This window comes from Enhydra lutris, unplaced genomic scaffold (genome assembly GCF_002288905.1).
Source record: "Enhydra lutris kenyoni isolate GAN:26980312 unplaced genomic scaffold, ASM228890v2 scaffoldscaffold2, whole genome shotgun sequence".
In the NCBI taxonomy this organism is placed as follows: Eukaryota; Metazoa; Chordata; class Mammalia; order Carnivora; family Mustelidae; genus Enhydra; species Enhydra lutris.
Window position 1 is genome coordinate 5,372,340 of NW_019154086.1, and position 143,659 is coordinate 5,515,998.

The window sequence follows — 143,659 nt, forward strand, 5'->3', positions numbered from 1 at the left end:
GGGCACAGCCAGCCCTGAGGGAGCGCCCCCTTCTGGGAGCAGAGCATGCCATGGGGTCTGGAAGGGGAAAGTGGGGATAGGTAGCAATTTGATAAAATCCTCTAATGTCAGAATGATCTTCTACTGGAGGGAAAACAAGGCCCGCAGATGTAGCAAAGATACAGATGGTCTAGAGCAAGCAGGAAGAGCTCTGGGAGATGCTAAGATCTTGGGTAAGAGTCTTGGAGAAAAGAAGGAAGGAAGGGAGAGATTTCTGCCTGAAGTGTGGAACAGGGGTGAGAGGAGGAGTTTCCTGCAGCAAGGCTGGGTGGGCTGCTCTGCTCCCTCGGACCACACGGCCAGGCCCCTGCACAGAGGGGCACTGACCTGGGTCTCCTGGGTGGCTGGGTGTGATCAGTGCCCCCCCGCCGGTGCAGCAGAGGGGGGCCCTGGTCCAACAGCCACTCCCTTGGCAAAGCTCTGGGTTCGAATCCTTCACTGCAGGCTGAGATGCTCTGGAGGACCCTAAGAACCCAGATCATTCTGCAATGCCCTCTGCAGCCGTAGCAGAATTAAAGTGAGTTTTTATGGCCAGAGCACAGGGCCAGAGTGTTTGTTCAGGCACTGCTTGTAAGTGGCCCTTGACAATCCCAGGTGTGGCCTACAGGAGGGTGGGCAGGAGAGTGAGAGGCTTGGGAAAAAGTCATGGAAGGACCTGGCTTGGTTTAGCCTGGAGCAAAGAAGCCCTAATGTGAAGACCCACATGTTCTTCAAATGTTTGAGGTTGCCATTGAGCATGGATGGTTTTGTTCTGTTCTCTGATATTGAGAATAATGTTTCACCTTGAAAAAAAAAGAGGGAAGCTTTCTGCAAGGAAGTGTAATCCTATTGATCTGCTGGGAGCTGAAAGGTAAGCAAGGGGGAAGTATGCTTGGTTGCCATCCAGGCCCATCTAGGTTGGCCCCTTATGCTTCTTCTGCCCCCTGGGGTTAGAAGGAAGCCTAAGTGGTGAGGGGGAGACTTATGCAAATAACACTTTAATGTATTTAGTAGGGCAGAGAGAGTCATCTGCCTTTGCCTGTGGGATTGGGGTCTGCCCCGGCCCCTTCCGCCAGGTAACCATTGGCACTGGTGCCCAGGTACATCCACCCGACATCCCCCCCTCCCCCCGCAAGCTATTGTCCTGCTTGCCCCCATCTTGTCCATAGCAAGACATCCGTCCTGCATCCTCTGATCGGGAGTCACTTTATCTCAGCCCTGGGACCCTTTCTAGAAAAAAAGGCCTTTTGTCAGCTAAGTACCACCCCCTTCTTTAACCTTGGGAAAATTAGCTCTTGTGCCCACCCCACGCATAGGAACTTCACAAAGATGTACTCAAGCCCATCTGCCCCGACACTGCAGTCATGCCCATCCTCCCCCTGCTCTGGTGCCATCCCGCCACACAGGAGACCTCTCTCCGTGATGTGATGTCTCCCTATGCTACCCCTATACCCCTCCTCTGCCCCCCACCTCTGAAGCGAGGTTCAGGTCTCCTCTGCCTTGGGACTCCCACTCAGGTCTGGGGTGGTTCCACAGTCACCCCCAACCTGAGGGTAGGGAGAAGGGAGAAAAAAGTTCCCTTTGATCATTCTTTCTGATCATTTTTCCTTTGGGTATCTTTGTTCTTAGATCTTCCATGGGTGACCATTTCTAAAGCGCGAGTTATTGTTTTGTTTCACTGATGCTAGAAAAACAAAGCCTATAGTAAAGAGTAATAGGTAGCTCCCCTGTCACCCTATCAGATATAAACAGCCTTCATCCACAATCTCATCATCTAGAGGTCAACAGTGTCCAGGTTTCTTTTTCTTTCCTTCTTTTTTAACAGTGTCACTGGTCTATCATATAGTCTTTTTTTTCCATCTTGTCTTTTTTTTTTCTATGCAAAGAATTATTTTATGTATAATTTAGATCATGTGGCACATACAACTTTGTCTTCTTTTTTTTTCACTTAACACTGTCACTTGAATATGTTCCCACGTCATTAAACTGACTTAGAAAACATGATGACTGCCTATGATTCTCTCACGTGGGTCATAATGTATGTAACCGCTTGCTTATTGCTGAGCGTTTACTTTGTTATCGGCGGATCATTATCATGTACCAGCTGCAATGAACTTTTGTGTTTAGGAATCTTTGGTTAGCTAGTTCTTTTTGCAAGGTGGATTCATACTAGTGGAATCATCGATTCAAATAATTTGGACATTTTTAAAGCTGTCAGTTTTTCTGGACAGATCACTACCTGTGATTGGAAAGACTGTGCCGATTTATGTCTCTACCATTCAGCTGGTTTAAGTCACATTGGGTATTGCCTCTTTGCCTCTGCTACTGTTTCCATGCTGACTTTTGTGGGAATCAGATGTGGGGAAATAATCAGAACTCTTTTTAAATGTATTTTATGAGTATCTTTGGTTATATGTCAACTATTCCGCATGTCTAATACTTAGGAACTAAAATGCCTGTAGAGTCAAGCTGAATAAAATGTTCCCTTAATTATTTTTTTTTTTTAGTTTCCTTAGGTAAAAATGTTGCCATTTAGTTACTGACAATGAAAAAGAACAGAGATGATATTTTGGTGTGTTTTCCAAGACACTTGCAGCAAATGGTGTCCAAGGGAAGCTTTGTGGGTACTCGCTGTGCCTGATGGCACCAATTTCAAACATGGGAAGATTTTCACAAGCTGAATGCATGCACTTATGATTGATCTTGGGCTGGTTTCATCCACCTGGCTCCAACTTCTTTGCATGTCAGCAAGAGATAGGCATTTACTCCATTTTCTGCTCGTTGGTCTCATTATTTTAATTACCTTTCTGTGCATTTATCTGCGAGACCCACATCACTGCACTAAAACAATGATCTTTCTGTTGACACTGTATCTGAGTGTATTGAGGATATCAGAGGTTTGTTCCAGTTGGTGAGGAGACCAGACCCAAGAGCCTGAGGGCCAGAAGAAGGTCAACAACCTGCAGGACATGGCGGCAGGGCGCTGGGCAGAGCTTACTGGCTGGAGCCCCCCTGCGGTTGGTGGCGGGATTTTCAAGATGGCGGCTGAGGATGGTACCAGGTTCTCTGAAGTCGGAAGTAGGGCTCTCCCCTAGGGCAGCGATGCATTTGAACTCTTCCGAGGCTGACTCTGGTTTATAATTACCAATCAGAAGCAAAGACAAGAAGGATCGTGGCAAGCTGGGGTCAGAGTTGCTGGGGCGTTTGTGTTGGGGGTCCTTCAGGCAGACACAGATAAAGCTAGGGGGAGGGGTAGAGCTAGAAGGAGCTGCAATAAATATCAAGTCAAACTTTGAGAATGGAGGTGAAAGCTAGAAACCCAGCCTCTGACAAAACAGAACGTGGTAAGTATACATCAGCAGAAGCCGGAGGGACGATTGGTTTTCACAGGGAGGAAGTCATAGTGGTTGGTGCTTTAATTGCTGGGATGAATTTCTGGCTCTGCCCTTTTTGGTACAAAAAGGGCCTAGGCCCTGAGAGGCCAAGCATTAATTTCTGATAAGCCTGGTGTTTCTTCATTTATATGGGCATTGAACAAATGTTTATCGAACACCCACTACCTGTGATGCCAGGTGCCTGGACGCAGTGACAAGAAGACACCATCTGCCCTAAAGGAGCTCACCTGGATTCATGTGGCCCAGCAATGTCTGATCAGCCAAGAACTATAAATTATTATACAAAATTATTGTAACATTTGTCTTGTGGGGACAGACTGGAATTTATTTCTGCAATGTAAAACGTCGGTCAATTGAATGCAAATTACCCCTGCCCAAGGACCCATCAGGTTTTTATGAAGGTAACTTAGCACCAGTTGCCCTGGGAGATATTTTGGAAAAGCCCTTTGTAGTCAGTGCCAACACACCAAAATTGGGAGATGTGGGCCCGTCTACAGCATGGCAAAAATTATTAAATCACAGTGACCAGCGGTGATTAATTATTCCCTTTCTTTGGGTGGAGAGGGGGTTCTACAAGCTCTCCCCCAATCCTGCACTCATAACCATTACCAGGCTCTGCAGATCTAAACCCCGAAAAGAAACTGCATTTGAGTGAATCAGTGGGGGCAACAGTAGGGCCTGGACTAGGGTGGGGCAAGGGAGAAGGTGAAGGGGTAAAATTTAAGGAGGTGTTCATCCTCAGGTTTACATCTCCTTAAATCTTACGCCCTAGGCCTCTTCTGTGTCACACTTTAGACCCAGTCCCAGTTTGGAAGAAGAATTCCTACTATTCTTACTATTCACCGTGGCCTTGACACCCATGCAAACATCCTGAACAAAACGCAGGGTTAACCACTGTAGGGTTAAAGAAAGGATAGGGAGATTGGGCTTTCTGAGGGTGGTATAGCTCCTCCTCAAGAAAATGTCATCATCCTTGCTAATGTTAGCAAATCCTTACTCTGTGGAAAGCATTGTACTTTAATCATCATAACTTCCTGGGAACTCTCATCTTTCCTCCTTTATAGGAAGAAACAGGGGCTCAGAGAGGTTCTGCAACTTGACCACATCACACAGTGATGAAGCCTGGATTTAGCCCAATCATTTTTTTCTCTATTAACCCCAAACAAGAAGAATAAATGGTCCAAAGAGAGCTGAGAAAGTTGACCGCTGTGCATTGGCTATAAGTGAGCAAATCCTTATTCTTAATAGTAGAAGACATGGCTGTGTGCCATAGTTGAAGAAAGGTGGGGGAAAAATAGAAAAATATACTGAGTTTGGTTAACAATGAAAAGAATAAATAAATTAGCTTATTCCCATAATTTCAGTCAGTGGAAAATATCTGGAAATCAATTTTGCAGAAGAGACTTTGACCTATTGACTGAAGTGATGACTCAGCTGGTGTTGAAATTATCTTGACTTCAGATTTAGAAGGTAAATAGAAGGTAAGTGATTACATTATTTCTGGTTAAATGTTTTCTAAGGGAATGGGAGTCAATGCAGAAAATTGTATATGCTGGTTTCTGTCATCAACTTTTGATATCTTCAAAACAAGGTGAGTGGTACTTTCAGACGAGAAGGAAGATGAGAGGTGAAATGGTCATCTTCTAATGGGCCCTGTGATGGGCTTTGTGGGGCTCTTGGACATAGAGATGCTCAGAAGAGCTGCCTTACCATTGGAGGGTCCGGTGGTTATAGTGAGGCCACTGAAGTCAAGTAACTCATCCCACCTTAGAAAATCGAGGCACTTCTTTATCTATCATGTCGATTACTGGATTTGGAATGGGTCCCTTTGACAGTGAGTGAATATTTTAGATTCTCTAGATCCATTTATTGCCTGGGATTCAGTATTCTCTGGAAACGCATTCATTAACTTCAAAGGGATTTCTCAGACATTTACCGTGTACGAGGCGCTCAGGAGGCACAGATGAGAGATACAGCCCTTGTCTTCAAATGGTCACCAGTGGGTCTGGCTCTACAGCACGATGTTGGTTATGATGAACACACAAGAGAAGTGTAAGCTGTTCCTTCCCTCAGCCTGCATTAAATCCCGAGGAACACAATCCCTGAGATGGAAGAGTTCTCACAGAACAGCAGTGTCTGTGTCATTTTTAATCTCATATCCCTGGCACCTGCCTCCTGCCCAGTGCAGATTGGGCCCCCATGACCGTGACCAAGAGGCACTAGGGCAGCTTCCCACTCAGCTCAGAGGCACCCACCATCCTCTGTTTGAGGATGTTTAGATACAGGAATCTCTCCACCCCACCAGTAGTCCATTCTGCTGCAAAATTGCTCCAGTTCTCAGGAAAACTTTCCTTCCTATTGATCAACATCTGTCTACTTGTAACCTCACCAGTGGGCCCAGATTCTCCCCTCAGGATCTTCATGGACTAGGTCAACTCTCTGGTCTATATGGTGGGCTTTAGGGATTTAGAGACATCCATGTTTTATCCCGCTACCCTTCTCTGACCTCCATCATCTCTTTCTGCACATCCTTCTCAGGTGACTTCGTTTTGAGACCACCTCATCATCTAATCGAATAGGTAAGTCTGGCACCAGTGGTTAAAAACAGGGTGAATGATCCTGTGATTGGGAGTCCAATGAACTTCAAAGAGCTCTGGGGGGGCGGATTGGGGATGCACCTGTGTGCACAGGTGAAAGACAATTCAGCAATTAGTAGGCAAGGAGAGAGGCCACTTGCCACTCATAGGACTGGAGAATTTCCCCTGGTTTCCAGGGACTTATCTGGACTCTCAGAAAGAGTTACCATGAGACCAAGAAACAGAGAGGCCATTCTTCTCCACAGATTGCCTTGATCGGACTTCTTGAAAGTTGAGGGGGGAAAATGTGTGCGGTTAGTGGAAGACCTCTAAGAGAGGAACAAGTTTCCATTCATCGTGAATCTGACAAAGCTCTCAGCTGGTGACATGTCTTCACTGCTTGCTCTCCTATCTCTAGAAGTTGTGTGATGATACAGAACGTCATTGCTTCTGGCGTTCCTGTTAGAACATTAGGAGGCCACTTGGGGCCCCTGGGTGGCTCAGTGGGTTAAAGCCTCTGCCTTCGGCTCGGGTCATGATCCCAGGGTCCTGGGATCGAGCCCCACATCTGGCTCCCTGCTCAGCGGGGAGCCTGCTTCCTCCTCTCTCTCTCTGCCTGCCTCTCTGCCTACTTGTGATCTCTGTCTGTCAAATAAATAAACAAAATTAAAAAAAAAAAAAAAAAGAACATTAGGAGGCCACGACTTGAAATAGAGAAGGTGCCAATCTTATGGCCAGGGCAGATAATGGGGGCAACTTTCCCTTTCTGTGCTGGGATTGCGCAACAGGCAGCCAAAGCATTCGGCCGGTTAAGTAACAGTTGAGCCTCCAGAACTCCGATTCTAATGGAGGCTGAGGCAGTGTGAGGATGGAGACTAGCAGGAAGGTAAGGCTCAGTAAGAGGGAGGGGGCCAGATTGGGGGTGGGAGAGGACGGGGACTTGGGAAGGAGAAGACGTGGGAGCAGCTCAGCTTGATTAGGAGCCCTACTGTTAGAGTCAGGACTGACCCCGGTGCCAAGATTTACTAACTACATGACCTTACAGGAGATTTCTTGCTAAGCCTTAGCTTCTTCATCTGTGAAACACGGGCAGTGAAACCTGGCTAGCAGAGATGTGCTAAGGATTTAATGAGAACATTCACAGATTCTCAGCCTAGGGTAGTACACGGTGAACTATCAATAAATGGGAGCTCTTAATAACCCCAATAGCACATGAGGACTGAATGCAAAAAAGTGGTACCATGGGGAAGAGAGACCAAGATATGGTCTTTGCCTTCAATTAGCCTGTAGACAAGCAACACAGCCCAGTGGGTAAGAGTAAGCACGCCTTATCGTTATCATCTTGGGCAAATTGCTTAACCTCTCTGAGTTGGCTTACTCATCTATAAAAGGCATAATAATAGCAGCACATACTTCAAAGGATTAAGAGCATTAAATGAGATAGTACACTTCACATTCCTGCATCAGCTGAGTATCTATATTACCACTTAGAGTAAAAAGAACAGGTGGGTGCACCCAGGTGGCTGTCAGTTAAGTGTTTGCCTTCGGTTCCAGGATCGAGCCCCAAGTGGGGCTCCCTGCTCAGTGGAGAGTCTGCTTCTCCCTCTACCTCTGACCCTCCTTTCCTTGTGCTCTCACTCTCTCTCAAATGAATCTTAACAAATGTTTTAAAAATCTTTAAAAAAAACAAAAACAAAAACAACAAAAACGGGGCACCTGGGTGGCTCTGTCGCTTAAGCAGCCGCCTTCGGCTCAGGTTATGATCGCAGGCTCCTGGGATCAGGCCTCGCACTGGGCTCCCTGCTCAGCAGAGAGCCTGCTTCTCCCTCTCCTTCTGCCTGCCGCTCTGCCTACTTGAGCTCTCTCTCTATCTTTCTGCCAAATAAATAAATAAAAACTTTCCAAAAAATCTTAAAAAAAAAAAAAAAAGGAAATAGAACAGGTAGGAGAGTGAGACCACGTTTTTGCACCGGCATGCTGGCGGAGACAATCATGTGGAAGGGACAGTGGGCATAGGGCAGCGTGGCTGGGGGGCTCAGGGAACAGCACCTTTAGCTAAGAGCCAGGCATGTGGGTGCTGGGGTGCCTAACTGGGTTCAGGAAGGCTGGCAGCTCAGGAGGCTCCCTAAGAGGAGATTTGAATAGGCATTTAAGTGATCACGTTTGTCCCCTGGACCTCACAAGTTCCCCTGGGGTGTCCCAGTCATCATCCAGCCAGCTAGCAGGGCGAGTATCCTGCACAGTGATGTGTGACTCACACTTCAAAGGCCCCTGCCCTTGGTATAATGCTCTGCTGTAGCCATCCTGAAAAGTTTTAGTAAGTTTTGAACAAGGGGACCTGTGCCTTCATTTCACGTCGAGCCATGAAATCACGTAGCCAGTCCTGTGAACGATAAGTGGGAATAAGGGGAACCCAGTGCTATCAGCATTCACAGGAGAAGGGGAGACTCGTTCCCAGCTGAGGGTGGGCAGGGGAGAAGAAAGAACAAGTCATGGATGAGGACACATTTTGAGTCTGACCCTGAAGGATGGACAGGTTTCCGACAGGTAGAAATGAGAGTATGGTTGTCTGATTGGAAGAAGTATATTGACCAAGTCGGGAGGTAGAGACAGAAGGACTGTGTTTAGGGAATGGTAGGACCCCTTGTAAACCCAAGTTCCTGTCCCTGAGAGGCAGTGCCATGCTTAGCTGGCCTCCCAGGGGCCAGCTCTTTCCCCAAGGTCTTCCTTCGTCTTTCCTCCAAATGCCATTCTGCTAGATGGCTGCCCAACTAGTAAATGAAAACTAGCCATGTTATTCATAAGAACCAGAAACAAGGGAGGGGCAGGGATGGGGAGAGGCAGATATAACAAATAATCGAATAGAAGTTCTTAATTGAAAAAAAGAAGAAATTCTTAATTGAAAAGTATGGCTATTGGAAAAAAAAATAAAAATACTGAAACAAGGAAAATAATAGATCAAATACACACCCAGAGAAAATTCAATCTGGAATCCCCATTGTCCTCTCTCTTTTATAATGCAAATTCTGTGCAGACATTTGCCCAGCAGGCTAACGGTGGAGGTGGAATTCGGACCAGGGTGCATGTCTTGCCCTCTTCCCACTACTGCACATGGCCATGGCCCCCATTTCCTTCCATAGCACTAGGTTGCCCCAACCAGAAGTCTGGAGTGGAACAGAGAACAATGCAGGTGTCAGCATTTACGCAGCTGGCGACACGGATAAGGGACAACGCGAAAGGGAAAACATCATTTTCTTTTAAACATCTGTCTCTTCCTCAACCTTATTGTCCTAAAATTGTCATTTCAGATTTTATTTCTGTTAACACATAGATCATGAATGACATGCCAATATACATTTTGCTGTATTCCAGTGTGATTTGCATGTGGACTAAAGTTTGCCCCTGGATCAACATGTTTGATTTTTCTTTTATTGAATGATTGACTGATTGATTTTTTTTTTCTTTTCCAATATAAATGTGTCATGGTTTCTAAAAGTTGGAGCTTCCTCTCTTAAATTCAATGGGACCAAGTTCCATAGATAGCTAATAGGTTCTGTGTGGCCCCAGAGCCTCAGCCTCGTTCCAGGCTGTGTTGCCGCACATCTGAAGACTGGTGAGCCAGACACCAGGACACCATCTGCAGAAGAGGCCTTCCGGGGGGAGCCCACCTCCCTGGAACAGAGCCAGGACTGAAAGGCCTGCCTGGTACTGAAGCCTCCTCCCTGGTCAAAGGGAACAACAAAATATTGTCTGTCACTGGCCCTGCTTTGAACTCATTATCTAAGCCCTATTATGAGGAGGAACTGAAGAGGGGCTGTCCCCAGAAGACCTCAGGAAGTTCAAGCATTTCTGTTTTGATGCCTGTTGACAGCCAACATCTTCTGTTGACACAGAAGAGCAAAGGGAGCTCCCTGCACTGTCTGCCCAGAACTCACTGGGAGCCTGGATGCTCCAGGAAGAGAGCTCAGGCAGAAGAGGGTGGTGCCTAGTAGTCAGGGTGCCCAGGTGAGGGGCCAGCAGGGCCTGGGGGCAGGCGGAGGTACGGGGCGGCGGGGTGGGGGGTGGCGTGCAGAGGAGCCTGGGGACTGGCGGAGGTGCCCTGCAGAAGAGCATTGCTCTCACACAGCCTGTGTCATCGAATCACTGTTAGAAAACAATGTCTACTCACTCCACATCACTAACAGTATGTTTTGAGAAGTGAACAGAAAATAGGACATTTAACGAAAGACATGTGGGAGTATCACATTGGAAAAGGAATAGGAAATGGTTACTCAGGACAGTTTAAACCAACAGAGAGGGGGTGGCAGCATTATCTATTTGTATAAAATCCAAGACTAACAGTTCAAGGTTGATTTACTTTCTGATGTAATAAAATGTAGGTCGAAAGTCAGTTTGTTATTCATATGTCTTCTGTCCATGAGCACGAAGACAGGAGACAGGGAGTTTACTGACTGGAGAACCTGAGACAGGGTGGGCTTGCGCCGGTAGGGGGCGTAGCCCTGACCTCCGTCAGCACTCCCCTTCCTTTGCTATGCCTGACTGCTCTTTTCTCTGTAGCACATTAAATGCGATGTGAGTGTCACATCGGACACTCAGCTGCCTTCCCTCTCCTCCCAGTCAGGGCACCCTGAACCCCACAGCTGAGTAGGAATGTAACACCGCCGTGCCTGAGAGCCTCCCTCCCACCTCCACTCTGCGCCACCGACGGTGTCACCAACACCCTGGGACCTGGTTCCCCACTGGAGTGCAGAAAAACAGCCTTAACCCCCCCAGGGAGGAGTTTTTGTTCCCTGACAGGCAGTGGCAGGGTCTAGCTCTGAGCCCTGCAAAGGAGAGGCATGCGATACCATTTTCAAAGAAGGCATGTGAAGGAGAGAGTAGGTGACCAAGGCCACAGTCCAGGAGCAGACTCAGCGTGTCATTAGGAACGGCCCTCCCCAGAACCAGAACCTTCTTCAGCAAACACTCGCCCAAGGATGGCCCAAGGTGCTTCCTTGTGTGCCCATGGCCTCGTGGACTGGCACACAATGCTCGCCCCAAGCTCTGTGTTGGCAGGGCGTCTGAGCTGAGGGGTCAGTGGGCAGGTTGCGGAGGGAACGAGCCTGCACCCCCACACTGGACTGGCCGGGCTCCTCCTCCAGAGGAGGGCTCCCAGCCATTCCTGCGCCTCAAGGCTTCCAAAGATCGCCGTGCATATAGCGGCTTAATAACTGTGTAATGAATCAGTATTGTTTTCCTCTCCTGTTTCCTTTGGACACAGTCTGCAATTGGTCCTCCTTGGTTTTATACCAAATGAAGTCTGTGAAGTCTTCTACAGTCCAGCTCTCTCTCCCTTTAGATGTTGATTTTGCTCACTCCTTCTCTCCACCAGACACCACTGGGCTTGTCTCAGGCTTGACGAGAACACACAGAGCCCCTGCCTGGGTCATCCGGGGCGGGACGGGTGAGCTAAAACGACCGGAGAACACACTGGAAACCTGGCAGCCAGTCTGTCCAAAATTCCGGGCGGGGCTCCGTAGTCCTCCGCTGTACCACGGCCCCATCCCCTCCACGGTAGACAGCGCCCTCCAGTGGAAATAAGGAAACCTTGCGGGTACTGGGCTTTCCCCTCAGGAGGGTTTTTGTAACCTCTGTCCCCAAGCTCGGGCTGTCACGGGGCCTCTGAGACCAGCCAGCCGGCAGGTGCTTGCTGTTCTAAGCACAATACCACTGTTCACAGAAACGGCTAATGTATTTTATTATGTAAAATTATAACCCTTAATGCGTGTCTTAAGCAGATGCCTGGCTCAAGACTCAAAAAACAAATAACCATACGCAACAAAGAACAGACAAACAAGAGAATAAAACAAGTCAAAGTGGGAGAACTGCACCAACATACAATCAGAAAAAATAATTTCAAAGATGTTTTCAGAGAACTTTAAGCCTAGCACCATGTAAGAGGTCTATATTCCTGGCATAAATGGATAAAGTTTTTCATTAAAATAAGCGGAAAACTAGGAAATGAAAGACAATGAAGTTCACAATTTAATCATATAGTCAGTATATGCAATAATTCCTTTTTCTTCAACGTTCTAAACCAGGTGAATGTATAGCTTTTTCCAAAGAAAGTCATGTTCTCCCTGTCCCCTATATAATCGTCCAAAGTGGAATGTCGTTTTCAAGGCCTGTCAATCTTTGAATAGGCCTGGGAGTGGCACTTGGGCACTGACCTGCCTGGGCACACTCACCCTGTACTAGCTGCCCCAGGCCCTGCTTCTCTGGGCCTCCGTGCACATGTCTCATGGCATCCTCCTCCAGCGAGCATTCTCAGGACTCAGCCAGGCTCTAACCCCTCCGATCCCATCGGCTGTCCCTCTCCGCTGGCCCACGACGTAAATGACGTGGACTCCACGGGTTTCTGGGCAAGCTGCCCTTTCAGTGACAGACCCTCCTGGTTTGCCTGAGACTAAGGGGTTTCTAGGATGGGGGACTTATGGGTCCCAAACTGAAACAAGTCCCAGGCAAATAGGGAGGAGTTGGTCCCACCAGCACCCCCCACACCGTGTGCTGATGGGAGTCACACCATGCACTGTGAGTCTTCCTGTCACAGCTGTGGGAGCAGAGGCCCACGAAATCTGAGGCCTCCTGATGTGTCGCAGGTGGGCTCTGGAGATAGCTGCTTTTATTTCTTGTAAGGCTCTGGAGTTCCTTCCTTTTTTCACCTTTCACTACTTAGCCTATGTGTCTCTCCTAGTACATTCCTCTTTCTGTGCCTGGAGCGGACTGAGAATGTAGTGCCAGTTCCATTGCTTCTCTGCAGAAACCCTTCAGCAGATGCACCTGTTTTCCAAAGCAAGTGTGTGTGTGTATGTGGTTGTCTGGTGGGGGGTTGTCACAAAGTCAGAAATCCACACACGTGCAGGTCAAGGTGTGTTTTATAATGTTTGACAGTGGGGATAGCCAACCTGTTAGTGTTTCCAAAAGACGATGCTTTACCAGAAATGCAAATCGCTTCAAAAATAGTTGAGTCACATTTATTGTAGAACAGCAATAATAACTCTTACCTCAAGCTGTTACAACAAATTACCATGACTGACACTTTAAACAACGAACATTTATTTCTCATAGTTTTAGAGGTTGGGAAGACCAAGATCAAGGTGCTGGAGGTCCCGTGGCTGGTGAGGGCTCAGTTCCTGATTCAAAGATGGCCGTCTTCCCGTTGTGTCCTCACATGGTGGAGGGGTCATCTCTCTCTCTCAGGCCTCTTCTTATCTGGACACTAATCCCATTCATGAGATCTCCAACTTCATGACCTGAGGACCTCTCTGGGACCCTCTAAATACACCTCTGATACCATCATACTAGGGATTAGCTCTTCAACCAATGAAGTTTTGGAGGGGGGCACACTCAGTCCATAGCAATGACTAATATTTAAAGAGTATTTGTGGGGCCCCTGGGTGGCTCATTGAGTTAAGTGATTGATTTCAGCTGAGGTCATGATCTTAGGGTCTCAAGATCAAGCCCCGCATTGGGCTCCAATCTGATCATGGAGCCTGCTTAAAATTCTCTCTCCCTCTCCCCCTCCCCCTTGCTTACCCTCTCTCTCTCTCAAAAAACAAAGAGTGCTTGCTATACATCAGGTACTGTGATAAGTTTCAAATACATCATGTTGGTCAGAATATGGTCTGAATATGGTCAGACCATATGGTCATAATGGTCAGAATATGAGATAGGGGAGGAGACGGAAACTCAGAGAGGTTAAGATATTTATCCAGGGTCACAGAGCTGTTAACTGGCAGAGCCAGGATTTGAATCCAGACAGTCTCACCACATGCTCAATACATGGACTCCGAACTGCAGACTTGAGGGCATCTGGGTGTCTCGTTCAGTTAAGCATCTGCCTTCAGCTCAGGTCATGATCCTGGGGTCTTGGGATTGAGCCCCACCTCAGGTTCCCAGATCAGCGGGGTGTCTGCTTCTCCCTCTCCCTCTGCCACTCCGTCTACTTGTGTTTTCTATCTGTCTCAAATTAATAAATAAAATCTTAAAAAAAAAAAAAAAAGAACCTCAGATGTGGGGCTAGGCACGGTCTCATTTGAGTTAACTGCTGAGAACCCTGCAGATTCACAGACTGCTTTCCCGGTAACGGTGGGGCATATCAGTCAGGGTGTCTTCTTCCTGGACCTATGTCCAGATCACTGAGGAGGCTCTCAGGTTCTATAGTGAGAGTTAAAGAATATCTGTGTACTCTAGGAATTACCCAGAGTTTGGCCGGATCATCTGAAATTCCATGATCATTCTGGATTCATATACTGCCCCCAAAATTCCAGGGACAACATACCCATGGCTACTAGCCCATAGCTACTTCTCAGCTTGGCCAGTTCCTCTTGAAAGTGAGCCACAGCGATAAGCTTGAAACCTCAGAATCACAAATCAAGGTTTGTGCTTCAAAGGCCACCGAAGAAATGAAAAACTCAGTGTGGTATTCTGTGACAGTTTGGGTCTGTATCCCCTTTGATCAAATTCTCTGCATACTGGAGCAGACTGCTTGGGTTCAAATGCTGGTCCTACCACCTGTAGGCTGTGACATGAAACAATTTCCTCAGCCTCACACCGAGGGTAACAGCTTCTCTTCCATACAAATGAGTTCATCCATATAAAGTACTTGAACAGAAGCTGGCCTATAGTAAGCACTCAATAAATATATTTTACTCAGAAAGAGGGCAACTTTTCACGGTTCCTCACTTGACAACTCTGTCATCCGTAGAAGCTTCTGGTTGAAAAGAACATACATATGATGGCTACAATCTCCCATGCCCAAGAACCCTCTTTGAAACGTTCCCAGATAGATGTTTATCTTTAGTCTATTTGGTAGGGAGCTAGCTGTCCCAAGGGCCAGCACTTCAACTGTGGATGGCACGAAGTTCTGGGAAAACAGGTGTACCATAGTGCAAAAAGCTTGGGTTCTGGATCCTGGTTTTAAGATCTTCCCATCATTTCCCACCACCACTATTCTGCCCCAATGGTTTATAACGAGAAGAATCTATGGAATTTTGATACAAATTTTTCCATGCTACTATATGCTTCAGATAAAGCTTAAAGTGAACTGAAGCTGTCAAATGATAAAAGAATATTTTTTTTAACTTCTCAAATCATGGCTATCTGGACCATGGATTAACTGGAGTGACAAAGCCCCCTTAACATTATTATTACAGCAAAAACACTATCTCTATGGGATTGTTCTAGCCAAGACTAGTAACACTAGCTCTTAGGATGTGACTGACTCTTGGAAAAGTCTTAGAAAGAGAGGGACAAGCAAGGGCAGGTAATGATCAACAGTTCTCTTGGGCTAAGAAATGGACAGGAAATTATTTCTAAGAAATGTTCAAGTAGGTAACTCAGTACATAGTGAACATCAAATATACAGGTCCACTAAATATGTATGTACAAAATAGATTTCCAGCATTTCAAATAAGCCTTTTAATTTTGTTCTTTCCTTCGTAGGGGAACACACAGTTGTACTCATGTCCAAATAGTATCTGACTGAGGTTAAAAGTGTGCCGCTGCTTTTCCTCTTTTCTAAATTGATGAAATTTTCTTTTTTTCCCCCATTCCACTCATTTTTGTAAATCAGGGCAAAATGCAATAAAACGGCAAATAGTAGCATTGGCTACCTGAACAGACGGAGATGGGAATGCTGCTGGAACTCCACAGATGGCAAGAAGGCAGCTGCAACACCCAGCAACAGAAATTGTTCAATACTATTGCACCGCTCACTAGCTAAGGTGAGAAGCCCAAAAGTGTATGAAGAATAGTGTGATGGACCTGTAGAAGAGTGAAGAAGGTTCAAAAGTCAGACAGACTCAAGTCACATGCCTTCTGAATTAGGGGCCACTCAGGGAGCCAAAGGATTCTGCAGGTCTACCCCACATTCATTTTCTAGAACCAGTGGTACTGCTAGTTCCTAACGCAAACCAAAGGCTTTTTAATCATGAGGTCAACTGAGATTGTATATATGAAAAGTGCTTTCTGAACAGTAAAGTATCTGTGTTAGATTATTCCCGGATTAAATGAGAGGAAATGTACTTTCTCAGGAACAGTTAGATCTTTGTGTAATCTTGACTCAGTATCCCAATCTCTAATCTACTCAGTTCCTTCAAGTTCCTTTCTAGAAGATACCCTGTGTGTTTACTTGGCCATGGGGAATGGATCATTACCACCCTTTTGCAGACTTGTGTGTCCATCTTGCCTGATGGGAGGACAACCCAACTAGCCACAGGAAGCCAGGGGGATGCTGGGCAGATCAAGGGAAAGTGACCAGATGGAGATGGAAGGACAACAAGGTAGATAAACCAACAAGAAACGAGTCAAGAAGAAAATAGCAACAAAATGTATTTAAAAACAGACTTCTCCAGTTGTCATTTTGAATGAAATAGCTAGCAATTAACCCCAACCCTTTATATTGTGTTTCTTTTGTTCTTGGAGTCCTCTTGCGGCTTTAATTCTTGAAACTCAGGCAGCAGCACCAAACATTAAATCCCCAAAGGGAGAGGTATTATTAAACCTTTTGCTGGCCAGCCTTTTCTGAACACAAACGGACAAATTCTTAAGCCCTCTTATTCATCTCATGACGATCATTAGGGAAAAAAAATTAAGCCAAACTTGCATATTGAAAATAAGAATAAAAACAGACACAAAAAAAACCCCTGTAGATAATAAATATCACTGATTCACTTATTTTAAACAAAGTCCAATTTTATTCACTCTTAATACCCTTGCAGTCCATTGTATACCTTCTGCACTGATCCTTGGTTCAGTAGCTGTTTGATGCCTGAAAAAAGAGGGAACAAATGATTCCATCAATAAAAGGTGATTTCTGTAGAGTTTAAAGAGCAGGTTTCATGGGAAAGCTCACAAAAGGCTGTACGACAACTGTGGATCCAAATTAAACAAATAACTACCCATGTTCAAGTCTATTGCATGTGGATCCCCTCAACTCCCCACAGGCACATGTATGTCCAAGACTGCCCCTTGTCTCTTTCTGTCTCTCAGGCACACAGACCACACACATATCCCACAAAACCCTATCCAATGAGAAATGAGGAGAGGCCATCAAAAAGGAAGTAAAGCTCTTCAGTGATCTTCTGTTCCTTCTTCTTTGTCCTCTTTTCAGTTTTGACCTCTTTCACCACTCTCCTTCCTCTTCCTAATTAGGATGCACCAGCAGGCCTCTTGCCTCAAGCAGCCCTTGCTGATGCCACCCCTCTGAGCCTTTAGCCCTGCTAATGTCTACCTGATACTTCCCTTTATGGTTTGGTCCAGCTAATTTGTTTTATATGATTCCAATTCACATGAATTCACATTCACACGTCCTTGGTTTCAAAGCCCAGCTCATACAGCTCTTTGTAAAACAGTGACAGAAGAATTCTGAATATCTCCTTTACAGGAAGTCAAGTTCATTTTCTGGTCCTGTGTTTGCTGTCTGATGTCCCTGGAGGGTTTTGTTTTTGTTACCCGTCCTCTTTAACCACTGTTCTCATAGTCACATACCACAGACATACACACATGCGCACACATGTTCTCTCTCTCATTAGACTGCTCACCTTCTCTTGCTTCCTCTGTTAATTGTTCTTTTGGAAAATCCACATCAAAAGTGATTATCAAAGAGCCCTTGATGTTGTTGTTGTCAAAGTTGGGGAGCCCTTCTCCTTTCTTCCATAGCTTGGCTCCTGGTCTGGTGATCTTATCCCGGGAAATATGTACCTAGAAAGCAAAAGGGTAGGGGGCACCTGAGTGGCTCACTTTGTCGAGCATCTGCCTTCGACTCAGATCATGAGCTCAGGGTCCTGGGATCAGGCCCCACGTCAGACTCCCTGCTCAGCAGGAGGCCTGCTTCTCTCTCTCCTCCCCACTCATGCTCTCTCTAGCAATCTATGCCTCTTTCTCAAATAAATAAATACAATCTTTATTTAAAAAAAAATTTTTTTTAAAAAGATGGGGTGCCTGGGTGGTTCAGTGGGTTGAAGCCTCTGCCTTTAGCTCAGGTCATAATCCCAGGGTCCTGGGATCGAGCCCCACATCGGCCTCTCTGCTCAGCGGTGAGCCTGCTTCCCCCTTCTCACTCTGCCTGCCTCTCTGCCTACTTGTGATCTCTGCTTGTCAAATAAATAAATAAAATATTTTTAAAAAAAAGAAAGAAAGAAAGAAGGAAAGAAAGAAAGAAAGAAAGCAAGCAAGCAAAAGGGTATGGGACTGGACTAGGACTCTTGAAATACAACACACGGCTTCTAGTGAGCAGTGGTGTCCAGAGCTCCTGTCAGAGCTCAGCACAGCATCAAAGATGAAGGGACAAGGGAAACATCACTAGGACACCGCAAGCCAAAGAAATACGTTTTCAAAATAAAAAGAGAAATCAAACACGTATCCCCAAACCACCCACATGAAGGTTTTAAAAGGACAGGAAGCAGGAAAATTGGTATGTTTACCTTGTGGCCATCCAAGTGAGTAATATCCATATCAAAGCCCACCAGAGACTCCACTAGTGAGACTGTCACATTTGTGTATAAATCATCTCCTCTCCTTTCGAATATTGGGTGTCTAAAAACAGAACAAGGTAAAAATCAAAACTTTCCATCTTTCTTTGGAAAGCATTCAAAAATGTTTTAGAAAAATCTTGTGGAAAGGATGAATACCACTCTTTCAAACAATAAACATTTATTAGATATTCCTTTGTGTATAGTATTAATTGAAACTACAAAGTTCTGTAAGATTTATTAAATCCTAAGCTTAAGGAGCTTATAAATCAGGAGAAGGCAGAGCACATAAGTAAAAGTAGGAGTAATTAGATTACAGAAAAGAGAAAGACAACTTCTGGCAGAGAGGACTGGGCGATGGGCATCAGGAACAGGTTTGCGAAGGTCTCCAGAGCTGGGCTCAAGGCCAGGTCAGCTCTAGAGACGCAGATACAGTAGAAATGGGGGAGGGGGTGTGGGGGAGTTGGGGTACGAGGGAATTCTGGCAAAGACCAGGACCTAAGAAGGTACCACATTTTTATTTATTTATTTATTTATTTATTTATTTATTTACTGGTACCATATTTATTCAGGGAATAGCACATGTTCAAGTTTCTCTGGGAAGATGTGAGAAAGATAAAGTAGGTAAGGAAGCTGGGGAAAGTTCTAGGCAGTGAGGGCCCATTTCTCCATATTTACGTGGGAAACTTGTTTCAATGAGTCCTTAGAAGCAGAGGTATCACTGCTTCTCAAGGTGGTAACAGGAGAGAAATAAAAAACTGGAAAGCTGGAGTCCTGGGCAAAATTCGTATGTAAGCAGCACTTCATGCTAAAGAGAAGCTGCAGATTATGTCATAGAAGGTACTTTCTATCCCAAGTCTTCCATCCTTGTATGGTGCCATGCTTCCTCAGTCAAAATCTCGGGTCTCCTTGAGTTGCATTTGTGTTTGCCTCTCTTTTACAACTCCTTACTTGTCTTATCAGTTTTTCCTTTCAACATCTTTTGGTTTTGTAGGTCCTGAGTAAATATGTTAACAGCTCAATCCTCAGCCACAACCGCAAATTTTCAGTATTGTTGTAGAGTTACAAACGATCGTTTAGGGTATGAAGGGCATGGACAGAGAGTAAACTCTAACAGTGTCCTGGTGGCTATCCATTTGTCTCTATCCTAATGCAACTCATCTGAAAAGCAGGGGCTAAAGAGAAGGTCTCCAAAATCTGATCACTTACTTGACAACTTTGATTCGGAACCGCAGGTCCCCTGGCTCTCCATCCACATGAGGCTCACCTAGTTCGAAGAAATGATGGCACATTTAAGTTGCACATTGTGCATGCTGCAAATCTATCTGCAGTTTAGGAGAATTTTTTAAAGCCACTACCTTAGGTGTGGTCTATCGAGTCTATCTGTGAGAGCAGTGTCTCTAACTGGTTATATCAAGTTTTGGATTATTAGTGAGGATCACCTGTATCTCAGGCACAGCAATAAATAACTTGACCTGTTTCCTAAACAAAGAAAGATTCACTGATTTCTTGAACCTAAAGTCTTAAAGCTTCTTTTCTTTCAGAAACCTCAAAGGGGAGGTCTGAGAGCCTTTGATTAATGCCAACCAGAGCTACATATCTTCTTTCACTGCTGAGTTAAAATTAATCCATTAGGGTCTGAACACCCTAAATTTTGAAATAACTTAGAATACTAGATAAAAAGTTACTAGGTAGTTAACTTTTGGCCGTGGTATTCTAAAGATAATCTGTAGTGCTATGGTTTAAGGTGAACATCCAGGAAGGCCATGAAAGGCTTTCTGCGCCCTAAAACTGACTGGAGAGTGTTGGAAATGATACATGCATTTACTACGTGGCCATTAGGATATGATGTGAGGGGGGGTGGCTGGTATTCACAAGCACACAGAGAACACCGAATTATGACAGTAAAACATCAATATCAGCGTTTCACCTTCTCCAATAAAGGGGTACTCCATGCCATCTCTCACCCCAGGTTCTATTTCTACCTCCAGTGTTCGTTCTTCATTCACTAGTCTGAAATAGAATTTAAAAAGAAAAAAATGAAAATACAAACCAAACTCCACATACACATAATTAATTTTTTCTGTTCTATCAGAGTTGTTTCTTGAAAGACTAGTCCATGCCTCTAGTTGACAGAGCCATCTGAGATCTATTTACATCTCCTACATGCCAAAAGCCAGGGCAAAACTACTATTTATTATACAATCTTGTGGCTGTTGCCTCCAAAGAAGCCTGCAGTAGACTGATTACTTTAAGCTGAGTGATCAATAATAGAGAAAACTACTCACTCTTACATAAATTTCCATCTGGAAGGACAGAAGCAAATCAGAAGCAAAGTTTATCCTATCTGATATTTTTCCTGATCCCACAAAGAACTGATCTAGTTTTGATATATATATAATACACAGTCAATTAAATAGTTATGTTTATGACATAATCAGCAAATAGTACATCTCTCATCTGCAGTGTTAGCTGGATATATATGACTGCTCTACTATTCCAAGTAGGAAAAATGTAACATTAATATTTGCTAAGTATATTCAGAGATAAAGGGCATAGCTTATTAGTTCAGAAATACAGAAGGAGATATAGGAGACATACTTTTGGGAAAAATAAAAAGGTACATGTCTTTTCTCTATCCTTTGGTGGAATATGAAAGAGAGAGAAAGGAGGGTGTCGGGAGATAGGGAAAAAATCTCGGTATGGACCACGAGCATTTTATGAGACAAGTGAGAGGATGAGTGTCTCTCGGTGGAACAGAAAAGGTGCTCAACTTGACCTTACTTGACGCGCTTACTTACTTGACGTTAGGGCACTCATCACAGACCACCTCCTGGGTCATCTGGAAACGCCCAGGGCCCAGCTGGGTAGTCCGCATCTCTTGCCGGCAGTTGCATTTTCGTTTGCCCGGAGCCTGCCTTGCCACAGGTTTGTTTCGAACTACCTAAGAAGAACATAAACATCAGCTTCTCTCCCTATAAAAGAGCCTCCGATTTCCTCAGCTGATCAGGGCTGCACAGGTGCTGGGGCTGGAATGTTCCCTTCTCTGGCAAGCTATCCCCCAGGGAGATCTAATGCTGAGAGAAGCCTTTGTGGAGTTACAAATCAGCCCCCATCCCATGCAGGAATGAAGCAAACGGATACTTAAACGACTCGACGTCTGAAGCTGGAGGAGAGAGAGGGGATTAAGAAAGAAGAGAACTGAAAAATGAGGTGGATGATATCGACATTTCTAAGGCACAACTAAACACCACTGAGTTGAAGCCGTTCACACAATTACTATCTTTTAAGAAATCTGAGCCGTGCAAAGCACAACCCCTGGAGAATAACAATGGCCTTGAAAAGCTGGTATTGGCTGCCACCATACCATTAGCTATGATAAATCTAATGAAAACACTTCCTTGTTTCAGGCAACTCAATTTAGGATGGTTGCCCACTACTATCTCACATCAGATACTGAATATGTGAGGGACACAATGATCATCTCTTTGTCGCTGCCTGCAACCAGACACACTGCTCCCTCAAGGTACATGGGAACCCAGACACATGAAGAACTGTATTCCGGGTTTTGCCTGTTTCATCAGTCAGACACCTAATCATAAGGCACATGTTCACACAGCAGGATGACACAGACGCTCGGGAGGAAAGCCCCTTACAGCCCACAAATACATGAAAGCCTAGGTCGATGGAATAAATGACAACAGTAATTAGAGCAGACACTCTATGACACTGAGTTAAAACAATACTCTGATCACTTTTACATACATGAACTTGCTTGATCCTTGCATCAACCTCATGAAGTAGATACTGATATGGTCTCCGTTTTATAAGGGAAGTAATGAAGGCACAGAAAGGTTCAGGAACATGACCAAGGTCACGTAACTAATATATGGCAGAGCCAGTATTTGAAATCAGGCAGTCTAGCTCTGAAGTCTGTGTTTTTAATTACCATGCTTTCTTCAAGGTCATTCTTCCTTGAAAAAGAATTTTCCATGGGTCATTTAAATGGCAAGGCAGACATCCTTTACCACAACTGGATTTTTGTTAGGGATGCGCTAACTGTGAAGAGTGATGTACACAGGGTATTAGTAATGACTACAGACAACATTTCTGGAGGGAACAAGGGAGTTCATTGGGCTCACCACCTTCTCCCACCTCAACAACTTATCTTGCTTTTGAAGGAGAGATGTCCCGAATACTCAGTGCCCCTCCCCCTGCTTTCAGACCGAAGCACTGTATCGGAAGCCCGTGCACCCTCTGTAACTATCCAGTCTTCTTTCAACTACTCGGAGCAAAAGCACAACTAATGAGAATGCTTCCTGTCAAGCTGGTACGTAAGCGTGGGCTACTGGCTATCTCCTCCAAAATCCTCTAAAAACTAAAAGAAAAAACAGATTTCAGGAAACAATTATAACACACAATTGGTTAGAAAATTCCAGAGATGGAAGGCTGTTTGGAACTGGCATGTGTACAGTGTAGCGGCTACAGCTTCGGACAGCAGCTAGTGGGGGCCACTGCGGAGATGCTAGAGAAAAGTAGTTGAAGTTCTGCTCTCATCTCTCTCTTCAACTGCCTTGGGACGAGCACTGTTTGGCCCCCCTCTTCCAAAACAACAGACCCCAGACACCAAACAAAACCAAAAAAACCTTCAAGAACATAGACAAATAAAACACAGTTAAAACCACTATGAAAAGGTTTGCCTCAAGATGCTCTACCAGGGAAAGAGACTTGCTGACACCCATGGGGGAAATGCAAGCTCAAAGGCCAAAAAAAATCTAGACACTTGAGGAGTCCAACTATATACCCTCCACTTGCAGAAAAGACAACAAACTGGATAAAACATATATTTTAAGCAAATGTATTAGAGAAGACAGGCCAAGAATTTAAAATAAGCATGGTAATATTTAAGGAGATAAGGAAAGACATTAGCGATAATGTAAGGATCCAGTACAGTTGTTATGTATAAAAACGTGAATTGAAATAAAAAAACAGCCAATGGGATATTATTAGGATAGACATAGTTGAAGACTATAGTGAGGCAGAAGTCCAAAATAAGGCACTCTCCTAGAAGGAAGCAGAGAAGGCTAAAGAACTAGAATGGGTTTTTTGTTTGTTTGGTTTTATATTTATAAGAAAGTTAAGAGCAGATGGAAGGAGAAATGCCAACAAAGAGGATTATGTATTTGAAAAAATAACAGAGATAAATTTTCCAGAACTAAAAAGAGATGAATAACCTCAAATGAAAAGATCCCAAAGTTTTAGTAGAAAATATAAGTGACCTGTTTTCTGATTTTAGGGCAGAAAAGAATTTCTTTTTTTTTTTTTTTTAAAGATTTTATTTATTTATTTGAGAGAGACAGAATGAGAGGGTGAAAGAGAGAGCACATGAGTGGGGAGGGCCAGAGGGAGAAGCAGACTCCCTGCCAAGCAGGGAGCCTGATTCGGGACTTGATCCCAGGACTCCAGGATCATGACCTGAACCAAAGGCAGTCGCTTAACCAACTAAGCCACCCAGGCATCCCCCAGAAAGAATTTCTTAAACAAGATACAAAAACTAACCATAAAAGTAAAGACTGATAAATTTGGCCACGTTAAAATTAACTACTTCTGTTCATTTTAAATAAATCTTCAATATAATGGAAACACAAGTTACAAACTGATTGGCTACCTCTAGCCAACAAAGGTTAATAGTAAGAATAAACTATTCTTAGAAATCAATAAAAGGGCAAAAAATATATATATGGGCAAAATATGAACAGACATTTCACAAGAGAGGAAACAAATATGGCCACTTAACATATGAAGATGTTTATCCTAATTATGAACTAAGAAAATACAAATCAAGACCACAATGACATAACATCTCTGCCCACTTGATGGACAAAAACTGAAAAGTCTAATAATTCCGTTTTAGAGGGGCAGAAGGTCTACAGGATCTCATGAACTGCTGATGGAAGTGCTGGTAGTCATCAATGGAGAAAACAATACAGAATCATCTTGTACACATCACACTAGTTCAGATTCCCCAGCAATTTCACTCTTCCATATATACATCCAAGAGAAATTCTTGCTCACATGTACTTAGATGTACGTACAAGTTCATAACAGCACTGTGAGGAAGTGGAAAAAAAAAAAAAAACCACCGTAGAAATAACCTACATGCTTACTGATACAATAAAATTCACAATAAGATAATGTTCAGCAGAATTACAGTGACAGCAACAGACACCGACCTTGGTAACATAACAGTGAAAGAAGCCAGTCCCAGGAGGTAAGGTATGGTGTGATACCATTTTTACAAGGTCAAAAACAATGAAAACACAACGACATATTATTCAGGTATTCATACATAAGTAATACAACAAACAGACAAGTGTAACAAGGGAACGATAAAGACCAAACTCAGGAGGGCAGCTAGCTCTGAAGGGAGGTGGAGGGATGGAAGCGGGAGGGAGCACAGGACAGATATGAGTGGTGGTCTTCTTGTAGTTAGTTCTTGGGCTGGGCAATGAGTTCATGAAACAAGAGCTGTGTGCATCATGAACCGACGATTATGATTAACTCAACTTGGTACATCTGGTCACTCCCCCGACTCCCAGAAGACAGAGAAGGTACTCAGAAATTCCTTGTTTTTGGTCAAAAGAACAAGTTCTGGGAGTTAGTATGAATAGCTGTATTGTTTGAACTTACTTCCACAAAATTTCCTGCATATACTTCTTCCAAAGTGACTTCTAGATCTACAATGATATCACTGCCTCTTGGAATATTTCGGTCCTGCTGACGAGGGGTTCCTCCAAACATGAAACCAAAATCTCCAAAGAAGCTGTGGATAAGTGTAAAATCATCAGGAAAAGAAAAGCAGAGCTCGTATCTGCAATTATTTACTTTTCTTCACATGGATACAATACTGTCTCCTACCAACATATTGTATAAAACCGGACATTTTTAATACATTGGAGTCATACATCATACATAATTTTTAATTTATACAATATCAACATTAACTATATTGCCCCCGCCACAAAAAAATTTTCCTTTTAATAAATATTGTCTAGACTTATAGCATAGTGCATAAATACAATGTGCCAATGAATTCAAAGTTGGGTTAATCACGAAAATAATAATTTGTTTTAATATGGAGGAATATCAGGATATAATGGACTTACTGAAAAAGGGCATAGTATTTATAAACTCAGATGATGCTGACTCTAATGGTAATTTTGAACATTTTTAGCGTTCACTTTGTATATTTAGAAACTAGCTCTAGTTAAAGAAGTTACTGTTCTATATAAAACTCTTGGGTACATAATTAAATAAGCTAAAAAAGCATCAGCCTTAGTAGAATGCTGGACCTTAAGAAAAAGGAAGCTCTGTTCTCTACAAAACCTAAATCAATTTTTCTAAGTAACAAAAACATCACTTTGAATTAATACAAACAATGACCTTCAAATGTACAGGTGTTCTAATCTTAACATTAATTTTTGATGCTAAGAAGCCTCAGATATTAGCAAGTGATGACAGCTAGGTAACTCCCTCCCACCCACCAATTAATCTTGGTGAATAGATTCCCTGAATCTTAAACAAAAACAGACAGGGAGGATTTACAGGGTCTGGGGAGAGGAGGTGGTTGCTGCAGATGGCAGCTTTCTCCTTCTGGTATCACTTCTAATAGCCAAGGGGAACAGGACACTTTCCTAGTAGGCTAACACAACCAAATCAATCCTGGGGAAGAGAAGGATTTCCTAATCATACCACTCACATATCTTCACAAGTCCTGAAAAATCTACAGTTAACCCCAAATACTAAATGGGGTAAACTACTGTATGCAAGAATGATTCTTAACTTTCTTTGGGAAAGGGTTCACAAAACCCTTTTAAGGAGAAAGCAATAAACCCTCTCCCCATAGGAATGCATACTCAAACTTTTTTTTTTTGTTTATAACTTGATTTGAAACCCCAGATTAAGATCTTACATGGCATCATCAGGGCATACAGAAATTCAATAAAGAGGGGTTCAAAGAGAGTGAGAGAAAGGTGTGGATTATTCCAGCCATTTAGCACTCCCAGAAAGTGATGTGCAAAAGGAGATAAAGAGCCCCTACCCTAATTCCTCCCACCAATGCTGATTACCATAGATACCCCTCTCTTGTTGACAGAATGAAGAGGAGGCAGTTCTAGGTATGGGAGTAGGGATTTCCCTCACTCTTTCTGCTTATGAGAATAACTTTGTGCATTAAAGGTTTGCAGATTCTAAGAGAAGAGACAACACATACTGGTTTCCAACACACAGGGCCCCCAACATCATCAGGGTCAATGTGGTTGACACAGTGAGCTGGATGGACAGCACTTTCGGGGCTACCTATTTTGGAGCTTTATGAAAATAGAAGAGTGCATTCCCACAGGGAGGAGGATGACTGACCTCTTGGTCAAGAATCAGTTGAATTTTATTCTTCATCAAAAGCTTCTGAACAAGGGAGCAAGGATAAATCTTTAATAATCATCCAGTGATCCACTCTCAGATACTAACTTTGCAGATAGGCAAATTACTTACTGTGAAAAAATGTCTCCATGGGAGCTCTGATGACCATCTTTTAATCCCTCTTCACCGTAAGTATCATATTGTTTCCGTTTCTCACTATCTGACAGAACCTGGGGACAAAAGCCAGCAGAGGAAAAGATCATGAGTTGGTTATATGCGATTAAGGTACATTTGTATTTATGCTATATTTTTAGACTGATACTGTCTCTATGATTTTTGTGGAATGCAGTTTTCATTTGATATGGTATTAAGGCAAGTAAATATTTTCTTCAGCAGACTAAATTCTTTGATGCACTGTTCATTTTGGAACTTCACAGTGCTCAATTCATGTCTTTCCCAAAATTGGCCTAGTCACATAAAAGTCATATCTGAGATTAGCAATGTGGGGGTAAAGGGGAGGGCAACAACAGAAAAGAGGTGAGATGAATTCCTCTGGTTTATTTCCCATGCAGTTTGATTCTTGTGGTTGTGCTGTTCACCTCTATGACACAGTAGATCTCTGAACCATAGATTAGGATAGGACTATGACAGATCGTCATTAGTGATAGCAGCAGCAAAATGGGACAGCCTTAAGATCTGTCCAGGTCTACATGTCCACACCATATATGTGCCTCCCCTCCACACACATTAGAAGACTGACAGGTCAAGGGAATCAAATGATAGTCCCTTCAGAAAGGTCTATACTACTATATTTCCATTATCCCTTTTCCATTTGGGGGTTATGTAGAAATCCTTTTGTAGAAGAATGCTGTCTGCCACATATATGTTTAAGTCTGTAAACTTCTGAGTCTGAATTACAGAGTAAAACAACAAAGAAACCACTGCTCTATGAAGACTGCTCAAGGATTATTTCACAGCTTGAAAAGATTGGGCCCATTCCATTTATATAATACTGAAGAATATAAAAACAAAGTAAGCTTCCATACTCTTTAAAATCTGCTTTCAACTTGCCAAAAAAAGTAAAAGCTTCCCACCTATGTAGAGAAATCTGAAGTATACCCACACATATAATTTTGACAACTAAATAATTTTATACCTCCTTTGTTATTTTGAATCGAAATATTTAGACAGCAGATTGAAGGGGAAAGTTATTTCAAACCCATACTTGCACTGGCTCAGGGAAAGAGAGGCTGGAAGTAGATGGGGCTTGTTGACTCAGCAAAAGAAACGTTAGACCTGCCTGGCATATATAAACAGGACACACTTTGGCTACGGGCTGAGTGATGTGTAAGAAGCCACTGCAAAAATTTTCTTTTTCTAAATTTATCTGACATGTTACAAGAAATTGAGTGTATGAGAGAGAACATTCTTTTTTTTTTTTAAGATTTTATTTATTTATTTATCAGAAAGAGAGAGAGAACGAGTGAGCACAAGCAGGGGGAGTGGCAGGCAGAGGGAGAAGCAGGCTCCTCGTCAAGCAAGGAGCCCAACGTGGGACTCAATCCCAGGACCCTGGGATCATGCCCTGAGCCAGAGGCAAAAGCTTAACCGACTGAGCCACCCAGGCATCCTGAGAGAGAGAGCATTCTTTTATTTTATTTTATTTTTTTTAAGATTTTATTTATTTGACAGAGAGATAGAAAGCATGAGTAGGCAGGAGTTACAGGCAGAGGGAGAGGGAGAAGCAGGTTCTCTGCCGATCAGGGAGCCCGACTCAGGGCTCCATACCAACCATGAACTGAGCTGAAGGAAGCCGATTAACTGACTAAGCCACCCAGGCACCCCAAGAGAAAACATTCTTAAAAGCAGAGACAAATGGGTTAGTTCAGAATTGACCAGAGTAGTTGACTAAAGGTACTATGACAGTTCACATGAAAGGAATGTTTTAGTAAATATCCTTAAAAATAATCAGCTATTTCAGGGAAGTAGAAATGGGCAAACTTAAAAAACAAACAAACAAAAAAGACAACTCTTATTATCAGGTGATCTGGACTTCCAATATTTTTACTTTCAAGTCTCCTGTGGTTTTATCTCGACAAAGGAATGAACCCCACATTTGGGTCTATAAGAAATACCACTTCAAAACCCCCGAACAGGGACATCTGGATGGCTCAGTCGGTTAAGCATCTGTCTTCGGTTCATGATCCCAGGGTCCTGGGATTGAGTCCCATGTCAGCCTCCTTGCTCAGCAGGGAGCCTGCTTCTCCCTCTGCCTCTGCTGTTCCCCCTACTTATGCTCTCTCTCTGACAAATAAATAAAATCTTTAAAAAAAAAAAAAGCCATACACACAAAAACAAAACCCCCAAAGACTATTTTAGAGTCAGTCTTTTTATGGACAGCAGAGACTTCTGGAGTAACTGCCCCCCCCCCACAAAACTATCCTTAAAGTTATCTATTATAATTCACTTCCTCCTCAGTTTTTTTCTGTCCAAAGAAAGTGATTTTATTCCATGGTCTTGGAAACTATTTTATTTTCAAAAGAAAATAAAGGTTCTTAGATGATTGGCCAATCAACCCAGAGTCTCAACTAATTAAGATGCCAGCAGTAATCCCAGTTCAGTAGAGAAGACAGATTTGTATTCACAGAAGACTCTTCAACTTAACCGGGATTTTGATTTGTGAACACTAATTTATCTAAGGACCAAGGCAATGAAGTGAGTGATACAAAGAAAAAAGAAAATTTGAACTAGTGACTAGAAAGGTTCTTAGAGTTAAATAAACTGCAATCTCATAAATGATTTATATATATATAGCCTGCTTAGGTTGTCGCTTAAGAACATGGTAGACTCTAAGGTTTTTGTTTTTTTAAATGACACACAGAGAGAATGAGTGAACATGAGAGTGGTGGGTGAAAGGCAGAGGGTGAGGGAGAGAGAGAATCCCAAGCAGGCTCCACACTCAACACGAAGCCTGATGCAGGTCTCGATCCCATGACCCTGAAATCATGACCTGAGCTGAAATCAAGAGCTGGATGCTCAACCAACTAAGCCACCCAGATGCCCCAACATGGTAGCCTCTTTAAAGAACATGACAAATTCTTAGCAACACCTTCCCTAAAAATTATTTTGGACTATTGGGTTCCTAGTAAAAAAAAGGAAATATTTATGGGAAAATAGTGCAAAATATGGAATCCATATTATCAAGAAGAACCAAAATGTTACATATAATTTAAAAGAGTCCACCAATGCTCTCAAATTTATTTGTGGGACCTAGGTTAGGAATTCCAGTCCTATAGGAGCCCTGAAGGTGTCAATAGAAGAAAGGGGGGCCCCATTAGCTTTAGGTTTCTCCTGGGTATAAATCACTTTTAGTTCAGTGGATTCTTTAATCTAGGCTTTGGGATCCCTTACCTTTGGGGTTTTTCCCACTACTAAAATATTTTTCAGATTTTGTTCCAGCCTTCTCTCTATCCAGGGATTTAACTTGAATTCAGAAGTTTTAGCTCCATAACTTTCAGAGTTAAATTAGTTTTTCTTGTGCCCTTTTAGAAAATGGGAGTGTTCTCACTAGAGTGATAACACTGTAATGTAAAAACTGAAATCTGCTAAGAAAGCAGAGTTTAAATGTTCTCACCATAAAAAGAAACAAATAAGTGAGGTGCTGGATGTGTTAATTACATGGGAAGAGTCCTTTCACAACGTACACATATATCAAATCATTAAAGATGTTATCATTTTATTTGTCAATTATATCTCATTAAGGCTGAAACCCCTCCCCCACCCGGATCTCTTAATCTATTTCTAGAGGAAAAGTGAATTGCAACGTATGAAAAATAGCTTCCTCCTAATAGATGAAAGATTATTAGAACTTATTTGTAAAATTTTTTCACCATAGTGTTGAACGAATCTGTGTACAACAGTTTTCCAAATAATAAGTAACTTATTAAGCATTCAAAAAATATTCCTTGGTGTAATTAACAATGGAATAAAAAATGGGAATAAGAATATGCCCAGCTCTGCTATATTTCATGGTATCCTAGTGCAGATTAAATGAGATGATACTGATAAAAGCATCTACATCTCCTGATTAGAGGCTGCAAATTATAAACTGTAGCTGTTTTGTTTGATCTGCACAAAAAAGAAATTTTAATATTGAATCAGTCACCAACATTTTCCAATCCAAAGAATTACACAAAAATCTGGATTTCCACTTCTCTTAAAAAATTACATGATCTGGCAACACTGTTTCCATTTGTACATGGCAAAAACTGGCTGGGTTTGAGTAACAGCTGTCCCCTTGAAAATGGGCAAGAAAGCTTCAGTTTGTCACAGTCCTCAATAATCCCTGTTGGTTCCGAACATGGAGGCAGAATATTCACTGTCACGTTTTACCTTATAACTGCCCTGCATGTCATGAGTCTGCTCCATGTATGCATGTGGATTTACAAACCTCATTTAAATTTTGTTTCTATTTCTGGCTCTAGCTCCCAAACTGATTGAATGATGATCAATCTACTCATTAACCTACCAATCTTTCTTTCTTTTTTTCATCTTTTTCACCTGAATCTCCTTAACCAAACAAAAACTAGTATGAAAAAAAAATAGGAGGGCGCCTGGGTGGCTCAGTGGGTTAAGCCGCTGCCTTCGGCTCAGGTCATGATCTCAGGGTCCTGGGATTGAGTCCCGCATCGGGCTCTCTGCTCAGCAGGGAGCCTGCTTCCCTTCCTCTCTCTCTGACTGCCTCTCTGCCTACTTGTGATCTCTGTCTGTCAAATAAATAAATAAAATCTTTAAAAAAAAATAGGAAATAGCATATACTAACCTTAATATACAATATAGCAGTAAGCACTACTTTTATTTTTTATCTATTGTCTCTTTTTAAAAAGAAGTGACCTGAAAGAAAGGAGTGTTACTCTGTGTTATGCTGACTTTTCTCTATCCGTAGGTTTTATTCATACTTCATCCTTTTTCCTGACTCACCTCATAAGCAGCACCTAGATCCTGGAATTTCTCCTGAGCTCGAGGATCATCAGGGTTCCGGTCAGGATGAAGCTGTAGGGCTAGTTTCCTGTAGGCCTTTTTAATGTCTTTTATAGAGGCACTTCGAGGTACCCCTAAGATCTTATAGAAATCTCGCCTGGGGAATAGGGAGGGGGAGAGGGTACTTCATTAAAGAGTTATACATTACATTTTTAAAGCCAAATTTTTTCCTTTACATTTAGGTTTGTATATGAGCACAGAGGTATGAAAATGAAGGTATATATGTGACACACAAAAAAGCAGGACTAAAAAGAGAACACATCAGAATTTGTGATGAGTCTTATATATTGAAATAGTCACAATGAGAGGCTATGCACTTTTTGAACTTGGCTAGAATTATTCAAAACATCTGTGGTACACTTCTCTTAGAACTATCTTCAGGCAAGAAAACTATTTTACTCATGGCCACAAGTTATTTTCAACCAAAAACCACATAATCAAATTAACATTCTCCTCTTCCCTTCCCTCTATTAGTGACTTAAATCACTTCTGGCTGTTTCCAAAGGTCAAATAAAAACCAAAAGATGATTTTCTTTATTCAAAAAGATTCCATCACATAAATGTTCTAATAGTAGCTTTGTTTGGAATGTTAAACATGAAGTAACTGAAATTAACTTGAGAGGTTACCATAGAGGTTAAGCCAAAATCCAGTAAGGACCCTGAAGAAAGAATAACATCCATTTGGATATACGAATTGTAGTGTTATTTTGCTAAAAGTGAGAGAAAATACCAATTTTGCAGTCATTGCTAGTGGTTATACTGGTTTGTCTTGGTCAAGTCTTAATTACAGACAGCTGCTGAAGCCCATATGCAAGAGCCTAAAGTCTCAGCAGCTACAAATATACATATGGCAAGAGCTGGGAGATAAAGTACAGATTCGCTGACCTCCTGGCAAGGGACTATGCTGGAACCAAATTAACTATAAAAGGAATCTTTGCAAGAAGGGCAAATGGATGGAACATACTATAATAAATTTTCAGAGCAGGGACTACAGCCCATAGAAGACACCAAAAAAATAATCGTTGAATGAAATGAATAATTAAGCATGATCACAGAAACCTACTCCTTTTGCCAGAGTCACTTTAGCCATCAAAATTTATTCTGAAAATGCATTTCTCAACACAGGGGATGGGAAAGTTGTTCACAATGGACATACTAATGTAGTAGTGATGGTGATTTTAAAACGCAATGGGGATAAAATGCACTGGGGTGCTAGGAGAACAAGACATAACATTGAACAAATTATTTCATAAGCTCTTAGTCCCATTTTGGAAAGTCATTTAATCATTTCAGGTGTAAGTCTGAAAAATTATCACCCCCCCAAGGGATTCCATGAAAAATAATTAGATGCTTTATCCTCTCCCCAAAAATCTGCAAATGCCCCAGAGATCTCTTGAGACAAGCATTAAATAAATAAAAAGGTTCACTAAAATTAATAACAAAAGAGCTTTTTAAAGAATGAGGCTTACTTAGAATATGCTTAATATAAAAATGGCTAAGTAACAGCCCAGAAAAATCAGGGAGAAGATGGCTGGCATAGTTCAGCATCAATATTATAGTTCCCAAAAGACTTCTTCCCCCGCCCCCCAAAAAAGGTTGGCATTTAAAGCTACAGAATTAGCAAATTCATACTGACATTTTGTTTAAACATCTTAGGATATGTGTTGCTTTAAGTGAAGTACTAAAAAACATACTAAGAAAAATAAAAGAGCATTACCTACAAGAAACTAAATTTTTTAGCAACTTAAAATGCTTTACAAGAAAAAAAATGACAGTAAATGTAAGCATATATGTACAGGGAAAAAAACTTTCAAGAAATAACAAGCACTTCAAAGTTTAAAGTTTTGCTAACCAGCATCTCCTCCAGTTAGAGAAACTTACGAATTGTTAGAAGCTAAGATTTCCCACACTCTAAAACATGAGCCTGGCATATCGTATCCTGTGGTCACCAGGCTTTAATACCATGGATCTAAAGGGTTGGAAGGATCCTTAAGAGTTCAGTTGGTCCTACTCCCTTCATACAGGGGTACCTTATTATCTTCATGCTACAGATAAGACTTTAGGTGGTTCCTTAAGAGGCACAGAATTCATAAGTGGGTTGGAGATGTATGGTCTTGAATGGCTCACTACCTGTTGGTGAAATGCTCTTCCCGTCCTAAGATCATAAAGCTTCTCAAGAAGATACCGCAAAGAGAGACAGTGAAGCATGATGACAGCTTAGGCTGAATTATCTCAAGAAACCGGAAAGTACAAAAACTCTCCAAAGAGTCTGCCTTGCTCCCTCAATCCAATTTCCTTCAGTCCCAGCATGGTTTCTCTGTCTGTTCCTACTTCCTCACTCAGCCTCGCATCATAACCCGCCCACTTTAATGTCAGCCCCCTCAGTGGCTGGCTGCAGGCTATACATTGTAGGGCCCTCTTCTACAGCTCAGCGGCAACCCCACCCCCACGGTGTGTCTGGCTGTGCATCCAAATCCCACTCTTTGGGGCAAATCTAGCTCCAGGGGCCTCTGGACCTAAGCCCCCTCACTCGTGCCACCCACTGCTCTCCTGTCCACCCCCCGCGAGCCTGGCCCACAGGACCCATTCTTCTGCCCCCACCGCCTCACCTCAGCAACGCCCCTCTCTACTCCCTCAGTCTGGCAATGCTCCCTCATCCCCAGCCAAGACTGACAGACTCACGGGCCCCGTGCCCGCGGGTGCCTGTTCCTCACCCGGCGATCACGGCCCCGAGGAGGTAGAGCAGCAACAGGCAGAAGGTGCCCAGGTTCTGCGGGGCCATGGTTTCTCGGTGCCGGCCTCTGTGCCGGTCCCTAGCCCACGCGCTCCTCACAGCCTCCGCCGCCGCCGCGTCGGCTCACCAGCCCACCCGGCGCTGAGAGGCCGCCTCCCACCGGGCTCTCCTCCTCGGTCCGCAGCGACAGCTAGCTCGCCCCCTCCTCTGCCAGTCCACTTCCCGGGAGTCCCGAGTCCCCGTGAGAGAAGCCCCCAGCAGGCGAGAGCCAATCGCTGCTCGGGACATCACACGCGGCCGGCGCCTCGCAGCCAATCGGCGCAGTACACTTCACCTCCGAGGCGGCGCGGGCGGCCAGTTAGGCCTCCGAATTGCAGCCGCAGCTCTGGGCCAATTAGAGGAGGAAACGTCAGAGAGTCGCGCCGCCGCAGGGATCCGCTCAGCCTGAGTAGCCGCGAGTCGTAGAAAATTACGTAAAAAGGTGGTAGGGGGGAACCGAGACCAAGACCCGGCACCCAAGGTACACGAATCCCCCCCGCCCTCTACCTCGGACTCTCCACCAATCACAAGGCCCCGCTTCCAATACCGACCTATTAAGGGAGGGACGATTTATCTTGTTACAAGTCTGAGAATTTCATTCATACTGAACTTTACGCTGGATGCGGGAGCGGAGGGACACAGGAGAAATGGGCGGAGACAATTACTCTAAGCCAACCGTGAGGGTGAACGCGTTGCTTGAGATCTTATTTTACCCTCCTGGAACAAGCCCGGAAGAAAATTACCTCGGTTTCACTGAGAAGAGGCCGTGGACGCAGGCAGGTTTGGATTCGGATTCAGCTTCCATCACTTAGCGGTGAGAACATCCCCCTTCCCTTCCCCCCCCCCCGCTCTAGCCTAAACTTTATTTACAAACCTGAGGCGAAACATTTTACTGGCAGTGTTGTGAAATTTTAATGGGAGGAAAGCTGTAAACTGTCTAGCACAGCGTCTGGCACACTAAGCCCGCAATGAATAACTATTATCACTCTTAGGAGAACTCTTTGATTCTCCCCACCTCCTTGTTCATGACAAAGTTCTAGGTGTCTCCCTTGATTCCGCCCCTGTATTCCCTATCCAAATCTTCGCCTTTAAACTATATCCTGAATCTGTCCACTACTGTTCATCTCCACTACATCTCTGCGCCAAGTCACATGATCCTAGCAAGACATCCTAAGTGACCCCTGCTTCAGTTCTTAATATTTTACTATCTCTTATTAACTCCTGACCCCCAGCCCCGTGATTTTTTGCAAGCATGTCAGATCATGTCATTCCCCTGCTCAAAACCCTCGAATGGCTTTTCATTGCACTTAACACCCCCACTCTTTATGCAGGCTTATAAAACTCTGTGTCTTAATAAAGCTGGGGGGAAAAAATTTAAGCCCACTATGATCTGTGCCCTCACATAGTATACTCCTTATCATGTTCCAGCAAGACTAGTTTTTTTTTCTTTTTTGAATACACCAAACTCATTCCTAAGGCCTTTGTTCTAGCTGTTCTCTCTGCCTGAAGCACTCTTCCCTTAGTTTCTAACACGGGTGACTCCTTTTTACACTCAGATCAGTTGAAATGTCACTACTTCAGAGAAGACTTCCCTGGCCAATGAAAAATGGCCACTGCTGAGTCCCTTATTCTTACACCATCCTATTGTTTCCATCCCTACTGCCCACACTCACACAACCGTAGGCCAGTTTCAAGAGAGCATAATCTAAACTGTTCACACCTGAATAGGACAGCATCTTAGAACGGAGCCTGCCACAGAGTAAAAGTTGTTTCAATTGTGATCTTCCTATGCTGGCTTCTTATACTTCAGTCCTCAGATCAAGCTTGACATTGGTCCCCTCCTCCCCCTTCCAAACTTATAGCGTTTATTACATTACGAAACTGTCCAAATTTTTCCTTAATATGTATTATCTATTCCCCTTATTAAAATATGCACTCCAAGAAAGCAAGGATCTTATCTGTTTTGTTCACTGCTGTGACCCTAGTGGCTAGCACTGTGCCAGACCCACAGCTGTGCTCAATAATAATTCCTGTTGCAAAAAAACAAAGGCATAGAGAGGGGACAGAATCTGTTCAAGGTCACTGAACTATTTAGTGGTGCAGCTTGACTTCTCACCCAGATGTTTGAATCCAAAGCCCCTATCTACCCTTGGCTCACACAGAGGTAAGGGGGACCACAAGGCTACTGCTTTCAGGAAGATGCCTACTGGAGGAGAGAGGCCACATAAAAGAGGAACTAAATTGCATTTTATGGTCATATTTACCTTTGCACCTCCTATTCAAGCCATAAACGAACTAAGAAACCAGGAAATGGCTAAAATTCATTAAGTGGAGACTTCGAGAAAGGAGTGGTGTCTTCTGCAGGGTGGAATCCAAAAAGGTTTCATGACGGTTGTAATGTGGCGGGAGAGCTAAGAAAGCTAGCCTGCGGGCTCTTTTGTTAAGGAGCTGATAATGCCCGGGGCTCTCGCTTCAGACCGCAGGGGTTTCTATCCTGGCTGCTCTCTTGTTGTGACCTTAGGGGTGTGTTACTTCCACCTCTCTACGTCCTAGTTTAGCTGTAGGTAAAACAAACGTACTCAACTTAAAGGTCTCTTGGAAAGACTGAGATAATACAAAGGTGCTTTGCTTTACACAGGGCCGGCCCGCAGTGAACACTATAAATGTAAACTGCCATTGTCATTACATTACTGATCAAAGCGTGCCGACCTTACCAGGAGCTATTGGCTGACTATGGATGCGCAGAGCAATAGAAAACTTCCTACTTCTCTGGACTGAAAGGCGCGATACCAGAAGCGGCCGGGTCCGGCTCCAGGTCCCAGTGCCGAGGACTCTTGGTCTCAGCAGAGCTAGTTCTCAGCCCCGGGGAAAAGCGGGAGGCCGCTCTAGCAATGTCAGCCTCCAGTTCTCGGTGGTGCTTGGCCTGGCGCTTGCGCAGTAAGGGGAGACGGCTGGCGAGGGGCAGGCCGGGCGAGCAGGGCGCGGCGGCGCGCGGAGGGTGAGGCGGAGCGGCCCTGCCTTCGCAGGTAACCGCGCGCGGGCCGGCGCCTGGGACGGAGGGCGGGCCGGGGAGGCTACCTTTTGGATCGTCAGGTCTCGGGTTCGCTACGGAGTTTGCCGGCTGGGGCTCCCTGGTTCCCAGAGTCCGGCCGGGCAACTCGCGCGGCCCGGACCGGGACAGCGTCGGAGGTGGCGGCAAAGCCCCGGGAGGACGGCTGTGGATCTGACGCCCATCTCACCGCTTGAAAAACCCCACCCCAGCGCTCCCAGGGGCTGCTTTTGAGAGGGAAAGAGCCCATGTTTGGGAATTTAGCCCTCTAGAGTTTCAGAATTCATTCCCCAGGATCTGGCTTTGGGCTGCGCACTTCAGGAACAGGATTTCAGGATCTCGCAGCCTCTTTTATTTTGGGGCGGACTAAGATCTTCCTCACGTAACTTTCATCTCTTTTCCTCAGAGCAGCGCTAAGCCATTCCCGTGTGCGGAGACAGTTACCGTTTACCCTTTCACACCCTTCTTTTGCGTTTTGTGCTCTCACGTTCTTTAACCTGGCCCTATGTGGCCTCACTTCCAAAGCCACTCGTTCTGGTAATCCTCTTCTGGATCCATTCCCATTTTCTGGAGATTTTCCCAAAAGCTGGGTTCCTAAAGTACGTTTGTAAGTAATACGGTTCTCATGTCAGACAGACGAGTTCTAATCCAGGGTGGTGCCAACCTAAGTATGTGACTTCGGGTAAGTCCCTTAACTTCTTCAAGCCCCAGTGTGCTTATCTGGAAGTGGGGACGATCATATTATCTCTAGGTGGTTGAAGGCAAAAAGAGGTGCAGAACGAAAAGTATTTAGAGTGCTACCTTGAACATAATAAGCATCCGGTTAATGTCAGTTATTTTTTGACCAGGTAATTCCCCCAAAGAAGCATGACGTTTTCTTGGAATGAAATGGAAAGTATAATAATAGCAATAAAACATTTTCCATCAGTCATATAAAGAAGGTTTTTTACATGATGTTACTTAATGCCGAGGAGTGCTCATTGGTCAAGTGGTCCTTGATGGTACCTTGGTCAAGTGATGGTGCAGTTTGATACAGTCATCTTGGAAAGCAATGGAAATATGCCAAGAACTTTAGAAATGTAACTTACTTCTTTTAACCAATGCATATCTGAAAATTTTCTTGGAAATAATCATAGGGCAGAAAATTTGCAGAAAGATGGTAATTATAGCATTATTTATAATTGTGAAGCATTTAAATTTTGTTTTATTATTTAAATTGAAGTATAGTTGATATACATTATATTAGTTTCAGTTGTATAACATAGTAATTTGACAATTATATACATTACAAAATACCACTGGGGCACCTGGGTGGAGCAGTTGGTTAAGCCTTGGACTTGGTCTCAGTTCAGGTCTTGATCTCAGTTGTGAGTTCAGGCTCTGTGTTGGGCTTCACACTGGGTGTGGAGCCTACTTAAACCAAACAAAACAACACGCACAGTAAGTGTAGTTGCCATCTGTTACCATACAAAGTTACTACAGTATTATTGGCTATATTTGCTATACTGAACTTTTCTTCCCTGTGACTTAATTGTTTTATAACTGGAATTTTATACTTCTTAATCCCCATCACCCTTCACCTACATTTAAATTTTCTACAGTGGAAAATTTTAACATATATGGAAGTAGAAAGCCACCATATGCTCATTACCCCACTTCAGCAATGATTAGTATCTTGCCTATCTTATTTTAAACCTACTTAGTGTCCAAAAATAGGAGGACAGGTGAATAAATTAGGGTACCTTTATGTAGAGTGCTGTGAAGCTTTTAAAATAACAGAATTGTATATATGCTATTATCATGAGTTTGAAAATTCAAAAACTAACATCCAATTTGTGTAGAAAAAGAGATAGAAAGGAAGTACAACAGAATATTAACTAGTTTCTCTTTGATGGTGGAACAGTGGATGATTTCCCCCCTTCTGTTTTTAGATAAATTATAAGTATTCCATAAAAATTATGTATTGTTGTTATAACAAAGAAACAACAAACAAAATCTGAAAGCACTGCACCTGAACTCAGTACAAAGAATTTGCCAGAGCAGCTTCACTGTTACAGAGAATAAAGATATCTCTTTCTGCAGCCAGCATTTGTGGGAGCATTCGTCTGCCACATCATGTTAGTGCTTCATATTGAACTAAATGTCAGCCAACAGGTCCACATCTTTAACCTACCATCTGCTCTGTGTAAGTGATTTGACTCTGAAATTTTATTCCCCTTATTTTGACTAGCATTGCCCCTCAGGGTAGGCAAAGATTTCCTGTGAAGAGATGTCTCTCCCATTTCTTCTTTTCTTTCTTTCCTGAGCAGGATTCCAACTCCTACTTCATGCATTTTTACACTCTCCCTAAAACAACCACTTTGAACCGTTTAAACAAGATAATTTTGTTTTATCACAGAAGTTTTCTTATTTAAATCGGTTGTAGTAACATCTGACCAAAAATTTATTCTGCACTTGGTTGATAAACTGGATCTTCTTCTTTTTTTTGGTAAAGATTTTATTTATTTATTTGACAGAGAGAGAGAGAGAGAGAGAGAGAGATCACAAGCAGGCAGGCAGAGAGAGAGGAGGGAACAGGCTCCCTGCTGACCAGAGAGCCCAGTGCGGGGCTCGATCCCAGGACCTTGAGATCATGACCTGAGCTGAAAGCAAATGCTTAACACTCTGAGCCACCCAGATGCCCTGGATCTTACTTTTAAATTGACAAATACCTCTTTAAACAGTGAAGGAAGGGGATCATCTTAAAGAAAATGTGTAAATGGAAAAAACAACAACAAGAAAATGTATAAATGAGTTTTGTTTCAAATCAGTGTGTGAAAAACTTTTGTTTCCTAGGTATGCCAAGAAGCCTTATCACACAGATGTCCTTCGAGATAATATGGATCAGTCCGGAGTTCACCTCTGGGTGAAAGCAGAACCCTTTATAGTGGGTGCCTTGCAGGTTCCCCCTCCATCCAAATTCAGTCTTCACTATCTCAGGAAGATATCCACCTATGTGCGAACCCGGGCCACAGAAGGAGCTTACCCACGCCTATACTGGTCCACGTGGAGGCACATTGCATGTGGGAAGCTGCAGTTGGCTAAGGATCTGGCCTGGCTTTATTTCGAAATATTTGATAGTCTTGCAATAAAGACACCAGAGGAGCTCCTGGAATGGTCTGAGATTCTGTCCAACTGTATGTCTGAGGATGAAATTGAAAAACAAAGAAATAAGGTATGGATTTATATGTATGTGTATGTGTATTTAATTATTTTGAGAAATGAACTATCTTTAATTTTTGTACTAGCTGTGCAGTGTGTGGTTTTAGGTTAATGGCTATTGTGATTCCAAAGTGCCATTTTTTTTTAACTGTTTCATTTGGGCAGTATTTAATGAATTAGCCCTTAGAAATCACTACTCACCTACTTCCAAAGCACTAATGTTACAAAAACCCTGTAATTGAGGGAAATGCTTTCACTGATTTTAAAAATATTTTAAGGTGAGTGAGTGGCTATGAATCATTGATATGTTACAGTTAGAGAACCTGACTAATTTTCAGTGAGGATCTCCTATGTGCTGGGATTCAAAGATGACTGGAACAGCATCTCTGCCCTCATCGAGCTCTTAGACTAGTAGGGGAAGCTGGAGTGTAAAAAAAAAAAGTGCTGTTTGATAGTGTGGAGTGTGTAATAGAGTGTGCATAGAGTACAGAAATAGGATAGGAAGAGAATGGTTAGTTCTGGTGATGGGGAAAGACTTCACAGAGAAAGTATATTAATCAAAGTAGGCTCATTACAGTAACAGGCAATCCTGCCATTTCAGTGGCTTAGCACAGTAACAGTTTTTTCTCATTCATGCAGCAGTGTAACACAGGGCATCTGGTTGGATGAGTCTCTAGGCTGCTGTTGTCCAAGCAATGACTCAGGGATGTAGTCATCTTCTATCTTCTGGAGCCACAATGTTACTAGCTTTGCTGCAGTTAAAAACAAACAAAAATGACATTCTAATGGCCTACAGTAACAAAGGTTTGTTTCTTGCTTATTTTACACGCAGCCTGCACTTTAGCTAGGGCTAATGGTTATGGCTTGGCTTTGTGTGTCTACTCATTTGGGAACCCAGGCTGAAGAAACATATTCTGTATAGTTAATGCCCATTCTGTGACAGAAGAGAAGAACAGCAGAGCAGGAGAAAACTCATGATTCCTCTTAAAACTTTTTCTCTGATGGGACATAAACTGTAACTAGTTTCATTCCATTGGCTAAAGCTTTGTTATATGTCTGTGTCTAAAATCAGGAAGATGGGCAGCTAAACTACTTCACAGGAGGTAGGGAAATCCCATGGCCGTGGATCAGGCTGTATAAGCCTCCTAGAGGATGTGGAAGTGAATAATTGCATAATTATAATAATTATAATAAAAAAAGTTTGCCCCAGCAGTGCCCACTAGGGCCTCAGAGTCCTTCACTTCCATTTCTTCGTGGAGCATTTTTGGGAGAGTTGAAAGTGGCGTTTGTCAATCACCCACATTCCATTGACTGTAACCCAGTTATACCATGTCTAACTTCAAGGGAGGCTGAGAAATGCCATCTAAATATGGGCCCAGGAAGAAAAAGTTTTTAGTTAGTATCTAGAAAAATATTTAGTTAGTATCTAGCCACTCTCTGCCACATGGGGTAGTATCTAAATAAAGTTTGGAAATTGAAAAGTTTGCCATGAGAGGAAGGACATTATAGTTATTCATTAATTAAATGTTGAGTGCCTACTGTGTGTGAGGTACAGTACTAGATGCTGGATTCAGAGATTAATCAAACCTTCAAGAAGCTCCACAGATTTTTTGAGTGCTTATTATGTGCTAGATTCTATGCTGTGTACTAGGAATGTAAAAGTGAAAAAGATGAGAATCTTAAAGTCTCATGAAGAGGAAGGTATATGAATAATGGTAATATAACATAATTGTTAAATGGAAGTAGGTATAAAATCAAGGAATTTTGCTGAGTGAAAAAAAGCCAATTCCAGAAGGTTACATACTGTATAATTCCATTTATATAACACTCTTGAAATGACAAAATTATAGAGCTAGAGAACAGGTAAGTGATTGTCAGGGATTGAGGAAGGAGTGAGGGTGGGAGGGAAGTAGGAAGTAGGTGTGGCTATAAAAGGGCAACATGAGAGATCCTTGTGAAGATGGAAATGTTCTGTAACTTGGCTACATCAATGTCAACACCCTGATTGTGCTACTGTATTATAGCTTTGCAAGATGGGAAACTGGATACAGTGTACATGGGATTTCTCTATTAGTTCTTAAAACTGCGTGTGAATCTACAATTATCTCAAAAAATTTAATTAAGAAAGTAGCATTTTAAAAAATATGTAGATTTATGGGGTTCTGATTGACAGTTGATCAAACAGGTCTAGGTGGTCCTGAGAATCCGTATTTTTCAATTCCATAGTTATATAGCGGGTTTTAGCCAGGTTGGGAAGCAGAGTGAATAGAGCTATAGTATCAGATGTATTACATTTTTGTGTCTCCTGTATGTGTATGGGAATGGATATATGAGGGTAATCATGAGCTTCAAATCCTGAGCTTCAATACCTTTCTTCAAATAAGAAATGATTTATAAACACCTCTCAGACCAATAGTATTTTTTTAAGTCAAATACTCTTAAGAACTTGATGCAAGGGGCACCTGGGTGGCTCAGTGGGTTAAGCCTCTGCTTTCAGCTCAGGTCATGATCTCAGGGTCCTGGGATCGAGTCCCACATCAGGCTCTCTGCTCAGCAGGGAGCCTGCTTCCCCTTCTCTCTCTGCTGGCCTCTCTGCCTACTTGTGATGTCTCTCTCTGTCAAATAAATAAAATCTTAAAAAAAAAAAAAACCTTGATGCAAACCTGAGTCCTCCTCCCCCACAAAATGCAATTTCATAATTTGTAATTCATAATTTCAAAGATTACATACAATTTCAGATCTTGCATTAATATCCTAAACTTTTTTGAAAAGTCTGTGAGCCTTAGGTTAGACTAAACTGCATATTTTGGCGAAATTTCCTTCTTCCTTTCTTCCATTTATTTATTCAGATGACTAAAGTTTGTCTTTTTTTTTTTTTACTGCAATTTTAAACTTCTGAAATACTATACTTTTAAAAAAATATGTACTTCATCCTCTCCTCTTCATTGATTCTGGGGAAAGAATGTCTATGGCCATAGAGGCTGCATAGCTTTCCGAGAAGGTAAGTGACTCTAGTTTAATTCGTTTCTGAAACTCCTATATCTGGGTATCAGAAGCATACATATCAAATGCCAGCCACTTTCTGCATTTTTCTTTTTAGGATTTGCGAACTGTTGTGAATTTGTTTTGCTGTATTAATTGTAGACTAGGAACTGATATGGGTTAGGACATGTATTCATCATCTCTTTTCTTTTTGGCCAGCTTTCAGTGAACACCCTACAGTTTCTGCTCTTCTTATACATACAGCAGTTAAACAAGGTCTCCCTGAGGACATCTTTGATTGGAGAAGAGTGGCCTAGTCCCAGAAACAGATCTCAGTCTCCTGACTTGACTGAAAAATCCAGTTGCCATAATAAGGTACTGTTTAAATCTTGGTCTTCTTCTTTGAAAGGGACAATTTATGAAGGAGATGATTTGCCTTCATTAAAAATCATGTTGGGATTACTTATGTAAGCGAGTCCTTTGTTGGTGTATTTTGTTTGCCTTTTTCGTTTCTTTTCCTATTATAAAACAAAATAAATATTTGCAATCTTCGTCCAAGTAGAGAAGTACTTTCCATTCGTTCCTTCAGTGACACAAAAATCACATGATTTGGGGACAGATTATTCACTGTACTCTCATTAGCATTCTCGTTTTTGCAAATGTTAATGAATTTGAATCTACTGATTTGACTAAGTTAGGATAAATGAGAAAATGTAGTATTTACAAAGTCTGTTGAAATCTACTGAAAAAATTTCTACAAAAATACCTTTTTATATGTTTAAGTGATGTGCTTTCATATACTTAAGCTCAGCATGCTTGTGTCATATAATGACATATTTATGTCATATGATGTGACAACCTAGAAGTTAAACTTAACTGCCTCACATTGCGAGTTTTAGAAACTGTGTCATTTCTTTTCTCTTTTTCTAAAGAAAACTGAAATGTTTTTACCTGTTTATGTCAAAGTATTCTAAAAAATCTTAAGCAAAACATAGATCTCAGTATGACTGCCATGCACAAGTTCTTTAAAAATGTTCTGAGGCAAACAGCAGCAACAAAAACTTTTCTGATATTTGGTACTTTTATAATCTCCTTTTTCAACTAAACCTATCCACCTGTATGTTGCATGATAAGATTCCTTCTGGTTGTGCTTCTCATTTTTCCTGCTCACTCTTCTTCATGAGCTCCCCACTGGCCCCTACATGCCACTATTCCCCCAGGATTCTGCCTGGGGCAATTTTATCTTCTTGCTAGACATGTTCTTTAAACATAATTCTTCTCATGACTTCACATATCTCAATGACTCCTGAGTTTGTCTTCATCCTAGATTTCCCTCCTCATGTAGGTGTTCTGTCTATACCTGAAATTCAGAATGTTCAAGTCCAGGTGTATTAGCGAGGCCAGTCGTTGTCTGTCTTTCCACATGAATGGGCACCATGTAGAGATGGGGTTTTGAACTAAGGTGGTCTGCATTCAAATTGGCTCTTACATTCAATATCACATGATTTTAGGCAAGTTGGTTAACTTTCCTGGGCCTTGGCTTCTCTTTTGTAAATGGGGATGGTAATGCCTATTTCTGAGTGGTTGTGGGAATTTAGAATACATTAGCGTGAGACTTGTTGCGCAGTAAGCATCAGCAAATGGTGACTCTTAGTTTGTGCTATAGAATGACCTCTCCGAACAACTGATTTAGACCAGATATGGACACATTCATAGGTATGTATTTGAAATTGGTCTGCTTTGAGTGGATGACCCGGCCCAAGCAGTGCCCCCAGAAACTGAAGAAATTACCAGTTTGTGCTGGGTGCTTGAGCTGGGAGCGCAGGTAGCATTGGTACCAGAATAGCCACCATATTCATGGGTGACCTGGAGTTATGAGGGATTAGAAACTCTGAGGTAGTCGGAGAAAAAGACAAGAATGGAACAGACGTGTAGAGATGCTGGCGAGAGAGGACCAGGAGGCTCAAGATGGCCTTCCAGTTGCACTTCTGATGAGACCTACCTATACTTCAGTTTGGGAGATGACTGTGTGTCCCTACAGTAAAATCTCCCTTTACTCGAATTGACTTATATTCCTGAAGCCAGAGAACGTTACCACCAGCTACCAATGCTCATTCTCTTAGCACCCATACCTAGTTTTCTGTCAAGTCTTTCTTATTCTGCCTCGAAATAACTCTGATTTAAAAATCTGTCCCTCTTTGAGTGGCTGGCTCAGTGGGAAGGGTGTATGCAACTCTTGAGCTCAGGGTTGTGAATTCAAGCCCCACATTGGGTGTAGAGTTTACTTTAAAAATAAAATCTTTAAAAATAAGTTCTGTCTCTTTTCTTCCTCTTATATAGGTCATACTGACATTTGGGGGAGGCCTTGATTTCTATAATTAGGTCCTACCTGGTTACCCTGCTTTTAGTCTACCCTCCACCACAGCACTTTCTAAATGCAAAAGGATTCTGTTGGTTTTTGTCAAAACTCCCATCAGTAATTATCATTGTCACTATTGTTTTCATCTCGTGCTCCACGAGATGAGAGCCTGCTGTGGGTGAGGGGGATGCAGTAAGAGGTGAAGAGTGGCCACTCTGCTTTGACATGTTCTGTGGTGTCTCAGTGAGAGTGTATTAAAAAGAAAAATAGGGTTAGCTATTTAGAAAACAGTTTTAAAGTCCCTGGCACACAAGATAAAGCCCAGATGCTTTAGTGTTTTAATAGGCCTTTCATGATTGGTCCCTACTACCAGTTTTCTGAACACAGCAGGTAATGTTACTGCTGTGGATCTTTGCATAAGCTATTCCCTAGGCCTAGAATGCCTTTTTTCCTTGTCTGTTGGCATAACTACCAGCATTAATCAAGAATCTGTCCAAACAGCACTCTGATGATCTTTTTTCCCCAAGAGGGATTCCTTATTCCTCTCAGGCTCATAGCATGTCTTTACAGATCTCTGCTGTAATTCTTATTGTATAATAGTTGCTTGTATTGTCTTTTCACTACTTAGGCTCTGAGTTCTTGAGGATAAGAACTATGTCCTATTTAGTTTGCATAATTTATCACCTAACACTGCTCATACCATATAAGAGATATTCAAAATACATGTCAAATGAATGAGCTAAGTTACTGAGACATCTGCCAACTCAAAGCTTATTCCAAAAGTGGTAACTTCTCTTAGATCTAGCTACTGTAAGGGTAGTTGCATTGTTTCATCCAGTGGAATTTGAAACTCCTCCTGTAATAAGAGGAGGTAAATAAAGAAAGCCCGTGTTTCATGGAATGAATGTCCAAGGTGGCTATTTTTATGTTAGATCTGTAACTTACTTACTAGCCATGTGACCTTGGGCGGGTTTCTTAACCTTTCTGTATCTCCACTTCCTCATTTGTAAAATGGGCATGGTAACGGCATCTATTGCAGGATTCTTGCTAGGATTATTAAATATGTTGAAGTTTGTACAACACTTTGTGGTTGGCGCACACTAAGGTTTAGGTATAATATTACTTTTGAACTAGCTAAGGAAGGGAGAGATTCTGTTTATGCCTATCACATAATATCAAAAAATCATTATAAGGTTTATATTGTTGCCTTAAATGCTTTTTTAGGAGATGAGGCAAAGTAGAAATGCAAAATAACTAAAATATACAATTTTCAGGTCTTATAAAATCTGTTCTATTAAGAGTGCTTTATTTTGATATTTTTTAGAACTGGAATGATTACAGTCACCAAGCATTTGTCTGTGATCATCTGTCAGATCTCCTTGAGCTACTTTTAGATCCAGAACAACTCACTGCATCATTTCATTCGACCCATAATAGTCTAGTCTCTCGCGAAGCTGTTGTGGCCCTCAGCTTTCTTATTGAAGGTACAGTGAGTAGAGCCAGGAAGATATACCCACTTCACGAACTTGCTCTGTGGCAACCACTGCATGCAGAAAGCGGCTTCTCACGGATCTCTAAGACCTTTTCTTTCTACAAGCTGGAAGCCTGGTTGAGAGCCTGTTTGACTGGGAATCCATTTGGTACATCTGCTTGCCTTAAGTCTGGAAAGAAATTGGCTTGGGCTCACCAAGGTATTTTTTTAGTATTTTAATATATGTTAAATTGAATGACAAGGAACCTAATATTCTCTGGTGTATTAATAATGATACATCTTCTATAGACCTACAAAATATTGCTACTATAAGAGAGAAAGAGGGAACTGTTCTCTTTTGTCTATGACTTTTTTTGTCAAGGCAGCAGTAGTCTGAGAGAGTTGATTTCAGAGTCCGGGTCATTCTGGTCACAGTTAATGGAACTCCGGCTTCAGTCATTTGTCTCTTTGCTCTGCTTTTCTCTCTTCTGATCCTTCCTCCCTCGCCTTCTCTTGTGCTCATTTGTTGAGGGCCTTCCTGTTTTCTCCACACCACAGCTGAATTTGACCATTCCACGGTTACAACCTCAGAGAGTTGTTGTAAAAATGGGGTCCTTTTAAGGTACACAGACACAAACAGATGAGACTTTTCTAAATTGGAAATGTCAAGTTAAGGTAGAGAAAATCTGGCCTTGGTTGCTCAGATACCTATTTCTGACAGTCCGGCAATGGCTCACAGGATAGGTTCAGGGGCTGTATGACTTCTGGGGGCCCAGGTATAAGTTTAAAGAGGAGCAGATGCCTACACTGAGACAAATGCCAGGCAAAATTAATGAAAAAAGGGAAAAAACATGAACTATAGTTCCACAATCTCTGAATTTCAGGGATAAAGTAAAAAATAGGTTCCATGTAATTTTAAAAAATCAGTTTTGTGTCAAATTTTTATAATGCTAAAAAACAAAATGATTGAACAATGTCTACACACTCTAAAGCAAAAAGATTGTGATCCAAGAATTCTATATCCAACCAACCTATTGCTCGAGTATGAGGTCACAGACTTCCAGATATCTAAGGGTCCCATAAATATATAGGATACTACATAATTCTTGATGGTGATAAAAGAATATAGGCTCAGGCAAGTTTTTAAATGTTGTTACAGTAGTCCTTAATAGTAAGAAGAGGATATCTAACCTTTTTAGGATTATACCAACATGTTAGCGGAGCTAGATAATAAGATCACAAATAATTTGTATCTTCTTTTACCACTAGTATTTAAAAATTATTTACAAAAGCCATGTATTACTTATTTAATAAAAGGAAGCATTAAGAATTGGTAATTTTTTTTTAAAGTAATAGCATACTTATGTGACCTCTTTGTATTTGACTAGTATTCTTTATGGGATGTCCTGCTGGCTTTCAGAGAGGTACTGTCTTAGAAGCCAATCACATAACGGTGGGACTGTATAAGGAGGGCAACCCCTGCACAGAGTTTTTGAGTGTCAGTTTGTGCAAGGCACTGTGTATGAAAGGAGTTTGTGCTCTCCGTTACTAATGATGTAGGGATCAAAGGCCTGAATCCAAATAGAATTCATGGAATGATGTGGTAAGTAGCTTAGGAGGGGGTTGAAATTAGTATTGTGGTGATGTAAAGAGATTATTTATGGATTGGTATGATAAATTAAAGCAACTTGGAGACGATACTTGAGTTGTTGAGTTGGGCCAGCTCCAGCCACATGACCTTAGGCACATTACTTGAAAGATACACATGGAAAAAAAAAAACAAACCTTAGATCTGTAGGCAGTCTTAATGGACTAGAAGTTTTAAACAATTTTTATCACAGAAAATTATGAAATATTGCAAACATACAGAAAACACAGAGAACAGTATAGCAAATACCTCTTTACCCAATGTCCAGATCGAACATTTTTCCAAAGCTTACTTGTATCTGATTTTAGACACTTACACACATAGGCATATGTAATCTCATATGGTTGTTTGTTTTTCTTTTATTGAGACTTACCTCATTTATTTCTATTTTTCTTAAATAGTTGAAGGGACGACCAAAAGAGCTAAGATTGCTTGTAATACACACGTGGCCCCTCGGATGCACCGCATGGTGGTGATGAGCCAGGTTTACAAGCAGACCTTGGCCAAGAGCTCAGATACTCTGGTGGGGGCACACGTGAAAATTCATCGTTGCAACGAATCTTTTATATATCTGCTCTCTCCCTTACGGTAAGCATGGTTCTGATATTTTGATTTTTTTCTTTGAACTGGGATTGATCCTCTTTTGCCATCAGAGAATAATTTTGTAGTCAGCTGTTCTTTTAATCTTACTCTCATTCAGAGGAATTTACCTCATTTTTTTCATTTTTCAGATCTGTGACCATCGAGAAATGCCGGAATAGCACCTTCGTGTTGGGCCCTGTACAGACTGCTCTTCACCTCCACAGCTGTGACAACGTTAAAGTCATTGCTATTTGCCATCGTTTGTCCATCTCTTCTACAACAGGCTGCACCTTTCACATTCTGACGCCTACACGCCCCCTTATTCTCTCTGGAAACCAGGCAGTAACTTTTGCCCCTTTTCATACCCATTATCCAATGCTGGAGGATCACATGGCCAGGACTGGCCTCGCTACGGTGCCTAACTATTGGGATAATCCAATGATTGTGTGCAGAGAAAACTGCGACACAAGTGTCTTCCGACTCTTACCACCTTGTGAATTCTATGTATTTATTATCCCCTTTGAAATGGAAGGGGACACAACAGAGATACCTGGGGGTCTTCCGTCTGCATATCAGAAAGCACTGGGTCAAAGAGATCAGAAGATACAAATCTGGCAGAAAACTGTGAAGGAGGCTCGTTTGACAAAGTGAGTGTTTCCTAGAGAAGAATTTGTCTTATGTAAAACTCCATGAGAAAACAAATTAATCTGTACATGTGTACAGCTGCACTAAAGTAATAAAAAAGATGTAATGTGTCTTTTGTTAAGGTCAGTATTCCAGGCTTTTTGGTTGGGGGATGGGAGCAAGTAGATATTCAAGAATTAGACTCCCTTCTTTTTGGAAGCTTTAGTTGATAGTTAACTTATGTGTATGAAAGATCATATGTAGAACATGCCACATGATCCAATACTTATATGAACTGGTTTTAGTTTTTAATTCTCTAAACTGTATCATTGGTTCTCAACTTTGGTTGTGCAACAGTCTTCCAAGAGGCTTGTTCAAAATATGGATTTCCTGACTCCTCCATACCATAGACAGACTCTCCGAGGGCGGATTCCTAATGCTGCTCCATGGACTAATGCTAGTTCTTGTCCAAGTTTTCCCTAATCCATGGTAAAATGTGAAAAATAAGTACAGTGTTGTAAAACAAAGCTAAATTTAGTCCGCTTAAAATGTTGTTTTTTATTCTGAAATTATATCCTTCCTAAACTTGGGGTGCTAAAATATCTTATTTCTAGATTACATGCTTATGATAGTAGATGGTTGTGGTTTATTGCATTCACCACAATATTTTATCTCAAGGGTACTGGTCTTTCAACTCTAGAACCCAGGGACATGCTATACCTTTAATAGAGGTTCAGGAAACATCAGTGTGGGTGGTCAGGGATGATTTATAGAAGTAGAATTTGTGTTGGACCTGGAAGAATTAGCAGTGTTTGGATAGGAGCTGAGGACTGGACAGAATACTTTTATGGTGCATCTGACCAATCTTTTTTTTCCTTTGGGGTGGGAGGGGTGGCGGTGTTACAATGTCAAGAACTGAACAGAGCAGTTATCTGGAGGGAATAAATGGAGAACTAGAAATAATTTTAATGTCTATCCCATTAAAGTACTTTATAATCACCTGGAATAAAATGAACATGAATTAGTGTTCTTACATTCTTTTTGCTCTTGATGGTGCTTTTAGGGATCAAAGGAAGCAGTTCCAGGTACTTGTGGAGAATAAGTTTTATGAGTGGTTGACTAACACGGGACATCGCCAACAGCTGGACAGTCTTGTGCCCCCTGCTGCCGGCTCCAAACAAGCAGCAGGATAAGACACCTACGTGGAAACACTGGTGGGCATTTATAATGTAGACCACTTAGAACAAATTATCTTGGGAAAATCTTACAAGCATGCTGCAGAATATGATGTTACTGGCCACTGCCTCTTTTTCTCTGCCAGGCCCACTAGCATATACAGACTTTTACATACCCATTTTTACCACATCTTATAGTGAAGACCAACCAAACTATTCCATAGGTGGAGCTTATGGAATAATGGGCAAATATTAACAGCCAAGTTTTGTCTTCTTTGCTTCTTACCTAGTATAGGTTGTACTGTTCAAAGATACTACTTTCCCCATACATAGCTTTCAGTTGTATTTCCCCTTTCTAACACATCTCTCGTCTTTCCCATCACCCACACAGAAATCAATTAACTGATATTTGTTAATTACACATAACATTAATAAATTACCAGAATTAATCCAAATGAAGATTTGAATACTGAACACTAGAAGATCACAGATCCTATAGAAGAGAGCATGGATACCGACAAATTCATTAGAAGTCCTTTAATCTAAATAAAAAATATTCTCTTTTTTAATACAGAAATTAGTTTACTTTTCTATTTTGAAGACTTATTAAAGACTAACCATACGAAAACAGATAAAGGATTTCAAATAGTTCACAGACAAATACAAACACAAAGATATCTTTACTTACAATTAATGTAAGGTACTGTTTTTCTTCTATCAGATTGGCAAGGATCAAAAGCTGGTATATAACACTGGTAAGGTATTTTGTTTACCACTGGAAAAAGTGTACATTTGTACAACATCTTTGGAGGATAGTTTGACAAAATGAAAATTGTAAATGCACACATTCTTTGACTTAGCAATTTCACTTCTTAGAATTTATCTTATAGATACACCCATGTATGTAAAGATCTGTTTAAAAAATATGTTCATTGCAGCATTGTTTAAAATAGCTATAGACTAGAAACAACCCAAGTGCTTTCCAGTAGACAGCTGGTGCCTAATGCATTGGTTCCTCTATGTTAAAGAATGCATCTTTAAAAAGAATGAGGTCTATCTGTAGGTGAGATAGTAAATCTCTAAGCTGGGGATTTGGAGGGGTGAAGGCAGAAGAGGAGGAGTAAAATACCGCCTTGTCTGTTTGGAAAAAAAAGAGGGGTTATCACATGGCTGTATGCTAATTATATGCCTTAAAAACTTCTAAAAGGACATAAATCATTGAAAGTGTTTGCCTTTGAGAAAGGAGACTAGATGTCTAGGGTGATTGAAAACTTATTCTTAATTTTTATTGATGCAGAATTTACATACCATGAAATTCAGTGACTTTTATTAACATAGTGGCAAGTTTGTACAACCTTCACCACTAACAAATTCAGAATATTTTCATCACCCTAAAAACAAAGCCCATACACATGGACAGTCACTCTTCATTTCTCAACCCCCAGTATCTTCTCTTTTCTCTAGTCCCTGGCAAACACTAATCTACTTTTTGTCTCTTGATTTGTCAACTCTGGACATTTCCTATAAATGGAATCTTTGGACATGTGGCCTTTGTGCCTGGCTTCTTTCGCTTAACATCATGGTCTTAGGGTCATCGATGTTGTAGCATGTGTCAGTACGTCCTTCCTTTTTATGGCTGGGTAGTATTCCATTGTATGGATATACCACACTTATCTGTTCATCAGTTGATCTGAGATTTGAGCTGTTTCCCCTTTTCAGTTGTTTTCACTTTTATTGTGAATAATGTTGTTATGTACTTTAGTGTACAAGTTTTTGTGTAGACATATGTTTTCAATTCTCTGGGTACATACCTAGGAATAGAGTTGCAAGTTTATAGGTTTAACTTTTTGAGGAAATGCTGAACTGTTTTCCAAAACTGTAAAAACTTATTCTTGTTTATAGATTGTTTGCATTTTAAATTGTGTATTACTTATTACACACAAAAAAAGTTCATAATACTTAGTAAATGCTGAGATTAAGAATCAGGAATCTGATGAGGATTAAAATCCAAAGGAAATGAAAACTATAAGAAGGTGAAATTTTAGTTGAGGCCTACCCTGAATAGCCTGCTACTTTTTCATGTCTTTTCTTCTATTATGAACTAAAGTGACCTTCAGAAAGAAAGAATATAATTAATCTTAAACCTTATGTATTTAGCACTTTAAACTCTCACCTGACCTTGATTTACATGATTTTGTAAATAGAAGTTTTTTTCTTACTATTTGCATGAAGGCAATAGAAAATTAAGTTACTAATATTTTTCTCTTGTTATTTTCAGGGTCCTGGAAACAGGAGGGTGAATGGAAGATGGTACATGTCTTCAAACTCAATTGGGAAGATGCTCTTGCTGCTTGAGAGACATTGCAGTTTTTTCCTTCCTATTTAAGACCGTTCCTTGATTTCCATTCCATACTGCTATATTACTGCTTGGGTCAAATTTTAGATGAACTTCTGACTATCTATCCTATAAACAAATGTATTGTTTATAGAACATCAGAAAGCTCATCTTTGTGTTGCCAAAATGAAGTTGATGAAGGCAGTTTCGTTGTATGTTAATATTGAAGTAACGGATTGTAGATTTGCAAGTAAATTTCACATTTTAATTTATATGATGAAAGGGTCTCATCCTTTCTATAGTTAAATAAGAATTTTATAGTTCTTTGAAACTATTTAAAAGGAAATTGCTACTCCTTTTAAAAATAATTGGAATGAAAGTATAGTTTGTTGGTGTATAAATATAGCAGAAATAGTTTTATACAAAGATATTTTAGTCCTTAAAAGTATGAAGCAATGAAATTGTGTAAATTCTTTATTTTTCATTTTCTGCTTCACATTTTCAATAAGCAAACTCTAAAAAGTAATTTTCTCCTTTTGATAAAAAGATAGAGATTTAATTTTAGAAAAAGTTTTATGGGGGGAGGAAAGAATTTTTCCTCTATCCTAGGTTCTTTAGGCTTTAGTCTATTAATTAAATCGACATAAGACAGATTAACAGGAGGCAAACTATTTTAGTTAGATATCTGTGGGCGCCTCATAAGAATATGAGTCCCAGGAACAAGTCAGGCAGTTGGCTTGTATGTCACCCTGACCTAAGTAATGGAATATAGGCCCAGGGCTTCAGAGGGGAGGAGAGTAGTTCACAGTACGTTAAGAAGAGCAGATGTGTGGCAGTTAGATGTTTGCCTTGTCATACAAATGGCTCATTCAGATTAAAACTTCCCTGTGGTAATAGCTTTCCTTCTGGGCCAGGCCCCCTATCTGAATTATTTTAGGTAGTTAAGGGAACTTTTTCTTGAATTTGCAGGGTCTTCATCACCTTTACCTCAAAATAATTCACATACTAAAGGAGCACATTTTGGGGTCATGTTTTCTCCCTCTCGGTTACCAATGTCACTTCGTGATGTTATAGCAAAATAAAGTTTACATTTGATTGGGGAAGCTGTATTCTTTAAGATAAAGGAAAAAGAATTATTAAGTTATTAAATAATTATTAAATTGTTAAATGAATCCTCTGATAAACATTGTTTTGTATGCTCAGTGGTCATTGAAGTAGTAATTATATTAAAAAAGGGCTTGATCTAAAATGAAAAATTCTCAGAATATGTGTTAATTCTAATTGAGATTTTCAGTTTTTATTTTAAGATGAAATTCAAGAGAGAATTCAATAAAGAAACACTGGAGTAATAGAAGTGTATTTTGGAAATTGCTATTAGTTAACAAAATTAATGGTATCACTTCGATACTTTCTTTCCTATTTACTGAATTCAGGAAGATAAGCATATAACATTGTTTCTCAATAATCTTCCTATCAAGGCACATTTACCATTTTTTGAATTAACCATAATTTATCTTGGGAGAATCCCATTTGTTGGATGGCTTTATTCACGAAAACATGAGGAAGATGGACTTTTAAGAAGAGTGTACTTGACCAGGAAAATGAAAATAGAGAATGATTGACTTGTTTTTTTTTAATTTACATAAAATGTAATCTCATTCCAAAAGTCAGATGGTATAGGTGCCAAGAAACGTCCTCTGAACAGGTTCCCATTGAATATCATGGCAGAAAAATGCCACCAACCAGGCGGCAAGCTGAGCTTAGCTCAACCTTGGCAGGACCGTGATTCTCAGGGTAGCTTTCTGTCCCTCAGGCTGCATCTGTAGAGCCCTTTCTTGTGGATCAGAACTTGTGTGTGTGTCCTGAAAATTTTCAAACTTAAAGAACAGTTGCAAGAATCTGAATCCCCACATATGCCTCGTCTAGCTTTACCACTTACTAACATGCCATACATTCACTTTACCACTCTGGATAGTAATAGTATTTTTGCTCAGCAATTTGAGAGTAGGTTGCAGACATCTTAAACCTTTACTCCTAAAGACATTAGCATGCATTTCCTAAAAATAAAGACATTCTCTTCTGTAGTTGTACAAATTACTAAATTGACAAATTCAGGAAATCTCACAAAAGTACCATATACAGTCCAGATTAAAATTTTTGCTAATCCTCTCAGAAATGTCCTTTGTAGTGACATTTTCCAAACATAAGATCATGCATTGTGTTTAGTAGTCATTACATTTTGTTGCTTTGGAACATGTTGCTTCTGTTCAGAATTAGAGGGTGGCTTTTTGACTCTCCCATAAGCTCTATTGAAGAAAAAAGACACTGGGGATTTCAAGGTGGTAGCTTGCTAGAAAACCAAATTGCCCAGGTAAGGGGGACATTTTTGTTTTTAACTTTGAAAACTTTGGCTGGGTTTTGGTGCCTTGACTCAGCAAAGTCTACAATACAGCAAAGCTTGGTAAGCATTAGAAGGGGTACTGAAGCTTTCCTTTATTTCATAATCCCAATTGTTTTTCTAGAAACCATCAATAGCCTCTAAATGACTGACTCAATTTTTGGATCCTATTCTCATGACTAAGCAAATGTTTGATTTGAAACCAGCCCAGTATAAATGTCTCTGTGCCTCTAACTCTCTGTAGCTATTCCGGATTCCAGCACTGGGGAAACCAGTCTATGCACCAAAATGTCTAAGTCTGGAACCAAGGTAAGTAAGTGGTCACACTCGGTAGCCTACCACTTTCTTTTCCTTTGTACCTTTCTTTTCCAGTGTTCCCTTTCTTTCGGAATATTTCCTCTTTTCCAATGTACGTAAAGATACGTTGAAAGGAATGTGGAGAAAAGCTTTTGCTTCTTTGCCTGGAGGTGAGTATGACAGTGGTTTTGAATGCTGGGACTGGGGGAGAGAAGATGAAGAAATGCTCATTATATTTTTTACTCTAACAGAATTCCCCAACAAATTATTAAGGGTTTATCTTTGTGTTGGGGGTGGGGGGCGATATTCAATACTGTGCAGGTATATATCAGTTAAATATCATCATGATTTCTGCCTTCTGGCAACCAATTTCCCCAGAAATAGGACATGCTAATAATAGAATAGAATAGAAAACTTTTAGTATTTAGTTAAAAACTGCTCTGTAAGGTTGTCTGGTTGGTTTAGTCAGTAGAGCATGTAGCTCTTGATCTCAGAGATTTAAGTTTGAGTGAGGCCCATGTTGGGTGTAGAGGTTACTTAAAATCTTTAAAAAAATTGCTCTGTAAAAGTTAACCTCAACCAGTAATGTTCTAAAAAATCAATCAAGGGAATTAAATCCTACATATCCACTTCATTCAAGCAGCTACTCTTACCAATTTCCTGAAATAAAGTGCTTACTTACATTAGGAAAATTGCCTCTCAAATATTTGATTTACAGTTGTTGGTCTGGAAATTGATCTCTTACACTGGCTTTAGCAATGAAGGGATCTATGCCTGATTTCCACACCCGCCCCCTGCCAATTCTTTTCTTTGAAAAGTTTCAAACCCGTTAAATCTTAAAAGAATAAGAAAGAGGGGCGCCTGGGTGGCTCAGTGGGTTAAAGCCTCTGCCTTCAGCTCAGGTCATGATCCCAGGGTCCTGGGATCGAGCCCCGCATTGGGCTCTCTGCTCAGCAGGGAGCCTGCTTCCTCCTCTCTCTCTCTGCCTGCCTCTCTGCCTACTTGTGATCTCCGTCTGTCAAATAAATAAACAAAATCTTAAAAAAAAAAAAAAGAAAAATGTTGAATAAATACTTCCATATCCCTCACTTACATTCTTTAGTTGTTAGCATTTTGCTATATATTGGGTCTCTGTCTCTCTCTCTCTCTGTACTAAACCATTTGGCAGTAAATAGACAATTCTTTTGCCGTATTTAGGCATGTATTTTCAATAAACATACTATCATTATCTTGTCCCCCAAATTTACAATAAATACAATACCTAATATTCAGACCATATTCAAATTTCCCCCAATCGCTTCCCCAAATGTGCTTCATGGCTGGCTTTCACCCTGATACAGGATCCCATCAAGGATCATGCATTACCCTTGGTTGCCATGTTCTTTAACCATTTTTTCCTTTAGCCTCTTTTATATGGAGCAGTCGCCCTACCTTTTTCTTGTTGTTGTTTGAGACATTAACATTTTTCAAAGGCCAGACCAGGTGTCTTGCAGAAAGTCCTGAAATCTGCATTTGCCTGATTGTTTCCTCATGTTTAGATTCAGACTAACCATCTTTGGCCAGAAAGTTACATAGGCAATATCAAGTATTTCCCATCACATCATGTCAGGAGGTACCTGTTAAATTCTTCCAGAATTGGTAGTGCCTGATTTTTTTTTTCCACTTGGAAAATAAAACTAATAATGATACTTGTCATCTAAAAGATTTCAGGAGAAAAATGAGACAGTGTCTATAGTGCTCTGAGGTTCTTGAAAGTATGCCGTGAAAATCCCACTGAAAAGAGTAGTAAATCCTTAGATGAGTATCCGTGTGCCTTGAGGAAAGACTACAGAACCCTCTTTGGGGCGCCTGGGTGGCTCAGCCAGTTAAGTGTCTGCCTTTGGCTCCAGTCATGATTCCAGGGTCCTGGGATCAAGCCCCGTGCTGGGCTCCCTGCTTAGTGGGGAGTCTCCCTGTCCCTCTTCCTCTGCCCGCCCCCCGCCCCTGCTTATGTGATCTCTCTTTCTCTTTTTCTTTCTCTCAAATAAATAACAAAATCTTAAAAAAGAAAACCCTCTTAGATGAAAATACCCCTGCTTTCAAAGAGTTCCAGAACAGTAATAATGTGCTTTCTTATTTCTTAGAGCTGCGTTGTTCACGGTGGTTAGCTAACTTGCTTGCTAGACCCAAAGATCAAGTTAATCTCTTTCTCTATTGCTTCTCCCTTTCCCTCTATCATACTAGCAATCTAATCAGAGTTATGGGCTTGGCAAAAACAATGCATTTTTTACCAAATTTGGTTTTGTTACCTGGAATACAAAACATTTTTCTTTCTGCTATACTGGATTAATGGGCTATTTTTTCAAAAACTAAATGAAAATAAGAGGAATTTTGTAATAATTTCTAGGCAATCTCCAGCACTATTTCTTAGCCTTCTCTACAGATTTTTTTTTGTCCAAGAATCTCAGCTCACTATAGAGGAGATTTCATGGTCCTTCTGCAAATGGAAATTGAGTAGAAGTACAACATTCTCTGGGCTCTGAGATTTGGAAGGTCTCCCACTGAAAGGAGAGCTTGATTCATGGAGCTCAGTCCGTGGCAACACAGTACTTTGTTTCAACCCTGGGATGGTTGGTTAGTCTGCTGAAAGGGTGGCCAGCAAGGCGACCTTATAGAACATTGTGTATATTTCCACTCTCAGATTCAGATGTCAGCCAGGCAAATGTGCATAGGGCACTAAGTATGGGAGACATTCAAGTAAAAAAGATACTAACTTTATTGCCTATGGCATATCCCTTGCAAAGTTTCTTTTTTTGGTGACTAATTGGCCAAAAACCAAAAGTAAATTAAATTAAAGTTAAATTAAGGAGTTTAGAATCTATTCATTCTTAGTGAAGTTACCTTAGTTTTTCTAAACATCTTTCCACAGGCTTTGGGGAAAGCTTCCCAGACTCAGAATCAATCTCGTTCCATTACTAGGAGAGTAAATGGTGTTTGTGAAACAGAGCTAGCTGTGCAGGGGGGGAAGACAGCAAAAGGAGAGAAGATAAAATGAATCACAAGTCACTGACCAGGACTTTTGCACAGCAGTCCACTCACTTGCCTGCAACGGACTCGTAACTAGCTACTGACCTTAGGCGAGTCATTTAACTTCTTCATCTGTAGCCACAGTAGCAAAAGTCTATTGGCAATGATGAACCCAATTAAACTAAGTGCTTTATTGGTATTATCCCTTCTCAGAACAGCCCTCTGGAGTGCATGTTGTTACCCAGGTTTACAAATGAAGAGCCTGAGCTTTGGAGAGTGGTTCAGTGGCCTATCCAAGGTCCCAGAGATAGTGACTGGTGGGTGCTGCAATTTTGTTTTCATCAGTAGACTGAGACGCCATGTACCTCTCAGTCTGCTATGCTGAAATGGAGGAAGTGGAGGTGGAAGAGAAATTTGGGAGAGGACAAAAGGAAATGGAGTCAATGATTTAGGGGTGAGAAGGGGTCGGGAAGCTCATAAGGAACAGAAAACAAGAGGGGAGAGAGACAGGAAGGGTAGATTAAGGTGGCAGGCAATACCCATCAGTAGGCTATGATCTAGAAAGTCTCTCCTGGGGTAGAAAACACTGAGGTTTTATGGCCTTTTGAAAGTCATTCTTGGTTTCTGACTCTCCATCATTCCTTACATCTCATCAGTCACCAAATCCCCGGTTCCATTTGACTGTTTGTTCCCTCCGTGTCACCAGCTAGCAGTTGCCATTTGGCTGGCCTGCACCACCTCTCACCACACTCACGGCAACCACCTGCTTCCACGCATACCAACCAAAGGGATTCTAGCATGGCATCCATGATTTCTGGATACTTCACCACGTACTCTATATGCGCCAAGCTTGAACTACTTGTCCCTATGGTGGGCCATGTTCTTTTATTCCTTGCATAGGCAATCCTTTTTTCTTTTTCCCCGGAAACCCCCTCCTTATCCTTCAATCTTCACCTCAAAAATCCTCTCAAGACTACCTGGCTCTACTCCTTTCCTATGAAATGCTTGACCTGGTTTTCTTCTTCTAAACCAATAACGCCAATTAGCCACAAGGTGGCAGCATAACGCTAGGGAATTAACTGCTTGACTCGATGGCACCTGTTCTTTCCCTTTCGATTGTAAACTCCATTTATCTTGGATTGTGGAACTGTAGAACAAGAAGGGGCAAACTCTACGGTCCATTTGGCCTGGTGGTTTTCAGAAGCTGCGTTAAGAAGCCCCAGGAGCGCCTAGGAACTCTATCTCCTGCTGCAAACAGGAACGTTTAATTTTTACACCCAGGCCTTCAATCTAGTGTAGTCCTTCATCTGACAAGTGGGAAGCAGGAGCCCAGAGAGGCAGCTTGCCTGAGCTAGTGAGTCTGACTGTAGAGATGCAGCTCAAGAGCCCAGGTTTATAATTTCCCAGTTCTTGGAGCTGCACACTGCCGTGCCATCAGCGGTCTCAGGCTTACCCCACAGGTTGTGGGGGGGACCTTGGGAAAGTTTGAGGAAAAGAACATTCTTGACTTGCCATTTTGTTGCCTTGTAACTACTCTGTTGGCAATAAATTAATAACACAGAGCTTAAAATATTGTCATGCATATGCTCTATATCCATCTGAGATAAGCTCCCTAAAGCTAAGGTCTATTTTACTTTTCTCTGTATATCTTCATATCACCTAGAGTGAATGTCTGCATTTGGAACTCTTTCATCTTCATGCAACACTGATTGAGGGTTTGTCCAGTGCTGGGTGCAGGGTTCCATAGCTTAAATAAGGCTTGGTCCTTGCCCCTGGAAAAAGTCTAGTAAGAGTCTGAAGAGAGAGAGAGATGTAAGTGGATAATTTATTTTCTTATGCGATGAGTACCGTGAGTTAGGGGAACAAAGAGGAGGAAGCCATGAACTTGGGTCTGGCTTATCTTAGGGCACTCTTTTATTTTGCTTCGTTTTAAGCCTTCAGAAAGTTCTCCTTCCTGTTGTTGACCGCTAAAGTCGTCTGCCGGAAGGTAGGTGTTGGGAGGTGAGGTAGAACTCCGTATTTCCTCCTCAACATCGAAGAGAAAGGAATTTCCAAAGTGGGGACTATGTTCTTGGTCTTTAGTTTTTTAGGAATAAAGCTGCCCAACTCCCCGGTTCCTCTCTTTATTCCCCTCGCACTTCAGATCACTTTCTATGAGGACAAGCACTTTCAAGGCCGCCACTATGACTGTGACTGCGACTGTGCCGATTTCCACATGTACCTGAGTCGCTGCAACTCCATTCGAGTGGAGGGAGGCACCTGGGCCGTGTACGAAAGGCCCAACTTCGCGGGCTCCATGTACATCCTGCCTCGGGGCGAGTACCCCGAGTACCAGCACTGGATGGGCCTCAACGACCGCCTCAGCTCCTGCCGAGCTGTTCACCTGGTGAGCCTGGGCTGCGCCACCCCGCCTGCTCGCTCCCGGCTCGCCTGCTGCTGCTCTCTCCGTCTCTCTCGCCCCTGCTACCCCGCTTCCTTTTTTTTTTTTTTTTTAACATTCATGTGGAAGCATTTTCTTAACATTTTCCTACCCTTTAATGGCATGTTTTCTTCTGTTGGCTGCTGAGGCTTGCATAAAACCTAGGGTGAGTTCATCACAAGACTGAGTACATGAATTATTTCCAGAACACTCTCTCTACCTCTTGAGTGCTTTAAGGCATCAAGTTTTTCCCACCGAAGGTCAGCTGTTTCAGTCAGTACGCAGCGGGGATGGGAGATCAGACCCTCTGGCTTTCAAGATGGTGGGCTCCCAACCACGCTGTTCTCAGAGTTCTTGACGTGTTGGTGATTTCCATAATCATCGTAGTTTATTTCCTCCTGTGTTTTTCCAGTCTAGTGGAGGCCAGTATAAGATTCAGATCTTCGAGAAAGGAGATTTTAATGGTCAGATGTACGAAACCACTGAAGATTGCCCTTCTATCATGGAGCAATTTCACATGCGAGAGGTGCACTCCAGTAAGGTGCTGGATGGCGTCTGGATTTTCTACGAGCTACCCAACTACCGCGGCAGGCAGTACCTCCTGGACAAGAAGGAGTACCGGAAGCCCATCGATTGGGGTGCAGCTTCCCCAGCTGTGCAGTCTTTCCGCCGCATTGTGGAGTAATGACGTGGAGGGGGCCACAAGCTTCTCCCGGGGGGCCACGTGCTGGCCAGCCTTGTCACCCAAATAGGCATCATAAATAAAACAATTGGCATGCATTCCACTGTTGACTATATGCCTCTCCTTAAACAGTCTTAGGGACCAGTAAAACAGTGCCCACTGCTGTAGGCAGTTACACAAAGCCGCTCATCCTTCAGATGGCCAGTCTATAACTTTGTGCCAAACAGAATGGCACCGCATTGAAAGACGAGAAAATCATACTGCCCTGTGGTGGTTCTCATCCCTTGAGTCTGGTATAGATTCAACAGGTACAATAATAATAGCTACTGCCTCTTGTGTGCCTTCATTATCCCATTTTCTCTTTACAACAACTCTGTAGGAGAGGTGGTTTCTTTGCATTTTACAAATAAGAAAACAGAGGCTTAGAGAAACTAAGAACTTGCCCAAGTTCACCAGCTGGTGATCGGAGGAACGAGGTCCAGGATATTTGTTTCCATAGCCCCTGTTCTTTTCCCTTCATTTCCAACTCATTCATTCAACACCCGCTGGCTGGGGGTTTATGTGCATAATGGAAGTACGGGACCCTGAGAAATTTAAGAGGTGGAAAGTGCAGGGTCCCCAGAATTTCTCATGGAGGAGACAGAATACGTATCAAGAATGGACAGTGAGGGGCGCCTGGGTGGCTCAGTTGTTGCCACTGAGTCAAAGACATCTGCCTTTGGCTCAGGTCATGATCCCAGGGTCCTGGGATCGAGCCCCACAGCGGGCTCCCTGCTCAGCAGAAAGCCTGCTTCTTCCTCTCCCTCTGCTGTTCCCCATGCTGTGCTCTCTCTGTCAAATAAATAAATAAAATATTTTTTTTAAAAAGTGGACAATGAAAACAGAGCCATCATTTGGGAAAACGGTGGAGCCATAAGTCACCTGAAGGCCTTTGTTTAAGATCCAGAAGTTGCTGGGTCAGTGACCTCTCAACTTTAAACTCAGTCTTTCTGTAAAAAGCACAAATCAAATAATTTGTCCCAACTTTACGACAGTTGAAATGGAGTTTTACTGAGTTTTACTCACTTTGAGCAACCCCTGAGATTTTTCTCTGTTTAATCTTGATGAAGAGGAGAATGGTGAAGGAAACCCAGTGTCATTAGGAATACTTAGCATCTGAGTCAACCTGGGAATGTTCTGGATGTGTCTGTCTTTAAGAGAGAGGGCAGAGCCCAGGTCTCCTAGGAGTTTTTCCAGAGAAGGACAAATTGGAACTGCTAAGGATATTCCCTTTGTGTGCATCTGTCCATACACTAGTGTGTCATGCTTTCTCTCCCCCAAATATTTTTATTCATTTTGTTAACTTCCCCTGCCTTTTGTCATTTTGTTGGTTTTGAGTGAGGGACCTTGAGAGATTTGAGTAAAAGTAAAAGGGAGGGAGACAGGATGAACCATAAATGAAGAATGGGAGGCCACCCACTGAACCACAAAGCTCTGGGCCTCATCACCCTACCATGAAGAGCACTTGCTTTATCTCCAAAATGGGGGCGTTAAACCAAAGGCTCACTCAAGTCACACCGAACATAAACATCCTAATTCCTCGGAGGTCAGGAGGAGGGTGCAGAAAGGCTAGCTGATGACTGAAGACTCCTGACACTTTCAGCGGCACAATTTCTGGAACTGACCTCAGAGATCTTGTACCTCCTTTTCTGCAGAAGAAACTGAGGCCATGGTAACTGTGCACTAGGGCCAGCCTCTGCTCTCCTATCAACTGTTGCCATGTTCCAGGCCCTGAGAAGTCGGTCACGGTCTGTTCAAAACAACCAGAAACCCAGTGCTGGCAGCAGGATAGGAAAACAAGTGTCAGGATGACTTACCCCAGTCTCGGAGAAGTAGAAGATGGCTTTTGACAGATAAACTAGAATCATCATTTGGGGATGTTACATGCCTCTGGGTTCATGCCCCGATCCAGAAAGGGATGGCCACCATTCTCCCCGGTTACAGGCACGTCAATCAACTTGCACTTAACAAGCATTTTACTTGCAATTGATATTTGAGGTCAAAACCCCTTTATGCCCTTATCTATCAATCAGTCCCAGTTCTGGTAGAACATTCTGCTGTTCCAGCACAAGCCAGCGTCCCACCTGTCACGCACACCAGAATAGCACCCGGGGTTGTTATTTAGAATTATTATCTCCCTCTAGCTTTTATTGTTTTATCTCTCTGAAATGGGAGATCTCAAGAAAATAAGGCCATTTAGACCATTTTAGCCCTGTTTCATTCTCTAGCATTCCTCTGAGACAAGTCTTTGAATATTTCCCAAATATAGAACATGCTTCCTCAAAATGCAGCATCTGGGGCTCCTAGTTCAGGCCTCCAGGGTAGGGCTGCCAGATTGAATGTGGGACAATATTAGTAAATCACAAGTACTGGGACATAACTAACTATAGACACAGCACAAGTATATCCCAAGTACTGCATGGGACATATTTACATGAAAAGGGATTTGTCATTTGTCTGAAACAAATTTAACTGCGCATGCTGTATTTTTATTTGCTGAATCAGTCAACCCGATACTCGAAGGGCAAGTCAAGATGCACGTGAGTGATAGGGAGTGGCACAGGCTCTGGAAGCTGGAGACACACATCCCACAGCAGGGCGCTGAAATCCAATTTTTCAGAAATGCTGTGAACCAACACAGTGTGTCTGCAGCCGGATTGAGCCTAGGGACCACCAGTCCCCAATCTTGCCCTCTTGGAGAGCTCTGAGGATCAGAAAACAGTGCTCACCCTGAGTCACAACCTGCTCCTTGTAACTCTGAACCTGCTTTCCTTCCAGTTCTCAATCCCAAGAGAGCCCTCGAGGTATTTCAAGATCCCTCCTGCAGGTCCCCACACTCTCATTTCTAAGCTGAACAATTCCTGTCCCCGCCACTGCTTCTCTCTGTGTGTGGTTGGCACCCACACCCCTCATTCTGGTGTCTCTCTTCTGTGCTGGTTGCAGATGGATCTTTTCCCCACTGACCAGACTACATCTGGAGGATCGTGTCCAGGTCTTTCCCCTTCCTTTCTCAGATAGGCCCTGTCCTTGACTTCCGCTCAGCTCTCCGGAGGCCCTCCCACAAGCCTTGATACAGGCCTGGGCAGCCTTTTCTAAGAACTGGCATTCCGGCTCCTGGGCTAGAGAGTTCCTTCCCTCCCTGGAGAGTGAGAGAGAAATGGATTCAAATCCCCCCACTTCCACATGGGAGCTCTAAGTCCATTAATATGGATAACCTCAACTTCCTTACCTGTAGTGCAGACAGAACGTGCATTAAAAACACAGAGTGTGTGTGGCCACTGCTCGTGCTCACAGTAGCTGTGGTCTTGAGCCCTGGACAGCAGAGAGAACTTTCTGGAGAAAATACAGGGTTAGGTGCCCGGGAACTTCTGGTCACAGCGTTTTTGTCACCTAATTTGATGTAGATTGTTGATGCCTTAGTATCCAGGCCCGAATGAAGATTAACAAAGAGCTTCTCTCCGTGGGGCATGGGGCAGCTTTCTGAGGAAAGGTTGCTCCAGAAGACCAGAGGGCATGTCAAGGCTACACCTGTGAAATCACCAACCAAGAGGGAGACAAGGCAGAAAACACAGCGCTGTGTAGACGGCAATAAAACCAAACCAAACAAAAACACTTGTTGACAGGAGGAGAGCTGAAACCAGAAGGCTTCGTTTGGCCTCAGCTGAGAACACAAGCCCAGAGTGACTCAAATTTTTTGCTGCCCAGCTCATGTCCTTGAATGTCCTCCGAAGTACCATGAGGAGCGATTTTGGAAGTAACAGTAAATTTTAGTGAATGGGCAAATTCCTAAATCCAGAACTTGTACTTTACCATTATGGTTGGCCTGTTAATACCGTTTTCTTAGTAGTATTTAAGTACCTCTATTACCAAATTGTGTGGGGTTTTTTGCTTTGTGTTTTACTTGTCTAGCTTTTTTTATTCCTCTTTCTATCTTCCAGTCGTTTTCAGAAAAGCATCTCTGCATTTTTGGCAGATGTTTCAGAGCTGGGAGGGCATACATCGGAACCATCCAACCCATCCCACTGTCTTGAAATAGAGCGATGTTTCTATGGGAGTCTGGCCTCCTCTTCACTCTCTCATTTGCCTCACTCCCCCCAGCTTCCAAGGGCAGCAAGAGTTGTCCCTAGAACTCCCACAAATCCCCTGCTTTCTAACTTCCCTCTTATCTGGGGACATGACAGGGGGCAGCAAATCCCCAAATCCCCCATCCGGCTGACCAGCCTGCGGTCCGCACAGGAGAGAAGGATCCCTGGTGGGTGGGTGTGACTTCAATGCAAGGCGAACCTCTCTGTCCACAGACAGACACTGCCCACCTCTTCCTCTTCACTCAAGCCCCCTGCATCAAAATCAGGCAATGTTAGAACTGGAGGAAAGGTTTGGGGGCTTTCCTGTATACCCCAACAACTTGGTAAGATGGGGCTTACTAACCCCAGGTTACAGACAGGGAACCAGAGCTGAGACGGGCTAAAGGCGTTGTCCAAGGTCACTGGCTCCAAAGCTCTTGCTCCTTCCATGGCTCCACATGGCTTCTGTTTCTCTGTCTGCACAAGTCAGAACCACCGTAGGACACATGAGAGGCTGAGGGAGTCGTGCAATGCTAGTCACGGCATGGGCGAGTTCTCTTGAGTAGCTCTATTGAGTTATAATCCACATGCCCTACAAGGCACTGTTGAAAGTGTAGGACTCACTGGATTTCAGTGTATTCAGAGACCTGTGCAATTATCACCACAGCCCATTAGAGAACATTTCCATTACCTCAGAAAGAAGCCCTATACTCTTTAGGGATGACCACCTTATCTCCCTGTTTCCCCCCGGTCCTGAGCAATCACGAATCCACTTTCTGCATCTATGTATTTACTTATTATATAATAATTCCCTTATTATATATATTCACATGTAATTACTTCTATGTCAGTATTTACATAGACATACTTATTCTAGACATTTTCATGTAGACAAAATCATATATTTATGGTCCTTTGTGTCTGGGTTCTTCTTTCTTTCTTTCTTTCTTTTTTAGGATTTTATTTATTTATTTGAGAGGGAGAAAGCAAGAGCAGGTGAAAGGCAGAGGGAGAAGCAGGCTTGCCGCTGCGCAGGGAACCTGACATGGGATGCGATCTCAGGACCGTGGGATCATCATCACCTGAGCCAAAGGCAGAGGCTTAACTGGCAGCCACCCAGGCACCCCTGGCTTCTCTAATTTAGCAGAATGTTCCCCAGGACCATCCACGGTGTAGTATCAGTGCTTCGTTCCTTTTTGTGGCCAAATCCTAATTCCACCATATGGATGCTTTACATCTGGTTTACCCGTTCACCACTTGATGGACATTTGAGTTGTTTCTACCGTTTGACTATTGCCATAAACATTTATATCCAAGTTGCCATGTAGACATATATGTCCTTTTTCTTGAGCACATAGCTAGGAGTACAATGACAGGGGGCACGAGCTCTTTCTTCTTAAATGTTGTCATCCTGTGGGGTCTTCACACCACACGTACCTAGTTTCAATTCGCACTCTCCTGTTTTCTAGACGTAGTGTTTCGGGCAAACACACCTCTCCTAGGCTGAACCTTCTCATATAAATAAATAGAGGTACAATTACATCTCCCTCCCAGTGGTTTTGTTGGCATTGGATGAGATAATAAGGAAGAATTCTTAGCCTGGTGAACAACCCAAAGGAGCAGGTGTTCAATAAAAGCAGCTATTTAAAAATCTCCCAAGGATGGGATCTCTGCAGAAGGGGGCTTAAGAAGAGTTGGTGGGGGAAAGTTTGGGAACCCCATGGGCCGGTGGTGTCTCCAGCCCTTCCCTGCCTTAATGATCAATGACTTAGGTGCCTGCCCCCTGTAACTGTGGGGTCCCGCTCGCTTGGCCAGCAGGTGGAGGCCAGAAAGGAGGAGAGCAGAGGGAGGCAATGGTAGGAGCTGCAGGCGAGCAGAGCTCCGTGCAGTGCAGCCCAGGGGAGCGGGTCCTTGCACAGAAAGGGGAACTTAGCCTCCCTCGCTTCATTCCTGCCAGGGCTTGGGCTGTCCCCTTGGTCCTCCCTTATCTCTGCTAAACGATCTCATTTCCTTTCCCTTTGGTGCGATGGTTTCTCATTTCCCCAGCACCCGTGTGGCCCGTTTTGAGTCAGCGACCATAGAGGCTCAGCTGCCTGGGTGAGTGGTTCTGGAATTGATTAGCTCTGGGGGAAATCCTGCCAGCACTTTGCCTCTTAGGGGCACAGCCATTTGTTCCCATTGTTTGCGCCCCACCTCCCTGAACAGGCCCCATTAGCTTGTTCACTGACCCATGGGGCCAGACAATGGCGGGCCAGGCTGGAGTGCTGACCCCCATGGTTTCTCAGTGCGCACTGGGGTTGGAGCGCAGCGCACGCTAAGCTGGGGGGCCCTGGCCAGCCCGGTGCTCCAGGATCCGGGACTCAGCACAAAACGCCTGGAACCTCTACATGGTGCTCCTGTAAACAGGAGGAAGGGAAAGGGGGCTGCCTGCGCGTTGGTTATAAACCAGAAAGAAAAACGTCCCCAGCACAAACAAGCTCTCGGGGCCTCCTGTAAGGGCCGGGGGCCCTTGCCATTGCGAGGGAGTCACATTTTCGTCCCCGGCTGCCTGTGACTCACAGCTCCCACAGGCTCACATTGCTGCATATTTATGAAGCCATTTCCCATCTGCCTCTGCCCCTCTCCACGGTCATGCGAGAAAAGGAAGAGCATTCTTGTCATTCCCATTTGACAGAGGAGTAAATTGAGTCACTGAAAGGTTATGTGACTTCAGGGGGTGATTATAGATTTCCTAGACCCCCGGAGTCAAGAACAGCCCTTTGCTGTAACAGGTGTTCATGCCGAAAGTCATACCTAAAGTGTATAATGTATAAAGTGTATAAAGTGCATGATGATTTTTAAAAAGCCGTTGCCCTCATTTTTATCATAAGTAAAAGCCATACTTTCAAAGGAAGTGGCTCCTAGGATTTCATGATATTTAGTGGAATAGAAGACTGGGAGGAATGTGTGAGCATCTGCAAGCCCACATCAGAGAGACAAACGGAAATGCACCATGCTGGGGCGCCTGGTGGCTCAGTGGGTTAAGCCTCTGCCTTCGGCTCAGGTCATGATCTCGGGGTCCAGGGATCGAGCCCCACATCGGGCTCTCTGCTCAGTGGAGAGCCTGCTTCCCCCTCTCTCTCTGCCTGCCTCTCTGCCTACTTGGGATCTCTGTCAAATAAATAAATAAAATCTTTAAAAAAAAAAAGAAAAAAAGAAATGCACCATGTTTATCAGTTGTTTTGTATTATTTTCTACCCTTCTACTCTCCATTTTTCTGATTTTCAGTTGGGCCCCACCACAGTGAAAACACCCTCATGGCAAATCCATCAAACAAAATGGAGGTGCAATGGCCTGTCAGGTATACTCCCTTATAAGCAAATCCAACCCATGACAAATTGCAAATTTGCAAAACAAGTAAGTGAGGGGGAAGACAGTCATTTAAAAAAGACTACCTACAGAACGCTTGGGAAAAAAAAAAAAAAAACATTTAAATTTCAACAAAAACTCAACATTCACAGAAGGTTTACTATTAAAGGGTTGTGTGGGGGTGCCTGGCTGGCTCAGTGGGAAAAGCGTGTGACTCTTGATCTTGGCACCACGTTGGTGCCAAAAATAAATAAACAACAAACTCAAAAAGAGTTGTGTATTAAGTGAGAGAGAAGTTGTTGGGTGGTAGAAGTTGAGGCACCTTTTGGAAGGTGATGTTCTCAGTCTGTGATGTTCTCCTGCTGTTCGTAGGCCCTGGAAAGGTGACCTTCTCCCTGCCTGGGGCCTGATCTTAGGAGGATCCTACATCTCACAGACGGCAAAATACGAAAATGTTTTCTCTTTAAATCTCTGTCTCTGTCTGTCTGTCTGTCTCTGATTTGGTAACTGACTGAAGAGTAAGTACAGGAGAGGGTCACTTGTGTTGAAATGGACCCCCCAGACCAGGGAAGAGGGAGAAAATCACAGCCTCTGTCCTGGGAAGCCAGAGAAAGATGATCTCCATGATTTACTTATTTACTTATTTAGGGGATTAGCTTTATTCAGGTATAATTTATAAACTATATAACTAAACAACTATACAACTATACAAACTATACAACATAATGTATAAATATACAAACTTTATTCAGGGATAATTTATAAACTATATAACAACTATACAATTCAGGTATAATCTATAAACTATAATTTATAAACTATACACTTTTTAAAGTGTTTGGTTTGGTGAGTTTTGGCAAATGTATACAGTTGGTAACCACCAACACAATCAACCCATAGAGCATTTTTATCCCCCAGTTCCCTTCCGTCCCTTGGCAGTTAATCCCCTCCCACTGCCCCTGCCTGACCACCACTGATCTGCCACCTCTCCCTGCAGCTTGCCTTTTCCAGAATGTCTTCTAGGTGGGATGGTGTAGTACATACGTAGCCTTCTGCGTGTCTGGCTTCTCTCACTTAACACAATGCTTTGGACTGCTTTATGGGTTGTTTTTTACACGTCGTTACAGATATTGGTAGTTTATTCTCATTACTGGGTAGTGTTCTATTGTCTGGGTGTAGCACATTTTGTTTTACCATTTACCAGCAGAAAGAGACTGGGTTGTTTCCAGAACGCCTGCTTTGTTTATAATTGCTTCAAATTATGCAAGGTGGGGATCTAGCCAGAGAAATTTCCACAGGATAACTCTGCTCTTTCCCTTCTTTCGACTCGGGTGATATAGTATTGGGAGGTGCTTAGAACTGCCTGGAAATCCTGAGTTGGCAAAATGGCACTGAGGGAGGGGTATGTGCCTATAGAGGCTTCCTGGAGACCTTGATTGTGTCACTGTCTGTCCCGAGTTGAGAGGGTCTAGTCAGAGCTGGCCTGGCCTGGCCTGGCCTGAGCCAGCAGCTCTGAGTCACGCCCAGGTTCCCAGGTGGCTTGCGGGGGGGCGGGAATGGGGGGAGGCTTGGGGTGCGCTCAGCTCAGCTCCTTTAGCCTCTGGGATGCAAGGGTGACGACTGGGAAGACGGTTCAAGAGCCTGGCTGGGAATAGCTTAATTTATAGTTTCTAAATATTTGGACATCTGGCGTATGTGCCTTCATTTATACTCTTGCTCAGGCCTGCAAAGGTTATGGAGGGCAGGTTCCTGGTTCTAACTGGGGAGGGCATCCGGGAGCTTCTTCTTGCACTCGGGTAACAAACCCTATCAGCCCCAGTGGCCCTCTAGTGGTTCAGGGAATAAATTTTGTATCCAAAAGCACCTGCTTTGCTCCCAGAGGGTAGCTTCTGTGCTGGGAGAATCTCACCTCATTACTCCATCTGGTTCCCTGACTGACAGCAGCTGTCAGGCCAGGAGAAAACAATCCGTGCCTGGCAGTTCTTCTCTGTGTCCCCAGTCTACAACCTCACACAGCCACCCCCATGACAGCTGTTTCTTTCTCTCAGCCCCTGAACAGCCCCCACTCAATGTCCTGGTCTCTACAGATACCTCTGCCTCAGACTCAGTGGGGACAAGAAGGACCAGAGGGCCAGCATGGACTCAGCCTCCAGCCCGCTCCCAGCACACTTGTTTCTGTCTCAGAAATGTAGGGTTCCCCGACATCTTTTTCTGAGTCCTCTTCACTCTCAATTTGGATGGCTTCAATTTCTCCTCCCTCCCTCCCTCTGCAGGAGTCTCACATCTATGTCCCCTGAGCCTGAGAACCAAGTTGCCAACTTGTCCTCACGTGCCCTCTCTTCTCTCATGTCCGATTGGATTTTGTAACCAGACTACCCTCCAAGCATTTTCCAAAGCCTTCCTTCGGCTCCATCTCCCTGCCTTGTGCCTCTGCCTGAGTCCTCCCTGGACTCCCCCTGCCCTGGGTCCCTTAGCCTTCTCTTCAACTCCTCACCAATGGGTCAGCCTCTCTGCTTCTAGAGTGTTCTCTCCAAAACACAGTTAGTGATCGTGTCACTTTCTTGACTTAAACCCTTCTGATGGGGTGCCTTAACTCAGTCAGATAAGTGTCTGACTTCGGCTTGGGTCATGATCTCAGGGTCCTGGGATCAAACCTCCGCTCAGCGGGCAGTCTGCTGGTCCCTCTTCCCTTCCCCTCAACTCATGCTAGCATTCTCTCTCAAATAAATAAAATCTTAAAAAAAAATAAACGCCCCTCATTAATCTTTCAGATTCTGCATGTTCTGAACAAAATCCAAACATCTAGAGCCATGACACATGTCCCTGATGAGAGAGTATACCGTGCCAACGGCCTCAGTGTACAGTTGCGCACTGTATGCACAGAGCCATCCGGCCAAGGAGAGGTGCTCAAATGCAGCTGGAGAAAGGGGCACCTTCTTTCTAATTGGGACAAAGTCTTATCTCTTTCTATTCCCCCCAGATCCCTCACGAAAACTGTCTACCTGCCCTTCATAATACTCTGCACTCCTGGTGAATTGCTGGGAATTCTTCAAAGGTGCAATGCTATTGCCTGTCAGGAACAACCCTCCCTGCCTTCTTGCCTGTGAGTCTTCTCCTCGTCCTTTATAACAGATGTCCCCTCAGGGAAGTCTTCTCTGACACCTCCTCTCCCAGGATGGCGGCATGTGCTCTTCCTTGATCCTATAACACTCCACCCTCTTGCCTCCGTCTCAGTTCAAGCATCCTGGGTCATGGCTCTCTACCCATGTTTGTCTTCCTCTTTAGACTGTGAAATTGCCTGAGGTCACGGACTGTGTCCTGTCCAGATGTCACCAAGGTAGGTGTCTGTCATTATGTGGGCATTTACTATGCCCCTACTATGTGTGGGGGCTTTGTTTCTGTTGCTAGTTCTGGTGGACTAGGAATTATGAGGAAGATTTCTCTTGAAGATTTAAATCTGAGCATGACTGGGGTGCCTGGGTGGCTCAGTCCATTAAGCATCTGGCTCTTGATTTCGGCTCGGGTCATGATCTCAGGGTTCTGAGATTGAGCCCCGCATTGGGATCCCTGCTCAGCAAGGAGTCTGTTTGAGGAGTCTCTCTCTCTCTCTCTCTCCCTCTGCCATTTGCCCCACTCACATGCTCTCTTTCTCAAATAAATAGATAAATCTTTTTTAAAAAATAGATAAATATGGGTGCCTGGGTGGCTCAGTGGGTTAAAGCCTCTGCCTTTGGCTCAGGTCATAATCCCAGAATCCTGGGATCAAGTCCTACTTTGGGCTCTCTGCTCAGCAGGAAGCCTGCTTTGCCCTCTCTCTGCCTGCCTCTCTACCTGTGAACTCTGTCTGTCAAATAAATAAATAAAATCTTTAACAAAAAAAATAAACAAATTTGAGCACAACTTATTTTTTTTATTAACATATAAGGAATTATTTGTTTCAGGGGCATAGGTCTGTGATGAGCACAACTTACTAAGAATCAGCAGAGATCTTCGGGCACCTGGGTGGCTCAGAGGGTTAAGCCTCTGCTTTCCACTCAGGTCATGATCTCAGGGTCCTGGAATCGAGCCCTGCATCAGGCTCTCTGCTCAGCAGGGAGCCTACTTCCCCCTCTCTCTCTCTGCCTGCCTCTCTGCCTACTTGTGTTCTCTCTCTGTGTGTCAAATAAATTAAAAAACAAAACTTTTAAAAAATAAAAAAAATTTAAAAAAAAAGAATCAACAGAGATCTTCGAAGTCACCTCAGGGAGACAAACAGGCTCCCTATCTTCCACGTTTTAATGTCCCTTGATAGAAAGCAAACAGACTCTACGTGAAGAAACGAGTTAATAAACAGGACTGGACTGGTCAGCCATGGAATCCAAGAAAAGTCAAGTCCCAGGGACCAATGTTGGGCAAGAAGGGGGTGTCTGTCCATATGCTGTCCCCAGAAGAGGAAGCTGTGGAAGACCTATAGATCTCACTGTCCCACAGGTGAAGCAGGTCAGAGACCCACCTGTAGAGCCTGGATTTACCAGCCTGCAGCTGCCAGCCACTGAAATTCTCAAATGCCCCTCATTCTGAGCCCAGGTTTTGCAGATAAACTTCTGATTCTGACTTGGCTTCCAAGTACAATGTGACTGCCGTTGGTCATGACCCCTCAAGGCTTCTGGTTGCCCCGGCGGTCAGTACTCACTGTGAATTACTGACTCGGATGGGCCCGTCTTCACTGTGGGCCCAGAAGCTAGCCTCTGGAGCTGGAAGCCTGGAGTCCAGATTTGGACTCCTTACCGAAGCGACAAAAGATGCCCTGTGAAAATCCGGGGACACAGACAGCATCCCATGGGGCAACATGTCAGTGTAACTGTGTAACCATGAATGAGGACCTTGTTTCATTTGGATAGGCAGCTGAGTGTACTGGTCGACCATGCAGGCTCTGGGGCTGGACAGGACACGGGTTCATGTTCTGGCAAGTTCCTTCATCTTCCTGGGCCTCGGATTCCTCATTTACTCCACACAAATAGTAGAACAACCTACCTAGCTAGCATCATTTTCTGCACACCTTGAGCTCATTCCATCCTTGAAACAATCCTCAGCCAGAAATGCTGGGAAGTTATGGGCCAGGAAAAGAAAGCTGGGAGAGGTCCACCCTCCCAGGGCCTCAAGTGACAGAGCCCAGATTCAAACCTGGACTGCCCGGCCTCTTTCTGCTCTACCTGGTACCTTATTGTGCAAGACATCCTGGCTCCCCTCCCCAGTTCTGGGCCTCAGACCCGGCAGCGCCCCCTACTGAGGGGAAGTCCCCATGGGCGGGCAACCTTTGGCCTCCTCAGATGTCTCCACCAGCTCAGGGGAGGGGGAAGTGTACATGTGGCTGGGCTTATTTCTGGGGCACGCAGTGTTTTTCCCTCTGTATAAACACTGGCATAGACATCTCTGTTTCTAAACCAAAAAAGGTTGATATTTTAATAAGCTTAAATATGATAGGGAAAAAAATCATCAGGCGGTGGTAGCAGGAGACCCAAAGCCCCCACGGTGCTATTAGCAATTTGGCATTTCCATTTCCAATGGGAATGTTAATGGCCCTCTCAAAGCACTGTCAGTATGATTAAGACATTGTAACTGTAGAAACTTGAAAGTGTGAACTTCAGCGTAGGAACAAATGCAAATATCTCGCCAGAGCCAGTTGTGTACCTAAGTTTCTGTTGGCTTCCCTTTGCAACTAAAGTTCTAATCTCATTACCAGGAACACCTAGACGTTTCCCAGGATCACAGACTATTTGAGCTGCTGGGGACGCGAGACCATTTAGTCCATAATCCCACCTCGCAGATGAGAAAACCCTCTGCCCAAAAGGATGCCCAAGGTCACAAAGGTCATTGCAGGTAAAGCCAGGGGTAAAAGTCAGGTCTTTTTGCTCCCAGACGGGTGGTTTCTCTCTTACAACACGCTGTCTCTGTGTGCCCATCTCTGAGCCTCAGTTTCCCCCTTAAAATGGTATCTCAGTCGCTCAGGCTGCTCACACATTATTATGGATGGGGTGGCTTTAACAGCACTTTTTTTTTTCAAGATTTTATTTATTTATTTGACACAGAGAGAGAAAGATCACAATTAGGCAGAGAGGCAGGCAGAGAGAAAGGGGGAAGCAGTCTCCCTGCTGAGCAGAGAACCTGATGCGGGGCTTGATCCCAGGAGCCTAAGACCATGACCTGAGCGGAAGGCAGAGGCTTAACCCACTGAATAACCCAGGTGCCCCTTGAACAGCACTTTTTTCTCAGTTCTGGAGGCTGGCAAGTCCAAGATCCAGTTTCTGGGGAGAGCCCACCTCTGGTTTGCTGATGGCCACCTACTCGTTATCTTCCCGCTGTGGGGAACCACGGACAGAAGGTCTCCAATCCCCTTCAGGAGGGCTCCGCCCTCACTGAAGTCACTTAGAAAGCCCCTCCTTTCAAGGGCCATCACATTGAGGATTAAGCTTCAACATATGAATGGTTTGGGGGAACACAAGCATTCAGACCACTGTAAATGGGAAAGAAAAATAATTCGTGGATTTCAAGGTTGTGAGACGGAAAGGGGGTAGTTCATGGGAGTTGCTTTGTAAGCTGCAGATACCCACATAGGGAGGCAGGAGAGCAGGATGGAAAGAGAATGTGTTTTAGAGACAGGCCTGGGGTGGTGGGGGGGTGTCCTTGCTACTCCCCTGCTTCTCTGAGCCCCCATCTCTATAAAATGAAGTATTCCTCTCTCCCGCCTAAAGTTGTTATGGCACTTAAGTGAGATATTCTATGTAAAATTCTAATTCTCTGTCAGAGGTAGAAAATACTAAACCTCTGTCATTCCTCTGCTCCCCATCTTTCGAAAGGAGCACTGAAATGTGACATCCAGAAATATCGCTAGAACTGGAAGAATGTTTGTTGTAAGGAGAATTGGCTCAAATGAAACACGGAGGGCTTTTCCTTTTCTAAGGGTGCCTACCATTTCCAGAGGCGGCTGTGAAATCAGCTTCGCGGAGAACAGGCAGAAATGACTTCCCAAGAGGTTGACAGAATGTCAAGGGCTGGCTGTCAGAATGAAAGCCTGTTGCATCAGTATTCAAGCAAGTAGGCTGTGCTATTTATGGGAACCTTATTTTCCTATGTCAGGAAAAGCTCGGAGTTTGCCATATTTACCAGCAGGAGCCGAGGTGCCCTCAGGGGATGCCCAGCAAAAGGGGAGCAGGGACAGCTAATGCCCCACGTGACCCTTTTCTCCCCATGGTATCAGCAAGAGACTGTTGACCAGATCTTATATTTCTTTAACCTGTTTTAAGCCTGAAGTGTCCTGCTTTTCTGTTCTTACTCCTTATTTTCTTTCTAGAGGTAGCACACAGGTGCGAAAACAGCCCACGATACACGGTGGTTTTCCGTCTCAGGTCCCTCCTCCACCCTGAAGCCCTCCCCTCTCCCACCAGCAGGCTCCCGCCCATACCACGTTCCCACATGACTCAGGGATATTCTTTCCTTCTGTTCTCTTATTCACTTAATAAATACCTACTGAGTGCCTATTCCCATGGTACTTCCATCCTTGCATTTCCTGTGTGTCTTCTGCTTCCGCTACTTCCGCTTCAGTACATGAGTCACTCTCCATTATACACACTTCGTGCCTCGCCTTCTCCGCTTCATACTGGACCTGGGACGGGATGTTAATAGCGGCCACGAGTAAACCTAGCCCAGAGGCTTTTCTCTTTGTATGGCCTGGGCCCCTGACAGGAGCCTCGGCCAGAAGGAAGGTCAAGTCCACAAATGACTCCTGACCAGAGGTGAAAAGGAAGGGCTAGCAGGACAAGGCTGTTTTGGGGGCCAGGCCTTGGTAATCAAGTCCAGATTCCTGCAGGAAGTTCAGTGCTGAATTAATCAGGGTTCTTTCTGTTCTCAGTGTCAGCAGCCCAAATCGGCTTTTCTCTATTCTCTGTCCTCCTGCAGGAACATGGCGCGGCGCGGTGGGGAGGAACAGGTGGAGGCGATGCTGAGTGAAAGAAGAGAATGGAGAGCCAGACAAAGGCTAATGGAAGAGCCCAGAATTCCAAGCTGAGAACTCCTACATGAGGACGGACTTCACGGAACCCGAGCCACATAAGCCTTCCCAGGAAGCAGAATGAGGCCAAGTGGCCCCACACGGCGGCCTGTCACCACCAAGGGAGGCCCAGTTATTTTTGAAGGAGCAGGAAGGGAAACATGCCTGACCTCAAAAGAGGAGGAGGATTCCCATCGGAGGGCCACCTGGCAGAAGAAGTGGCCTGGAGAGCGAGGGGAGGCAGGATGAATCATAAGCCAGTGAGTCTTGCTCAGAGGGAAGTGCAACAGAAAAAAGAAAGTCCTTGCAGAATGAGCTGTACACCCACAGAGCCTGCTTTCCCGGAAGCCCAGGCCCCATGGGCTCTGGGGTCGAAGATTAATGGGAAGAGTTTCCTCTGCAGTCCCAAGAGCTGCCCCTGTGGGAAGGAGCTTGTCAATTACAGTCCTGGCTCCTGATGGCCGGAAAACTGTGTGTGTGCACGGCAATGCTCAGTGACAGAGAAGTGAACTTAACTTTTCTCTGGATTCACTAAGTCTGTGGCCTAGAGAAAGCTATGATGGGAAGTCCCTTCCACGGGGATGTCACCCACACCTCAATCTGTTTATTTGTGGCCTGGATTCTGAACTCACTAACACTACTAACCTCACTAACATCACATGCATATATCCACAGAGAAACACCACACACACACACACACACACACACACACACACACACACAAGGTATTATATTTTCTCCTTACAAATAGCTCCTCTCCTCCAGGCTTAGAGTGCTTTATGAGTCAGGACTCGGTCTTATTCACATCTCAACCTCCCCGGCTACTTAGTACCCGGTACACGTAGGTCCTTGGGAAGAGTTTGATGAATGAAGCAAAAATAACCATCTTCTAATCCTTCTGCTTGAACCACACTGGAAAATCCCCAGTTCGTCGGACACTTCCCACAGGCCTGAATCCCCATGGGGGCTATTCCTCCCATTTTCCCAAGGTCATTGGTGTGGGAGGTGTCCAGATAGAGTCACCTGTAGTAGCACCAACTGAACAAAGCAAATGCCCTCACTGGATGGTGTTCCATGCTTGGGCAGAGCAAATCCACGTGATCACGACGTTAGGAATGTTCCCAGGGGCTAATGCTGCTACCTGGTCCTACCTGAATATCGGAGCAGGGAAAACGCTCATGCATTTTCCAGATTATTCCAACCTCAATGGCAGAGGGGTCAATTGGGTGTTCAAACTTTATTTTATCTATACACTAAGTGTTTTTGTGTTTTCTTTGCAAAAATGCTTCCCACCTCTATTTGACCGGAGCGAGGAATGGGTGGCATGGGGTGGAAGGCGGGATGTAAGACCACCTGTTTCAAGAGGCTCTACAACTAGTCGACTCCCCTTGGGGGGGTGTCCTTGGGTGGGTGGTCCCATTTCATTTCTTTTAAATATTCCACTCATTTCCCTCATCCCACCTCATCCCTGTGCCTGGGACAACCATGTTTCTGAGGAGAGAAGAGGTGAGGCATCCAGAAGCCTGGGGAGCTGGCGGGCTTTAAAATGAGATGTGCTCAGTATGGGTGTTTGGTTATTCCTTTCTTCAAGCCGGGGCTTTGGAGGGCATTCCTGGCACCTGGAGCCCACAGCCCCAGAGGCCCATGCGAAGGGGCAAAGCAGATAAACTCAACACGCTGAAAAAGCCGTTTTTGAGTACCCAGAAGAGGGATCTGTGTTCAGATCCAGCTAAAAACAATAACGTGCATTTAGAGAGCACAGATTCTGTGCTAAGCATTTTCATGGATGGTGTCCTTTAATCCTTGTCAAGCAGATGTTCAGAGAGATTAATAATTCACCCAAAGTCACACACTTGGTGAGAGGCAGAGCCAGAATTTGAACCCTGACTGTTGGAATTTAGAGCCCACACTTGACACTGTCTCACTACTTAGCTCTGTGTTTGGGAGAAATTTTTTCACTTGTCTAAACTTCCATTTCCTAACCTACAAACATGGTCATGATAACAGTGCCTACATACAGGCTGTTGAGAACATTCCGCAGGAGAAGGAGTCTGAAGCAGTCAGCGCACAAAGCAAAGGGAGGCAGCGATGAGGATTATTGTAAAGGACAAAATGAAGTTCATTCTCACTCCGCCCTGACATCCACAGCTGTGCAGTCTGCAGCCCTCAGAGCTCTCCAGGGTGGCTGGGGCTGGACCTTGACCCCTAACGTCTCCAACAGTGGGACAGAAGTCCTTATTAGGTGACTTGTGGGGCCCTTTGTCTGGCCATGACTGATGCTCAGGCCTCTTGCTCCCTGGAACCAAGTCCACTGGGCTCAGAGGGGACCCCCTGCCCAGCACCCCCCCCCGGAGGGGGGACCGCAGCGGGTGGTGGGTGGTCCTTCGAGCTGGCATGCACATGCCCCACAGATGGGGCTCTCGGAGCTGTTGGAAGGTGGCAGCTTGATGTATATTAGCTGACAAACCGCTCATCCTGTAGGGGGGCGGCCTGGAAGGAGCCCTGCGGTTGTGAGTGGGCGAAGGGGACTGCAGAGGGAAGTTGGCAAGCGAGGTGGCATGGTGTGGGCGGAGGCTAGGGCCGCGCTGTGGGCGGGGCAGCATGCACTCTGAGGTAAGGAGGTGAAACAGCTTGGCTGCCACCCGGCCTGGCCCCGCTCCTCACCAAGGAAGCATATTGGCGAACAGTTGCTTCAGTGGTCTCCTAGAAACAGCGCCACGGGAGCCTGACTGTCAAGAGACCTGGCAGCCCCTTTGGGGACATCTGCAGACAGGAAACAGTGACCCAAGACGGAGGGGCAGTCCCTATAAACAAATCCAAGTGTTCAGACTTTATTTTGCATTTTTTAAAAAAGTTTTGGGGCGCCTGGGTGGCTCAGTCGCTTAAGCGTCTACCTTCGGCTCAGGTCATGATCCCAGGGTCCTGGGATTGAGCCCCACATCAGGCTGTCTGCTCAATGGGGAACCTGCTTCTCCCTCTCCCTCTGCTGCTCTGCCTGCTTGTGCTCTCTTGCTCTGTCAAATAAGATCTTTTAAAAAATAAAAATAAAAATAAGTTTTAAAAGTCTGGTGACCAACACAAAGGAAATTTTGAAAGAAAAAGGAAAAAAAATCATCCAATATCATAATTACGATCATTTTGGGCTTTCATGTTCACGCTTTCAAAAATATGGTGTGTTTTTTTGTTTTGTTTTGTTTTGTTTTTTTATGGAGCTGCAATCACAGGAGAGAGACAAGTCTGCTTTCTCATTTAATGGAGTGATTTTTCCTCATGCTGAAGTCTTCAGGGTTGTCACAGAAAATCATACCCTGTAGCTGGACAATAAATCAAATTTCTAGGACACAGAATTGAACTCAGGCAATTTGACTGTTCTGAATTTAATTATGACTTCCTCGGTGACATGTTAGTGTCTGCCTGGTGTCCCTTCTGTCCTATAGGGACAGACCAATTTTACAAAAGGATAATTTGTAGACAAAATGAGAAATAGGACTGGGCAGGAAACTACCTGGGTTTGCCTGGAACCCCCAGGCTAGAACGGGATGGGACCAAGGCAGAAGTATTTTTTTCAAAGCTTTCCAGGATCTTAACATACAGCCAGGATAGAGAATCCTTGGTGTAACAGGCCAATCCTTAGAAAAATCCTCACCATGTCACATAGGGGATAAGGGCAGATTAATTAGAATCCTGTCTTACAACAGAGTTGAGACTTTGTCATCTGCATAATGTGACAGCTGCAATTTGAATAAAACATACTTAAAATTGTTTGGCCTAATATGGCCAAGAATAATGGGAGGATCGTTTGAATCAAGGTGACGGAGGGAGGTCTGGGAGTGTGATTTCAAGGGGTTGGTGGTCACCTACAAGATTTATTCCGGGCTCACCAGAGGGCTCTGATGGCTTTCAGGTTCTGGGGTTCCAGAACATTTCAAAGGCCTGGGTTGGCAGTGTCCAGTGAACTAAGTGTATACAGTAGCCATCTCAGGTGGGCCCATGATGGACACCCAGGACCCCCGTCCTGAACCAAAATGGGCAAGATCCTTCCAGGCTGTTGCAGAAGTAGGCACTTGGTCCAGAAGTCTCCAGTCCTCAAATGTTTGTCTCTTATCAGTGAGCAAGGAATGACGGCCTCCTCTAGCCTCTTCCACGTCTCTTCCTTTCAGTTTTTTGAAATTGTCTCCAAAGTTTTCCTTCCTTCTGGTTTGGAAAGCTTTTTGCCAAGACTGATTTGGTACCTTCAACTTCCTTCGTCAATACTGTGTGCTCTGGGGTTTCCTCGATGCTCTGTGTCTGGGCTGTCTTGAGGCTGCCTGCCTGGAGCAGCTGGAGAAAGGAAAGGAATTCCATTCAATTCAGCAAACACTGTCCGAACATCTACTCCGTGCCATGAACAGTGACTGGCACCAGCGCCAAGATCTTTACCCTTCCTCAGTTGTGTGTCAGACTATGATACTTCCTGGGTGGTCACAAAGAGTTGGGAGCACACGGGAGACAGCAATTCATTCTGTCCCAGGGCCCGGCGGTCTCTACACTGAGGAGGCGGGATATGAGCTGTACTTTGAAAGAAAGAAATTGTTCCAGAAATCTATTATTGGGTAACAAAGTCTCCAATCCTTAGTGGCTTAAAACAGTAATTGATTATACTCTCTCATAGTTCTGTGGGTCAGCTGGGCTCCCTGAGAGGTTCTCACTTGGGGTCTTGTAGGGGGTGACAGGTTGCAGCTGGGGCTGGAGCCCCTCAAAGTCTCCCGTGGTCTAGGCACCAAAAATGGCTCCATGACTCACATGCCTGGCGCCTTGTCTGAGATGTTGGGAACAGCCCAGGCTCCACATGGTTTTCCAGCTTGGCTAGCTGAGTTTCCTCACAGCATGGCAAACAGCATACTTGAACTTCTCACATGGCTTCTCTCAGAGCATCATTCCAGGAGACCAAGGGATAAAACGCAAGGTCTTTTTCGAGCTAGCCTTGGGCATCACAGACGGCACTTCTGCATTCTAGTGAGCAGGCCAGATCCAGATGGGAAAGGATTACATGAGGGCACGATGACCAGGAGACCCAAGGCTCATGGGGGAGGATCTTTTGAATCTAGCTGCCACAGAGGATAGGAATGGTAGGCAGAGACAGAGGGAGAAGCAGGCTCCCCACCAAGCAAGGAGCCCAATGTGGGACTCGATCCCAGGACTCTGGGATCATGACCTGAGCCAAAGGCAGCCACTTATCCGACTGAGCCACCCAGGTGTCCCCAACAATTGTTTTTTGTTGTGGCTAAAATATTTTATTTATGTATTTGACAGACAGAGATCACAAGTAGGCAGAGAGGCAGGCAGAGAGAGAGGGGGAAGCAGGCTCCCTGCTGAGCAGACAGCCTGATACGGCTCAATCCCAGGACCCTGGGATCATGACCTGAGCCAAAGGCAGAGGCTTAACCCACTGAGCCACCCAGGCGCCCCGTGGCTAAAAGAAATCCCAGCTCTCCTACCATTTCACACTTTTACACCTAGATATAAAACATCTCTTACATCGTTGCAATTACATGCCTAATAACTAGGCATTTCCTCTTGGGTAGCCTCTAATGTCCGGTCCACAGTCAGGTTTCCCCAGGTGTGTAAAAGATGATTTGTTGAATTCAGGATCTAATACACAGCCATGCACTGCACGGGGTTCTTAGGTTTTTAAGTCTCAATCTGGAACAGCCCCTCCACCCCCCTTTTCAAAGCCACTGAATTACTAAACACATGACATGAGTCAGTTGCTTGGCAGAATGAGTGAATTTGTCTGGTGGTTTCCTCACAGTGCCACTTAACTTGTTTCTCTATCCCCTAAAATTTCTTTAACTAGAGATTAACTTAGTAGGATTCCGTTTTGCAGGGGAAGCACAATTCTTGGGTGTCCTCCGTGGGTAAAGCTTTTTGCTTCGTGTGGCAGAGACCCCAACCTTGGTTACTCATTAGACATGGTGGGGGCATTCTGTAAACAACCCCAAGTGCAGGCTGCACCCAGACCTTTTTAATCGTGATTAGTGGGGATGGATCTAGGCATCAGTAAAAGGCATCAGTTAAAGCTCCCCTAGGTGATTCCAATGCGCAGCTGAGGCCCAGCCCCTGTTTCATCTCATCGGGATGCTCACGTGTTGTTGGCTCCTTCTGTATCTCACTAAGATGCCTCCCTGAGGGGCCGGGGCTGGCAGCTTTCTCTCTCCATGTGGCATGCCCATTAATACATCATCTGGTGGTTTCATCCACTGGTAACTTTCACCTGCACCAAGTGGGGTTGCAGAAAGGTGATTTTCTAATTCTGTATTCCATTCCCCCCCTTTTTCCCCCCTGGAACTCTCCTATCAAAAGGAATTCTCCCTTATCCACCTGGGCTATTTGGTTACCCTAAAATACAATCCACCTAGGCAAAGGAAGATAAATGGTTAATCTTCATCAAGAAGAATGATCACATCTCTTCCAAGACCACGTGAAGGAGATGAGGGTTGAAGATTCGAGCATCCTTCTGGTGGAGGTCAGGGGGAAGGATGTAGAGTTTCCATTGTACATGAGGTCAGGTCACTTTGGTGGTGAAGGGGGCAGGGAGAGAAGAGAAGCCTGGAGTCCGAGCTGTTGGGAATGTGGCAGGCAGTTCATTTCCAGGGAAAGGAGTGCTGGGGGGCCAAGGTCCAGCTGGTATTAGAATGTGTCAGAACCAGTGGTGACAAATCTGTACAGTGAAGTTCAGAGGCCAGCACTGGGGTTGGCAAAGAGGGTCCTGAAGGGCAAGGGGGTGAGGGAATCAGGGTGCAGGCAAGACCTTCACCATAGTAGCGCTGTGATTTCTCTGTCCAGGCATGTGGTTCCCCACGGCTGGACCTCTGCTTACTCAGCTCTCCTGTCACACTCTGCCTCCTGCAGACACCATCTCTGACTTTCTAGGCAAGAAAGCCCTGTCTCAGGGGTCGGGAGAGGGAGGTGGGGTTATGGACATTGGGGAAAGTATGTGCTATGGTGAGTGCTGTGAAGTGTATAAACCTGGCGATTCATAGACCTGTACCCCTGGGGATAAAAATACATTACATGTTTATAAAAAAAATTTTTTTTTAAAAAAGAAAGAAAGAAAGCCCCGTCTCACTGGTAACGCCCTTTTCTGTGTTCCCGCAGCCCCCAGATCACCCCATCCTGGCCTGTGTCAGCAGCTTGTGTAATTGTGTCCCTTGTTGGGCCCTGAGTTCTAGTTGAAGTCTATGAAGACACAACGTGGCTGTGAGGGGACGGAGTTGTGGAGAGAAACAGTGGGAATAGAAAGCACTTTAAACCCCGAAACATCATTATCTCGGGGTAACTGGGAAAAACACGCAACCTGTTTTCTTTCGAATTATTAAAACCGGGTCAAATCGTACCAGCGTCTTCGGGAGTTTCCAACATACCTGCAATAAAACTGGCTATGGTCTGAATGTTTGTGTCCCCCTCTCCACATTCATATGTTCAAATCCTAATGCCAAGTAGGAGGGTACTAGGGGTCACTGCGGCTTTTGGAAGCTGCTTAGGCGAATGAGATTCATGTTCTCATAAAAGAGGCCCCACAGAGCTCCCTGCTCCCCTTCCACCAGGTGAGGACAACAAGAAGTCCGAGACCCCAACCATGCCAACACCCTGATCTCAGACCTCCAGCCTCCAGAGCTGCAAATACATTTCTGGGATTTGTAATACACCAGGCTGTGGGATTTTGTTAAGGCAGCCCTGACAAGGACAACCCTCCGATCTTCCTCAGGGCCCAGGGGGAGCTATGGGATCAGCGGCTAACGTCACGCTTAACCGCTGTGCTCCTCATGCACTAATCGTCATGGCATGTAGCCCAGCGGACCCTCTGCTGGAAACTTCGGCAGTTTCCGAACTGCCGGCCTATCACCCCCCCGACTTCACCAGGTCTCTGCTCCAATCTCCTATCTGCAGAGGAGCCCTCCCACACCCAGCCATCTTTGCCTCTCTCTGCCCTCCCCTACTCCCCTCTTCCCAGCACCTGCTGTCCCTTGGCATGCAAGCACAGGCTCATTGCTCTTGGCGTCCCACCTGTCTGCCTGAGCAGAACATGACTGCCATGAACCTAGAACAGTGCCTGATTTGAGGGAGATGTGCAAAATTCATTGTTGAATGCTTGCATATATACATTGCACTTTTGAAAGGCAAAGAAAAATTGAACTAGGAATGGGGTGCGTGCTTGTCTATATTCCCCTGCACCCACTGGCCCCCACAGGATGAAGCACTGAGCCCCAAACGGAGAGGCAGGACCCGGACTGAGACAGCACCAAAATCCTTGGCACAGAGAGCAAGGCCAGGGACAAATGCCGGGAGGAGGGACAGGGCTGAAGAAATAAGAGGCAGGAAGATGCACGGGGCCAGGGGAAGGGGCTGTCAGCAGTGTGGAGCCCAGCACAGGGCCCTGGGGGTAGGGTGGGGGGGAGAAGACACAAGCTCTGTCCTCAGGCAGACCACAGATTGGGGGGAGGGGATGTGAGAGGTGGGAACTCAGCAAGTACAACTGGCCTTGACTGGTGCTGGAGGCTTTGGGCTCCAGGGTAGGAAGAGGAGTCTGGAGTCTTACCAAGGGGACCCAGATTCTGCCTCTGCCACTTACCTAGCTGAATGATGGCCAACAAACTCTGCACCCTCACTCTGTCTAGGTTTCTGCGTCTGGAAATTGGCGACAACACAGCCTATTTGAGAGCACGGTGGAGATTAAATGAGCACATATGTGTCTATACACACACACATGTATGTACACAATATATACACTCATGAATCTACGCACATATGTATCTTAGAACAGTGATGGCACACAGTCAGTACCACATAAATGCTGTTATTTATTCTTATGGGAAGAGCCCTGCATGTGGAGATCGTGAGGTCACAGAGTGAGGAACGGGCAATGCGTAGTAATGGTACAGAAGGGGGCAGAGAAGGCTGGGGCGGGCGGGTGGAGGGGGCTGGAGCTGAAGCCTGAGAGGTGAGTCAATTGGGCCACCCCGGGGCGGTGGGGTGGGGGACTTCCAGAGCACCTGCTCTTACAGGTGACATCTGTTCAGAGGAGACATGGGTATGACAGACTGTCACTGACTAGAGCAGAAGGTCTGGCAGAAGCGGAGTGCAGGGCTTAGAGACAGCCTCAGGGAGTCCCCCCACCCCCGTTCCGGGGGTCCTGACTGTAGCTGCCAGTCTGTCCAGGGAAGCAGCCACAGGATGGCTCTGTGTCTTCAAAATCAGCCAGGGCCATTTGCAGGCTGGGTGTGATTGTTTAAAGAAAGAAATACAATTTACTGCTGCTGGAGAAGACATTAGTTTTGTTATGTGGGCTGCATGAGTCATCCAGGAACAAAGCAAGAGATGTAAGCACACTTTCCACAGCCTTCTGTGTGTCATTTCGTGCCTGCCCAGGGCTGGTCATTACTTCGGGCAGCTCAGATCTCTCCCGTGGGAAGGTCCAAGGCTAGGCCCCTTTAAGCTGGAGAGCTAGGTCCTAGACCTCCTGGGTCTACACCACACCTCAGCCCGTTTTGTAAGCCCAAAAAGGGGTGGGGGAGAAACACCTGTCTCCTTCTGCTCTGTGGTGGGATCTGGGAGACAGCCAGCTGTGTGTCCCGTCCTTGGCTTCTTCTCATAGAACCCTGGGTGTGTCCCCAGATTCCTCAGGTCATTAGATTTCTCATCTAGAAAATGGGGTGCAGGACCCCTAATCAGGGCTGTGATGGGGATGAAACGTGACCATACAATGCCCAGGACAAAACCGGGCTGGAGATGTGCTCAGTGAGTCTTAATTCTGCCCCTCCCAGTAGTTGAAGATCATGAAGACAGTGGCTCTTCAGCTATCCTTTCTTTTATCTTTTTTTTTTTTAGATTTTTTTAAAAAATGTTCTAAAATTGATTTATTTGACAGAGGAAAAAACAGAGCACAAGCAGGGGGAGTAGGAGAGGGAGAGAGAGAACCAGACTCCCCACTGAGCAGGGATCCCAGGCCAGGGCTCGATCCCAGTAACCCGGGATCATGACCTGAACCCAAGGCAGATGCTTAACCGACTGAGCCACCCGGGCACCCCTCAGCTGTCCTTTCTCGAAGCCCCTAGGCCAGCTTGACCTGTCTCTGAACCTCAGTAGGTGATCTGTAGAAAGAGTACTTGAACTTGGTTCCTACCTTCCAGCACTGATTGTCCAAAACTCTACAACACGGGCAAGAACAGACATGCCTGAAGGGAACATAAAGGATGTGTTTGTGCTCCGCTAGTTACAGGTTGAAGGGGTTATTGATAGTGCGTCACCGCGTTAAGAGCTCCCAGCAGGTGTTACGTCAGTCTGGCTTGGTGGTTCCTGGGGATGGACAGGACTATCTGGATTGACAGTAGGGTTATTTATTCAGGGTGGAATCGCAGGTGGAGGCTGGAGACAAGAACTGGAAGGGCCCTTCGCCAAGCCTACCATGAGGCTTCCCCAGCCTCTTGTGGGAAGAGGAGGGAGGACATGAGCTGTGACTCAAAGCAGGCAGTCTGTACTCATCTAGAAGGAATGCCCGATGCCCCAGGAAGGAAATATCAGCCTTCTTTCAGGCCCAGGTCAAATCCAGCCTTCTTCAAGAAGTAGGCAGCCTGGCCTTCAGGAAAAAACATGTGTCAGGAGCTTAGACTGTAGCTCTGATTCTACCTCTCACTGGCTATGTGACTTGGGTAAGTCATTTCACCTTTTGGAACCTCATTTTCTCCATCTGTAAAATGGGCATGATAATAATCCCATTCCTTGCAGACTCGTATAGATTAAATGAGGTAAAGGAAGTACCCTGCACATTTGTTGTAGATGGTCAACAAATGGCAGCTGTTATTAGCCTCTCTAGGGCACCTGCAACTGGAAAGTCTCTTTCTTCTCTGTCCTTCCATAGGGGTTGCTGCGTACCATCAGAGGGTCAGGGCTATTCACCTCCTGGCGAATTAGAAGCTTCTAGGCAGAGAGAACTGCTTCAAATTCATAACTGATCCCCTAGAGTGCCTGACACTGAGTAGGTGTTCAATTAAAGCATCCTGAATTAAATGGGAGGCAAACTCCAAGAGAAGAAATAGCATTTCTCTCTTTGCCAGCCTCCCTCCTACCAGCCTGCCAGGTGCCTGTGAGCATGTGTGACTGGGCAGGCCTGGCCCTTGGAACAGAGTGTGCCAGGGGACCCAGGTCAGGGAACAAAGTTAAGCAGTGGGGGAGAGGCAGGCCAGCTGCGACATGCCCAGGGGCCCATCTTCTGTCTCTGTGGCAGTAAATCATGAGAGGAGATGATCCCACCCACCAGACCCTGCGGAGGCCAACTCGGCTGTTCTTGTCATTTGTAACGGAAGCCTCCAGCAGAACATCACAGTTAATTGCAAAGACGGGTGAGTCACACAAGGCAGCTTGAAAGGAGAGGGTACTCATTGTAAAAGGACAAAACGACCAGCCAGAAGGCTGCTGAAGACCAGCTCTGGTGTCTGAGGAGTCAGGGGGCTTTCGGGGAGGAAGGGGTTCTCAGTCCTGTGTCCTCTGCCCCCGTTTTGTAGCAAGGACTGTACATCGGTGATTGTCCTCTAAACAGCTCTCATTATTATTTTTTGAGACTTGAAAAATACAAGAAAAAGTGCAAACCGTAAGAGGTCTGTCCATGTGACGATTCAATCCTTGTGACCGTGTGTGGAGGGAGAGATGTTAGCCTCATTTACAGATGTGAAAACTGAGACCTGCAGATTTTGTGGTTTGTCTGAAGGCACAGGGGTCACCATGTGATATGAAACCAGATCTGTCTGCCCCCTGAGCCCATGCTCTCTTTTCTGTAACATGGTCTGGTTCCACAGACCAGAGCTCGTCTTCCAGCCCAGGTTCAACAGTTCCCAGCAATGAGGTCTCAACAGCTCCCAACATAATCCTTGTGAATACCTAGCACTTCCGTCCATGTAAGCACATGGTAGAGGGTCTGTGCCCTTGACAAACTGACTTGAGCCCCAATAGTCCCAAGAGGTAGGTACGGTAACTGCCTTCATTTTGCCAATGAGAACAGACAGGTTCAGAAACTTGCGAAGGTCACACAGCTGTTGCTTGATGGGACCGGACCCAGCGGCTGCCCTCTAAGGGGCACACTCTTATCCACCTTGCCGAGAGCCTTCCACAGGCAGCCCACCATGCTGCTGCGTTGCTCTGCTTAAGAGGCTTTCCTGATTCTGATCGAAGTCTGGGGCCCTAGAAGGTCTGGCCACAGTATTAGTTTTGTCCTCCAATGCAGAAAAATTCCGCCCCCTCAGACACAAGGATGCTTTAACGAGCTGCCCACTTGGCTAGTCCACCATCCGAATCTAATCTCACACCGGTCCTGAGTTCCCTCCCTCCTCTGCTGTTGATGCCCCTTGGTGGGTCCTGAGCACAAGGTCTTCTAGACTACTGTTGCTGGCCTTGCCCTTTCTGGGCTTCTGGCTGTCCTGGGTGTTCTATACAGGGTGTCCTTTGGGCTGAGAGCAGCACAGTGGTTCATAGCAAGGACTCCGTGTCCCCCCAGGGCTCAGACGCAGAAAAGCAGCAGGGTCAGCCTCCTGACCCTGGCTCTAGCACCCACTCGAGTGGGAAGCCCCCCCCCAACTTGGTGGGCTGTGGATTTTGTCTGTTTCCAGGCCCCCGGGGGCAGGGTGGGGGAGGTAGGCCAGTGTGCTGTGGGTTGGGCCCAGAGCCACAGAGGAGCTGCAAAGCTGACAGGGCTGTCAAGGGCTCTCTGGGCCTGCAAATCTGGCACCTCCCACCCTCCCCTCTGAGAAAATAGCCCAGGGCAGAGGAGGCCCCTCGGGGAGGTGGGGGCACTGGGCTTCAGTTTTCAGCTGGAGACCCCATTGTTCCGAGTCCCTGGAAACCATGGGGTGGGGAGTGGGAGTTATCAGTGGCTCTGGTAGGAGCTGCTATCTGCATTTCATTTCATGGATTTATATTTGCTTTGTTCCTTTCCCTTTGTTTTCCCAGAGTCGCTTTTGGTATAAATGTTGCTTTTGCAAATTTTTTGAGAACACGAAGGAGAGAAGGCGGCCTCCTCCACCCTGCGCCACCCTGATGATACCTGAGCTGCAGGGCCTAGGCGGCCACTCCTCCACCCCCCCCACCCCTCCTCCGGAGAAGGTGGGCCAGAGTGAGCTGCCAGAGGGAGGGGAAGGGCAGGGGTTCCCCAGCCCCCTTTAAGTGCCAGGAGCTCCCGGGGTGTAAGCAGATTTTATTCTCCCCACGCGCTGCTGGTGAACTGGATTTTTCTCCTTTCATTTTTCTGATGAGAAGCACGGAGACTCAGGGAGTTTAGTCACCTGTAAGTGGCAGAGTCAAGACTGGAACTCAGGTTTGACCCCAAAGCCTCTCTCACCTCTGGACTCAAAGGGGAAAGGCAGAACCACTCCAGCTCTCTGGCCCAGAGGTGACTCCCCCAGGACCCTCCTTTTCTCATCCCTTGGAGGATGACGTGTTTTGCGTCTATGGGCTCATCCCCTCCCAGGCAGTGTGAGAGAGCCTCCTCAGAGGAAGGCGTGTCAGTGGGAAAGAAGAGGAAACAAGATGTCAGAGTCCGGAGGCCGCACACCCCTAGGCAGATAGGCCCTGCTCTCAGGGCCCCTGGGACGTTGTCAGTGGGCATGGGGTGTTCCGACTGACCCAGGCACACATCTCTAGGTTCATCCGCATGAGGGAATACTGTCCAGGGAGCCCTGGGCAGGTGGATTTAAGCGGGATCCACACCCCCAGTCACAGCATGTCTGTCTGCTCAGCCAAGCCAAGGGGTCCGAGTGTGTGGGACTCGCAGAATGCACCACCCTGGGATGTCAGCACTGGAGGGGCCAGTGGAATTATTATATAACAGCACAGGGGGAACTGAAGTCCACAGCTGGGTCGCCCAGTCCGTTCCAAATTCCAGGGCTCGGGGACAGCAGTGCTGTTCCTTTCCCAGGGGCTTAACAGCTCCAGTGTCAGTCACATCACCTGGTTCTGGCTCAGACTCTTCGGGAAGGGTGCAGGGGTTCACATTTTAACCCCCTCCTCCAGGCAATTCTTAATGCTACCCCTGCCCCTGCCCCACCCTCTGCCCCAGTCGATCCTGGTGGCTAGGCCCTGCAAATGGGATTAAAGGAACTTCAGTTCGAGTGTTCCCCTAAGCAGACCTAAAGAACTGGGCTTAACCACCCTCCTGTGTTCCTGTCTGCGGGGGAGGGGGGGGGGGGGGCAGGGGGGGGGGGGGGGGGGGGTTGGTCTTCACTGGTGGCTAAGTAGGCTGAATGAGGCACAAAAGGTTACTGTCAGAGGGGTTTATCCCCTCCAGCTCAACACATTCCCTGCTCGGCCATGTCACTCCTTTAGGTCACCTGCCTGGAAACCTGAAGTTTGCCCCTTGGAATGCAATGTCAAGGACCTGGCCAAAGAGCCCAAAGAACTGGGCTCTGGGTCCGGCTCTGATGCTCACTGTGGAAGCCGGGAGAACTAGGACATGGGCCCACACAGGCCTCATTTTCCCGGGTGAAATGAGAGCTTGTGCTGACAGCCTCCTGCCCTCTCTAGCTCTCACAGTCCAGAAGCCTGGGGCTCATCAGTGGTAGACCATCTTAACCGGCTGCAGTCCTCCACTGCACCTGTAGTACCCGCTACGCGGAAGATGCTTAGCAGAGCTTTATTATCAGAAGAAATTAATTTGGAGGTTTAAGCAGGACTTGTGGGAGTTCATTGTGGTTGGAAACTGACTTAGGGGCCATAGGCATGCAGGAAAGATGTTCTCCCAGGAGAAGTGTTACATGAGCAGCTTATTGAAAAGCAGTGTCTCAGAACCTTGTTTTATCACAGACACACAGCCCTGTGCAAGCGTGTGTTGTACCAGCCGGCTTGAAATGAGCTGTCGAAGCTGGTAAGGAGAGACTGCAAGGCCTCCCCATTGAGTGTGGGGGGCAGACACCAGGCAGAAGTGTGAACTGGGAGAGAGGCAACTGACCTTCCAGATACACACTTGGGTGTGATGGGCTGGCTTCAGAGACACATATTGGGGCTATCCTGATTTATGTATTTATTTTTAAATTTTATTTATTTATGGGGAGGAAAGAGAGAGAGAGAGCTCGAGCAGGGGGAGGGCAGAGGGAGAAGCAGACTCCCCACTGAGCAGAGAGCCCCACACAGGACTTGACCCCAGAACCCAGGGACCACAACCTGAGCCGAAGGCAGACCCTTAACCCACTGAGCCACCCGAGGATGTCCCAGCTATCCTGATTCTTTAAAAATTATTTTTATTTATTTATTTGACAGAGAGAGACACAGCTAGAAAAGGAACACAGCAGAGGGAGTGGGAGAGGGAAAAGCAGACCCTCTGCAGAGCAGGGAGCCTGGTGCAGGGCTCTATCCCAGGACCCTGGGATCATGACCTGAGCTGAAGGCAGATGCTTAACAACTGAGCCACCCAGGTACCCTAACCAGCTGTCCTGATTTAAAACAAGCCACAGACTTTGGGGACATCTTGCCTGAGACACATGAAAGGAACTTACTACAGCTGCTTGTGGCAAGGGTGGAGATGGCTTCATGGAAGGGTGGACTTGATTTAAGGCCGGTCTAGAAGGGATCCAGAGACAAATCTGACTGCCAGGTCAGTGCTGCAGTTTTCCCGGAGAAAACAGGTCAGTGCTGCCTTCAGGAACAGGGACCATTATTCCAGAGCTCAGAGCGGACACTGGTGCTTGCAGGATGTTACTGGGTTCTCATGGGCTAGTTGAAGACCACGGAGTCTGTAGCCAGCTGCCCAGGTGAAGGAACTCTGGGCAGGTTTCATCTAAGCCCTAAACAGCCCCCAGCTCTGCCTTTCCAGCTCTGGGACCCACCTGAGGGGAATCACTCAACAGCTCAACGCTGCAACAAGTTTAAACTATGCAAGGACATCAGTCTTTACTTCCTTCTGTCTTCTCCAAATTCTGGAGCTTGAAAGTAAAGTTACTTTGGAGTCAGAAAATAATCTGTATTTTAAAAAACTTGTTTTCAAAATAAACAAACAAAAAAGCTCCCCCAAAACCCAACTTGTTTTCAAATGATAGACTCATTCAGTTTAAAAACAGGTGGCTTAATATCCACCCAGTCATGGAAAAGGCCAAGAAAACAACTGTGTCCCTCCCTTCTCAGACTGCCACGCTCCTTCCTCCAGCTCCTGCTTGAAAACTTGACACTGAGGAGCTCCCTACTGTCAAAATGTGCCTTGGGTTCAGGATAAGAGATCCGCTCTTACCCCTCGGCCCAGCCCGTGGGTCAGGCTTGCATGTGTCTGTATCTAGAAGGCGAGGTAAAGACCTCAGGGGCGCTGCGTTTGGTGGCTCCCATCCCGAACACCTGGGAGTGGGAGATAGCAAATTGCAATCCCCTGGAGCTCACACACACTTGTGGGGCAAAACCGTTTCCAAAGCAGAGCTGCCAGGAACATGTAAGCATGGCAAAGGGAGATTCTGAAGGCTGCACGGACCCACGAAGGTACCAACGTTGCGCTGTTGGCAAATTAGGAACAGGTCCCGATATCCATGACTATTTAGTGAGTCAAAGTTACAGTCACAGTCAGCCGTACCCTAAGTGAGCACACTGTATACTGCCGTACTGGTTGATGAGGAGACTCAGTGTGGTTGGGGTCCTCAGTGTGGTTGGGGTCCTGCGCACCCCAGTTCCTGTGCTAGGGCTCAGGTCCCTTCTCGTTGCTGGCCTGGATCAGCTTCCTCACAGTCCTGCAGGACACCATCTTGGCTTCCCCGGGTATCCAGAAGACCAGTCCATGCTGGGCTTATCCCTGACCCCAAGAAACCCTAGGCGCCTCCTGCGGGAATTACTGTGCTATTCAGCAAACTGTTGGCCCCGTGAGCCGGCCTGCCACAGCCCTCACCCCTGTATCTTTCCTGGCAGATGTGGGCCCAACCCAGCTGATCCCTGAGGCTATGACTGGACATCACCAGCCAGTGCTCTCTGGAGCCCCTCTTAGATGGCGGCTCCTGGCCTAGCACGCAGCCTCTGAGAGTCTCAGGCTCTGGGAGAGCCGGACAGAGGGCTTCCATTATTCCCCGGGGTGTACGTGGGATGTTGCTAGTGAAAAGAAGATAGAACCGTTGATACTATCTCAAATACAGAGGATTTATGTGGAAGATTCACGGAAACCTCAAGGGAATGTAGGCCCAGGAATCATATTAAGGTTTTGCCTCCGTCATTCGCAAGCTCTAGGTGGCTCTGTATTCAAGGCAACGCTGGTTTCAGAGAAGCCGTCGTCCAAGAAACTTCCCTCCAGCTCAGGGGTCACAAGCACCAATCCCTACACTTGCCAGGCAGGGAGCATACACGTGAGGCTGGCCAGATAGCGCATAGTAGGGCCTGGTGGAGGCTGGTAGGTCGGGGGATACAGGGCCCCTGGAAACAGGCCGCTACACCCCAGCTCCCCTTGGCTGGACAGGCCCTGTGTTACAGATTACTGTGTGTTTACGTGAAATCTCCCCAGTTGTGAAGACTGGGGACAGAGTCACAGAAACATGGGTCATTATGCAGTCATATGCCGTGACAGCCTATTTCACGACTGCCCGTTTTGCAGCTTTTTAATTGTTCCACCTTTGACCGGACTCCTCCTCTCCCAGCTGTTGAGTTCTTTATTTAATTGCCATTGAGGCTACTAAGACAAGAAAGCTAATTGGCCTGGCTCAGCCTTTTGGATCAGATCAGGCCAGGCCATGACTGGTTGCCTTTAGGTCAAGTGCCTATTCCTGCCTTGTCCAATGAGCCGTAACCAGCCAGCAAGAGGGGATCCAGGGACAAAATGTGGTCTCTCAGTCAGGAGGGTTATTGGGTATAAACCAGATTCCCCTTCATACCAGCTGCATCTGGGGGCCGGGGGCTAGCAAACATGTCGGGGACATGTGTGTTGTCTCAATCCCCAATTAGCTTGCATTTGTCAAGGTTCTCCAGAGAAACAGAATACACACAAACACACACACACACACAGAGAGGCAGATTTGTTTTAAGGAATTGGCCCATGCAATGGTGGGGGCTAGCATGTTCAAAATAGGGTGGGCAGCAGGCTGGAAACTCAGGCAGAAGAAGTTTTCACTGCTGTCTTAGGGTAAACTTTCTTCTTCTTCAGGAAACCTCGGTTTTTGCCCTTAAGGCCTTCAACTGATTAGACAAGTAACCTCCTTCCCTTAAAGGCAATGGATCCTAGATGTCAACCGCATCTACAGATCACCTTCACGGCAATACCTGTATTCATGTTTGATGACACACATGGATACCATAGGCCAGCCAGGTTGACACGACAAGCTAAACGTCACACAGCCCCATAAGGTAGATATTGCTTCTCCCATTTTACAGATGGAAAAACTGAGGCTTAGTTCAAGGAACATGCCCATGGTCGAAAGAGTGGTGTGTGTCAGAGCCAAGCTCTGTGCTTGGTTCTCTGTCTCCAAAGCCGACCCCTTAACTCCTGCACCCTCTCTCTGCCTCTCGGGTCAGAAATCTGAGTGAATCGGAGTTGGCTAGAACTTTCTACGTTCTGTGAAGGCCTTTGGGGAAGAGTCATTTCAGCTTCCTTCTGAGGTAACATTTGCTTCTCCCTTTTTTTTTCTTTTTTCCCCATGACTCCTCACATTGTCTCCTACTCTCCATACCCAACTGGCAAAGTGGTTTCCTTGTCCACTAGAAAAATGATAAAGAAGATTTAAACCGCTGTCTTCCTCTCCTCCAAAACCTTTTTCTCCATCTGAAGCAGGAGGAAGGATGAGAGAAAACAGATCAGCATTTCTAGCTTTTCAAGCTGCTCTTCAGGAACAAGAGGCAAAGAAACCCCCAGAGGTGGGCATGAATTGTTCTCAAGATATTTCCTCCCTGCAAAAAGCCTGGGCTTCCCAGAGGGTGGGCTCAGTTACTTATTTAATCTGCTTGCTGGAGTACATTCTCCATTTTTTTTTGAGTTTGGAGTTAGAGTGGCCCTGAAGTTGGGGTCTCCAGGTGGAGGCCGTGCTGCTCTAATAATGGGATTGATGACACTTGCACACGTGCACATTGCGTTCGTGGCTTTAAAATGCACGGACTCATGTAGGGGAGGCATGCTCCATTTCACTGCTGGATTTCTCTCTTCCCAGGGTCCTCAGTTCCTAGCAGCCATGCCAAGAGAAATTTCTGGTGTCTCTGGTAGCTGGGAGATGGTGCATTCTTGATTCATAAAAATGTCTAGAATGTAGGAACCAGAAGGACCCTCCACTCAACTCTTATTTTTTTTTCCCCCAGATGAGGAAGCTGAGGCCCAGAGAGGTGACTTGCCAACGTGTCCTGATGGGAGCTGCACCTCAGGATAGACCGGTCTTTCTTTCCCGTACAACTCTCCTGTCAGACCTGCTCTGGGCGGACTGAGGAGAACGTGCACCCGGTCTCCAGGGGCAAGCAGCAAGCTCTATAAAAAGGCTGATCTGTGTGTTTATTCTGCCTCCTGTTATCTTTGGCATGGCTTTGCATGCCAGTCCTTAACCCTTTGCAGAGCTCGGGGCAGTGTCTCCACGCTGGATTAGGGAAAGGGCAAGGGGGCCCTCGGAAGAGCGGGAACTATGGAAAGTTCTTAAGAGAGTGTCTAAAAGGAGGTGAGCCAGTTGAGACTGAGGAGTCAGAGGGAGAACTGGGGAGGGGGGTTGAGAAAGCCCTTTCTGGGGGCTCCCCAGGCAGAACAGCCTTCCTGACAGATTTTCCTTATTTGTCTCTAACGGGGATTTCAGATCATTCAAGATGGACTCAAGCGGTTGCCAAGGCAACAGTGTTGCTGTCATCACTGCCATGGAAACCCTTTCTGTGGCATAATATAAATATTTTCCTTTAAGAACGAGATGGGGAGCTGAGTGGGTGACAAGTCATTTTCGAAGGCTCACGGGCTGTGGCCAGAGCCTGTGGTGGATGGGAGGAAGGAGAGGACCAAATTAGCTCAGATTCTATATAATTCACAGAGCAGCCTGGTTTTATTTGTTTGTTTTTAGATATAAGAGCCAAAAAAAAAAAAAAAAAAAAAAAGGAAGGGGGAGGGTGGAAAAATATCGACAAAAATAATCCGTAGTTCTGAAGTAGAGAGAGGTAAAGAATTTCCCATTCTCTCGTTTTTCTCGGGAATGGTCTATAAGACTAGATCCTCAGAAGAGCTGGGGAAGGCATTTTAAAGAGTTTCCACAGCCTCCTTGTCCTCCTCAGGAAGGATGAAGCTTCAGGGGAGAGTGCAGGAGTTCCAGAGACTTCTACGGAGCAGGAGCTCAGGTTGCGACCAAGGAGAAGGGATGGTTTTTTTTGCCCTCGTGTGCTGTGTCAGAAGTGACAGCCACAGAAATGCTGCTCACGTTTGCTGCCTTGGGCCTGCCCCCACGCTCACCAGGGACTGTGACCATGTGGTCACCGCACTCAGCTTCCTCAGGAGAAATACCTGTCACCCACGTTTGGGGACGGACCAGATGATCTCCGAGTTACCTTCCAGGCCCAAATTCTAGGATTCCCTACTTCTGTTCTCAAGGGTTTAATGGTATAAGGGTCGTTGGTTCTGTATTCGAAAATGTTCCCTGCACGGATCACCTGTTGTTTTAAGTGAGTGGCAGAATGAGCCCGAGGGAGGGGGGAGCAGCTGGGGGCCCCGTGGGAACCACCAATCCTTGGCCTGCTGCTGGGCTGCTCTCTCTAACTTTCCTGCCTCCTGAAACACTGATGGCAAGGCCTCTGCCTGGCTCTCCTCCAGGTGGTTTCTGTTGTGGGAGATTTGCTGGTTTCAGTGACGGTCACTGGGGCCTGAAAGCAGCCCAGCTCCGTCCCTCCAGAAAGCTTGTCTGCCTGCCAGGCTGGTCTGCATTTCTCTGCTGTGGACTAAGAGGAGGAGAGCAACTGTGGTTCTCTCTCTACCCAGGGAGTCTCCGTGGAGGGGCCTGGCACTGCCCCTGGCCTTGCCACTGCCCTCCCTAGAAGGGCAAAGGGGGAGGCCGGGTTTGCTTGGATGCTAAGGCTGTAACAAGGTGGCCATTCCAGTTATCTCCAGCTCCTGGGGATGGGGGTCTGAAAGTGCTCTCCATCCATGTGGTTTTAGGATGGGGTTTTTGTCCCCTCAGCCCTGGCTTCCTGTCTGCACTGGGGAAATCACAGTTGATGGAGCACACAGTAACCAGATCTGTGGAACGATCTCAGGGTCAATTCTCAGAATGCTAAGGAACCCTCCTCAGAGCAAGAATGAGGGAGTTTTAGAATATATAAAAGAACCACTGCCTCTCTCATCACATAGTAAAATAAAGGACCACATCGCTCCAGGACACGGCTGATTTTGTTTTAAAGAAATCATCAGGTAGCTTCATGGATGATGGATCCTTGGCAAGATTTTTTTTTTAAGATTTGATTTATTTATTTATTTATTTATTTATTTATTTATTTATTTATTTATTTGACAGAGACCACAAGTAGGCAGAGAGGCAGGCAGAGAGAGAGGAGGAAGCAGGCTCCCCGCTGAGCAGAGAGCTCCATATGGGGCTCGATTCCAGGACCCTGAGATCATGACCTGAGCCGAAGGCAGAGGTTTTAACCCACTGAGCCACCCAGGCGCTCCTAACACATGCTCTTTGAAATAATTCTAACAACATACCAAAGTGTAAGAAAAAAATTTTAAAAATTACTTAATATCCCACCATCCTGAGACAATCCCATTAACCATTTGTTGATGATATTTTGCATACACATAAACATATGTCATCTAACATAAATGAGACTGTTTCATGCATGATGTTTTTATTCTGGAGATTTTTTTCTTTTAATGCAGTTTTTTGCTAGCTGACCACCCCTGAACCCCTTCTTCCCTTCTGCATGCCTCTTCTCCTGCATCAACCCTCCTTCCCATTCCAGGGAACCCTTGATAACCAGCTTGTGTACGAGGCCCTAGGATACAGACTGGGGAGGGGGGAGATATGAAAAAACATACCCTAGAAAATTCTCCGAAGTCTTCTCACATAGATCTAATTCCTTCTTTTGTTAACTGAGTTCATGGTAAATTGTTAGTTTTATTTATTTTCCTTTTGTTTGGATTTTAACTGTGGTTTTTTTGGCCACTTGATAAACTGTCATCAAATATATGGGGTTATATCCCCATGGATTCTTCTATTTCTATCAATAGACACCAAGGGGAGGGACTGTTGGGTGGAAGAGAATACGGATTTCTTATTTTAGAAGACAGAGCAAAGTTGATCTCCGAAAGAATGACTATCACATTTCTACTTACAATGAAAGACAGCATGTGGGGGGGAACTTACCCCTGACCTTCTCATAAGTAGTAGCTGTTTTCCTTCTCTTCTACTTTCTGCCATTCTGTGGGGCTAAAGTGATATAATTTTAAATGTTGCATTTCTCTGATTTTTGGGGGTGCTGGGCATATGTTCATAGATCTATTGGCCATTTTGCATTTCTGTCTGTTGTCTTTTCACAGATTTTGGCTTTTCTTCTCTATTCTTTTAAAAACACTTTTTAACTTGAAATAATTTTAAACCTAGAGGAGCCAGTCACATAATATGTTGGGGATAGCAGCCTTGATCACTTGGCTAAGGTGGTAGCTGCCAGGTTTCTCCCCTACAAAATTACTTTTATTATTTTCCCCCAAGTTCAGGGTTTCTTTTGACCTCAGCTAGCCCCAGTGCCCAGCTCTCAAATCAAATCTGGATATTTGTATTGTATTGTATTGTATTGTACAATTGTACTGTAATGTAAAACCGATACTCCATATTTCATTATTTGGGTTATGCAAATATTTTTCACTGTTGACAGGTAGCAAGTTAGATGAAGTTTTTATTCTTGTATAGCCCTCGGTTTTTCTTAGACTTTATAATTAATTTGTTTTGCATTGGTCTATTTTACTACAATCTACTTTCACCATCAAATGTTCCACCATTCTGAATTATTCCAGTCAAAGTTCTTGTTTCTAAAGCTCTTGTGTTCTTATTTTGAGATGTAATATCATTTCTTCTGTGCTCTGTATTGTCTGTTTCCTCCAGTTTCCTTTTGTTTTCTGAACATTTCATCTCCCTCATGTTAGAAGCATTCCTCACATGTCATACCTGGGCTATCTATTCCTTTCAAGAGCAAAGCACTAAAAAGCCCCTATGAAGATCCACAGTAAATGGATAGAGCCTGTCAACTGATTCACTTTTCTTTAGGATTTTCAAACACTGAGCCAGATTTTGCAGACTTTCAAAGAATCACTCTTTTTTTAAGACCAGAGTCCCACCCTCCTTCTTAGCAGAGCCTCCAAATCCTGAACCTTTCAGGAGACTGTGGGTTCTAGAATTTTCTATGACAGACTCCTAAGTTATAATTTACTCCTTTCTGCTAAGTCAGTGATCTGCTACCCATCCTCCAATAATTCATTTAAATGTCATGTCTGCTCTTGCTCTTCTACCCTGTATGCCCTTATATCCATTTTTATTCCTTTACTATCATTTCGGCAACATTTTGGTAGGGTAAAGAAAAAAACACCTGTGGCCAATCAGCTTTTTAAAACTGAAATTCATCACATGAGTTCTAAAAACATTGAACCTCAAAAAAGAAATTGGGTTTTGATTCTTTTCTCCCAGAAAGCTCCTTGCCACTTGCATAAACTTGTCTATTTACTCCTCAAGGAGATAATTTCCCTAGACCAAAAGCTATGAGTGGGAAGGTTTTTAGCAACTCAAAGACATATCCTGTTATATTGACAAATGGAGGGGCTGGGGCGGTGGAGATGGGGAAGAAACAAGATGTTGGAACGCACTAGAAGGAATGGAGCTAAGATGCTCAGACATTGCTCAGTACCCTCAGGTCATCTATCCCTGAGCTGTGTGCTCCCCACTAGGCTCTCAAAACAACCATTGCCTCTATGTCCAACTGGTGCACATGTGTGTGCATATGTGCATGTATGCATGTGTTTAAATGGTTATTTGCTTACTGTGTGCTTCCTAGTCTGTGGGGTTCTCAAGGGAAAAAACTGCATCTTGGTCTTTGAGTCTCTATCACCTAATAAAGTACCTTGAACATAACAGGCACAATACTGAATAAATGAATGAATGAGTAAGTGAATGAATTCTGGAAGGAGTCATCTAATGGGGTGCCCCAAAAAAGTCTTCCAATCAGAAGGTTGTCTATAGATGGAGTTCAGCCCTAACTGGTAAAGCCAAACATGAAGAACTTTGCTGAATAAAATAAAATAAGGTATTGCCATATCTTATTCCAAAATAAATTCCTGATGGGTCAAAGACTTGACTTAAAAAGAGAGAAAGTGTCATAAAAGCACAGAAGAAACCCTGTGAGAATTTTGTACATTAGAGTGGGAATGTTCTTCTAACCATGAAATTAACATCTAGAAAACTTAATTCTGATGGTTCACCTATATACTTCTTTTTTTTTTAACTGTACTGAAAAAAATGCCATAGATAAAGAGAACAGCCTAACTGGGAAAACTGTTTGCAACATGCATAACAAGGTTAATTTCCATACTATAGAAAGAGTCGCTACAATGGTAAGACTTATAATCCAATGGAAAAATGGGCAAAGGTCCTGTACAGATAGTTTGCACAAAAGAAAACCTAAAGGACACTTGAAAGATGCTCAATTTTATTTAAAGTAAGAAAAATATAAATGAAATATTTGGAGATTCCATCTTCTATTAGGTTGGCAAAGACCAAATGTTTTGGTAAAGGCATGGAGAGACAAACATTCCCCATACATTGTTGGTAGGGATATAAATTTATATAGGTTTTTTAAAGAAGAATTTTTACCAGTATCTATTAAAATTGAAAATGTACATACTCTGGATCTGGCATTTGTACCACTAGATGCACCTTAGCTTGAGGAATATAAATTCAGGGACACCAGGATATCTAATTAACAGATATTAATTAACAGATATTGAAGGCATGGTACATACAATGAGCAAAAGAGACAGGCTCCCTTTCTCAGGAGACTTAAAATCTATCAGGCCACAGAGACATCGGTTAAATAGTTATATTATCTAGATGAGTGCTATGAGAGTCTACGAGAACACACCTAAAAGGAAACTGACGGGGGTCCTGAAATGCTTCCTCTGTAAGACATACTGCACCGTGGGCTACAAGCAGAGGGCTCAACTTTGGTGGGAGACAAAGCCAAGAATCACAGCACACATTTTCAGTCATGGTTTGACATAACATAAGGGGCTTAGATAACACAAATTCTTATCCCTACCCTTTTCTACCTTTTGTAACTTGTCAAAAATTAATGCAATTTAAAGAAGGAAGGATCATAGGAAGGAAGGGCACTTGGCTTCTTTGAACTTCAATTTCAGTATCTGTAAAATAGGAATAATAACATCCTGTAGGGTTACTGTAAAGGTGAAGTAAAATAACAAGTGGGTCTCTACCAAGGAGGAGCAGTGCAAAAAGACTGACTTGTTTATCCAAGTCATTGGAGGCAGGATAATTAATTAAAAACTAAAAACTCATCCTGTCCTTAGATAAAACCACATTTAAACCATCCCACGCAGGGGAGAAATTTTCTTTCTTTTAAGATCTGAAGAAGAAAACACATGGCATTTTGGATAAACCGACCCAGGGTTTCAAAGTAAACCAATTCTCTGTGTGTTAGATTAATAGGATCTTAGATCTAATAGCCTAGGAGCTAATAGAACACGGGGAGCCGATCCAAGGACTTGCCTGAGGTATCCCCCTTGGTAAATGGGAGCATTCTTTCTCCATTAATATCTGTGTTCCCTCAGAGTTGGCCTAAATCATTTCGTCTCACGTTGTTTCTTTTGTTAAGAATATCTCGTCACCACTCCTGTAACCCTCCAGATGCCCAGGCACTGGAGGAGGCCGGGGGAGGGGGGCTGGAATAAGATTAATATCCTACATGCATCCTATCTTCAAAGGCTTTAAAATTGCAGTGGCAAGAGACAGACACGCCGACAATTAGAGATAAAGTGCTTTCTTCCGTGGCATGGGAAAAATCTTTGAACATAGTTCTGTATGGAATAAGAACTATTTTTGCATGTGGAATATGCCAATTGGATTTCAGTGAATTTTTAAAATCTTGCTTAATTTATTATTTACATCGTCCTCCTGACCCTTACAGACATTTACATTTGTGTTCACAGCTAACAGCTTCTTACTGACAAGGCACAGGAAGGTCTGCGATTTCCCTCTTCCTATCTGTGAGACAGGGAGGGAGCAGGTATGACTCATGGCTACCATTTCACAAAGCTCGGCCAGGGCCAGAGAGAAAGTGGGGGCGTTCCGTGCATGGTGTGCTGGGAATAGCCCCGGGTTTGAACCTGTCCCCCTTGGCTTGAATCCTGGTTCCACTACTGACTCCGGGATTTTAAGCAATTCTCTGTCTGAACCTCAGTGTGCTCTTAGGCAAATTGTGGATAATACCACCTATGGGGGGGAGAGGGGTGCTGATGCAGACTAGACATACATATTGAAGTGGAGTGGGGGCAGCGTTTGGTGGCTCAATGGAGCTGTTCCACAATTCCTTGCTAAAACGGCAGCTGTAGCTCGGAACCAGGCCAATCCTGGTGCATGGAGCGTCTCCCTTGCAGTGTTTTTGTATGGTCTGGGGAAAGCTGTTCGTACCTTTAGTGCTTGGGATGGTTTGGATTGCAAGAGAGATTTAAAAACAACTTGAAAGTGTTTTTGTGAAAATCGGGTTTAATTCATGCTAAAAGAATTAGTAGGAGACTCACTCCTTCTCCTGCTCATTTTCCTCCTCTGTAATGTTCAAGCACATGGGACCTGAGTGGGCTGCAGCATTGGGGATTCTCTGTGCAATCATTGCTGGTGCTTTTTGAAAGGGCAGGGGGAACAATGCTGGGCCATAGGCATCAGGGTTCAGGGCTGCAAAGTCTTTACTACAGTGGTTCTCAATCTTGAGTGCCTATTAAGATTGGTGGAGCAGGGGCAGGGGCGGGGGGTGGGTGGGATGTGTGTTAAAGAGGCAGATTCAGAACTGCGGAATTAGAAATTCTGGGGGGACCACGAATCTGCATTTCCATGCCCTCTCTGCAGAGTTCATCTGACGCAAGCAGGTCCTCCAGCCACACTTTGCAAAACACTCCCCTCCCTCCCCTAACCCCATCTCCTTCTTGCATCGTCCACAAAAGGGTTTTGACCTACAGTCACACCTGTCTCTGCTGGAACTGCTTCGAGGCAGCCCATACCTATGCTGGACTGCTGTGACCCTTGGAATGGTTCTCGCTCACACCCACACTGTCCTACTACTTCCCCAAGCTGTTCTTCACAGAGCTGGTCTTTCTCTTCTCATCGGATGGGGCTTCAAATGCTCAAAGCCTAACTCAAAGCCTAACTGTGACGCATCCCCCCAGGTCTCAGCCGCCTATGGGTATGGAATCCCAGGAGTGATTCTAACCCTATTGTGCTGGTTCTTGCCCCTTTGCAGGGCATGTTCCCCACCAGATCCCAAATTGTCCTCCATTTCCATAGGCTTCTGCAGGTGTCCTTGCCTTCCTGCCTGACCCCAGCAGTGCAAAGCGGGAAGTCCCTTGAGGTCAGGATACCCCCCGTACCACCTACTGCTGGATCTGCAGTACCAGTGCCCCAGACCTGCGGTCCCAAGGGGTCAGGGCCGCTGGGTCTTCCTGGAGAGCTTGTGGTCTAGCAACTGGATGATTTCCATTCAGAACAGTGGTGAGGAGGGGGCTGCCCTTTGCCATGCAGTCACCTGAGCCCCATACAGCTCAGTGGGGTTCTCTACACTTCAGTGTCCCTGAGGAGAATAGCTCCTTAGGCTTCTACCTGCAACATTCCTTTGCCAGGGGCTGGGTCAAGTGCCTGTCCCTGGGCCTGAGCCGGGTCCAGGAAAGGATCCGTCTCCTTCTCCCCTGCCCTTTCCTTCTGAGGTGCTAGCTTCTTTGTGCATCGGCAGAGATAAACCCAAGCAAACTGATGTATGGGAACCACCTTACTGCTCGGTTATGCGTGCGCAGACTTGCCAAAGTCCAGCCTGGGATCCGCATCACCTACCCGACCGTCTCCCGCAAACAAGCATGTGACCCGTGTAGTCACACAGGACCCACCTCACAAGGGGTTCTGTGTTAAGTTTTATGCCCTGCCGTCACTGCTGTGAATTCTGAATCATTTTCTCTTGGAACTCATGCTCTGTAGATGAAGTCTGATGGGAAAGCGGAGCAGAGCGCATGAGCAGAGAAGACACCCCGGGGCGGGGGCAATGGGATGTGTATGGTCCCAGGTCAGCCGCCCCCATGGGCAGCGGGCAGTGTGCGTGCTGAGCAGCTGGCTGGACAGCCTGGGGAGGGACCTGCACCAAGACTGGTGGCGATGAGAGTACCAGTAGTAGCAGAAGAAGCAGAGGAGGCCGCCGCCAGGGCCAGGAAGGGAGGGGAGACTACGCGAGGGCAGCAGCCTCGCTGCTGGTGGGAGGCCAGCTTGCCTGTCTGACCCCGGAACCGGGGCCCCCAGAACATCTGCACAAATATTCCATCTCTGGCCTGAACTCCCAGATTAGAGCTGCCAAAGCTCAGACAGTAAACTGTCAGTAAATTATTACAAAATAAAAGCACACACATGGCAAGAAAGTGTATCACAGAGTTACTAGGACTCTCCAAAGAGCTTGACAACTCCAGTTTTGAGAACTGCTACAACATTGCAAAGGAAATAGGCACAGCTTTAGAGTAGAAATTCAATCTGAAGATGACACCTCGGATGGAAAAGAATGAACACTAGGAAAGAATGAACTAAAGTTATGAACACTAATTTCATATAAAGCTTTAGATGGACCAATTTTCAACAGGGAAGAGTTATAAAATTAAGTTTCCTTATAATGGCAGATACAGTGAGAGAATGCATTAAACAGATGCTCTGAATTACAGAAAATCATGAAGCCACTTTCAGCTTCTTGTATGACTTGCTCGAGTTACAGGAAATGTCAGAGGAAACCTTAAAATGTCGCTGCATAAAAGGACTTCAAAATTAAATTCAGACTACAGGAAATTGGTTTGTAGGAAGAGTTAAATTTCTTTAGAAAGAGCATTTTGTGGGAATCATCAGTTCTAGGTGTACTAACATATAGATTTCAAAATAATTCATCAGAAATGTATCCCAATGTTCCCACAGCCTGTAAAATTCTCTTAATAGCTCAGCAACAGCTGCATCATCAGAAAGATTATTCTCAAAATTAAAAAGATCAGTTGTCAGCTTGTAGTCTTGCATTTGCAAAGAGTATCTCATTGCCTTTAATGACATTGAATGAAAATGAAATCGCTGGGAGTATAAATACATTTGCAGAAGAACCTCCTGATCTGTCAATATATCACAGTAATGAAGTATTATTTATTGTATTATATAAAATGACATCAAAATGTTATTTTTGCAAATTATAAACTTATGGTGTGACTCACATAAGGTTATTATCACCCCAATTATGCTTTATGTTTGATACGTAAAAATAATCTTGAAGTAAAAAGCTTTATATTGCAGTACCTTTAACGTCTTTTTTTTTTCTTTCCTGCTCTTTGAACAAGTGGTATTATATTTTCATCATGCAGAGGGCGCTACAAATTCCACACATCACACTGCCCACAGCTCTTCCCTGCAGGCCACACGGCCAGCTCCTCTGGTGTTCCTTTAAGGCTCTGGGGTTGAATTCTGTTATCACCTCTGTGCTTGCTAGCTCTCTTTTGTGGAAGTCCTTCCTAAAGACCTGCTTGCCGGCCCCGGTGGTGTTCCTGCCATGTAGGAAAGATGCACACTTCTAATTTGCACCCACTGAGCCGTGCCTCATCTGTTCTTATTAAGTGCGACTGTGGTTTTGGACCTAGCATCAGCCTTTCCATTTATCTGATTAAATTCCAAATTTTCCTAGCTTGTTGAGATGAATTTCGACCCAAATTCTGCTGTCTGATGCCTTGGCTTTTCCTTAAAGTTCCAAGATGTCTCAGATTTGATCTATATGCCTGCTGTTTTTATTTTGGCTGCTGATGAAAATGGACTTGCTGGAGGGTGCTACAGTATACCAGAAAACACAGTATTTGTGATGATTTCACTTGGCTCTCGCCTTTGCCTCTCTGCTCCCTTCTCTCCCTGTCTCACCCGTTTCCAAGAAGTGAATATGCTTAGTACCTCTTTGAAGGGACCTCTTTCATTATCTTCCCCCTATTAGGCATTCCACTCAGGATGCCTGTCCTGAGAAATAGCTTAGGGCTTAAAAATGGCGAAACAGGGGTGCCTGGGTGGCTCAGTGGGTTAAAGCCTCTGCCTTCGGCTCAGGTCATGATCTCAGGGTCTGGGGATCGAGCCCCACATCGGGCTCTCTGCTCAGCAGGGAGCCTGCTTCCTCCTCTCTCTCTCTGCCTGCCTCTCTGCCTGCTTGTGATCTCTGTCTGTCAAATAAATAAATAAATAAATCTTTAAAATGGCAAAACATGCAGACCTGTCTCTCTTCCTGCTTCCCTTGTTTTCAAAGCTCCAAAGTCACAGGACCAACATGAGGCCATTGCTCTCTGCTCTCTGCTGGGTCTTCTTCAAGCTGGGATACCTCTTACCAAATGTGCAAGCACAGGAAGGAAAAAGGCAAGTCAGATGCTGAGGTCCCCTTCCCTCCTGGGAGAACTTCCTTCAATCCAATAATGTTAAGCAGAAGACCTGTCTTTGGGAAGACCATGTGGTCCCTTGTATTGGATCCCTGACAAACTGGCTATGTATCTCACTCAGGTTACAAGGATTACAGAAAATTAATGACACAGGGTTGCAGGGTTCTTGTGTCACTGAGTCGAATCTCGCCGACAGAAAGGGTGAAGTGAAATGAGTTAAGTGAGAGGAAAGGGAAAAAAGCCCTCTAGAGTGAGAGGAGTCCCCAGTGGGTTGTCATTGAAGGCTTTTATAATCAGTTTCTTATAGAAAACTGGCCAGGGAACTTAGTAAATACGTTGTCAGTAACATTTAAGACAAATAAGGTAGATTTGTAAATATTATGGAAATATCCCCTCCATATTCAGAACAAACAAGGGGGGTTTGTTATGTTCCCTGTTCTCTGGTTAATATCTTGTCCATAACACTTCTCCACATCTGAGATTTCTATGAGCCTGGTGAGTAACCCCCTTTCTATCTCCCCCTACCTAGACTTGCCTGTCCCTTACTCAATAAGAGCTGGGGCTATAAATAGATAGGGAGGCAGGAGAGAGTAAGATTTAATTTCCTGCTCCTTTGGATGTTTTGCCACTACCTCTTCCAGATAGAAACCATTCCATGTGAGTCCCTGCTTCCAGCCCGACTTCTGGCTCCACCTTCCAGACAAGCAGTCTCTTACCTCTGAGTTCAGGTTTACCTTTCCCACGCCTACCAGTTCTGGGGTTCCTTGAGTAGAGCTGATGACCATTCCAATCTGCGTGCTTTCCTGTAACTCCAGTTTCTGATCTATGCCTGGCCTAGCCTCAGAACCCACAAACCCCCTAGTTCACCGACCTCAGCCCCACAGCTTCGCTTTATCATTTGGCTTCTATGGATCCCCTGGTTCTTAGCCACCTGTCTGATTCCTAGATGATGACTCCTTCCCAGGTGTGAGCCTCGTCTGCATCTCAGCACAAAACCGTCCCCATTGTCCTGGTCCACTTCCGGCATCTTCCATCATCTTCCACGCTGATGTGACAAAATCGCATCAGTTCGTTCCTCATTGTGTTATTTAGAAGCCGCACAAGCACCCCGGCTGCACTGGTCAGAGTCGTGAGTTACTGGGACAGTCTCTTAGAAAATGGACTCTGCTAAGAATTCCAGGAAAGGTGCTCCCCTGTGTCATCTGAACATTACCCTTGCCATCCTTCTATGAGCAAGAGATTATCCTTTCTTTGCTAACCAAACCAAATCACTTCACTTTCACATTCTGTGTTGTGAACAGACAGGCTTTTTATAAATCAGACTTATATGGTAAGTGATCCAGAATCACTCTTTATCAAAAGGGGTCCTGGGAAACATCTCATGAAATCAGAAACTTATCCACAGATACTTAACTGTTCTCCAAAGCTGAATTTCCATGTACTGATGTCCTTTAAGTGCCATGTGGGTTCTCTGCCACCTGTCTGCTCCATTGGCTGCTCTGCCACTGAAATATGTAAGGAAAAAAGTGTTTTGGATGCTATGTTTAAAGGTTGAAGGTCCTGGGACGCGTGGGTTAGAGAGGTTGCCTTCAGTTCAGGTCATGATCTCAGGCTCCTGCGATTGAGCCCCATGTCTGTCTCCTTGTTCAGCAGGGAGTCTGCTTCACCCTCTCCCTCTGTGCTCTCTCTCCCACTCTCTCTCAAATAAATAAAAATCTTAAAAAAAAAAAAAAGTTGAAGGTTCTTATAGGAACATAGAGAAAATGCAGTGGCTGCTCCGTTCTCAACAACGTCCCCCTCGGGGTTGGTACTATGTGCTCTTGGAAGAACACTCTTGAATCCTGAGCAGACACGGAGGCCACCTGTTCGGTTAAGTCACCTCTCTGCTCAGTCCACGTTTTGCTATCTCTAGCTGCAGGCAGATTGAGCACCAGCAGAGGGGGCCTGGCTCTGGTCAAGATGTCTGCTCTCCGTCTTGACCTCTTTTGGGGTCCAGATTTAGAAGGGCCCTCGAGGGAGCCCTGGGGTGAAGCTCAGAAACCAACAGGGAGTGACAGACTGTGCCTCTGGCCCCAAAGGCTGATTTACTTGGCAATTTTTTATCCTACTCAAATAACACCACCTCTCAGAGGCTGACTCTTTTCCATCCTTATCCTTCAACTCAGAGGCTCCTCAGACCGTCCTTGACATTCAGGGCAATCGAGGACCTTTGGAGCCAGCATGGAGGTGAAGGGAGCCAGGGAGCCCCCCTTTTGCACAGAACCAGCGCGCAGGTATATTTATTTTAAAGAGTCCCAGGGTGGGGCGCCTGGGTGGCTCAAGGGGTTAAAGCCTCTGCCTTCGGCTCAGGTCATGATCTCAGGGTCCTGGGATGGAGCCCTGCATCGGGCTCTCTGCTCAGCGGGGAGCCTGCTTCCCTTCCTCTCTCTGCCTGCCTCTCGGCCTACTTGTGATCTCTGTCTGTCAAATAAATAAATAAAATCTTTTAAAAAAATAAAATGAAATAAAATAAAGAGTCCCAGGGAAGGAGCAGAGGGAGGGTTGAACAGCTAACTCCTCTTCGGCACCTTCCTGCTTCTGATTTTCCTCCCATCTGAGGGACCGTCAGAATCACAAGGCTTGGGCTTCCAAAATAAAAGCTGAGAGTGTCCATTCCTAGAAAAGTTTTCGAGAAAACACACCTGAGTCCTCCCATATATTATAATTTTCCAAATGGGATAGCAGACCTCTTCTCTAGTCCTCCCTTCAACATACACACATGTGCACACATGCGCACGCACGCACACACACACCCCTCTTTTTTCCTTGCAGTGCAAGAGCATGACCATTTGAAGGAGGAGAGGAATGGTCTACACAGGTATCAAGAAGCCTCAGTGGTGATGTTCTCCCTCTGAGGGGGATGAGTGAGGTTCTGGAGAAATCTAAGCCAGCAGCTGCTTCCCAACAGGGCAGGACATATCCAGGTTTTATACTTTCTAGCTGTGTGATATTGAACTAGTTATTAATGTAAAATGGGAAGAACAGTAGCTGTGTGTATTGGTCTCTTGCTGTTAGTTAATACCTGGCTAAACTTTCTCCGGTTTTCTCCTTTAATTCTCATAACAATCTGGTGAAGAAGATACAATTATGATCTTTACTTTTTTTAATGGTGGAAAAGCCAAGAAATAAAAATATATTATCAGGGACAACTGCATGTCAATTAAGGTTTCCAAATATTATCTCACTGCACACAAGACAGAAGAATAAATTATTTTCATGGTTGACAGAGTAGGTCTTCATCTATCCATCCATCCATCCGTTCATCCACCAAACCAACCACCTAGGACCCCACAAGTCCTGTGTTACTGTTGTGCAGTGCTCATCCCACCAATTAATGCTGTTCAATCCTAGTGTTTTAGGTTTGTGGACAGGACTAAATGATCCAAAGATAAACTTGACATTTCCCCAATGGTCAAGACAATTTATGGATATAAGAGTTCAAGGAGAGTTCAGGTTTAAGGAGAGGGTTAGAGTAGCTAGCTCCCCCAGAAATTCCACCTGTTGGCCTGGGGCAGTAGGAATTTGCCAGAGATAGGGAAAGTCCTTCCTGTTCCCTCACACTTAAAGAAACCGCCCAAGTCTTGGCTTCTGGATGTGTGATGCATGGATTTAAAAAATTCTTGTCTTCTCTTCATCTTTGCCTAAATCCCTAGTGGGAAGAGAAATGTGGTAGACTTTCAATAACAGCCTCACACAGCCTTAATTTTATTTATCTAACAAGGTTAACTCTGGAGACACCAGCTGTAGGTCTATGCAAAAATAGCAAAAAATTATTGACTTCCCAGCCAAGGGTTCTGCTACCCTCATAACAGGACTGCAGAGTTGTCTGTAACAATGTTGTCCTCAGGACTTTGGGGCAAAAAAACTCATGCAACACCTACGCAAGAGGCTCCAAGAGAACACTGAGCTGGAAACTGAAATCTCCCAGGGAACTTTTCTCCACTGGCTTTGCAGCTCTCTCTGGGCTCCCAGATCAGTCATGGGCAGTGAGTCAGCTCAGAGCAGACACCTCTTGTCGTGGCTGTGGGCGACATACTTCTTCCACTATTTATTAGACTTTCTGTGGTCTCCTCTGGGGATGGCAGGCCTAGAGCAGGAAAAGCAACTAAAGACTAAAAAAAAATTAAAAGATAAGATAAAAAAACAAAGGTAAGTCAAGAGGGATAAAAATAGAAAGAAGCAGAGGTTCTTGTTTCCTGGGTAGGTTGAAGTGCCTACCTAGATAAAAAGATTAATGAGCCCATTATGATCAGAAGTTAAAGGATCTTGAGCTTAAGATGCTCCAATAAGGATTGGGCAGGGAAGGGTTATCTGCCAAGGCAGGAAAGGTGGCCCAGCTGCTGGGGAGAGGTTTGGGGGAGTGAAGGGAGAGCAATCAGGCTGGTGGGCCCACGACCTGGCAAAGAGGCGGCAGGTGTCCCAGCAAGCTGAGGGTAGAAGCTCCAATAGGTACTCTCAGAGGAGGCAGTGGGATCGGACAGTTGGGGGACAGGAAAGAGACCAAAGCAGGTCCAAGACTAGAGACACAGGAAGCCTTAGGCACAGGAGATAATAATAGTGAGGGTAGAGTCAGGGCCGGAAGGTCAGAGAGGGACCAGCAGCCAGGGCGTGCATGCCAGGTGTGATGACAACTTTCCTGGGGCTCCCTAGCCCAGCTTTCCAGACCCCGGTGCCTGGTCCCGAGCTTGGGGCCAGGGCTGGCTTGCAGAGGAGTGAGGTCAGGGGTTAACAAGTGGGGGTGAGGGGCTTCAGGCCTGTCACCTTGAATGATCTGAAGGCTTTGGGTGCAAGGTGTTACTGCTTACAGCGTGTTACACATTAAAATCACCTAGGGAGCTTTCAAATATACTAACAGCCAGGCAATCCCTCTCCCCAACCCTAACCCACCCCCATGCTAAGCAAATGAGAATTATGATCCATCAGTAATTCCCATGAGAGCCAAGGTTGGAAGCCGCCAGTGTACACACGAGATTGCTCTGTCAGTGTCCACACTGACTTGCAACACGACAACCACAACCAACATGCAGTGCTGAGCATCTGCAATGAGATTAGCTTGAGTCCACATCTTCTTGTAAGCCTTAAATACACCCTGGATGCTGATGACATCTGAAAAAAAAAAAAAAAAAAGGAAAATATCTCGTCAATAATGAGATGTTGCCGAAATGGTCTTTTGGACATAGCAGGCTGAGTCAAATATATGAATACCAGTTTCACCCGTTTGTTTTCACCTGCCCTAACGCTGCTACTGGAAACCGCGCCCATGTCTGCGGTTTGCATGATACACATCTCTTTCTTGTGAGCAGTGCCATGCTGGAGCGCCTCTCTGTTTCAGTTCACAAACCACATGTCTGAAGTCCCTTCTCCAGTATTGCAGCTGCCGATGGGAACGGACTTTGGGAAGAAAAAAAAAGGCCCTGCGTGCAGCTTGTCATTATGTATTTACGGGTGAATTTACTTGGTTAAGTGTCTGATTTCCTCAGTGGACCCCCTGTTCAGCACTTAGTGGGGTATCCGGGTCAGAGTAACAGTTCAATAAGTATTTGTTAAGTGTATGTGCTGCCCCAGAGAGCACAAATATTTGGTAAGCTAATGAACGGAGAGTGAGGGAGAGAATGGAGGATACACACATGAATCAAGTACGTCTCTTTCCCATTGCTATGTTCCCTACATGCTTAGGTTGATCAGCAAGAGTCTCTAGCTTGGGCTTGTACTACAGAAGAGGGGCTGTTTTGCAGACAAGGGAAGGGCTACAGCAGAGGTGATGTGCAAGGGTTTTAGAACAAAAGATCTGGGCTCAAGACCAGGTTTGGCCAGTGCCACCCACCCATCTTTTGGACTCCAGTTTCTTCCTTCTGTGAAATGGAGATAAGCTTATCTTGCAGGGGTATTGTGTTCTGAAGGGCTTAGCAGTGTCTTTTAAAGCAGTCATTGGTTTAAGAAGGCAGAAGGAAGAGGATTAATCTCCAGAGAGGCACTCTGTCCTCCCCAGGGAGTTGCTGCCGCTCCTGGCCTCCTGTGGGGCACGCTGGATGCCCCCACCTGAGCTGGGAACACTTAGTTCTTCAAAGCCAGATGCCCACTGTGCCTTTGGGCCATTTATGACAACGGAAAAATTAAAATTTCTGGTGTCTTAATGTGATATAAAATGGTGTTTGCTTTGGCTCATCGCCAAGCAGCCTTGGCCTCCGGCTACTCTCAGACCGCGGCTTCTTTCCAATGTCACGAGCCTGGCACTCTCCTCAGGGAGCACCTTGGCATGATGTGTCCGATTCAGATCACAATCTTTGGAGATGGGCACATGGTCTTCGTACCCCTGTTTAGCTTGGCACAAACAGCATTGCCCCCGCGCCTCCTTCTCGTCGCCCATGACACCCTTCCCCCCCACCCCACCCATGGCAAGGAGGAAGGGATGTTAGGAAGCAGGAGGCTTGACCAGCTTGTCCACAGTGTTCCTGTTTGGCCAAACAGTACACCAGGAGCTTCCCTGTTAGTAAGGCTCACAACTGAAGAGGGAGCACAGGGTGACTGTCAAAAAAGAGAAAGCACTTTATTCCCTCCTCTGGGGGCTATCTGTAATTAAAATTCAAGCTCGAGTTACCCAGATAGGGAGAATGCTCTCCATATGGGCATGTTTTTGTAATTTATGGTCTCTTCGGAATGGGGAGCAGCGTATCTGTGTGCCAAGGCTGAAGCAGTGGTGATCAGCCGAAGACTGTATAAAACTTCATCCCCGAATTTGGAAGCCTGTCCAACCGTAGGGACGTATGTTTGACAGGTCAGGTTCTAAAATTACAAAGCCTACAGGATTCTTCATGCTGTCAATGGCCACATTGTCTGCAGTCACCAGAGGGAATGGAATATCAAAATGGGATTAAAAATGAAAAAGTGGCCAAGATTTGCACAGAAACTGGATGCAAGAGGCCAGATGCACTGCCGCTGGCTGGTAGATTGATTAGATCTGCAACACACAACTTCCCAAGGCCTGACTTCATGAAATATTAACGAGTGAGACTCCGGCTTCTCCCTCAGCGTCTACCGCATCAGAACATTCTCCAGCCAGATGCCACTGTGTTCTATCGCAGGGCATTAACAAAGGTGGCAAGGACACATTCACGGGCTCAAGAAACTCTACACCGTACTGGGAAAGAGGCACTCAACCTTGTGACAAGTCAAGTTTCATCAGAAGAAGCATTGCTGATGCCTCTTTGTGAAGGACTTTATCAAGTTTTCTTGTCTATGAGTGTACTGCCAAGTGTCCGGACCTTTGTCTTAGATCTATGCCTCCCACTGGATGAAGATATGGAACGTAATAATGAAGTATTCGGCTTTATTTTGCCCACAGATCCGGGCATCGATTCACTTTCCACTTGAGTCCAGAGAAATGTGGACTCCCCACAAAAAGCTCTTGGCAGTGACCTGAAACCACATGGACAGCTGGCTAACCAACTCGGACCATGTCCTGCTGACTAGCAATTCGGCCTCATGTTCCAGACTCACCCAACAACCACTGCAAGTAAGTCTGAGTGGATTCCGTCCTGCAGCTCCAGGCGAGACTCCAGAAAACTCCACTGAGTGGGCACTCAGCCTCCTTGCCTCCATGCCTCTCTCTCTCACTTGATTCTAGTTTGTCACCTATAAGCTCAGACCTACATTTGCTTCATAAATTGAGGTTTGGCCTGGGCCACCCTTAAACTGGGTCCAAAAATCTGTAAAATTTTAAATGCAGAATTACTGTGTTGGTTCTGTATCCGTCTGAATGGGTTCAGTTCTCCTGTGGTAACAAGCGGCCATCACATCCCAGGGACCGAAAACCTTATATTTTACTTCTTGCTCACCTTCTACATCCATGTGAAGCTTCACACCATCCCTGCTCATCCGGAGGAGTTTGGACCACTAGGTGTACGGGCCGACATTCCTACTCGTGTCATGAGAATGTAGAAAAGCCGGGAGTCTTGAGTCAGGCTCCCTGAGAGACAGACTGTGGCAGACGTCTGTGTGCAGGGGAAACTGTCTCTCAAGTGACACCTGTAAGGGAGAGAGGAAACAGAGATGAGCACAGGCTGGGTTCAAGTGTGGCACAGTTCCATCAGCGGCCGCAGCCAATTCTACATGTATAGTCCTTCTGAATTGACTGAGACTGAGGCAGGGGAGCCCCACCTTGCTCCCCAGACCACTTCCTTTACTGTGGGGCTCGGTTGAGCAGTCAGCAGCCAACACTCATGCAGCTGAGGCAATGGGAAGCTCCACCCTAAATGGAAGCTTCCGGGTCAGGCCCAGAGCACCTGCCTTAGTGACTGCTTGGACTTCGATGGGACATTCAGTCTCTCTGAGAGCAGCTCTGATGGGATTCTGGTTGGTTCCCTTTGCCACTTATCGGAGGAAGATTAGAGGGATAATGTGTAACCTGTACGGGTGCTGTTGGGTCTCAATGTCATGATTACCCATTTCATATTCTCGCTGTTGACTTTGCTAGGAGGACCCAAACCATCACATGTGAGTTTCTGGGCAGTATGCTGTTCTCTGGCCATGCCTGCTGCACTTGTCAGGTTATCACCGGAAGAGGCAGGAGAGAACCAGGAAAAGCCCCGCTATGCACCTGGAATCAGACTGTTCCAGCAGCCCTACCTTGCCGTGATGATCAAGGTCAGTTACCCTGCTAGTATGGGGACTCCTTTTCTCACCTCCTTCTTTTGGCACAAGAAGCTCACAGTGATGAGGCAGCAACTGAGGCTTGAAGTTTAATGGGGCATTTCCTATGTCCCTGGGTACACGTGCTTCCCTCTGGGAATCAGGACTCTAGACTTACAGAGCTAAGGCGGCAGCAATAGGAGACATTAATTGCCCAGGTGGGACACAGAAAATGAAGGTGTGCAGAGCCTTTCTTACTTCTACCCCTTGGTTGCTGGGGGGTAGAAGACGTCCTATAATGGTCTTTGGGGACGCTAAGGGCATCCTAGAGGATAGCACCGGATCTTCACAGGGTTTCATGTCCCAACAGGGTAGATGCTCTCTGCTGGGCATTAACAGGTAGTACAAAGATCTTTACCCCTGGGTCCCCCTCATGGTCTTCCTAGGCCCCAGTCTTGTCATCTTTCTCTATTCAAGCCCCTTGGCCAACCAGCCCAGTCATTTCCCATAGCCCTGAGTTGTGTATTTATTCCTACTTATTCCTATTTCACCCAAAGTAAATGACCATGTGTTCTGCCCTTGTCTTTTAGGACTTAACCTTGTCTTTCAGGACTGCCCAGAGTGGGACTGCAGGCCCACAGCGGTCCACTTCTTTTTTTTTTTTTTTTAAGACTTTATTTATTTATTTGACAGAGATCACATGTAGGCAGAGAGGCAGACAGAGGGAGGAGGAAGCAGGCTCCCCACCTAGGAGAGAGCCCGATGTGGGGCTCAATCCCAGGATCCTGGGATAACGACCTGAGCTGAAGGCAGAGGCTTTAACCCACTGAGCCACCCAGGCGCCCCACAGTGGTCCACTTTTGGTTAGCATCTCCAAATCAATCCAATACATCCTTGAACCAATCTCAGCCTTTTTTTCCTCCCTCAGCTTGGTTGTTGGAAGGCATCCCCCTCGGGGCCATACATTTTATCTAAGGGAGTGAACTCAATACAGCAGTCGTGATGACAGCGGCATCTGGGCCATCTACCAGTGCAGCCTGCATTGCCCTCTGGCCTTGCTCATGCCCAATCCCAGATGAACCATTTCTGTTACACGCAGATTGCTGCTGGGTCTGTCGAACCGATGGCTTGCTAGGTTGGATGCTGGCTCGTGTTGGGAAGCTTTGGCCACAGAGTCACTTGTGGTGACTTGTAGTCAGATGCTCCATGTCTATCAGGGTCTCAAGCATGCCAGAAGCTATGTTTCAAATGGTATATAGCTGTCTTCTGCAGATGGCACGGCCTTGCTCCAGGACCCTAGGGGCCTACATCGTGAATCTCCTGCTGGGACATGCCATAGTTCCCCATGGTGTTTCTGCCCACCACGGATAACTCTAATAGCAATAGAGTCTGTTCAGCCATTCAGTCTAAGCAATATTGGTCCTCTTTTTCACTGCATCTGGGACTTGTGTGACTCAAAGCTGACACCTTTGCGTGTTACCTGGTAAATGGGCCAGAGCAATATCACTAAACGGACTTCAGATCCCAAATAGGGCTACCAAGCATGGTAGGGCTTCTTTCTTGGTGGTGAGAGGTGGGAGATACAATAATTTGTCCCTTATTTCCAAGAGACGTCCCCCCCTTGCCCCAAACCATTGGATCCCTTAAGAGTCCACTGACTTGATAGTGATGTCGTGTTCTCTCGGGCATGATACCAGCTGCTACACGATATCAATGTGTTTTGTTTCTGGTGATGTCAACTTTGACCATTGGGTTAGGGTGTCTGTGAGGCTTCTCCTCTGTAGAAGTGGATTCCCCCCGTATCTCCTAGTAATTAGTAAGCACGTGATGAGGAGATATTTTGATACTATGCAAATATTCTATTCATCATCATACTTTCACCACTGACTTATCATCCATTGACGATTCTTGCCTGCAACAGTTATTACTGTGGTATTTGCCAAATGGTGATTTTCCATTTCCATCTTCTCTTTCATACAATTATTAATTGGACATCTTCTGTGAGGCAAAGCTGTGCCTTCTCCCCCATTTCTTTATTTCATCAGTTATTTTATTTATATTGCCATGAACTGATAGATAGTAACTTCTTCTGCAGGTTAAATTATTACTATCATTATTTATTTCGTTGCTCTAGTTATCCTAGATTTGGCCATTGAGACTTCTTTCAGGTTAAACGTTTCCTCAAAATAAACATTTTTTAAATTGTAGTTGGTTAAGTTCATTATCTCTTTCTGCTGCACTTTCTTCTCCCTCATACGCCCCCTTATCCCAGGTAATGTGGTGTCCATGGGCATTTTGGGTATATGGGCAAGGGGAAGTTGAGTTGTGGGCATATTTAATTTAGTTATTTCATCTATTGGAATATAATTATGTTGTTTGAAATCCCTGTTATTTCCATGTAGTTAGTTGAGGTATTGTTGGGTATCTGGTGTCAGAATGGCTTCCAAGAATATAGGTACAGGACCAGAGGTTTCATTTTAGTATGAATGTGGCCTACAGTACCCAGCTTTGGAATTATGTAGATAATGGTTGACCTGCTATTATAAATCTGTTCAGCCTTGCAACATGGATACAACAACCTTGAAAAGAGACTCTGAAAACTATTTTTGAAGACAGAAGAGAAACTTGAATACAATAAGAAGCAAGGTGTTTACTTAAAAGTTCCTAAGGCTTAATATGCCATTTTAATTCACTTTAGAAAGACATTTTTTGGGACATTTCACTAAAAGAAAGAAGGCAGTATATGATGTAGGAAAGACGTTAGGGTTCAAAGCCAATGGCCAAGAAAGAATTCTTGAGACATCTTTGGTCAACAAGGTGGCTTTATTCAAAGCACGGTGACAGGACTCATGGGCAGAAAGAGCTACACTGGGGTCATGAGGAGTGGCCAGTTATGTACTTTCAAGTTGGGAAGCGTTAGGGATAGCCTCACTCTCTAAGAAATTTGGAAACAAGGTTTCCAGGACCTTGAGGGGCCTAGCTATCATTGGGAGAACATCATTATCACTGTCTAATAAAACCTTGGTCATAAGTCCCTTCAGATATATGTCGGTAGGTCATATGCTTGGGGAATGATTGCCAACATGTATCTTGGGGTGTAGAGATAAAGGAAGTTTCCAAAGGAATGTTTGTATGTTAAAGTAGACTTAACAGGATTCTGGGGGGTTCAGGCTAAGATTGTCTTTTGCCCTTAGCAAAGTATTTCAGGAAAAAAGTTAATAGAAGAAGATAAGCAATTAAATAAATAGAAATTATCTGATTCAAGGACAGAACTATAATTAATCATATCAAAAACAGTAATTCAGTAGGAGAGATAATTTTCAAATAGAATAGACTCTTATATTGTTTAATAATCCAGTTAATGATAAGGAGTGAATCATATGAATACGTTGGAGAAAGATTTACATTTCTTGCTGATAAACTGACACCCAAGAGGATAGTACACAACTCATGACACCCTTCTCCAACGAGGACATGTATGACTAACAAATCAATGAGTGATTTTCAATTTAAAGAGTTTTTAAGATTAGTCACTGCTAAGGAATACTTGTTATGCTCTGAAGTCATGCAATCATATAGAAAAGAAATTTTGTTGGAAGTTTCCCCCAAATTGACAGCAATCCTAAACGTTTATGTGGCATTTCCAGGAATGAGTTGTGATGCTGAAGGAAACTTTTTGAAACAATCAGTAAGGGAAAAAAAAAAGATCTTAAGCATACTAGAGACAAGACTGACTTGTCTTCCTGTGGCAGAATTGTCTTTAAATTCAAAGAAACAATCTAAAGGATATGTGGCCCCCCAAAAAGTTAGGGAAAAAATATTTTAGTCATAGGTTAGGCTATTACTAAAATCGTATATCATTTGTGTGGACTTTGTGATGTTTATGGTATTGGTCAGCATTTTTAAGATTTGAGATTGGTTGTAATTTCTTTTCTTGTTTTACATAAATGGTGATTTTCAAATCTCACGTTGTATCATAATGTATTCTTTTCCTTAAAGAAGGAATTCCAGTTGTACAAGCTTCAGGCCTCACAAAATCTGGATTTGCCTCTTCCCTGAGATCTGAGAAAGGGCAGATTTCTCAAAGCAAGCCTCACCCCTTGGAGGGGACATTTCCCCCACGACAGAGGGGTGGGGGGACCAGGTCTGACCTTGCCCCAGTGCATACAGACACCTTGGGAGCAGGAGGTGGGGGGAGGGCTGCTGTCTTGCCCATTGCTACCAGGCTCCCGGGAGAGGGAATCCGAGGGAAAGCAGCTCTCCAGTCTCCTGCTGTGCGTGCGTCACACACCTTCAACCCCCATTCATTAGGTGTGAAATGGTTGCCCGTGAATGTTTATGTGTGTTTCTCCAACAGGTCTGCAGGAAGTGTGAAGTTCTATTTGCTGAGAGTTTTATTCTACAAATAGAAAGTGGTGGGGTGGGGGGCGATGACAGGAAATTGTACCAGGTGGAAGGGTTTATTAATATCAATATTTCTCACCATGATAAATGAGTGTCCTGAGGGTTCTGAGGATCTGACAGCTTTCCTTTTCTGCTGATGAAGGCCTCCTAGGACCTCAGCTTTTACAGCCTGGAGTGGATTTGCTGCCATCACAAATGAACGGCAGCCTCAGACCATGGATCCTTATAAAAATCACATGGTGGGTCTGGGATTAGACAAAAATACCCTCGTCCACTTACATCTTTCTGTGACTGTGAGCATTAATGTCTCTAGTGTGTGCAGAATCCTCAGCCCAGGTGCTGACACGTAGCAGATGCTGAATACATGGTGATATTGTTTCTATACAAGATTTCAAGGCAGCTCCAAGGTGAGCTAAACCCAGCTAGACTCAGCTTAACACCTGAGCTGTGATTGGGAGAATGCCACTGTGAACAGGCTCTGGGGGTCCTCTACTAGCTGGGGGGCCTCGGGCATCCTCTAGCCACCACAGTTCCCCCATCTGTGGAAAGGAGTGATAGTGAGGAGTTGTGAGGTTTAAACGACTTAACACACATAAAACACATCGAACAAACCAGGCGCACCCTCAGTGCTATGTTAGTGCTAAGTATTATTATTAGTGCTACTGCTCTTATCATATTACCTAGTGGTTCAGGACTGGTGTCCCTCATTTCCCAAGGCCTCTCAGTATCCAGTCCCTCTTGGGTCGGTACACGAAAAACTGTGGCTCAATTCCAAACTATGTCTCTTTTCCTGGGCCCCTCCTCTTATTCCTGTAGCCAGTGGACGAGGACCCGGGGCATTGTCATGGGCTTCAGGTGTCTGAAAGGCCGTCACACAGAAGAGGAGACCACGTCCGTTGGCTTCAAAGGGTGTCCCTTGACGGGGGGCAGAACTTACAGGAAGCCAAAACCAGCTCCTAATAACACTCAGAGTGGTCAAGCCGTGCCCTGGGTTACGCGGGAGGAAGCCAGTTCTGTCGAGGCTGAGCCTGGATTACCCTTCATCACGGTTGCTCTGGGAAAGATGAAGACCCCTATATTGGTTATCTATCATGATGTAACAAAATACCACACAACCTGGGGACTTAAAACACCAGATGTTTACCATCTTGCCATGGTGGTAGGTTAAGCATTCAGAGGCAGTCGAGCTAGGCTGCTCTGGCTCAGGGTCTGGCCTCAGCATAGATGGTGGCAGGGGCGGCGGCCATCTTCTCTTGGGGGAGACGGAAAGATCTGCTTCCCTGCTGGCGCTCTCACACAGCTGTGGGGGCGGCCTCAGTTCCCCGCTAGGTGGGCTTCTCCACAGGACTGCTTGGTGGTCTCGTGACATGGCAGCTGGCTTCCTGCAGAATACATGATACAAAGGAGGGAGCAAAACAGAAGTGTAGTAATGTCTTTCATGACTCACCCTGGGAGGTCATATTCTGACATTTTGGCTTCATCCTTTTGATTAAAAGTGTATAAGCCACACTCAAGAGAGGAATTAGGGAGGCAATTTAAAGGACTTGTGAACTTAGTTTAAATGGCCCTTAGTTTAATGGCCCTTTCCATGCTGAGTCACTGATTGCTTTATGGATTATGAGGCCAAAGGTTAATTAGCGGTGATGCTAACTAAGTTTGCTGCAGTTACTCAGAAACACAGGACTCACCACCTGTTCCATCCCCAGTGGGGAGCTCCAGCAGCTCTTTCTAGTCCGGGACAATACAGCCTCACCAGTCAGTGTCTCTACAGCCAGGTGGCCCCAGCCCAAACCACTTCCCAGCTTCTTCTCCCTGGAGGCCAAGGCTGTGGCCAGCCGGGTAACAGCGGAAGGAGGGTGACAGAATTGTGTTGGCTGAGGCAGGGGCCCTGGCCCCCGGTACCCTCTTGCCCTACAGATTTCCTGAAGGAAGGAGGAGAGCGGATGGGGGGTAGGGGAAGAGTGCTGAAGCTTGTTAAGAAATGACCTAGCTAATGAGAGAGTACACAGCAGAGGGCTTGCGATCTTGAGCACATGGACACTAGGTGACGGTTATCCGTATTCAGAAACGTAGACATGGGCTGCTCCTTCCTGGTAGCGTCACAAGCCTTGAAAACATTGGGTAATTTCTAGATTGGGAAGGTGGGTGCCTGAGTTGTCAGGAGGAAATTCTGGTTTATCAGATTTCAAGGTATTTCTCAAGGTTGATTTTGTCGAATAATCAAATTCTTGTGGCCCATGGCTCAGAATGGTCCCAGTGGTCGTGTGTGTGCAGTGTGGTGGTACCTGTTTACCTTACAGTTTTCAGTCATTGTTTGGGGCAAGGGTGTGTTGGTGTTACCCTCAGTAGGGGCCAGAGCTAAAGGAGAGAGAAGTAGTAACAGAAGGGGTTTCCTTCCATGACAGTGGTGTGTGTGTGTGTGTGTGCCTGCGTGCGTGTGTGCATGTTTGGGGGCAGGGGAATTGGTTAATTCATTCCCTAGCAAAAGTGCCAGGTTTTCCCATAGATTGTCTTTACAACGAATGCTCTTAACAACGGTATGAATCATGTATTATCATTTCTGATTTACAACAGTCAAACTCTGGGGATCAGCTTAGAAGAAACAAACTAGGGGCACCTGGGTGGCTCAGTGGGTTAAAGCCTCTGCCTTCGGCTCGGGTCGTGATCCCGGGGTCCTGGGATCGAGCCCCATATCGGGCTCTCTGCTCAGTGGGGAGCCTGCTCACTCCTCTCTCTCTGCCTGCCTCTCTGCCTGCTTGTGATCTCTGTCTGTCAAATAAATAAATAAAATCTTTAAAAAAAAAAAAAAAGAAAGAAAGAAACTACATTGCAGGTAGTTATTAAGTCAATAGAACAGAAGCAGCTCCCCGTTTACAAGCATCTAACTCATACTCCCCTGACCCGGACAGCCTTCTTACAGCTGTGAGGGTTGTAACAGGTCAAAAACTTGGGAGTTTTCAAAGAGTGCAAAGGTGGCAGCTCTGTGCAGGCCCACAGCAGGCATTGACCTTGATTTCCCTCCTACACTAGGTGCACTAACAGCATGACCTCAAGACTGCTGATGTCCCTCTCCGGTCATTGGTTCCTCACCTATAAAAGGAGGGTGTATGTATAGGGGAAGGGGGTATTGGCTGAGTACAGGAGTCACCTGGGGAGCTTGTGAACACACGAAGTGCCCACCCATCTGGGTCTGCCCTTTGAATCAGAATCTTCACGGAAGAGCACTCTGGTAAACCGGCTCTCCAGTGATCCCAGTGCCCTTGGCACAAGTCAGTGTTTGGGAACCACAGGACTTTTGAGTCCCTCCAAGTTCTAGCATTTAATTCCATTTTAGGACAGAGAAGAAGGAAGAAGTTGTGAGAAGCTGGAACAGTTTGTGGAGCACTGATCTGGTAAAGGATACTGTGCCCACCGTCACGCTTTGGCACACCACCTAAACTTTTCACTTCATTTGCTCTTAACGCCTGCCTTATGTGTACTATTTGGAGACATATTTAAATGTCTCTACCTCTTTTAAAAATAAAATAATCCAACCAGCTTGACAGGGTTCTTGTTGGTCAAATCTGAGCCAATTGGGGCATCAAAATAAATAATGATATCAATATATTACAACCTATTGCATATAATAGGAATTTATGAGTCCATGTTTATAGAAATAAATAAACAGATAAACAGGGGAGAAAGAAAAGCTCTCCTTTACAGCAGAAGGCCAACTCATAGGTATAAAGAAATGACAAAATTAGAAAATCCTCTCTTGGCAACCATCAGAGTAATCAGATTCAGACAAGGGTCACCCGTGGATGCTAAAAGAAATAGAAGCAAGTTTATTGAGAAACAGGATATTTATATGGCCTCATAGTATCTTCCCACAAAATGTTTACTAGTTTCTAACAAAATGCTTTTTAACTTTACAGAGAAACCACCTCTGAGAAACAGTGGTAGAAACAGAGAAACCATCAGAGAAACAGTGGTAGATGTTAATGGCACCATTCATGGGATACATGGACATGGAACAGCACCTGATGGGATGCCCCAAGGACACAGCGTCCCCTCAGTGGTGTTCCTGCCAGACATCTGTAACCTGAATCTAATTGTGAGAAAGCATCAGACAAGCCCCAACGGAGGGACTTTCTACAAAACCATGGCTGTGCTCTTTAAAAATGTGAAGACCATGCAGTGCCAAGTGAAGACTGGGCAGGTGGTCCCAATTGATGAAGCTCAAGGAGGCCCAACAGTTAAACGCAGTGTGGAATCAAGAGTCATATCTGGACCAAGAATAAAAAGCCAAAAAGAAAGATGCTGTTGTTGATGTTGTTGTCTTTCTATACAAGTGATTATTGGGATAATTGGCAAAAGTTGAGTTGAGTCTGTACATTAGATGGTCAATTGTATCGATGTAAATGGGTTAATTTTGGCATGTTTTGGCTATAGGCGAGTGTCCTTAATCCTAGGAAGCATCCACTGAAGATTTGGGGATAAGCTTACAACTTAACTCCTGAATGGTTTAGAAAGACAAATATGTGTGTTTGTGTTTGTATGTATATGCTTGTGTGTGGAGAGACAGAGAGAGAATAAAACAAATGTATTTCAAAAAAAGAGTATATAGGAGCCTTTTATTTTATTCTTGTAACTTTTCTATAAGTATAAAATTATTTTTTAAAAAAAGATTAGATAAAAAACATTTAGGGGTGCCTGGGTGGTGGCTCAGTTGGTTAAGTGTCTGACACTAGGTTTCAGCTCAAGTTGTGATCTCGGGGTTCTGGGAAAGAGCCCTGTGTCACTGCCTCTTCCTCTCCCTCTGCCCCTCCCCCCTGCTCATATGTGTGCGCTCTCTCTCTCTCTCTCAAATGAATAAACTTTTAAAATATAAAAAGCTTTTAATAGATTACAAAAAAGATTAAAAAATGTTTAAAACTCAAATACCTGTAGGTGGGTAATGGGCTCATCAATCGTTCACATCTTAGTGTGAATTCATCCAATAGAATTGCTTTCCTCCTAAAGTCTACTTGACAGCAGCTGCTCTGAGGAAACGGAAGTTTGCAGGGTCATGGGAAAAGATAGGCTGTTTGAGAACTTGAGACACTGGGGAATAGAATAGTCTGGAAAAGTAGAGGTACTTCCAGGGGGAACTTAATAAATAATAAAAACACAAAGGACCAAGGGACAAGGACCCAAGGAGGTAGAAGAGGAATTCAGGAAAAAAGGCAAGTGGGGGCAGTAGCCCAAAATTCCTTCTGGAGCTGAGAAGACTTCCTTTCATCTATCACAGTATTCTTCTCAACCCAGCTGCACCTTAGAATGCCTAAACCCGGGGTGCCTAAACCCACTTCAGAACAATTAAATCAGAACCCCGGGAGGGGAGGGCTGGGCACCAGTGAGTTTTAAGACGGTGACTCTGATGTGCACTGGGGGTGGGTAGGGCACTTGGTCATCTCTCCAGCTTCCCATATGGCCCTCCCACGACTACCCTTTCCCACTCCGAACCAGTCTTCCTAGGCTGTGTCTTCACCAGGCTGATGTTTCTAATGTACGTGGGTACACTGGAGCATGCTGGAAAGATATCTCTCATCAGAAGCTTCCTGGATTTCTAACATCCTGACCCTGACATACAAGTCTTCCTGGTGTCTAGTCCCAATGACCTGGATGCATAATCCCACACCATTCTCTTCTTTAAACATTCATTCTTTTATTTTGATTGGTTTTAGTGACACTGTATTATTCCCAGCTCCCCAGGACCCAACAGGTACTAGCTCCTGCCTTTCCTGACCAGTTCCTCCTTCTGGCTTCTAATCTGAGACTACGGAAGTCCTCTCGTTCTTCAAGACACATGTCCAATGTCCTTTCCTTCATGAAATCCAATATCATTCCTTCCCTGGAGCTTTCTCGACTTCTATCATAGCACTCAAATATGGCCTGCTTTGTTTTATCGGTATTCATTCCAAGATTATTTTACCATTAAATTGTACATTTACCCAAGGGTGAGGTGAAGGTAGGCCATGAATGATGGACAGGCTAGGTCTTTGTAAGTCACCAAACCTTGGTTTGCCCTTGGGTTGGATTTAATCATGTGTCCACAAGTTCTTTGATACTCTTTCCTTTAAGAGGTAGAGTTTCAGGGCACCTGGGTGGCTCAGTCAGTTAAGTGGTCAACTCTTGACTTCGGCTCAGGTCATGATCTCAGGGTCCTGGGATAGAGCCCGGCATTAGGCTCCATGCTTTGTGGGAAATCTGCTTGAGGATTCTCTCTCTCCCTCACCTGCTGTTCCTCCCCCAATCATGCTCTCTCTCTCTCTCAAATATACAAATAAATCTTAAAAAAAAAGAAAAGAAAAGAAGCATAGCTTCATTTTTCTCTCTTTGAATGTGGGCTGGCCTTAGTGACTCGCTTCTAACAAATAGAATTAGGCAGAGTTAACAGTGTGACTTTGAGACTGGGTATTAAAGGCCTCAGAACTTCCTCCTTGCTCCCTCTAATTCTGTCTCTCTGTCTCTCTCTCTCTCTGATGACTGGATCTAGGCAAATCAGCTATCATGAGGAGACTCGGGTGGCTTCTGGAGAGAGAGAGGCCTGAGTAGTATGGTCTCTGGCCAACAGTCAGGTAGAAGATGCCAATGCATATGAGTCAACCATCTTGTGGTGATCCTGTGGCCTCAGCCAAGCTTTCATTCCTGTAAGGTTGGGATCCTGTGAACTAGGAAGTAAACTGATCTTTCTGGGAAGTTTATATAAATATTGGCTTCCTAAGTTCCATTAAATGAGCATTATTCTAAACTATGACATTCCAGGCAAGGCTTTAGTTGCATAATTGGGAACCAATTATATTTTGGTTAAAGAAATAAAAAGATTTTTACTAAACCTGTGCAAATAACTATATTGCCGTGTAAAGTATGGAGACTTAGTAAGAGTTTCTGATTTCATGGGGAATTAATCCGAATCAGATATAATTTTAAAATGTTTTATTTCAGTACTTAAAGGCATGACATTGTTCATGAGTTATGGAAAATTTAGGAAGGAAACAAATAGTTGCTTTTCTATCTGAAAAATAGAACATTAAAAGATCAACAATATTCTAAACAAATAACCACATCACATTCTTCTCATAGGTTCATTCTATTTTACTGGGTCTTGAGTTAGGTTTCGGGTCTAGAGCTTGCATACTTCTTAAAGGAAAGAATTCTGGAAATTCTGCCCCAACTCACTGGTATGGCCTGAAAATTGTCCAAGTGATGCATCAGAGGACTGTACCCAAGAGTCTATTCTTTGAAGGGTTAATACTTTATAGTACCTGGTATAGTCTTTTTCCATGGAGCTCTGCGATCATCTTTCTTTGTTGAAGACACACACTCAGGCCTGTAGCTGATAACAGAGACTTTAGGCAAGTGTCAGCAAAAATAAAAAGTATCTTAGATCACAGGGAAAATGGCTATGGTTAATTCATTACAGATAACTTTCAAATGTAAAGGGCTAATGAGAGTTTATAATAATAATTATATAACTGACAAGGAAATTTGCCTGCTTCTTTAGCATGCAAAACAAGATGATAAAGCCATTCCAAAGCAAATTCTAGACGACTTGTCTCTAAGAATAACGATAAAACCCAGTTTCAGAGAAGTCAGAGAATATCTGATTTATATAAATGGGTAAACATAATTTTATAGAGGAAGAACCTGGAGACATAATAACATAATACTCTTGAGACATAATATACCAAGACTATACCAGACATATACAGGAATATATCAAGAATATAAAGAGATTCAGTAAATCTGGCACAGGTCCTAGACAACTGTATTTTTATAAAACTATATAGGTAAGTCTCATGTGCATTCCCAAATTGAAAACTAGTGCAATAAAAGATACTCAATTCAAATTAAAGAAGACTGTGACAGAGTTAACATTTTCTTTTCTTTTTTTTTCAGAGTTAAGTAATTATGTAATTTTAATTTAATGTAATTTTTAATGTAATTTTAAGTAATAATGGAAATGAAAGCTAACATCATATTGTTGTTGTCTAACATCAGTTGAGGAAACACTGGGATTCTGACAAATGTAAGAAAACCAGACAGAGTCTAAGCAATGTTTCCTCTGAAGTTAGACCTATTACGAAAAGTAAGGAGACAATCTAGAGACTTCCATGACATATAATTTCTGAGATCTTTATATTAATAATGTTTCACCTATCTGAATTGAAATCCAACTATCTCTTTATTTGATAACTTTTCCCTTGAAACTATAATAATAACATATAAAAAGAAACCCTAATTATTTCTAGCATCTTTCTTTTTATAAGGTGAAGGAACAAATCTTTTTGTTTTTCCAAAGATCCTCTGAGAAATCTCAAAATACATTTTGGTGTAAAAGACATCCTGAAATATTCTTTTTTAAAAAATATTTCTGTATTTGAGTCTGATTAGAGAGGGAAAAATAAAAAAACTGTTAGAGGAGATTTGGACATTTGATTAAGATGGGATCATGGGTACCTGACAATATTTAGTTATCTATTTAATCAAAATAGCTATAATTTTTTTAAAAAACAAAAGCATTAGCATAACTATAAAGAATATATAAGTTCTTTCATAACCAAGATTCTTTTCCTAAAAAATCAAAAGTATAAAAAATTAACATAAGAATTTTGCCATGTAGGCAGATTACACAGAAAGTAAAGAATAATCCTTCGTATTGTCAGCAAAGGTATCAATCAGTAAATTAAGAAGGCAAACCCATTAAAGTGGACCAAACTTTACTTAAATTTTAACATATTCCTCAGCTTCTTTTGAGATTCAAGTATTAAAAACCAAGGAAAGTAAAATTCATTTGCCAGATTTTGTTCTTTATCATCTTCCTTCATATTCTGGAACATTCTGACACTTTATGATGGTCCTCAGGTTTCCATAAGGTCAAAAGCAATTTCAGAGTAATTATTCTAAGGTGTTATTTTCTCAATGTGCCATGTGTTCCTCACCATTATTTTCAAATGAGAAGTATTTCAAAATGTTCTCAGTTTTAGTTTCTAATACAGTATTGATAGTGATCACCCAAATAAACAAAAGTCCTCTGGGGGTCTTCAATAATTTCTAAGAGTGTAAGGGGGTCCTAAGACCCAAAATTCGAAAGGCATGAAATAACTTCCACAATATGGTGCTGTCTCCTTGGTAGGTAGGACACACCGTTCCAGAAACTAAAAGACAGAATTAGGAATTGCTCTGCTCACCATCATGCCTAGCGAACCACCTGTGGAATTTTTTTCCCATCCCCATAACTCTGAGCATTACAGGTTTAGAGAGAAAATGCTTCCACCAGGGAACCCAGCAAGGTTCCCATTACACTTTTTGCTATGGCTGTCAGGGGACCAGTGTTGATTCCTTGTGCCGAGAGAGCTGGAGAGAAGGAAAGGCATCACCATCCTGGCGGGTAATTATAAGGAGGCTTACAAGGCTTACTGTTACTCATTGGGGACAGGAAGAAAATATTCAGCATCCAATTTTGGTCATAAATAGGAGTGCGCCAGTCATGACTGTGAACCCCTCCTGGGGTTTAGTCACCAAATCATGCGAACCACCTAGACCAACAGAGTTATTGGGTATGGATGGGGGGACTCTGGGATGGTGGTCAAAGGAGACAATGAGTATCAGTTGCAATTGGGTTGTTGTTCCTATCTCCTTTCTCCTCTATGTCTCCCCAAATAAAGGGACCATCCAGAATTCTGGAGGAGCTGTTTCCAGAACTTAAGGCACAAAGCAAGTGGTACAGAAGGGGCTGTCATAGAACTTGTGGCACTCCCCCAGATGCCTCTTTAGGACTGAAGCACTCCACCTCCCTATTGGTGATGGCCCAAGAATTGGAGACTCCAGCTGCATCCTTCCCCAAGAACTGCCCTCAGCTGAAGAGAACTGTCCCACCCAGGGTCACACTCATGCCACGGAGGCAGCCTGGTCACCTCAGGGTGAGGCCACTTGGTGGGGCCGTCCCAGCTTCTGCGATTCCCTCCATGATAGCCTGAGGCCTCTGTGGTGGCTCAGAAAGAGTTCAAACTCTCCCTCTGCCCAATACTATGTTTTAACTCCCCACGGGTATTGATCCCGAGGACCCCACCCTGTACACTCCCCACACCCAAGTCCTTGTGTCAGAATTTGCTTCCTGAGGAGCTGACTGGAATCAAGGCCTATACACTACACTCACTCACAAATGCATTTCAGTCCTACACATTTTTCCAAAATATACACTGGCCCTAAAGTTTACAGAAAACAATATATCCTAAAATTCGGATCTGGGGAAACAGGAGGCAAAAATCAAAAATGATTATGTGTTCAGGTAAATCTGGGAAAAGCCTAGCTAACTAAAATAAATTTCTTTAAGATGGCGCTTCTCAGGACTTTACATATTCTGCTGGGAGACTGTGTGTCCAAGAGGAGGCCGTTGTGGAACACAAATTCTTCCTCGAGTTTTCTGACCATGGACTTAAATGTTTTGATTTATTTACTTATTTTTGCTGCGTATCAATGAACATTTCCCAGAAGCTGTTTCTACAGGGCATGGTTTGGGAAATACTAGCTCGTGTTTATAGACACTTAATTAGTAATCGTTCTGTGTGGCATCTTAAAAAGTTAAAATGGCATTGGGGATGCTGTTGACAAGTCACTTACAAAAAGCATCGTGAAACTGAGAGCTAATGTCTGTGTTTTCTCTCAATAGAGTGCTCAGTCACAGAGATCCTGAAAATCCATTCTCTGAGCCACGAACTGCCTCAAAGCTGGAGTCATTATTCGGAAAGTTAGCCCCACCACGACTTTAGCCACAAAGGTACATAAAAAATGTTCCCTGAGAATAATTACACTGGACCCAGGGAGGGGATTCATTTGCCAAGGCCTTCATGCCCGGATGGCTGACTGGTTCCCTTTGGCAGAAGGACTTGCGCAGGCTCCTGTCGGCATCATTGCCGTGGTTCTTGCCAAGTGAATCGAGGGGCACCATCCTGATGACCTCACCCCACACGATGGGCCCACGGGTGGACTGAACAGAAGGAAGACTAAAGGCTATGGAGAGGGTTGGCGTGAATCACTTCTCCTCAGAGGCCCTTCATTTGGAGGTTAGTCACCTAACTCAAACTCTCTATTTTTGGAAGTACAGATGCCAGGGCAGCTCTCTCCAGCTAAGGCTGTAACCCAAACCACCCTGGGCTTTTTCTCTGCTTCTGTACTAGGGTGGTCGCACTTCTGACTCCCAGCAGCACCGGGACCCTGATGCCAGGGCTGCCCGGGACATGGCTCCCCTCTTCGCTCCACCAGTCCCCATACCAGTGGGAATCTTTGCCGTCATGTGAAAACCTGCCGCATACAGACACTGGGACAGAGCGTGGAGTTCCAAGATGGCTCAGTGGAGGCACGGACTGGATTAAAATGCCACCGGCTGGAGGAAAGTCAGAATACCCATGTTTTGCAGACGAAGGCTGGCAGGTGTGTGGTTGAGAGCAGTGAAGCAGTTAATTATGCTCTCATATTTTGGTCTCAGGATCCAAGGGAGGTGCCCATCCAGGTTGAGGCTCTGAGGCAATGACAGATGGCACGTCAGAGGCTAGGGAGAAGTTTTAGGCAAGGACAGGTAGGTTGTTTCTAATGGCTCGGTGTAACCTCAGGAGAGGAATTGACTCGCCAGGCACCACACTGCTCCAGGTGAATAAAGAAGCTGACCCCGTTCACGAAGTAGTCTTTCCCTGGGATCCATCCTCTTGTAGACAGCTGCAAGAGAATGCGATCAGAAACTAATTTGATTCCAAACTTGAGAAGCTGAATTCCTAGACACAAGTGTCTCTGTCAGTGCGATGGTCCTCACTGGCAAACACAGGAATTGTGAAAACTACAGTGATATCTGAGAAATCTCAGGTAACCGAAGAGTTAAATTACTCCCAACATAGCTGGAGTTACTTCTCCAGATAGCTTGTCACCGTCACTCCCATTTCCACTGGACATAACACTCTGCCCCAATAGGTGTAACTTGTGACTATAAAGTTCAAATTCATCCTCCATGCTGTGTAACTCAACCATGGAAGAGAAAAATTAATTCCGAATTCACAGCAGGCATGGAGAGAGAGAGAGAGAGAGAGAGAGAGAGCACACACTAGATTTCAGGGAGGGGACACGTGGAACTGGGCATTACGATCAAGGGAGAATGACTACATTGCAGGACTGAGCTGATTTTAAGTGTCTGACTCTGACCACGAGTGTTGACTTTAATGCTTGCCTGGCGAGAGCCTTTGTGTATGTGGTTTCTATCTATTAATAGTGCCCATAGTAGAAATTATTATAAACATGGCTTCAACATGTGGACTCCAGTAACAGGTCTCGGGGAACCCAAGGGATCGGCGGACCATACTTTGAGAACCGCTCAACTGAGGACATTTTGAGGTTTCCTGGAACACCACTGAGGATTTGTACATTTTGTGTATTGGTTTTTATGATAAACTAGAGTATGCATCTGTGAACACATGGAGGACCACAGCTGGAACAAAGCCATGTGCCCTGAGCCCCACATTTACACGTGTCCGGCTGTCTTCACATCTCACTTGGAAACAGTAGTGATGGGGAGTGCAGGAAAGTACAGGGAACCTGAGCAAACGAGAAGCGGGCCACGGCAATCAGGGACACACTCATGGGCAGAGGGGATTTACTGCGAGAATCTCAATTTAGGAGCAAGGGTATTTGAAAGTAGTCAGTGAAAAAACTTTCCATTTCCAAATCTAGAAACCCAATGGAATTAGCTGCCCATTTCAGATATCAATAATGCTGTAAATACAGCCCTTACCTACAGACAGCCCTTACCTACAGATAAAACGATACAGCCAATGGAGTCAGCAAGAAGCACCTCATTAAGACTCATGCTCCAGGGCAAGGCTTTGGCTAAATACGAGTCCCAATTCTTCTGAGCTAAGAAATCCAGTTTGTTTTTAACATGACTCTGCACAGGGCATTGTTGGTATTATTAAATTTAAAATACAGAAACACAGTTAAGTAAAAAACGGACACCAAGATATAACTTTTTACTGTTAAACTCAACATGACAACTTAGTTTCCGTAACACATTATCACATGAAGTTAAGGTTGTTGGGTTTATTTTTATGGATTTTGCAGTCTTGTTTGTATTTAACCTAGAAAGCCTATTTGAGCTTTTTAGTTGAATAAGTATTATAGGCATAAGGAATTGATACTCTTATCTATACACACCCATCTGAGATGATCATAAAAACAGCTCAACACTGAGAGCCCATGAGAATTTCTCAGCCTTTAGAATGCACGGGTGCACGTATGACCCAGGTGAGGAGCAGAGAGAATGAACAGATTGCTAGAGAAAGGTGTGACTGGTCGCTATTTTGTGGGTCAGGACCCTCCCAGACAAGGTCCCAAGGGTGTTTCTCTTTCACTGACAGTGAATAGTGGGCAGATGGGAAGGGCCCCAGCCTCAAGGGAGCTGGAGGGGGCGGGCCTTGGGAGGTGGTTGTTACCAGGAGAGGCCAGTGGAATAGTATTCCTGGGGCTTGAGAGCCGTGACCAATGAATGCGTGACCCTACCTCTCTTCCAGGTGGACACTCAGGTCAGGCAGGTTCAGCCCTGACATCTGTGAGAGCTCAGACCCAGTGTTCAAATGGAGGCCTCCGTACCATACGCCTACACTTAAAAGTTACAAATCTCAAACAGTCCAACAACATACTTTCTAACTTCCTTTCTTGAGAAATACATCTTCATGACGATTGGGCAGAAAAAAACAGGTGTGAAGCTGAAGGTTTCCATGTTGACAAAACATCAAAGATGACTAGACATAATTATTATCGCATATGCTGGGAGTTCTGCTAATGAGTGTTTGGATGAGGTACAGATGAGACCCTTATAATTTGTAAATTGTTATTTTTTAAATAAAATTTATTTTTTGCCTTTGTTCTGGCAAACTCACTAATTATGTAGTCATACTCAAGACTTTTATGTAATTTGTATTCTAGGGGGGGTAGGATCTAAAGCTTCATTGTACACGATGAGAGCCACCAGCTAAATGTAGCTATTGAAATTTAAATTAATTAAAATTATATAAAATTAAAAATTAAGTTCCTCAGTTGCACCAGTCACATTATAGGAGCTCACTGGTCCCATGTGGCTAGTGGTTACCATACTGAACAGCACGGATGTAGAATATGGCACCATTGCAACAAGTTCTATTCGACTGCACTAATTAAAAGGATTAAAACTTAAAATGTAATCATATTGTTATTATTCAAGATGGAGTATATTTAGTAAAATTATAATTAAAGTAAATGTAAAAGATAAAAAGATAAGATTCCTATTTTTAATGTTATGTTTTTTAAAATATTCAAAATTATTTAAATTAAAAGACAAAATACAAATTATAATGAGCAGAATATCAGTGTCTTAAATACCTAATAGGATATTTAGTAAAATATATTTTCAATATTTAATCAAATGTTTAAATAAAGTTGAACTATAACTTATTTAAGATTTTAATTAAATAATCTTAAATTTTTATACAAATAACACTACTTGCAAAACGCTTCCACCCTGCAGATGTTTCCCACATTTCAAAGCAGTGTCCATCATAGTGATAGCAGGGACACAAGCCACCTACATACTTTCCCAATGGTTGAACACAGTAGTCTTTTGTCTAAAGAACATAGGGAAGAGAGGTAAAGACATGCTTCCTTATGTTAGTCCTTGGATTGGATGTTAGGGTTGTGGGTTATGCTGTGCTGGTAACAGAGGGAGCCATGTGTTCCTTTAAGCTTGTGATATATGGGGCCCACTAACATGGGACCAGGATAGAAGCCCTTTGGCCCAGAGCCATGGCCAGGGAACTGGGATAGAGGGCTGAGCTTTTTCCTCTCACAGTCTGTTACTGACCACTTTCAATGGTCTTTCTTCTGGTTCACCACACCTGGGCCCTGCTGGTCTGGAAAGCTTAGTGCCTGAAGAATGGAAAGTGGTTGGAATATCTGGAGTCTCAAAACTTATTTATTCAATTATTTTAAAAATATTTACATAGGGCTTATTAATAGTCAGGCATAGTACTTTGTACATATTCATTTACCTAATTCTCATAATAACTCTGTGAAGTAGGTGCTATCATTATCCTAATTTTATGTATGAGGAAACTGAGGCACAGAAAGATCAAGGAACTTGCCCAGGATCAGTCAGCTTGCTTGTGGAGAAGCCAGGATTCAAACCCAAGCACCCCTGCTTCTGAGTTCACGATCTTAACCACATTATCAATTTGCTCCTCTTTCTGCAAGGATTATATCCTTCCCATTTAAAAAAGTATTTAATTTTTGATGGGTAATATATTTCTCCAGTTTAGAAAAAGCAAAATGACAAAAAGAAAAAAAGAAAAAAAAAGAAAAAAAATAACAAAAAAGAAAAAGAAAAATGATATTAAAAGTCATGTGTTCAGTGCTAGGACGACTGCATGTGCAACTGTCCACATGAAAAAGGATGAATTGGGGGGCGCCTGGGTGGCTCAGTGGGTTAAAGCCTCTGCCATCGGCAAGGGTCATGATCCTGGGATCCTGGGATCGAGCCCCAGGTCGGGCTCTCTGCTTGGCGGGGAGCCTGCTTCCCCCCTTCTCTCTGCCTGCCTCTCTGCCCACTTGTGGTCTCTGTCTGTCAAATAAATGAATAGAATCTTTAAAAAATAATAGTAATAATTTAAAAAAAAAAAGAATGAATTGAAACCCCTACTTCACACTATGTACAAAAATTAACCCAAAAAAAGGGCTTCTGGGTAGATCAGCTGGTTAAGTGTCAGACTCTTGATTTTGGCTCAGGTCATGATCTCAGGGCAGTCAGATGGAGACCTGTGTCAGGCTCCATGCTGAGCATGGAGCCTGCTTAAGTTCTCCTCTCTCTCTCTTCCTGTGCCCTTCCCCACAACCCCCACTCACACTTTCTTAAAAAAAAAAAAAATTTAACCAAAAATGGATGAATGAACTAAATAAAAGAGCTAAAACTCTAAAACTCTTAGAAGAATAGAGAGGAAAATCTTCATGCCCTTGGATTTGGTAATAGATTCCTAGATACGACACAAAAAGCATGAGGAACAAAAGAAAAACAGACAAATTAAACCTCATCAAAATTAAAACCTTTTGTGCATCAAAAAGCATTACTAAGAAGGTGAATAGAGAGCTATGGTTTCTGATTCAGCATGTAAGAAGCTTAGAGGTCACTCCTTTGTCCTAAAAAGTAAAAAGCTGAATAAATTGAAAAAATCATCAACTATTCATATATCAAAAAGAGAAGTGAGGTCACAGGGCAAACTGCTGTCCCCCTCTACCCCCAGACTGGAAGCAAGACAGATGCAGAGAATCACAACTTACCAGAGCAGGAGCCCATGAATAGAACCCTCCATTGGAACCGGTGTGGGGTTAGGAAAACCAGAACTGGTATTGACAAATTGCTGGAGGCTCAATGAGGACCATTCTGAGAGTCAAAAGCTCTAGGGGAACCCGGTCATGAGGGGGGGGGGGGCAGGTGGTAGTGCCCACCTTTTTGTGGGTTTTACCTCCAGAGATTGACCAGGTCCTCAAAGTGAATACTGGAGCAGGGAGGGACATTCTCACATGCTTCTGGCAGGAAGAAGGGAAAGGAAGCATTTTGAAATTCACTAGTGCATTCTGTTCCTAACAAGATTCTCTTCTTTTTTTTAAAAAAAAAAAAAGATTTTATTTATTGATTTGACAGACAGAGATCACAAGTAGGCAAAGAGGCAGGCAGAAAGAGAGGAAGGGAAGCAGGCTCCCTGCTGAGCACAGAGCCAGATGCTGGGCTCCATCCCAGGACCCTGAGATCATGACCTGAGCCGAAGGCAGAGGCTTTAACCCACTGAGCCACCCAGGCACCCCATCGGCAGAGGCTTTAACCCACTGAGCCACCCAGGTGCCCCAAGATTCTTTTCTTAATAAGATTCTCACTCATCTCTTCCTGGCATCAAGGAAGACTACATTTCCCAGTCTCCCTTGCAGCCAGGTTGGGGCCATGTGACTAATCTGGCTGATATAATTGGGTGGATGTGATGAATACAAGTTCAGGCCTGGCCATAAAGCCCCAGGGTGATGTCCACCTTCTTCCTAGTGTCTTCCTAGTCACTGGCTAGAAGTGAAGGATTCTGAGATAGAAGAGCCACAGGATGGAAGGAGCGGGGAATCTGAGTCACCATTTGGAGGACAGCTGCTGTGGAAAACTTTTTGCCTCACAGCGGACTGTCATGAACCAGAATCAAACCTTAATTGTGTAAAGTCACTGAGACTTTGGGTTTATTTGTTACAGCAGTTAGCATAGCAATTAACTTCCCTTACAGGGCTGGCTTTAGGGTTGGTCATGGTGTATCTATCTTGAGGGTCACTTTCCTCCGCCTAGAAGGGAGTCTAGTACATAACAGGTGTTCCTATGATAGTGATTACTACTATCAGTTTCCACAAGAGCTGCCTCCTCCTCCCCAACCTGCTGCTTCAGCCTTCTTAGGATCCTGCCAAGTACCAACATTGTAGGTATTTTGACTCCTTACACCTGTTTGACATCACTTAGGGACAAAAGCTCAAAATGAAGGAGTAAGAGTATGAGCTAAGGTGTAGACTATTTTTACACAGCCTCAAATGAACATATAAATGCATAACAGTAGAAGTTGGGAACTGCCTATAGTCACTTAGAAATTTCTCTTAATAGGGGCGCCTGGGTGGCTCAGGTCATGATCTCAGGGTCCTAGGATCGAGCCCCACATCGGGCTCCCTACTCAGCGGGGATCCTGCTTCTTCCTCTCTCTCTCTCTCTCTCTCTGCCTGCCTCTCTGCCTACTTGTGATCTCACTCTCTGTCAAATAAATAAATAAAATAAAATAAAAATTTCTCCTAATAACCTGTGACTCCTTTCTTCCCTCTACAGCAGGTTTTGCTATAAGCAGCTCAAAATATTTTTGCTATGAACCATCCAGGCTTGACATAAATGAAAACTATTGCCCTAGGCTGTTTTAATTAAGACATCTGATTTCTAAGTAGGACAACCATACATCCCAATTTTCCTGGGATAGTTTTGGTTTATGCCTCTAGTCCCAGGATCCTACCCAGTTAGCATCCTCTCTCACTCTCCGGAGTGTCCTGGTTTGGATGATAAGTTATATGGCTACCCTATTTCTAAGTCTGAAATGTGTGCTCTTATGGGTAATGTCATTTCCCTCAAGTTATTTACTTTAAGTTAATGAACTGTTCTTGACTTACTCTCTGAACCATCGCTCTTACTCTACAGCATGTTTTCCCTTTGACTAAAGACAGAATCATCAGAAGAATAGAAGCGTAAAGGAGCAGAGGCTGGAGGATGAATAGGCAGCAACAAAAGTAGAGATAAAAAGTAGGTGAGTCGATATTTCTTACCTTACCCCGCTCATATCTCTAGAAGTTGCCATCTCTGTATTTACTGGTAGCTTTCCTAAACCCATAGTGTAAATACACAGGATGAGGACTTTATGCTTGGATGGTTGGCACACTTTTCTAAATTCTTTTTTTTTTTTTCTGGGTGGCTCAGTGGGTTAAGCGTCTGCCTTCAGCTCAGATCATGATCCCAAGGTCATCAGATCGCGCCTGCTCAGCAAGAATTCTACTTCTCCCCCACCCACTGCTTCTCCCTCTCCCTCTGCTGCTGTTGCTCTCTCAGTCAAATAGATAAGTAAAACTAAAAAACAAAACAAAACAAACAAACAAAAAAAACAACCCACAAATAATGTTCCTTTTTCCCCAGTTTTATTGAGAAATAATTGACATACATTACTGTGTAAGTTTAAGGTGAACAGCATGATGGTTTTATTTACATATTTTGTGAAATGATTATTGCACTAGGTTCAGCTAACATCCATCATTGCAAATAGATACATTAGAAAGAAAAGAAAGAAGGGCACCTGGGTGGCTCAGTTGGTTAAGTGACTGCCTTCGGCTCAGGTCATGATCCTGGAGTCTGAGGATTGAGTCCCGCATTGGGCTCTCAGCTCCATGGAGAGTCTGCTTCTCCCTCTGACCTTCTCCCCTCTCATGCGCTCTCTCACTCTCTCTCTCTCAAATAAATAAATAAGATTTAAAAAAAAAAAAAAAGAAAAGAAAGATGAGAAAAAAATTTTTTTCTCTTCATAATGAAAACTCTTAGGATTTACCCTCTTAACAACTTTCCTCTATATCATATAGCATTAGCTATAGTCAGCATCTTGTACATCACATCCCTAGTACTTACTTATCTTGTAACTGCAAGTTGAGAACTGTTGATCACTTTTCTCCTACTCCCCCTCCCTCTCCCCTCAACCCCACAGGACCAGACCTACGTCTGATCTCTTTTTCTATGAGTTTGTTCGTTTTTGATTCCACATATAAGTGAGATTATACATTGTTTGTCTTCTCATTTGACTTGTTTCATTTAGCATAATGCCCTCAAGGTCCATTCATGTGGTCACAAGTGATAGATTTCCTCATTTTGCATGATTGAATAATATTCTATTATATATATATCTCCTAACTTCTTCATCCATTCATCCACTGATGGACACTGAGCTGTCCATGTCTTGGCTGTTGTAAACAGTGCTGCTATGAACATGTTAGGGGCAGATATCTTTTCGAGTTAGTGTTTCATTTCCTTTGGACATTTTCCTGAAAGAGGATTGCTGGATCATATAGTAAATCTATTTTTAATTTTGTGAGGTTCTCCATATTTTTTTCCCTCGTGGCTCTACCAATTGACAATCCATGCCAGCATTTGTTATGTCATCTTTTTGATGACATAATCTTTTTGTGGATGGTCATTGTGACAGGCTTGGGGTGGCATCTCATTTTGATTTTAATTTACGTTTCCCTAATGACTAGTGATGTTGAGCATATTTTCATGTACCTGTTGGCCTTTGTATATCTTCTTCAGAAAAAGTCTCTTCAGGTTCCTTTACCCATTTTTAAATTGAGTTATTAGGTTTGGTAGTTTTTACTTTTTGTCTGTTGTTGTTGTTTTGCTATCGAGTTATATGAAATCTTTATATATTTTGGATATTAACCTCTTATCAGATGTATGGTTTGCAAGTATTTTTTCCCATTTCATAGGTAATGTTTTCATTTTGTTGATGGTTTCTTTTGCTATTCAGAGTTTTTTAGTTTGATGTGGTCCAACTCGTTTATTTATTTTTTTAAAGATTATAGAGTGTTTTTTTCTCCTTCTGTAAAATGCTGTTGGACTCTTGATTGGGATTGCATTGAATCTATACGTGGCTTTCAGTAGTATTAATATTTTAACAATATTAATTCTTCCAATACATGGACACAGGATACGTTTCCATTTCTTTGTGTCTTTGATTTCTTCCATCACTGTCTTAAAGTTTTCAGAGTAGAGATCTTTCACCCCCTTGGTTAAATTTATTCTCAAGTATTTTTTTTTCTTTTTGATGCTATTGTAAATGGGATCGATTCTTTATTTCTTGTTAGGATATAGGAACCTTACTGATTTTTGTATCCTGACACTGTAATTTTGTATCCTGAACCTTTATTGAATCCGTTCATTAGATCTAACAGGTTGGTTTTTTTGTTTGTTTGGTTTTGGTTGAGTCTTTAGGGTTTTCTTTTCTTTTTTTTTTTTTTTTAAGATTTTATTTATTTATTTGACAGACAGAGATCACAAGTAGGCAGAGAGGCAGACAGAGAGAGAGGGAGAAGCAGGCTCCCCACTAAGCAGAGAGCCCGATGCGGGGCTCCATTCCAGGACCCTGAGATCATGACCTGGGTCGAAGGCAGAGGATTAAACCACTGAGCCACCCAGGCACCCCATGTCTTTAGAGTTTTCTATGTATAAAATCATGTCATCTGAAAATAGAGATAATTTTACTTCTTCCTTTCCAATTCTGGTATCTTTTATTTCTTTTTCTTGACTGATTGTTCTAGCTAGCTAGTACTTCCTGTGCTATGTTGAATAGGAGTGGCAAGACTGGCACCTTTGAGTTGTTCCTGATTTTAGAGGAAAAGCTTTCAACCTTTCACCACTGAGTATAATGGTAACTGTGGGCTTGTCAGGAAAAATATGCGCTTGTGTTTTCACAATGTCAATAGCGATTTGTTGGGGGATCTCAGAATCCCATTTATGTCTCCATGGAGATAACTGCCAAGTTCTCTACTAAGAAGTTGGGCTAAGCTCAACCTCCTTTGACACAGGCTGGGGAAATATTAGCCTGAGAATAAGGCGGCATGAAAGACGGGCCAGTGGTAGTCAGGGGCTTACTCTAAGGGAAAAATCCTTTTGCCTTCATGGAAGAAGAGAGAGGTTCATGGAGGAACACAATAAAACTCCAAATCCAGGGCTTGATTGAACTCTGGCTGCCAAATCTTTCATTTTAGGTAGCTAGAAACAACACAGTAAAGGACATTTATCAAAGACTCCCTGTGTTCTTACTGAGCTAAGCTTTGTCTAGGATATAAAGGTGATCTTTGTCCTCAAGTGGCTTTTATTGTATTAGAAGCTGGAAACTCAGCTGCTTATAAGGGTCAGACA

General features: G+C 44.3%; 3 protein-coding genes across 7 annotated transcripts; 2 read left to right on the forward strand and 1 right to left on the reverse strand.

The window, feature by feature from the left end:
• Positions 1-16,393: 16,393 nt before the first annotated feature.
• On the reverse strand, positions 16,394-35,023 carry LOC111149440 (DnaJ heat shock protein family (Hsp40) member B11). Of its 2 annotated transcripts, none has more exons than XM_022506533.1 (10): positions 34,674-34,936; positions 31,900-32,056; positions 27,052-27,149; positions 25,192-25,324; positions 21,303-21,445; positions 20,432-20,514; positions 19,711-19,768; positions 18,454-18,565; positions 17,572-17,731; positions 16,394-16,761 (listed from the first exon to the last, which is right to left on the reverse strand). In XM_022506533.1, exons 1-10 carry the CDS (start codon positions 34,739-34,741, stop codon positions 16,703-16,705), a joined length of 1,071 nt encoding a protein of 356 aa, XP_022362241.1. In that variant the 5' UTR covers positions 34,742-34,936; the 3' UTR covers positions 16,394-16,702. The 2 variants fall into 2 exon arrangements, with proteins under 2 accessions (XP_022362241.1, XP_022362231.1); XM_022506523.1 differs by having other exon boundaries at positions 16,706-16,799; positions 34,674-35,023.
• Positions 35,024-35,294: 271 nt separating this feature from the next.
• LOC111149435 (TBCC domain containing 1) lies at positions 35,295-56,672 on the forward strand. Its single transcript, XM_022506509.1, has 8 exons — positions 35,295-35,546; positions 40,617-40,995; positions 44,184-44,339; positions 47,648-48,014; positions 49,844-50,030; positions 50,174-50,671; positions 51,712-51,862; positions 54,102-56,672. The coding sequence occupies exons 2-7, from the start codon at positions 40,660-40,662 to the stop codon at positions 51,839-51,841; spliced, it is 1,674 nt and encodes a 557-aa protein (XP_022362217.1). The 5' UTR covers positions 35,295-35,546; positions 40,617-40,659; the 3' UTR covers positions 51,842-51,862; positions 54,102-56,672.
• Positions 56,673-56,780: 108 nt separating this feature from the next.
• Positions 56,781-63,063, forward strand: LOC111147660 (crystallin gamma S). Of its 4 annotated transcripts, none has more exons than XM_022503867.1 (3): positions 56,781-56,865; positions 62,003-62,245; positions 62,691-63,063. In XM_022503867.1, the coding sequence occupies exons 1-3, from the start codon at positions 56,845-56,847 to the stop codon at positions 62,961-62,963; spliced, it is 537 nt and encodes a 178-aa protein (XP_022359575.1). In that variant the 5' UTR covers positions 56,781-56,844; the 3' UTR covers positions 62,964-63,063. The 4 variants fall into 4 exon arrangements, with proteins under 4 accessions (XP_022359575.1, XP_022359583.1, XP_022359599.1 ...); XM_022503875.1 differs by having other exon boundaries at positions 56,800-56,865; positions 61,794-62,245; XM_022503891.1 differs by having other exon boundaries at positions 56,859-57,023.
• Positions 63,064-143,659: the final 80,596 nt, after the last annotated feature.

What these genes read in the sequence shown, in the direction of transcription:
- LOC111149440 (XM_022506523.1), bottom strand. Translation starts at nt 34,741, where the DNA reads ATGGCCCCGCAGAACCTGGGCACCTTCTGCCTGTTGCTGCTCTACCTC. An exon ending in CATGGAGACATTTTTTCACA is followed by an intron (nt 25,325 to 27,051) that starts GTAAGTAATTTG and finishes ACTTATCCACAG; the next exon opens with CTTCTTTGGAGATTTTGGTT. An exon ending in CTCACTTGGATGGCCACAAG is followed by an intron (nt 17,732 to 18,453) that starts GTAAACATACCA and finishes TTTGCTTTCTAG; the next exon opens with GTACATATTTCCCGGGATAA.
- LOC111149435 (XM_022506509.1), top strand. Translation starts at nt 40,660, where the DNA reads ATGGATCAGTCCGGAGTTCACCTCTGGGTGAAAGCAGAACCCTTTATA. An exon ending in TTGAAAAACAAAGAAATAAG is followed by an intron (nt 40,996 to 44,183) that starts GTATGGATTTAT and finishes CTTTTTGGCCAG; the next exon opens with CTTTCAGTGAACACCCTACA. An exon ending in TATCTGCTCTCTCCCTTACG is followed by an intron (nt 50,031 to 50,173) that starts GTAAGCATGGTT and finishes TTCATTTTTCAG; the next exon opens with ATCTGTGACCATCGAGAAAT.
- LOC111147660 (XM_022503875.1), top strand. Translation starts at nt 61,925, where the DNA reads ATGTTCTTGGTCTTTAGTTTTTTAGGAATAAAGCTGCCCAACTCCCCG. An exon ending in CCTGCCGAGCTGTTCACCTG is followed by an intron (nt 62,246 to 62,690) that starts GTGAGCCTGGGC and finishes GTGTTTTTCCAG; the next exon opens with TCTAGTGGAGGCCAGTATAA.